General features: G+C 36.9%; 2 protein-coding genes across 2 annotated transcripts in view; both read right to left on the bottom strand.

Moving 5' to 3' along the window:
• Positions 1-11,799: 11,799 nt before the first annotated feature.
• On the bottom strand, positions 11,800-76,852 carry Idh3b (isocitrate dehydrogenase [NAD] subunit beta, mitochondrial). Its single transcript, XM_090385303.1, has 8 exons — positions 76,756-76,852; positions 70,708-70,758; positions 49,043-49,185; positions 35,996-36,136; positions 33,044-33,176; positions 26,942-27,325; positions 15,556-15,711; positions 11,800-12,055 (listed from the first exon to the last, which is right to left on the bottom strand). The coding sequence occupies exons 1-8, from the start codon at positions 76,840-76,842 to the stop codon at positions 11,978-11,980; spliced, it is 1,173 nt and encodes a 390-aa protein (XP_090241429.1). The 5' UTR covers positions 76,843-76,852; the 3' UTR covers positions 11,800-11,977.
• Positions 76,853-105,414: 28,562 nt separating this feature from the next.
• The window catches only part of LOC150077880 (protein TEX261), a 77,313-nt gene continuing 52,451 nt past the window's right edge, over positions 105,415-130,276 (bottom strand). Inside the window, exons 4-6 of the mRNA XM_090384875.1 lie at positions 129,951-130,018; positions 114,866-114,980; positions 105,415-105,851 (exon numbers count right to left, since the gene is read on the bottom strand). Coding sequence (XP_090241001.1) covers positions 105,733-105,851; positions 114,866-114,980; positions 129,951-130,018 — 302 coding nt within the window. The 3' untranslated portion in view covers positions 105,415-105,732. The remainder of the gene's footprint in view (positions 105,852-114,865; positions 114,981-129,950; positions 130,019-130,276) is intronic.

Below are 130,276 nucleotides of genomic sequence, written 5' to 3'. Positions count from 1 at the left end.
AGGAACTCACTTTCATTCGCTTAGCCTGAGACAATCCACTATCATTATTGACTCTGGTTTATAAGGCACAGTATTATCCATATTGATTATTTAGCATTAGGCCTGACTTGTAAGGACCCAGCCTTACAATAATTTAATAAAGTTTGTTAAATATTGGAAGAATTAATTGTGGCGTATATAGTTAGTTTCAGACAAGTATCATTTGTTAAGAAACACTGAAATTCGAAGGTTAGTCCAAACACACCCAGTTAGTTAAATCTCGGTTGTATGGAAAAATTCCCTTAAGCGAGTCAGTAAAAGCAATCATAATGGACCGAAACAAATCCCACTTAAGACAGGAGCATATACACTATAGAAAGGGCGCTGAGTGCGGAAGTGGCCCTATTAATAAATTTCACGGTTCGACCTCTAGCAGGTGTGGGCGACGTAGTAATGGGGGTGAGGTCACAAAGAAAGCCTGAAACTCTCTTAGCTGACCGGAACTTACGTTTAATTTCGAGAAATTACCAGTATTTTCCAGATTATCGGAAGTTCGGTCACACTAGGAAAAAGAAAGCACGCCCACGGAAATGAAGGGAGACGAATAGGATCACGAAGGAAAGGATAGGGAAGTCAACGATTGGCCAGGAAGAAAGCGGTGGGAAATTTGAGAGAAAGGAGAGAAGGGAAGAAAAAATTGATACTGGGATCATTCGGAGAGGAGTTTTTGTGGTGGATGCAGTCCTGGGGAGATGGAAGCTGTAGTGGGAGAATTTGTTATAAGAATTGTGAAAGTCTAGAGTCGGAAGGAATGTTCCCTTGAAGAAGTTAATGCAGTCTATGGAGGAAGAATGGTGAAACGCCCTAGAAGCAAATTTCTCGTTTGAGCAGTTGAGTGACTAGTCGACCCGAAAGGTATCCCAGTCCTCGGACGCAACGCAGATGGAAGAAGAAAGGAGATAAGATCCGGTATTATCTTCAGCCGTGCCGTACCCGGTAGAGAAACCCAGGATAGATTACTGTGTTCCCCGGATGAGCAACCTTTCGCTTTCCAGTCCTCACCCCGAACAGATAGGAAGAGAGACCGAGCAGGGAGGAATACCAGACCATTGCGTAAGTGTTAGAATAAGTACTGAGAATATAATTTGTAAAAAAAAAGGGGAACTAATTTAATAATGAAAAGGACTCTAGGAGGACGCTATAAGTTTAAGAGAGAATGTCAAAGTACTAAATATATATACATATATATTTGAACGAGTGTAATACTTAAGGAGTGATAATTTAATTTAGTATAGAGATCAGAGTAATGCAATTTAAGAGTAAGTTAATCTGTAGTAGGAAGTAAAAATTTTGTCCTTGAATTATTGTGAATGTTAAATTGCTGTGAGTATGACTTATTTGGGGTAGAAAATGATTAAACTGGTAAACAATTAAATGAGCATCTAGCCCTAATTGTGAAATAGTGGATTAATTGAACGGAAAGGTAACTAAGTAAATTGGTTGGATATTGTTGACTGGTGACATGTTTGCAAGGAAGGATTCTTGAATGAATATATATGTATTTCCTAATAAGTTGGGAAACGAGCACTTATGAAATTATATTTTGTCTGTTCATTGGCTGATGGTGGTTTATTGACTTACATGGACTGTTAAGGAGCAAAGAGACAGATTGTGCGTTGTGAGGGGTAATAAATGCCCGGACCTACTGAAATCTTTGTAGAGCAACATGAAGAGACACAGTGATATATATATATATATATATGTAGATGTATATAAGTATTAGGATTTAGTAGTTCTTTTGATAACAAGGTTGACTGTAAATTACAAGATATATACACATTTAAAAATTAGTAAAATAACAAGTGTCAAACTAAATACTGTATTCTGTTAAAGGTTATTGTAATTTTCTTATATATAATATGACAATAAAAAACAAATTTGTATATTCTACATTCTTGTGTGTGTGTCTGTCACTTCTAAACTCAGCCAGTCCAGTGGAAGAATACCTTAATATATTAGGGGTCCCCGTGAGTCTGGGAATTTTCTGAAATCAATCAAGTCAGGTGTTAAAGTGGGAGGGGTTAAAATAAGGGGATATAAAAAAATATAACATAATATAATATAATTGTAGGCCCCTTTGAGCAATAGGATTTTCAGAAAAATAAAGATAACTAAACCCACCCCCACAGACTGCAACAGTTAAGCCTAATGGTCATAAAGCGCTTATTTTCCATATAATGAAGAAAATTGCCATATAACAAGCTGATTTTGAGAGATCTGGATATACACTGTTCACACCTCTGGCCTTTAGGCAATATAGCTGATGCTGTAGAAAGCACGAATTAAGGGATAAAAGGATTAAGAATAAATCACTTTAGATTTTAATAGCTAAAGGGTTTAATTCTTAAGAGCATTCCATAATTTAGTGTTGCCCGTATTTACTGTACCGAGATGTCGCACTGAGCAACTACTATCTGTGTCCACAGCCATTGGCAAAGATTAAGGAATATCCCCGACACGGACATTGGCACTGATCAACCTGTTTTCTATTGGAAGCACTGTATTAGAGAATTAGAAGAGTGATTTTCCTTTATCCTGGAAATTCATCTGTTGTTTTGCAGAAATGAGTCCCATACTTTCCCTAAATTTCATTTGTCTCTATATGGTAGGTACAAGTTGTCTGTACCTACCAACCACAAATGTGTAGGTGGTTGACTGATTTACAGACAACAAAACTGATTTAGTTGTCTGTAAATCAGTTTTGTTTTAGATGCTGTGCAAGTAACCTTACAATGTCTAAGAGGAAATCCTTAGTGTAGTGGAAAAAGTGAAAGTGCTTAATAGCATCGATTGGGGCATTATAACAAAACAAAAAAAAAAAAAAAAAAAAAGAACCACTTTATGTTTCGATTCTCAAACTGTTTGATGAAATGGGACCCAGTCGGAAGCATGCGAAATTATGCCTGTATGATGATGTCAATGAAGTCGTTTTTAAGTGAGTGAAGTTGATTTGAGACCAAAACATGCGGGTATCAGGGCAATTAATAAAAGAAAAGACTATGGAGTACACATCTTTTCTGGGGCATAAAACTTTCCAAGCCAGTTCTGGTTGGCTGCACAAATTTAAAAAGTACTATGGCTTACTTGAAAAAGTTATTTCTGTTGAAAGTGGGGTTGTATTTGAAGAAGCCTGTACCCATTGAAAAGAAAGTTTTGAAAAAAGTATGGAGGACTACGAGCACAAAGACGTATTCAACTATTCAACAAAAAATGTTTGCTGAACAGTGCACTGACTTTTAAAGGTGACAAATGTGTGTGTGGTAAAAAGAGTAAGGAAAGAATGTCTTGGTTAGTGCAAATATGGCTGGTAATGAAAAACTGAAGCTTTTGGTAATAGGCAAAAGTAAACAACCCCCCCCCCCCCGATGTTTCAAAGGAGTAAAGTTGTTAGAGTTGGACTACAACTATAACAAAAAATCTTGGACAATAAGTGAAATTTATGAACAGTGGATTTTAAATTTCGACAAAGATGACGAAAGAAACAGAAAAATCACTTTGATTGTCGACAACTGCCCTGCCCACCGTCACTCGGTAATTTCGAAACTTACAAGTGCAAAGCTTGTTTTCTTCCCTCCGAATACCTCGTATAAACTGCAGCCAATGGACCAAGGCATTATCAAGAATTTGAAAATGCACTACTGAAGGCATATCTGAAAAAAATTAAACTGAGAATAGAAACCAACCAACCTATAGATTCTGTTCTAGATTTAAAGATGTGCATATCACAGTTGGCAAAAGTTTGGAGTCAAGCAGTGATGGAAACAATGATTAAAATTATTTCTCAACAGGTTTGCTAAAATGCCAATTAACAGTGATGAGAGGGATAAACTGCTACATGACATTGAGCAACCTTGGGATGAACTCCAAGAGAGGTTTTATCAGTGGAGAAATTGTTCTTGAAGAATTTTTTGGAGTTGAGCTAGCTACTATAACGATGTCATAGTAGCTGAATATCTGACTGACTCCAACATTTTGGAGAGTATTCAAAGAACTAGTGACAATATCGACAATGAGATGGATGAAAATGAGGGCAATGAAGCAATATTAAACCTTCCAAACATGAAATGTTGGCAGCATTTGAAAGTTTGCATTGAGGGCTTTAGTGTGAAGAAAATGTGCCAGAAAATATATTTGTGTTTAAACAAATGCGAACATTTTTATGAACGATGTACAGCAAAATCCAGTGTACAACAAAAAATAGCCAAATATTTTATGACATAATTCTTAAAAGTGTACTAATATATTGTGCACATCATGCAAGTAGTCATTTCTTAATATGTGTGTATTAATAAATTAATTGCTTTAAAATGTAAGAAAATTTATTCATTCCCACTTATTTCTGATTTATTTCCCATGTTTTACTGTATTTCCGAGTTGAATTACAGTATTTTAAATTGTTGAAAAGGTCATATAACGAAATTTCTTATTACGAATTTTTTCAAGTGAACGATCGATTTCATTATATGGAGGACCAACTGTATTTGTGTAAAAAACATTTTTTCCATTACAATCAGTTGATAAAGTTCAGACAGCTTTTAAGCTTGGTAGTCTGTTTTTTTTAATGAAATAGAAAAAGTAAAAATACTAGTTTTCATTAACTTTTTTATTATGCAGCACTAATTTTGTGCTGCATAGTAAAAATGCAGCTATTAAAAATAACGAAATTAATAATTGTATTAAACAATACATGGCATTTGTTATTTAATATTAAATGCATTAAATTTTATAAATTCTTTTTATATGTTCCATAACTATTCATTTATTTTAATTTCTTTGAATCTTTTAACTGGTGTGCAGAGGATAGTGATTCTACTGTGATACCTATAAGGATCCTATAGCCTTCTGAATATATGTAGGCTTATTGCTACTTATTGGCATTACCAGTTTTCTTGCCTCCTGACATGAAATATTTGGCTCTCCTTTCTTTTTCTTGTTTCTAGTGCTGGCATGTCCTAGAGTATGCAGAGTGCTCACCTTGACAAGTGGGTTTGGTGGCTGTAAATGCATTGTTCTTATGGTCTTTCAAACTGCACCAAGCATAGCAAAGTGATCCAGGGCAGACCATTTGTGAATGTCCCCATCTTTCAAATGTCCACATTTGAACTGCCATGTTCAAGATGTATGGCCTTACTATGCAATGTAGATACCCGTATGTTATTGCTTAGGTGACAATAGAGAATTAAACATAAGGATGTTTCTGGTTGGTACTAAAATCCTCTGCCTAAGCACAAATATTCTTTTTGGTTCTAACACTCCCTGAGGCTTCAGTTCAGTGCATATTTACTTCTCATAAACATCAGGTAGGTCCCACTCTAAGAGGTTACCTCTTGATGAATTTAATGTTTTGTGTGATGTCACAATTGTATTTCCACATTGAGGGTGTTCAGAGTAGCTGTTCCGAGCATGTCAATTAATTTATTTAGAAATTCTCTAGAACAAAGCCTCTTAACTGACTTAGGGACTTCCTGCTGGTCCTAATCCCTTCTGTATAAAGAAGGGTAACATTTTTCCAATGAGTTTATGAATATATTATCAAGTTGAGTGCATTATCAAGAACCTAAGAATAGTATCAACCGTTAGCCATAATTATGAGAGCATCCTTGGACTCAGGGGAGGTTCCCACGGACTGGAGATGTGCAAATGTATCCCCAATTCACAAAGGGGGATCGAAGGGTGACACGGGTAATTACAGACCAGTTAGTTTAACTTCTGTTCCGGGTAAAATAATGGAGTCGTTGGTTAAAGATGCATTGCAGGATCATCTAGACAAGACTGCAGCAATAATTCAGACACAGCATGGGTTTGTTAAGGGAAAGTCTTGTCTGACAAATTTGATAGGATATTATGATGTGGTTACAAAGGAACTGGATGCAAAAAATAATTTTGATATCATATATTTGGATTTCAGGAGAGCTTTTGACACTGTTGCGCATGGAACACTATTTATATCGGTGTTTAGATACACCATAGATAACTCTTAAGAAACTACAAAGTAGGTGTTGGCGGCATCATTTGCTCTTTCTCATATTGTGCTCTGCCTTCACGAGTTGCCATGATATTGCACTACCTCGAATAAGTAACGCTTCACTGATAGAGAAGACTATTGTTACTTATTCTCAGTTGAGTACCACCACCCAGACAGCACTGTTTCATGGCTATTGGCCAATCATCAGTGGGTGGGCAGGTACCCTGGTATTGCAGACATGACAACCCAGTTGTGAAGTTAATCACACAATATGAGAGATGCCAATAGGTGTAGATGTCAATATTTAAAATAAATAAATGCACAAGGCATAATACTTTAAGAGTGGTACTCAACTGAGAATAAGTAACAATAGTGTTCTCTATCAGTGAAGCATTACTTATTCGAGGTAGTGCAATATCATGGCAACTCGTCATGAAGGCAGAGCACAATATGAGAAAGAGCAAATGATGCCGCCAACAACTACTTTGTAGTTTCTTAAGAGTTATCTATGGTGTATCTAAACACGGATATCATATATAGATACCAAACTCTTAAAGTTTTATGCCTTGTGCATTTATTTATTTTAAATATTGACATCTACACCTATTGGCATCTCTCATATTGTGTGATTAACTTCACAACTGGGTCGTCATGTCTGCAATACCAGGGTACCTGCCCACCCACTGATGATTGGCCAATAGCCATGAAACAGTGCTGTCTGGGTGGTGGTACTCAACTTATAATAAGTAACAATAGTCTTCTCTATCAGTGAAGCGTTACTTATTCGAGGTAGTGCAATATCATGGCAACTCGTCGTGAAGGCAGAGCACAATATGAGAAAGAGCAAATGATGGTGCCAACAACTACTTTGTAGTTTCTTAAGAGTTATCTATGGTGTATCTAAACACCGATATCATATATAGATACCAAACTCTTAAAGTATTATGCCTTGTGCATTTATTTATTTTAATTATTTTAAATGGAAGACTATTGTACAAATTGGAGCAGAATGGTATTAAGGGTAAGTTGCTACAATGGATAAAAGGATGGTTAAGTGGGAGAAGACAGAGGGTAGTAATCAATGGGCTGCTCTTCTTGGACTAATGTTATTAGTGGAGTCCCACAGGGTTCGGTGTTAGGTCCACTGTTGTTTTGTATATTTATCAATGATATTGATGAAGGTATATCAGGCTTAATGTCGAAGTTTGCAGATGATACAAAGGTTGGCAGGGTTGTTAATGACAGTAATGGCAGTGTGCTACTGCAACAGGATCTAGATAATTTGGGCAGATGGGCTAAGAAGTGGCAACTTTAACCTTGACAAATGCAAAGTACTGCATATGGGTAGAAATAACCCCAGAGAAACATACCAACTGTGTGGTACTACACTTAAGGTTGTAGAAAATGAAAAAGACCTGGGAGTAATTGTCCAGGCAGATATGAAGCTTTCTGAGCAATGCAGACAGGCTGCCAGGGTAGGTCATGGGGTTTTGTCAATGATATATAGGAATTTTGCTAGCAGGGAAAAGGAGGTGATTATCCCTCTGTATAAGGCAATGGTCAGGCCACGCCTTGAGTACTGCATACAGGTCTGGAGGCCTCATTTTAGGAAGGATGTAGATTTACTTGAGCATGTACAGAGAAGGGCAACAAGATTAGTGAGGAGAATGAAGGGATCCTCTTATCAAGAGAGGCTTAAGTTCTGCAAATTGCAGTGGCTGGAGACTAGGCACCTGCGTGGTGATCTGATTGAGGTGTATAAGGCCTTGAATGGGTTCAGCACGCTGAATTCTGATGGGATCCTTCCACTTGTTCAGATTACGAACCTAAGGGGGCATAAATTCAAATTAAGAAAAGACAGATGTAGATTGGATGTGCGGAAATTTGCCTTTAGCCAGTGGGTGGTTAATTGCTAGAACAAACTTCCATCTGTCGTTGTGGAAGTTGATAGGTTGAATAAATTTAAGGAAGAACTGGACAGGCATTTGGAGGGAATGGTGTGATTTTTTTTTGGCTGATTCTGCATAAGCTCATACATTTGCTTTCTTGCAAATGTATGAGCTTATACATTTGCTTTCTTGCATCACATGCCACTACTACTACTACTATTTAAGTTCTAGGTCTCCTAACTGAAATAGTTCTGTCTGTATTAGTGTTTAGATTTTCTGAGATGGGCTGTGCTAGGATCTCAGAAGAAAGATTTACATTATCAGGATTCATAGAGGGTTTTTTGTTTCAGTGCTGGGCTCCTCTTAGGCTCTGTGGTGTGTAGGAAGACTGGATACTGAAACAAAAAAAACAAAAAAAAAACCTCTATGAATCCTGAGAGGAATACCAGGGCTACCCAGGTACCACATCTCCACAAGCCTGAATAGAGTCTTTCAGACCATGAGAGTAGGACATGGCATCAATGCAGTGGACCTCTGCAGAACCCACTAGCCAAATAATCCTGGGTAAGCCATCCCAGGATCACCTGTCTTCTCAAAGTAGGGGCCAAAGTGATGTGTTGAAGCTGGGCCCCCAACCACCAGAATCACCTTTCTAAGTTTCCACTGGTCTCAGCACATGGTAAACACACTAGATTCTTATCATGTTAGCTTGGAACTTAGGTTGTGGATGTTGGCTCCCACTGATACTAATCTGTAGAACCAGCATCACTGGGTGGTCTGGTCCACTCACCACATAGTGCCCACTTCAAGAGGCCAAATCAGGAAGTGACTGCTCTTATATTCAATGCGTATTCCTTGTCAGAGACTTCTTAATTTGGCCTTTCAATGTAGGCACTATGGGAGATTTTGAACTTTTTGAAAATAAGTTTGCTCTATTAGCTGATTATTCGTGATGCATTCAGCAGATAGAATTAATTAAATTTTTAGATATGATGTACGAACAGCAAGAATATGTCCAGCTTGACATAACATGCCCTCCTTCCCCCACATAAGCACTAATCAGATTGCAGCCAGTAGCTGGCAGAGCAAGGCAGCAAAATTATATACTAGCTGATTTGGATGACCCTACAGAGTTACCAATATGTTCAGTCCAATGAAATATCTAGCAGCTCACTTGTGAATACCATTTCAGAGTTTTACATTCAAAATGTAAGGAATACTGGATGTCTCCATAACGTCCACTGTAACCTCAGACATTACTCATATGACATTGATGGAAGAGATAGGAATTGTTGGAGATTTGTTCTCAAGACTAAACGTGGGTTTCACTACTTTAAACCCCTAATAAGCAAAGTGATCATGTTGCACCAGATGACAGTCATCTACCACTTAGTACTGCTTGGCGACACAGAGGAGTGCCATTCCTATGTTATTATTTCCTCTTTAGATTGGCTCACAACTGGGTGGTCTCCTCCAGTATACCAGGTGCAGTTTCGTGTCTTACATACAGGGTTAGTAACAATAACAGTTCCACCAATCTGATGGTACAAGCAGAGAAGTTGCCTGTTGCACAACTGGACTACACCAAATGTCTGTGACAAGCTTCAGGGACCAAATTAAGCAATGAACTGGTAATAATCTGTTTGTACTACAAATAGTACTAAAATGCACATAAACCCTATATCACTGGTCAGAACATGGTAACAACCTTGAAATACATTGCATTTTAATGTATTAGAAGATGAAATGCACAAGGCACAATTTCTTATGGGTTTTGGTAATTAACTATATAATATCAGTGTAGATACACCATAGTTTACCATTAAATTTCAACTACGTATGTAGTATGAAAGGCATCATTTTAATTGTATCTCATATTGCGGGTACCTTCACAACAAGATAGCTGGTATTGCACTACTTCAAACTTCACATTCACTGATGATGAAGCTAAACAGCTTCGAAACGATCGTCTGGGTGGTGGTATACACTGAAAATAAATAACAGTAGTCTTCTCTACTAGAGAAGCATTATTTATTTGAAGTAGTGCAATACCAGCTATCTCATTGTGAAGGCACCCACAATATGAGATACAATTAAAACGATGCCTTTCACACTTCATACGTAGTTCAAATTTATGGGTAAACTATGGTTTATCTACACCAATATTATAAAGTTAATCAGATTTTAAATAATCCAACCTCAAATTATTGAAGATATACTGTATTGTGTACAAGTGCATGACAAAGTACACTGGTCTCTATCCCACAAGTAATTGAAAGGGCTATATGAAGAGCATGTTTAGGCTTCTCATGCACTTAGTTCAGAGCTGACAGTTGTACAAAGTCAGCTTCTTATAAAATATGAGCTTTGTGAACTTTGGTACTACTTGAATAATATTTTACATAGTTCAAGATCAGGTGAAGATTTGATTACAACAACAACAGGGTATACAGCAAAACTCTTCTGGGGAGAGAACCTCAAGCTAGTAGCCAATGCCAAGGAATTAAGAGAGTCAATGACTTTTTGAAGTTGCTATTCAGTTGACCCTAATGCTGAATGACCGAGAAAATATGCTAAATTCATTAATGCAGAGGTTAATAACTTCAGCATATTTTCAGAGAATATTTTTCAGAACTCTTTTTATAGTTGGAGAAAGTTGTTCTGTGATGGAATTCACTTTTATGGAAAAAAGGCATGACACTTAAGACTGACCCTTGTTGAACCCCCTACCTCTTAACAAAATGGTAGAGAGAGAGAGAGAGAGAGAGAGAGAGAGAGAAAGGGAGAACCTAATGGGTACTCAGAAGGAATTGACTAGATCTTTCTGAATGCCTGTTAGGCTGAAAAATCAGGATATGACTTCTGAGGTCAAAGCCATGAAAATAATTTCTGATACCAAACTCTGTCATATATGTTTTATATATTAAAGGAAACAACAGACACTAGATACTTGTGTCTGAGGGAAGGGCATCATGAATAGAAGTTTAAATCTAAATTAAGTGATCTGGTGGGGGCCTGTTCTTTAAGAAGTCACACTCCACTCTAGAGAGAAGGTAATTTTCTTCCAAATATCATTATGAAATGAGCACTGACCATTTTTTCCAAGATTTTGCACAAGCAGCTAGTCAGAGCTATATGAAAATGATTCATGGGAGTTTTTGGAACTTTCTTGATTTAGCAAAATCAAGAACAATGGCTTTGTGCCAGAAGTTTGGAAGTTGCAATGCAAGGAAGAATTTATCATACAGGATGCAATAATTAATCCATCAGGTTTCATGAAAGGTGGCTGATCATTTTGATATGGATATTGTTTCAATAGACAGCACATGCCTGGGAGAGGAGAAGTGCTATTTTCAACTGCTGCTGCTGTGTTAGCAGCCAACTGTATGGCTCAATCCCTTCTAAGCAGAACTAGATATTCAACAACAGACCAGTAGGTCACTCTGTCAATGAGCAACTCACCAGTGGGTTGGCCAAGTATAAACATGTTAAACTAGAGTGCCTTTTTTTTTTTTTTTTGAAATACACTGAATACAGAGTTGCACAAATTGTTTTCTTATATAAACACATGGAGAATGCCTTATATTATATATACAATCATCATATTATCTAATTATAAAATGCAAACAAACTGCTTCATCCAACTTTATGAACAGAAAACAGTACTACTGAATTAACTGGGACAATAAGAAATTGTATGCCAGTTAGAGAAACTATGCTTGTGATCATTACCACTCATTATAAAATAAGATGCTGTTATCAATGTTAATTAACAATGAAAATAAATAAATACTGAATATCTATCAATTATTGCTTTAATTTTTTCCGACTTTCATATCTCTTTAGTTTAAAATCTATTATGTAAATCGTAAGAATAATTTATATTTAAAAAAAATATACATAAGAGTCCTACAAAAAATTTTATAATTTATATTTCTACAAGTTTCCTCAATGCACTTCTCTGTACAGAACATTTTTTCTAAACAATTTTTAAATAATTAGTATCACAGCATCTACCTCACAATAAAATTTCCAAAAATTATGTAACAAACACTAATGACCATAATTACATACTGTTGGCTATTTAATATGAGAGATTTTCAATGACAGCTCGTGTAAATTCAGTAGTAGTACCATAACCTCCAACATCTCTTGTCCTTACCTAAAATGTGAGGGGAAAAAATTAATGGATAATTCATTCAAAATATTAAACATTTTGATGTTATTTTTAAAATATTCAAAATTAAATTACGGTATAGTTTAGGGCAAAAGATTCAGGTTACATAAATAGTTTAACTAATGTACAAGTTAGTGCACTTGCATCATTTCTGTACATAGCCAACTACATAAAGTTATAAATGGCATCATTAAATATATCTCATATTGTGAACACCTTCATGACATGCAATACCATGGCAACTCATCGTGAAGGTATTCACAATATATGAGATATACTTGAGTCAGTAACAGGTGGTATAAAGCACCATGAAATGTTTTATAAACTGTTAACGAATGTGAGACAAAAACAGATTTTTGCATTCACATTAGTTAAATCTTGTATGGGGAAGGATGGTGACTGTTTTTTGGAACTGTCATGCATTCTTGTGTATTTTCAAAAGCATAGAGATACCATGTACAGTTGGTCTTCGACTTACGATCTGACTGACAGGTCGTAAGTCAATCTGGTCATATGTCGGACATATATTTATTAACAGTATTTTTTAACCTTTCTAATCTTTTTATCATCTTTATAATTTATTTTTATCATCTTTTATTTTTCATTTTAAATACAGTAATGTTTTTATCTTTTACTTAGCGATACTGTACATACGTTCGTTTCTGTGCCTAGGCTTTATCTCTCTATGAAGTTAAATTCATTTTAATTGGTTTATTATTCATACTGTTTATAAAAATACAAAACTACAATCTATAATTATATTGTACATAATGTTGAAAAATAATACTGTACATAATGTACTGTAAACACAAAAATACAATCTAAAATTAATGTAAAAATTAATACATATGAAATTTACAAAATCAATTTTTAATCTTTGCTTGTGCTGGGTTGTGGATCGTCAGGGTCATGTTCTTGGGTTGAGGTAGGAGATGTTTTCTTGATGAGGAACATGTTGAGCTTTGTTTGAACAGTTTGTTTCTTTTTTTTCTTCATATATCTCATGATAGCAACGCACAGCATCTTGAATGATACGTTCAACCTTCGTAAATCGTTCGACATTAGGGTCCATTGCTTCGAAACTGGCAAGAGCTTTATTCAGTTGCAAAAAAGAATCTGATAAACCCTTTGCAGTGAATTTCTTTTCTGGCTCCTCTTCTTCCTCTCTCGCTTTTTCTTGTGCTACTCTCTGTGCTTCCAATTCAATCAACTCTTCATCCAAAAGTTCTTTTGTCTCATAATCTAGCAACTCCTCTACATCTTCTATTTCACATTCTAATTTAAGATTTTTTGCAAGTTTAACTATTTTTTCTGTAATCACTTCCAGCTCCTCTCCTTTTTCAGAACCTTCAAATGTAGTATTCACATAACATTTTAGACACTTTTTCCAAATTCCTGACATACAATTCTTTGTTACACATTCCCATGTGGTCGAAATATTCTTGATACACTGAATAATGTTGTACTGCTTCCAAAAGTCTCGCAAAGATAAATCAGCATCAGAATCTATCACTTTGATGGCTTGTGCGAATGTTGTTCTGAGATAGTGAGCCTTGAATGCTGAGATAGCACCCTGATCCATGGGTTGAATAAAAGCAGTTGTGTTAGGTGGCATAAAAACCACTCTAACATCATGATGAAGGTCATCCAGATGAGGGGGGTGGCCAGGGGCATTGTTCATAACCAATAAAATCTTGAAAGGGATACCTCTCTCCGCACAATATTCATGAGCCTGAGGAATGAAGCAGTTTATGAACCAGTCTTCGAACAGTGCTCGAGTCATCCAAGCTTTAGGGTTTGAACGGTAGTAAATGGGCAGTGTGTGCTTGTTGATGGGCTTAAATGCATGAGGGTTTTCTGAATGATAAATGAGAAAAGGCTTCAGCTTAAAACCTGCAGCATTCCCACCAAGCAACAAAGTTAACCGATCCTTAAAAGCTTTAAATCCTGGAATCCTTTTTGCTTCTTGGTGTATGTATGTATGATTAGGCATGCGTTTCCAATGCAAGCCGGTTTCATCTATGTTGAATATTTGTTCCGGTAGTAAACCTTCTTCTTTGATTAAAGAGTCGAAACTATCAACGAATTTTTTGGCTCCATCTTCATCTGCACTTCCTGCTTCTCCTGTGACATGTACATTATGCAAAACAAATCTTTTTTTTAAACGCTTAAATCACCCAGTACTAGCCTGAAAAGCTTCTGCGTAATCGTTTCCGGCGCGCAATTTTAAACTCTGAAACAAACTTCTAGCCTTCACTTGCACTGTGTGAAGGCTCATGGGTGTATTTTTTTGTATTAAATCTTCCATCCACATAAACAACAATTTCTCCATTTCATGGATGGGTCCCTGTCATTGTTTAGTTAAAATTGTAGACTTAATAGGTGCAGAACCTTTCACAGCTTCCCGAATTCTTTCTTTGTCCTTAAGTATCATCGATACCGTGGAATGTGATAACTTCAAGTCACATGCTATCGCATTCATTTTCTTTCCGCCTTCATACTGCTGGATAACTTTCATTTTACACTCTAAATCAATAGTTTTCCTTGACTTCTTAGCTGGCGTATATGTAGATGAAGGCATTTTCCTTTTACTAAACATTTTATGGGTATTTCAGTAGAATTTTAAATAATACACCACATGCAACAGATGCTTGAAAGCGACTAAGTGTATGTGAGAGAGAGCGACTTAGTGTATGTGCCTGGTGGTGTCCTCAGGCCTCCCATCATCGATGTGCCTCCTCACCTGGGTTACGGGTGTCCTCAGTAGTGACTTCCTGATTTATTATTTATTTTTTTTTGTGGTCGTAAGTGCGGCCAGTCGTAAGTCGACGACCAAGTGTATATGGCATCATATTGTAAAATTCTGAAAGACTTCAGGGACTCAGTGTGCAAAAAACAAGCCTGGATCATTAAGATGTGGAGCACTGCTGTTGCCTGACAACACAAAGCTGCATTAAGCAACCTTAAAGACCTTTAATGATGATCTACTGTGGGAACTTCATGATCAGCCTCTCTACACCCCTGACCCCTAACAATTTCCTTTTGTTTGGTCCACTTAAACAATAACTTGATGGCAAGCATTTCTATGTTTATGTGGAAATGATGTACTTCACTAGTTATGACAGAAACAGACATACTTTTATACAGTGTTTAAAAAAAAAAAAGAGCTTATGTTTCTGGTAATTACGCTGAAAAATTTTGAAAAAAAAATTGTAAATATTTAGTCAGTTTCCTGCTTGATTATTTTTTTTTACTTCTTACTTTGTGACTTACCAACAAACACTTGTATTTGCTATCTGAGTAACAGTAGTTTTTTTTATTTAATCTGTAATAATTTATAGCTAGGTGACCTACAAAATTCAAATGACATTTAAAATTTATCAGTTTCTGATAAATTATTAGAAATTATTAAGTGAAAAAACACATTGATAATATGAATAAAATTAGGTGTCTGTAACTGGAAAATTGACAAAGAAGCTTTTTACCTTTCCAGCTGTTATCACTTTCTCTACTGCATCAGAAATAAGATTCCCATAAGTTTCAAGATGTACGTGATCGAGCATTGCAGATGCACAAAGTAACATGGCAGTAGGATTTGCAATATTTTTCCCAACAGCTTCTCCAAATGTATGCCTAGCACCCTGATAAAAAGAAAGATCAAGCAGATTTTAATAATATTAAGACTAAACTGACTACATAATAATAATAATTCATATGAAACTGAAACTTCACATATAAGTCATGCTAAAAGTACTGAGCTATTTCTTATACAGTTACATTAAACAAAAAAAGAAAAAAAAGAATCTTGGCCACGAGATGTCAGCATATCATATCTGTAACTGCTGTGTATAATTGGTCTGTCTACTTTATAGAATGAAGAGCTGGAATTAGTATTAGTAGCTGCAAATAATTCAAGAAAGAAAGAACGCTTATACAGTATCAGCCAAAAAAAAAAAAAAAAAAATCTCCCCAGCTTCCAGATGAAAAATACACACACCTAGTGGTGGCTACAGTGGATTCATGAGAGCCCATTGTTGCTTTTTTGGAAATTTTGCGAGCCCATTGTTGAAATAATCATTTATTTTACAAATGAAATCCTCTAAATTAACAAGTATGCAGAGATGGAACTACGGTGGGGCAAGCAGGGCCCCATCCCCGCATTTTAATGGCACAATCGATCAGTAATATGTTTTAAAATTGCTTCATGCTTGATTTAATTACAGTCAAACCTCTGTTTAACAAACTTCTTTATTAGCAAATTTTTTTTTAATTGTTTGTAATTACATTTAAAATAGTTTCCACATAATAAAGAAAATTTTCCATGTAACGAATGGATAATGAGAGACTTAACTTTATGTACTGTTCCCACATCTGACCTTTAGGCAATTAGAAAGCATGAATTAAGGGTTAAAAGGATTACTGTTACCTATCCCGCCTACCGAGAAGTTGTATTTCTGACACGGATAATAGCCTTTGTTTCAACTGTGTTGTGGTTCCCCTTTACTCCAGCAAGCAATCATTTTTTTTGGAGAAGTGAGTGATCCATGCCTTACAGTAAATTTCTCCTGTCTAAGTTTACATGGTCACAATAGCTGAATATCCGAGTGATTTCGACAGTTAGAACAGTATTCAAAGAACCAGTGACAGCAGTAGCGATGTCGGGGGGGGGGGGATTAGGACAACTAAGATATTAAATAAACTTTCCGAAGATGAAATGTTGGCAAATTCTGAAACTGCATCAAGGCCTTCACTCTGAAGAAAATGTTCCAAAATATAATGGAATATAAGCAATAATTTAAAAAAAAAAAAAAAAACACTGTATGTATTATATCACCAATTTCCAAACACCAGCACGATTTAAGGATGATTGCTAAAGAACTTGAAGTGGAAATTATAAAGGTTAGTTATGTGTTCGGGCCACGATGAGAAGTTGTAGCTTGCGGATGGCAATTGCTGTTTTGAGGAATTATCTCGCTTGTGCAAACATTTTGAATCAGAAGTTAAATATTCAGGATTATTAAACCGACTTTTAAATCTAAAATTTCTTAACGAGTTAGCACTGATGATCAACAACCTACAGGAGCTCTCTTACCTTTCAGAAGCTTTACAAAGTCGCAGCATCAATATAGCAAAAGCATATAAATTAATTATTCTAACTATCAATACTATTGCTAATTTGAAAAATTCTGAGGGAAATTATGAAGCTAAAATTGAGAGCATGTTGAAGTCAAAAGAATTTGAAGGAATCAAAAGTAAGAACACATTTAAAAAATTACCTCGTGACAAGTTATAAAACTGCATTGTTTTATCCTTAAAGGATCGGTACAGTACAATAATTTTAAATTAAATAAAGAAAATAATGCAACCACTGACAATGTTGTTGTTGTTGTTGTTATTTGGTTTTTAGGAGCATTAGCAACTAAGGCCATATTGCTCCGAGGATATGCGGTGGTCATTCCCTGACCTTTCCGCATCCTCCGTATTTGGTGGTCACGGGCTCGAACCCCGGTCTAATCAAGAAGCGTGTGCTACGCACTGCCGCTCCTGCCCACCTGGCTACGGAGGCGCCTCAACCACTGACAATGAGGAATTGAAAGAAATTTTAAACATATGCTACCTGGAAACGTGGAATATGGAAGAACTTTCATCTCCATGGCAAGAGGATGAAAATGAATGAGAAATTTAAGTTCTCTAATAAAATATGAAATAAAAATTAATGATTTTAGAGATTTTTTTGAAGACAGTTTATCTTTAAAATCGAGTGAAATTCCATTTTCAATAATAAAAAAAAAACCAGAAATACCATTGAAACCATTGCAATTAACAGTGCTGAAGTTGAGAGCTTTCAGCATAACGAATAATATTGTAACAATAGAAAGAACATCACTGACACGTTGCAGATATGACGACTATACATCTAAATGCACGTTGCAAATATGATGAACATACATCTAAATGGAAAAACCATTGCTTTAATTTGATCCAGATCATTATATCAAATCTTTCCTCCGTAATCATCGCTTAGCTAGTGAGCAACAATAAATATTAATAAAGAAGTAAATTCTGTGGCAATTTTTAGAAAATTTTTTTCTTGAATATTTGTGTAATAATTTTTTTCATGTAATCTGTGATTTTTGTGTATCTTTTCTAGAATAGTTTGTTTTTTTATGTAATATTCATTTTTATATTGTAGAATATTTTGTGATAGTTTTTGTTAATTGTGAGATAGGAAATATTTCTTGTTATTTTTTGAAGACTCTTTTTATTGGCAATATCAAAATTTTATCATGAAAAAAATGTATCCATTATTATCATTGGCCACATGGTGCAAGGCAGCTTTTGCTGCACCAGCCAAAAAAAAATTTCTGAGTTACCCGAGAGAGAGAGAGAGAAATAGAAGGCAATCAACAAGAAAGAGAATGATGATGATATCCAGCTCAGGACCCTGGATGTGCAAAGCCCATACTCACTAGATGTGAGCCCCCTGGGGGTATATATATCCCTAGTTGTAAAAAAAGAGAACAAAAAGTGGTGCATGTGCCAAGCAGGCACGGTACATTATTATTATTAGCCATATGGTGCAAGGAAGCCTGAGGCTTATGCTGCACCAGCAAAAAAGAGAATGATGATATCCAGCTCAGAACCCTGGGTGTCCCAAGACCATACTCACCAGATGTGAGCCCCTGGGGTTTATGATTTGTAAGTTGTATATTTCATTTCATATACTGACTATGAAATGAAAGAGCTTTAGTATTGTGATCAATAAAGAGCTTTATTGATCATTCACAAATTTTCATAATTTCTGGAAGACAAGATACGATGGATTTGTGATAACTAAAGTAAGAGATGTATATTTGCAGCTGTAACATATCTAAATGTCCCTGGAAAACAGTGTCAATTGAGGTACTTAATCTTGTAGTTGAAACGATATACACAGCTTTGGGGGCCACCTAACAATGGAATGTAACGAAAATGCAAGATGAAAAATTTTTTTGACAAATATTTGTATTGTTGTAATCATACTTCATACATTCTGTTGTGACGTTCATATATTGTGACATCATACTATGCAAAAATTATAAACAGTTAGAACTAGAGATATCATACCAGTCACTAGCTAGTTCTTGGTAGGCCGCCTCTGTAGCCAGGTGGGCAGGAGCGGCAGTGCGTAGAACACGCTTCTCGATTAGACCAAGGTTCAAGCCCGTGGCCACCAAATACGGAAGATGCGGAAAGGTCAGTGAAGGACCACCGCATATCACACGGAGCAAGGTGGCCTTAGTTGCTAATGTTCCTAAAAACCAAATAACGACAACAACTAGTTCTCAGCACAGACTAGTGGTGTGAGCGTGGGAAATGCCTCTGGTGGACAATGCAGATGACGTCATTTCTGTGACTGATCAGATTTACTTGGTAGATAACCCCACGGATGTTCACATCAAAAAGTCGACAAAACTGCGAGCCCATTGTTAAAATGTTTAGAGCTCACCACTGCGCATACACCTCAGCAAAAATCAACTAAACTGACCGCAGCATGAATAAAAGCTTATGAAAGTGCCTTCTGTCCTAATGAGATATATATATTCAATTCAATTTTCATCACTGTCACAAAGTGGCAATATAATCTTATATTTATCAATTTTTCACAAAATTGTCAAAATAATTTACACACTGCCAGCTTCTTATGTGGCAAAAATCTCTTTTCAGACTTGGAAACCAGATGCGCACTGCTCTTTCTACCATGTATCTTCATAATGGTTATCTCTTGCAATCCTTCAATGATTTTAAGAGGTGTGTGAGAGTGCAAGGTCTAGACAACATGAAGGATAAGGAAGCACTTTCCAGGCAGATTTTTGTGATGTCCACTATTGTCAAGTGGACAGTATGAAGTATAGCATTTGTGAGATAACTTCTTTCATCAGGCAAATGAAAGATACTTTTGTTTCTTCAGTCTCAAAGTAGTAAGTTGTGTTGATGGGTTTCATCTTGATCTGGTTCACTCTGCCAGGAAGGAGGGGGGGGGGGGAATACATCAACTGAAAACCAAAGCAGTCCTCCATAATGTTTCTCAGCTCACTCCTACTGGTGTTAAACAGAAAGCAGCTAATGATGACATCGGCTGTCTTGACACAACCATGCTTCCCTTGGTGGATCTCCACCACATAAGATGAAAACAGAAAACTGTTAAATACACGACCTTCTACCAACCAAACAAAAACATGTTAATTTCAGTAACTTCCAATTTGTATGTAGTTCTTTGTTTGAAATCATTCCAGCTGAGGAGATTATATATTTAAACATCTCCAAAACCGTATTTTACAAATGTAATATTTATTTTTATTATTATTTAACAAATGCAAAGTGAGTATCATTTTTATCATTATGCATGATGTTCTAAAAGTCACATATAATACACACTGTATATAAAAGTAAAGGTAGTCCTGACATTATGCTATTTCAACCAGAAGGCTTTTTTCTTATCATAATTGGACTACTTTAAAAAGAAACTAAATTATCTTGGCAGGTGCAAAGAATACTGTGTTAGTACATTGCATTTTAATGAATTTTTTGGATAAGGCAAAACACATACAGCAAGAATATACCCAGCTCCTCAATATAATGTGACCTTGGCAGTTTCTGATAATAAAGTTATTACACAATACTCAAACTCCCTCCAGTTGTCCTCTGTGACAGTATACTGGTTTTGCTGTTTGTCACTAGTTTTAAAAAGCCGGGGTTCAAATTCCATTAGAGACTGGAGGAATTAGCATTGGTAGAGGCATATGATGCAAGAAAGCAAGCTTATTCAGCATCAGCCAAAAAAAAAAAAAAAAAAAAAAACACAACCACTACTCCCATTTCACCCCTCCGTTCGTTCGAAATACCTGTCCAGCTGAGCCTTAAATTTGTTTAGGCTATCAACTTCAACAACAACTGATGGAAGTCTATTCCACAAACCAACTGCCCGCTGGCTAAAGGCAAATTTCCGCACATCTATCTGACATCCGTCCTTCCTCAATTTGAATTTATGCCCTCTCAGGTGATTATTCTGAGCAAGAGGAAGAATCCCATCGGCATTGAGCATGCTCAAGCCATTCAAGGCTTTATACACCTCTATCAGATCACCTCGCCGATGCCTAGTCTCCAGACTCTGTAATTTACAAAACTTAAGCCTTTCTTCGTAAGAGCAACCCTCTGTTCCATTCACTAATCTTGTTGCCCTTCTCTGTACTCGTTCCAGCAGCTCTGCATCCTTCTTGAAATGAGGCCTCCAGACCTGTATACAGTACTCAAGGTATGGCCTGACCAATACCTTATACAAGGGAATAATCACATCCTTATCCCTGCTAGAAAAATTCCTGTATATCATTGACAAGACACCATGGGCTACTCTTGCAGCTAGTCTGCACTGCTCAGAGAACTTCATATCTGCCTGCACAATTACCCCCAGGTCCTTTTCATTCTCCACCACTGTCAGCGTAGTACCACAGAGTTGATACGTTGATCTGGGATTACTGTTTCCCATATATAGTACTTTACATTTGTCAATGTTAAACTTCATTTGCCACCTCTCAGCCCATCTGCTCAACCTTTCCAGATCCTGTTGCAGCAGCATAGCACCAGTAGTGTCCTTAACACCCCTGCCAACCTTCGTATCATCTGCAAACTTGGACATTAAGCTTGATATACCATCATCTATATCATTTATAAATACAGAAAACAACAATGGACCCAACACTGAACCCTGAGGAACTCCACTAATAACATTAGTCCACGTTGAGCAGTGTCCATTGATTACCACTCTCTCTGTCTTCTGCCACTCAACCATCCCTTTATCCATAGCAGCAATTTGCCTCCAATGCCACACTGCTCCAATTTGTGCAGCAGTCTTCCATGCGCAACAGTATCAAAAGCCTTTCTAAGATCCAAATATATAATATCAAAGTTATTCCCTGCATCCAGTTCTTTTGTGACTACATCATAGTATCCAATCAAATTGGTCAGACAAGACCTGCCCTTGACAAAACCAAGCTGTGTCTGAGCTATAACTGAATTCTTGTCCAGATGATCCTGCAGTGCTTCTTTAACCAGTGCCTCCATTAATTTTCCTGGAACCGAAGTTAAACTAACAGGTCTATAATTACTTGTATCAGCCTTTGATCCTCCTTTGTGAATTGGGGTTACATTTGCACATCTCCAGTCTATGGGTACCTCCCCTGAGTCCAAAGAAGCTCTCATAATTATGGCTAGGGGTTTGCTTACTTCCTTTGCTGCTTCCTTTAATATAACTGGATAGATCCCATCCACCCCGGGTGCCTTTTTTATGTTTATCCTCAACAGTTTCTCCTCCACTTTCCTCTCAGTTATTAGAAAATCATCTAGCTCACTGCCAATGTTTACTTCACCTATGACATTCCCCTTCCTGAATAACTCCTCATGTGTGAATGTAGATGCAAAATACTCATTTAGACTGTTAGCCACCTGAGCAGGATCCTCAACTGTTGAACCATCAACATCCAGTGGACCAATCTGATTCATCCCTTTCCTTCTTGAGTTTAAATAGGTAAAGAACTCTTTTCTGTTTTTCTTTGCATCCTTTGCCAAGGATTTTTCGTAGTCTGCCTTTGCCTGCCTAATCTCCTTTGTGACTTGGTTACAGACCAACTTATATCTATCATAGGCTTCCATGTCACCCATTAATTTATATGTATCCCATGCATTTTTCTTCTCTGCCATATGTCTCATTAGTTCATCTAACAACCATTTAGGCCTGAACCTTGAACAATATTTCTTGGTTGGTATGTAAAGCCTGGTGGCTTCCAAGATTAGTTCCTTGAATGCTTCCCATTTTGAATTTGCTGTTGGTAACATCATCAGTTGGTTCCACTGTATAGAATTTAAATACTGTCTCAGCCCATCATAGTCTCCTTTACGAAAGCAAAAACCCTTCCCTTTACCTCTGATGGTAGTTACCTCCTTGAGTAAATCCCACTTCAGCACACTGTGATCACTGCCACCTAGTGGTTCATTTATCTGCAGATTCTTAATGCATGAAGAATCACTACTGATAATCAGATCAAGAGTATTACTCCCTCTAGTTGCCTCCCGAACATGCTGGTGTAGAAAACAATCATCCAATAAATCCACAAAAGCCTTGCTAGTGTGGGAGTGACCAACCCACAAATTCCAGTCAATATCTGGGAAATTAAAATCCCCCATTATAAGACTCTCTGATTTACTGGCCCATTCTATTTCCCTGTACAGTATCTTATTATACTCATCAGAGTCATTAGGCCTATAGCACACTCCTATTCTCAATTTTGATCTCCCAATGCTTATGTCACACCAAACTGATTCGACACTGCCCTGTCCATCGATGTCGACTGGCTTCACTTCCTTGAATTTTATGTGTTTTTTAACTAATAGCATAACCCCTCCTCCCTTCCTATCCTGTCTATCCTTTCTGCAGACTTTGTACTCCCCAAATTCCAGTTCTGCATTCCTTATATCTGTGTGACACCATGTCTCTGATATCCCAACAATATCTGCCTTTGATGTTTTGAGCAAAACCTCAAATTCATCAAATTTATTTACTAAACTCCTAGCATTGGTGTACACGCAAGTATACATGCACCTGTTTCTATTCTTAGCTACCCTAACACAACCCATGTGTTTACTTGTACCGCAATGACTTCCAGCAGTCTCTGAAATATCCTGCATATTGTTTTTCAGGCTTCTGCTCATTCCAATAGAAGCAGTGCAAGAATCTCTTTCACCTCTGCCAGTGGCTACTGTTAATCCATTTGTCCTTGTCTCCCCCCCAAGCTAGCAGTTTTCTGACCCACCTAACACTGCCTCGATAGCATCAGCAAATATTCTTGCACCCTTTCTATTTAAGTGTATCCCATCCCTGTAGAAGCAATCTCTCCTGTTAACAAGTACAGTCCAGGCTGAAAAAAAATTCTACCCCTTGAGCCTTGCACAATCTTTCCAGGGCCAAACTGATCGACAAGGCTCTCATCATATACTCCCTCCTATCGTGGGCAGAATTGCAGACACTTTCAAATTCAACCCTACTTCACGGCTTTTTTTTTCAACAGTGACCTGTACTTGTTAAGTAGTTCCGCTCGTCTCCTACTCTTAATATCATTAGTGCCAACGTGTACAACTATATCACCTTTTGTGACCTTAAAAGATGATATCCGCTCTACAACGTCATCAACCTTTGCCCCTGGCAGACATACCCTGGTCCTGTTCTTAACGTCTTCCTCAATTGGGGCTGTAGTTAGATGATTTCAAATAGAAAAAGTAGATTTTTACCCATTGGTTATTTCCATTATTCCATATTCCAGCCTTTGCTGGCCATATAACATGAAAATCATTGTATGAACGAACACACTTTTATATGAGCTATTATAAGATCTGAAAAAATTTACTAGTACCATAAAAACTCAAGAAAATTTAGTATTTTTGAAGTTTTTATAGTACTAGTTATACAATTTTTCAGGCCTTAATCCTTTATTCCAGTAATATATTTTTATATATGTTTTTATCTGCTTATTTCCAAATTCTATCTGGATGGCAAACTAGTTAAGATGAAGGTGGTTTAAGAGAAAGTTTTTTGTTTTCCCTTCATTAGCAATATACTGTTGCCTCCTAGACTTTTACTAATTTGTTATTAACAATTTTAAGTTAATTATCTTAAGTTTCACTCCTTGAATACAGTTGTTATAACAATATCTTATGTGAAAACATTTGTACTGCTATATAGAATTTATGCAATTTCTTATATGTTATATAGAATTTATGCAATTTCTTATATGTTATATAGAATTTATGCAATTTCTTATGGTTATCCCAGAAGCCTGTAGGCAGGATTCTGTAGAACCTCGATATGTTGTCAATATTTTAAGTGTAAACTAATGTGGTAACACTTCAATAAATACATTCATGTGATATAACAGTGTACTTAGTTGACATTTAATCTATGCAAAATAAAACAAATATTTTAAAAATATATTTTATATATTTAATATTTATATATTAAATTTAAAAAATAAAAAAATTATCTGAAGTTTTAGGTATTATCAAAATAATCAATACATGAGACATTAATATAGGCAATAATTCTCTATATTGATAAGTTTGTAGTTATTGTTAAATTTAAGGTGGAATTAGAATAGAAAATTTAGATTTTTTATATATTCAACTTATCACATATACCTAAAATTTCAAAGTAAAACTTGATTATATGCAAACCACAAAAATACAGCACAGTAAAAGATATTTGGTTAGCATAATATGGCTGAATAATAATTTCTTTAGCCAAAATTCTGAAAAAATGATGAGGTGAAATCCAGCCAAAGGCCTAAAATATTCAGGTTCATTATAATAATATTATCAAGTTACAAACTGCAACTTGTTTTGGTTAAAGTTGCATTCGGTCGTAATAAAAAAAACAAAAAAAAACAGGCAGCATTGGTGTGTGCCCTTACATTGCTGAATGAGATTCATAGTTGCACCTTATCAAATAGCAGGCATGCAAGTGCATATATCCATATGTACGTATGCACCATATTTACTGAACCAATGAGATATACATAGAAAGGACAGAATTCGTGGGATGCATGGTTCCTGGGCAACGTGACACTGTCACCCCCTCTTGCTAGTGGACAAACACACAGCTTGGCAAGTATATAGGCACACTGCATTCACATAGATGGTAAGTCAATGTCAGTATGGATAAACGTAGTGAGTTTACCAACTTTGAAAGAGAGATGATAGTGGGTGCCCAAAGCATGGGTCATTCTATCACAGAGGTGGTATACAAATTGCACTATTCCTGTTCGACAGTGTCAAGAGTGTATTAGGAATATGCCATTTCCAGTATAACATCTCATTGTGAACAGCGCTGTGGGCAGAGAAAGGTGGTGGATGAACGTGGCCACTGACGTCTTTCTCGCATTGTTTCAGCCAACTGGAGAGCAACAGTAGCACAAATCACCGCCAACTTCAATGAGGGAGGTGCCAGAAACGTCTCCACCAAGACTATCAGGCGATCATTAGCTGCAAAAGGTTATGGAGCCGCCAACCCACCAGAGTCCCATTGCTAGCACCACGACACTGGACTCTATGCCTCAACTGGACGAAAGAACATCAGCGCTGGACCTTGAATGAGATGAGTCCTGTTTCCAGTTATTTTGAGCAGACGATTGGATGTGCGTATCTGGTGGAAACCACACAAAGCTATGCACTCATCACGTCAATAAGGAACTGTTCAGGCAGGTGGATGGTCAGTAATGGTCTGGGGCATGTGCAACTGGCACACACTGGGCCCTCTGGTATGTCTAGATGCATCTCTGAACGATCCAGGTTATGTGTCGATCCTTGCAGAGCATCTGCATCTCTTTATGGTCATCATGCACCTACAGGGCAATGGACTCTTCCAGCAGGACAATGCGCCTCCCCATTGAGCCGTGGTAGCTAGAACATGGTTCAAAGAGCATTCTGCAGATTTTACCACCATGGAATGGCCTCCCTGTTCACTGGACATGAACCTATGGAGCATCTTTGGCATGCTGTGGAAAGGTTCATTCAAGCTTTGGATCCTCCACCCAGGAATGCAAAGGCGTTATGGACAGAGTTGCAGCAAGCATGGATGGAAATACTTGTGGAATGCTTTCATGAACTAGTGGACTCAATGCCTTGCCATGTGACAGGGTAGGCCCACCATTTGCCCTTATCTGGGCGAATGGTGGGCCTACCCATTACTAGTTAGGTATCCCATGATTTCTGTCCACTCAGGCATACAAAGTACATATAAGACATAATAATGCTAGATAAATAAAGAGACTGAATGTATCTACTTACAGGTTCAAAAATTACACAATCAGAGCTAAAGCTAGCTCCAGGAACAACTCCAGCACCACCTACTAGTCCTGATGCTAGATTGTCAACAATATTACCGTATAAATTAGGCATTACCATTACATCAAAGCATTCAGGGTTGGCTACTAACTGCATACAACAATTATCAATAATCATAGATTCAAATTTAATTTTAGGATATAACTGTGCTACTTCTTCACAGCAGCGAAGAAACAATCCATCTCCAAGTTTCATAATATTAGCTTTATGTACTGCTGTAACTCTTTTACGATTACATTTTGTTGCATAGTCAAATGCAAACTTTGCAATGCGATGTGACTTGTCTTTGGTAACAATCTTAAGGCACTCTATAACTCCTGGAACACTCTGTAATGAAAATGCAAACAACTGATACATGAAGAGTTCACAGCATATGCACAATTACATGAAAAAATAAATACTGCAAGTCAAAAATCACAAACGCAATTAAAAGCAAATAAAGGTACTTGTAAAACATTGTACAGTATGCTCATGAGTTATGCATGGATTGCGTTCCTGGAATGTGCATGTAAACAAAGATTCATGCAAATTAAGACATTATCTCATAGAAATACATTAAAATTTGCGGAATGCATAATCACCAACATAATTTTTCGGCTTATTTTATATAGGTAAATTAAAATCAATAGTTTTTTTTATAATTAACTTAAATAAGGTAAAATTAAATGAAATTTGCAAAGAAAATTTACATGTACCATATGAGAAAAAATAATTTTTACAAAAAATTCAACAATAATTCAACTGTACTTAACCTAAAAGCTTCCTGTATAGTACAAAAAATAAATTAGCAAGGTATGCAACCCTTTGTGAATTATAATCTCTAGCCATAAAGTCGAAGAATCTCTACAGTTTATCTCAATTTGTTTTTCCTGTGGCTTCAGCTTTATGATCAGTAAGAACTGTCACAATTTCAGAATTTAATTCAGAAAATTTCATCAGCACTTTCCCTCGACTCAGCCAACGTGCTTTGGTGTAAAAAAGTAAGCAGTTGTAGTCACTACCCATTTTGTTGCAAATCTTCTGGAAAAGCCTTCCTTATATATAAGCTACTATATTTCACATAATTGATGATTTCTATTAGTGTCCTAAAAATATTTTCAGTTTTGCAGGAACGAGCACAAAGAAAGCTGCCAATCTTTTCAAAAATATTAGCTCCAGTTGTAGTGTTTTTAAAATTGTCATAGATAAGAATGTCTTAGCACAGCTGTGCTGTTAGTATTTGTTCAATATAGCTATTGAACAAATACTAACAGCACAGCTAGGCTACTGACAACAGTGCTCTCATCAAGTTGCATGGTAAAATAAGGCACCAACTTAAGTCTACATATGAGTTCATTGAGAAGATCATCTGAGCAAAGTAAAAATCTTTTTACAATGTCGGAGAGTGGCACCTGTTTTATTTTGCTGATACATTGGGTATGAATATTGTCTCGCACAGGTCAATAACACGTGGCATTATCGAATTTCACCAATACTGTGGGCTCTCCTTGACAAGCAATGTGATAGCTCACTTTCCGCGAGGCTTCTGATAATTCTTTTTTACGACTCACAAATACAGATTTCACCAACAAAGTCTTTTTTATGTAATACTTCTTTTTCTCTCTGAAATAAGCAATGGATTTACCGTTCAAGTTCAAGTCTCAATGGTTTTGTTCAAAATGGCTCATCAACAGAGAGGGTTCCATATAGCTATTGCTGAGTTTATGTTCACATATTAAACACAGAGGGATTTGATTCTGCTCATCACCACAATAATAGAAGCCATATTTCAAATATTCATTTTGATAATGTTGTAATTTTTTCTGATTCTTATCTGGAACTCATTTTCTCATAGACGGACTTGGTGAATGGTTATAATTATACTCGCCACTTGGTCTGTCATACTGAGGTGTTCTCGACTTACATCTGCATTTTTTCTCAGGATTTTCTGTTCTCTCCGTAGAATCTAACTTTTTCTTTGTTCCTCTTACTAAAAATTTATCCATAATTGGGCGGTGTGAAATAAAAATTAAAAATAGTTATGCCGAAAAATCACCACATTGCTCTAGCACAAACTGACAATACAAAGCATTTTTGAGACTCGTGTATACTGTATATCCATATTTCTAAGAGGAAATATAGATAAAAATTGGCTGCATATTCACTTTGCTTTGTTCAGTTGTCTAGTAATTTTTGTACACAACAGGACTCATCAGTGAATAATTACTATAAACACCCAGTTTCTCCCTTTAGCTGGAGATGCAATAAAAGAGTTTCAGTGGAACGCTAATTACAGTTACTTGTGGAGGGGAATATAGTTACCATTTGTCAAATGAGATACATTAGTTACAAAGTAAATTTTTGTAAAAACGGCACACAACATCTATTTGTTACTTAGGATATCAAAAACTGCTAAGGGCTAAAGTAAACAAAAATATACATGAACTGACAAAATAATAGTAGTAGTAGTATTGGCATGTGATGCAAGAAAGCAAGTGTATGAGCTTATGCAGCATCGGCCAAAAAAAAAAAAAAATCACACCATTCCCTCCAAATGCCTGTCCAGTTCCTCCTTAAATTTATTCAACCTATCAACTTCCACAACTACAGAGGAAGTTTGTTCCAGCAATTAACCACCCACTGGCTAAAGGCAAATTTCCACACATCTATTCTACATCTGTCTTTTCTTAATTTGAATTTATGCCCCCTCAGTTTCGTAATCTGAACAAGTGGAAGGATCCCATCAGAATTCAGCGTGCTCAACCCATTCAAGGCCTTATACACCTCAATCAGATCACCGCGCAGGTGCCTAGTCTCCAGCCACTGCAATTTGCAGAACTTAAGCCTCTCTTGGTAAGAGGATCCCTTCAGTCCCCTCACCAATCTTGTTGCCTTTCTCTGTACACGCTCAAGCAAATCGACATCCTTCCTAAAATGAGGCCTCCAGACCTGTACGCAGTACTCAAGGTGTGCCTTACCATTGCCTTATACAGTGGACGTGAAAGAGCCCAAATGGATTAACAACGATTGAAATCGACTTCATCCTCACTAACAGAAGATATATCGTGAACGATGTTACTGTCCTGAACAAGGTAAATGTTGGAAGTTATGTTTGTTTGTTATTTGGTTTTTTAGGAGCATTAGCAACTAAGGCCATATTGCTCCGGGATATGCGGTGGTCAATCCCTGACCTTTCCGCATCCTCCGTATTTGGTGGTGACGGGCTCGAACCCCGGTCTAATCAAGAAGCGTGTGAAATGTTGGAAGAAAAAACTGACTCGAGTAAATAATACAAAGGTTTTTGAGAAAACAGAAGAGGAGAAAAAGCAGTGTGTACTGGAACTTAAGAACAAGTTTGAGCTTCTGCAGACTGTTTAGTGATAAAGTGATAAATTCCAAGAAATCTATAGGTAAAAAGAAATCCAAAGAAGAAAAAATCAGTCAAGAAACACTTGTTGTGATAAACTGAAGACGACAAATGAAGATCAAGAAAAACACTGACAGGGAGAAAATTGAGTATACTGAGTTATGCAAAGCCATTAGAAAGATACTCAGAGAGGACATAAGAAAATTTAACTCAAGAAAAGTAGAACAAGCATTAAGGAAAAACAAAGGATTTAAATCAGCAGTCATGAGCAGTAATACAAAAAGACAAATGATACTGAAACTGAAGAATAGCAATGGTGTACTTAAGAATAGCAGAGAAGGCATAATTCAAATAGCAGAAGACTACTATAAAGGAACGAGGAACGAGGAAATGATGCCAGCAGTGAGTGGGGGAAGATGGATCGCAAATTAGTAACACATACAACATACCTGATATCCTTCTTGATGAGGTAGAACATGTGATGAAGAAAATGAAAAATCAGAAAGCTCCGGGGTAAGATGAAGTTACTGTAGAGTTGTTAAAATTGGGAGGAAGAGACATAACACAAAAACTGGCAAGACTCTTCACAATGTGCATTAGAAAAGGTGTGGCGTCTAAGCAGTGGAATAATGCAATCATAGTTTTTCTGCATAAGAAATGAGATAAATCAGAAATTGGAAATTATAGACCAATTAGCTTGTTATTCCACATCTACAAGTTGTTCACAAGGGTCATTACTAACAGATTAGAAAGAATACTTGATGAGAATCAACCGAAAGAGCAAGCTGGCTTTAGGACAGGACAGGATTCTCAACTATGGATTACCTTCATGTAATATCACAGCTAATGGAAAAAGCAAATGAATATAAAACACCATTATGCCTGGCATTTGTGGATTATGAAAAGGCATTTGACTCCATACAGCATAAGGCAATGTTTCGGGCACTGGAAAGACAAGGCATAGATACCCCATATATTATGATTTTGAAGAAAATGTATGAGAATGCTACCTCCTTTATCAGACTAGACAAAGACAATAATAAATTTAAAACTGAGAAAGGAGTTCGACAAGGAGACACAATATCTCCGAAGGTGTTTACTGCTGCCCTTGAGGAAGCTTTCAGAACATTAGACTGGTCGCAGAAAGGAGTCAATGTGAATGGAGAGTACCTAAACCATTTACGATTTGCAAATGACATTGTGGTCATAAGCCACGATCCCAAAGAATTATAGGAAAATCTTAATCAGTTATGCAGAGTTAGTAGGGATATTGGACTAAAGATGAATATAGTTAAAACAAAAGTAATGATGAACAAGTATGCCACAGAAAGGGATATAATGATTGAAGGAGCAGTAATTGAAAAGGTGGTGGCGTCATATACTTATTTGGGACAAGTCATTAGCTGTAAGAATGATAAATGGATGGAAGTCAAGAGAAGAATAAATTTTGGATGGATAGCATTCAGGAAATATAGTCACATACTGAGGAGCAATATCCCAATTTGTCTGAAACGTAAAATAATGAACCTATGTATACTCCCCATTATGACTTATGAAAGTGAAACTTGGGCACTCACCAAAAGAATGGAAGGAAGCTGAGAACTACACAGCGAAGAATGGAACAAATTATATTGGGAATCAGACTGTTAGATAAGAAGAGAAACACATGGATTAGGCAGCAAACTCAAGTAAAGGACATTCTTATCAAAACTAAAGAACTAAAATGATCTTGGGCAGGACATATAGCTCGAAGACATGATGACACATGGACTAAGAAAATAATAGAATGGTACCCAAGAGGGGCTAAGGGAAAACCTGGAAGACAACAATGGAGATGGACAGATGAAATTCATGAGTTTGTGGGTAGTAAATGGATGGCCATTGCACAAAACAGAAGGAACTGGAAAGTTGCTGGAGAAGCCTTCATCCTGCAGTGGATTGAAAATGGATTGATGATGATGATATATTTTAATAAAATTGTAGGAAAAACTTAAATAAAATTAACAGTTTAATTAATGTATGCAGTTCATTACTTTTCAGGCAAGTCAGCAAATAGTAATAATTTGTTTTTTAATAAAAAAAAAAAAAAAGGGCAAACCAGCAATGACTTTTATGCATGAACTGAGAAAATTTCATTTCTGCACATTTATTATACTGCCCATTCCCCCCCCACTAACCAGCACAGGGCAAACAACATAATATCCTGTGCTTCAGCTACAATATATGGATAGCTTATTTGATACGTATGAAAAAAAAAAATAATAATTGCTGGATCTCTAGTAGTCCAATTTTGATGAAATTTGGGAAAGCTCAACTTGTATTTCAAATATCAATTTTTTTTCTAAAAGGCTCAAATATCAAATTTCTTTATAAAAGGTTCATATATCAATTTCTTATAAAAGACCTAAATATCAAATTTCATGAAACTCCACCCACTGAGAGTTGAGTTATTACTTGAACATGGAAAAAAAAAGAAGTAACTGCTGGATTTCTACTGGTCTGATTTTAACTAAATTTGAAATAAATCTTTTTAAAAGGTCCAAATATACAAATCGATTCACTGGGAGTCACATTGTTACATACAGGTGGACAGATGGATGGACATGGTGTAAACATCAGGTGCATTATGCATCTATGCTAATATGCCTAAAATTGAAAATAGTAAAAGAGCAAAAAAAAGCTCATTATATTATACAAACCTCATGTTCAAGTGCACTATATTCTCCTTCTGTTTGTTCCCTAATAATGATAAAATCCAGATCTGTATGCCGTGTCTGAATTCCAGGGTGACTTTTAATATGCACAACATTTGCAAAGAGATCTAGTTCCCTTCTGAAATAATAATTGAAATTAGTTAACAAATCAGATATTTATTTAAATATAGTGTAATATACACTTAAGTTCTAAAGTTAAATTGCAATCATAAAATCTGAGACATCAAGAAAATGTCTTGATGGAATACTACTACATCCTTTGTGAAACGGTATTATTGTATGACTCAATTATATTTGACTGAAAAGAACTTTGACCCTATTTTCTTCAATAATAATCATGATTACTCAAAACTATAATAATCACAATAATGCACAATTCAGGCCTTTTCAAAGAGTATGATCAACCCTGACAGCCAAACAACTCTCAAAGTTCTCATTTTAAGAGTAGGAGATCTGCAGATTTAGCATTAGTAGAGGTATATGATGCAAGAAAGCAAGCTTATGCAGCATCAGCCAAAAAAAAAAAAAAAAAAAAAAAAACGCTTCCATTTCACATCTCTGTTCGTTCCAAGTACCTGTCCAGCTCAGCCTAAATTTTTTTAGGCTATCAACTTCCACAACAAAGGATGGCAGTCTGTTCCACCAACCAACCAACCACCCACCCACTGGCTAAAGGCAAACTTGCACACATCTATCCTACATCTGTCTTTCCTCAATTTGAATTTATGCCCTCTCAAATGATTATTCTGAGCAAGAGAAAGGATTCCATCAGCATTGAGAATGCTCAAACCATTCAAGGCTTTATACACCTCAATCAGATCACCTCGCAGGTGCCTAGTCTCCAGACACTGTAATTTGCAAAATTTAAGCCTTTCTTGTAGTAACCCTTTGTTCCATTCACTAATCTTGTTGCCCTTCTCTGTACTCATTCCAACAGCTCTACATCCTTCTTAAAATGAGGCCTCCAGACCTGTATACAGTACTCAAGGTGTGGCCTGACCATTGCCTTATATAAGGAGATGATCACTTCCTTATCTGTGCTAGAAAAATTCCTGTATATCATTGACAAGACACTATGAGCTAATCTTGAAGACCGTCTGCACTGCTCAGAAAACTTCATATCTGCCTGCACAATTTCCCTCCCAGGTCCTTTTCGTTCTCTACCAATGTCAGTGTAGTACCACAGAGTTGATACGTCACTCTAGGGTTGCTGCTTCCCATATGTAGTACTTTACATTTGTCAATGTTAAACTTCATTTGCCACCTCTCAGCCCATCTGCTCAACTTTTCTAGATCCTCTTGCAGCAGCGTACTGTCATTAGTGTCCTTAACAACCATGCCAACCTCCGTATCGTCTGCAAACTTGGACATTAAGCTTGATATACCGTCATCAATAACATTTATAAATACAGAAAAAAACAATGGACCAATACTCAACCCTGAGGGACTCCACTAATAACATTAGTCCACGACGTGCAGTGTCCATTGATTACAACTCTCTGTCTTCTCCCACTCAACCAACCCTTTATCCATAGCAGCAATTTGTCTCTAATGCCACACTGCTCCAATTTGTGCAGCAGTCTTCCATGTGCAACAGTATCAAAAGCCTTTCTAAGATCCAAATATATGATATCAAAGTTATTCCCAGCATCCAGTTCCTTTGTGGCCACATCATAGTATCCAATCAAATTGGTCAGGCAAGACTTTCCCTTAACAAAACATTGCTGTCCGAGCTATAACAGAAGTCTTGTCTAGATGATCCTTACGTGCTTATTTAACCAGTGCCTCCATTAATTTTCCTGGAACAGAAGTTAAACTAACAGGTCTATAATTACTTGTATTGCCCTTTGATCCTCCTCTGTGGATTGGTGTCACACTTGCACATCTCCAATCCATGGATACCTGAGGGTTTGCTTACTTCCTTTGCTCCCTCCTTTAAGATAACTGAATAGATCCCGTCCACCCCGGGTGCCTTTTTTATGTTTATCTTCAACAATTTCTCCTCCACTTTCCTCTCAGTTATTACAAAATCATCCAGCTCATTGCCAGAGTTTAACTCACCTCTGGCATTCCCCTCCCCAAATAACTCCTCATGGGTGAATGTAGATGCAAAATATTCGTTTAATTTGTTAGCCACCTGAGCAGGATCATCAACAGTTGAAACATCAATATCCAGTGGACCAATCTGATTCGTCCCTTTCCTTCTAGAGTTTACATAGGTTCTACATGCTACACACGAAAAAAAAAAAAAAAAAAAACGATGCTACACATGAAATATCACGACTCTGCAATATGTGGAAGTAGATGAGGGCGATTCTTTATTGAACCACCCTTGTAAGCTCATAAGCTTGCTTTCTTGCATCTCATGCCTCTATTACTATTCTATTTACAATCCTGATGGCCTTGTGGTAATAAATACTACACTTCGATTCATCTACCATACATCCTAGGTATGCTCAAATGGATTCAAATCTGAAGATATGATTGGCAGCCCCCTTTTAAAGAATATCCTTACTTTAAAGGAATTCACTGACTGGCTGAGGCAAATGTGGAAGAGCATGACTATTCGTGAGCCTATGGAACCTCTGACAACTTTACATAGGGTTCAAAGTTCCTATATCTCTGAGCAGTCAAAAAGTACTTTCTCAGGGTATGGACATGGGATATTCACAAATCTTTCACAGATCACAGCCAAGACAGTGATCCCTTTCGTCATACTTGGCTATTTCTTCTATTACTGGCCTAAAATTTATGAATATGAGTAAAAATGTTTAATCGATCCTCAATCGACCTCCTGAAGTTTATGGACCCATGGGAGTCAATATTGACCACTTTGGTGACCCCTGATGTAGCCAATAACAATTATTACAAAAAGTAGCACAGAATATGTGCTACATTATATTAAAAATTTCCAATGCAGTTATATAATGTGCTTACCTTATTTTCATATTAAGGGTTCGCAGCTCTCCTGTGTGACTAGAAAAAGGAGACTGGAGAATCCCTTTCAGTGCAATTCCATTTCGACGAACTGACTCTAAAACCACTTCGACAGGAACACTCATGGTATGATGCACTTCACTAAAAATAAATAAATTTATGTTTCTAAATTTGACCTAGTGAAATGAATGAATGTATACTTCATATACTTTTGATGGCTTCATAAAACATTTTTTATCATGTAAGAAATCTTAACTGATCAGACAGAAGAGCTATGTGAATAATAAACATTATATAGAAAAGTGGATGACAGTACCAATTACAAGATACATAACTGAATTCTTAAATGACAAAAAAAAAAGATTCTGATTTTCTCTAAATATATCAAATTAAATAACTTCAATGTCAAGAGATATCAACATTAAGAGAATTACACTGCTTTTAACAATTTAATGCCAATATTATATATAATTCATTTGAATGGTAGGAAGCCAGTTTACTCTAAAGCAATCTCTCTCTCTCTCTCTCTCTCTCTCTCTCTCTCTCTCTCTCTCTCTCTCTCTCTCTCTCTCTTTTCATCCCCCACCCCACAATTTCCTTCTTTCTCCCTCAATCCACTCAATCCAGAGTCATTTAGCTCATCATCATTGTCAACATGAGGGGGGAACCCACCCCAAGGCAAAAAATATTTTTTAAAAAGTTTTTTCTGATCCTGCTGTACCCATCCCTGCCTTTCAAGGAAATTCTAAAGCTTAGGTCAGTAGCAATAAACTTTAAGTTCAACAAATATAAACAGAGCTATGGTCAAAATGCCTAGGCATAATTTGTCTGTTGGTGCAACCACCTATTAGTTCTTCAGGATACTAAAGGAAGTGTGATTACTGATGTAGGAACCAATGATATAAAGCAGCAATGGTGAGCTGATGGCACACATACTGTGAGAGACATGCATAGAAAAGTATACTGCACAAGACAGCTCACAAGTATTTTATATTACAAAAAAGTATTTTTTATTTGAAGACAAATGACAAATTTGTTTTATGGCCTATAAGTGACATATAGCAGTATAAACCACTAGTTTAATTGTGTACAAATTATGCAACAGCAAAGTTCTTATTAGAAACTTTCAAATATTTTTGCCATTTTATAAGCTCAATAAAAATTATTTATTAATTTTTTTTTTTTTTTTTTTTTTAACATGGTATATAAAAATTGCTATATTTCTGTTTTACTTATCTTTGGCACACAGGCTACAAAAGATTAACCACTGCTGATATATGAACTGATGACTTGGTCATGAAATATACGGTCACATTTGAATAATGTCCTTGTGTCTGCATTCTGTGCAACCATGACAGGAAAGAGTATATGATGAAAGCCATATGGACTAACTTCAGACTTGAGAGACTCTGCAGAGATCATAACAAGAAGTTTTTCTAAGCATGACCTGCTCAAATTACTAGAAGGAAATTGTTTTGTAAATATGTAATTCATTTGAACAAAAGAGATTTAACTAATCTGAGAAGGCCTCAAAGCAATCAGTAAAACTAATTGGAACAGAGGGAATTAAGTGAGTCACAGGAATAACAGAAGTTAATGATTGGCCAAAATTACACTTGCACCCTCCTTGGAGTAGTTGCATGCTACCTCAAATTACTTCTATCTTGTGCAAGTAAAGAGACAAAAAATAGGTACAAAAAACCACTACCAGCAGTCACACATTACACGGGAAAACATGTTTAAGCAGCTACAAGGGATGTATCAGCATTATAAAAAGCAATAAAATACAAAATTTTCTTTTTCTTTATAGTCACACCAGAAGTACTGTAAATAAATTAAATGAGTTTGAGCTTTATACTTGAGTCGATTGTAGTCATATTGTAGGATTAAGTGAGATCTGGTGTCATCCAGAGTTAGGAGTGAAGAATTTCATTTTAGTAAATAGTATATTCAGGAATGATAGGAAGGGCTGATCAGCGAGGAATCATGTTTCTTATCAAAAACTCCCTAAAAGTAGCCAGACTTTCTGGAGTCTGATAAAATTCAGACCCATACATTGTGAAATGATCTGTGATAAAAGGAAAGCAGCAGTGGAAGCATGTTACAGGCTAAACAATGTGAGGAGTATGACAAAATTTTCTTTAGGCAACTTGATTGGACAAGAAAGTGTGATAGTCCCATTACAGAAAACTACAACATATCTCTTATAGAACAGAAATCACAGACAGGCAATACACTATGTGAAAACAGAATTTTTTGAATCAACTGGATGATTCTTAAATATTCCAATACGTCAGAAAAATACAAGAGGCTCAACATTCTCAACCTAGTTCTCACCAAGGATCCAAAGTACATCCAAATTATGATATTGTAGGGATCAATAGTGAGTAATGAACACAATGTCATAGAAGGGATAGCGTCCAAAGAAATTTCTGTTGTCAAAGGGAAGGCTTCAATTTCAAGAGAGGCAATGTTGTGCAATGAGGTATTTCTTGGGAAAGACAATTATATGCTGTTGAATATAGCATAAAATTTTCTACAGCAGCATGTTTGAGAGGCAACCAGAGGGAATAATACTCTTGATCTTATTATCAGCAGCAATTATTTGTGCATTAAGAATTTTCATATAATGGAACCACTAGATGGCAGTGACCACAGTGCATTGATGTTAGATTTATTTAAAGATGTAACTACCATCAGGGTAGAGAGAAGGGATTTTGCTTTCATAATGGTGACTAAGTGGTCTCAGACAGTTTTTAAATTCTACACAGTGGAACTAACTGGTAATGTTACCAACAGCAAATTCTAAATGGGAAGCATTCAAGGAATTAACTAGGAAGTTACTATGCTTTTCATGTCAACTAAGAAATACTGTTCTGGGTCCAAATGAATGTCAGATGAACTAATAAGACAGAGAAGAAAAAATGCATGGGACGCATATCAATTATCAGGCAACAGAAGCCTATGGTAGATATAAGCTAATCTGTAATCAAGTCACAAAGGAGGTTAGGCAGGCGAAGGCAGATTACGAGAAATCTTTGGCAAAGGATGCAAAGACTTCTTTACTTATATAAACTCTAAAGGGAAGGGGACGAATCAGATTGGTCCACTTGATATTGATGGTTTGACTGTAGATGATCATTCTCAAATAGCTGCCAAACTAAATGAGTATTGAATGCATCTACACAATGAATATATCTACATTCACACATGAGGAGTTATTCAGGGAGAGGAATGTCAGAGGAGATTTAAACTCTGGCAGTGAGCTAGATGATTTTGCAATAACTGAGAGCAAAGTGAAGGAGAAATTATTGAAGATAAACATAAGAAAGGCACCTGTGGTGGATGAGATCTATCCAGTTATATTAACGGAGGTAGCAAAGGAAGTAAGAAAAACCCTCAGCCATAATAATGAGAGCATCATTAGACTCAGGGGAGGTCCACACGGACTGGAGATGTGCAAATGTATCCCCAATTCACAAAGGAGGATCAAATGGCGACACAAGTAATTACAGACCTGTTAGTTTAACTTCTCTTGCAGGGAAATTAATGGAGGCATTGGTTAAAGAAGCAATGCAGGATCACCTAGTCAAGACTTCAGTTATAGTTCAGACACAGCATGGGGTTTGTTAAGGGGACATCTTGTCTGACGAATTTGATTGGATACTATGATGTGAGGGCGCCTCCGTAGCCAGGTGGGAAGGTGTAGCAGTGCGTAGCACACGCTTCTTGATTAGACCGGGGTTCGAGCCCGTCACCACCAAATACGGAGGATGCGGAAAGGTCACTCAGGGAATGACCACTGCATATCCCGGAGCAATATGGCCTTAGTTGCTAATGCTCCTAAAAACCAAATAACAACAACTATGATGTGACCACAAAGGAACTGGATGCAAAAAATAATTTTGATATCATATACTTAGATTTCAGGAAAGCTTTTGATACTCTTGCAATGGAAGAATACTGTACAAATTGAGCAGTATGGCATTAAGGGAAAGTTTCTACAATGGATGGAAGGGTGGTTGGGTGAGAGAAGACAGAGAGTGGTAATCAATGGACACTGCTCTTCTTGAGCTAATATTATTAGTGGAGTTCCCTATGTTTTTTTGTGTTAGTCCCAATGTTGTTTTGTATATTTATCAATGATGTTGATGAAGGTATATCAGGCTTAATGTCAAAGTTTCCAGATGATACAAAGGTTGGCAGGGTTGTTAATGACAGTACGTTACTGCAGCAGGATCTAGAAAAGCTGGGAAGATGGGCAGAAATGGCAACTAAAGTTTAACATTGACAAATGCAAAGTACTGCATGGGTAGAAGTACCCCAGAGAACATATCAACAGTGTGGTACTACACTCGGAGGCACTTCAGCAGCCAGCTGGGCAGGAGCAGCAGTGCGTAGTACACGCTTCTTGATTAGACCACAGTTCGAGCCCATAATCACCAAATACGGAGGATGCAGAAAGGTCAGGGAATGACCACCACATATCCCCGGAACAATATGGCCTTAGCTGCTAATGCTCCTAAAAACCAAATAACAAACAAACTACACTCAAGGTAGTGGAGAATGAAAAAGACCTGGGGGTAATTTTGCAGTAAGATATGAAGTTGGGGGGTTTTATTCTTTTTTTATTACCTCCTTGGAAATCTTTTTTAGATTTTTAGGCACCATCACACCACCAAGGCCCACTTTTTGCCACCTGACTGCTATACACTGTATATCTCACCGAAGATTCTCAGGATCATGAGGGTAACTTTTTCCTTTTTCTTTTAATCAGTTTCCACAATTGTCTTGCCAAATTGTGGCAGAGCAAATTTTAACTGAGCTAGCCAGGCTTACGTTACTCAGAATAACGACTCCAAATGGAAATAAAACATGAAATTTATTACACACACACACACACACACACACACACACACACACACACACACACACACACACACACACACACACACACACACACACAACATAATATACAACTGAACTAGATAGCATATAATTATGATATGCAAAGTTAAAATTGGCACCTCTGTAACGAGGTTGGCAGGAGCAGCAGTGCATAGCACATGCTTCTTGATTAGACTGGGGTTCGAGCCCGTGGGTGCCTCCGTAGCCAGGTGGGCAGGAGCAGCAGTGCGTAGCACACGCTTCTTGATTAGACCGGGGTTCGAGCATGTGACCACCAAATACAGAGGATGCGGAAAGGTCCTAAAAAAAAACCAAATAACAATAACAAAGTTAAATCAGAGATACCTTGTATATATTAGTCTTATGACAATTACCCTTTGCTAGTTAATCTGATTAGACAATTATTAAAAAAAACCATGATTCATTTTTCTTGTAGTAGTAGTAGTAGTAGTGGCATGTGATGCAAGAAAGCAAGTGTATGATCTTATGCAGCATCAGCCAAAAAAAAAAAAAAAAAAATTCACACCATTCCCTCCAAATGCCTGTCCAGTTCCTCCTTAAATTTATTCAACCTATCAACTTCCACAACGACAGATGGAAGTTTGTTCCAGCAATTAACCACTCACTGGCTAAAGGCAAATTTCTGCACACCTATTCTACATCTGTCCTTTCTTAATTTGGATTTATGTCCCCTTGGGTTCATAATCTGAACAAGTGGAAGGATCCCATCAGAATTCAGCGTGCTCAACCCATTCAAGGCCTTATACACCTCAATCAGATCACCGCGCAGGTGCCTAGTCTCCAGCCACTGCAATTTGCAGAACTTCAGCCTCTCTTGGTAAGAGGATCCCTTCATTCCCCTCACCAATCTTGTTGCCCTTCTCTGTACACACTCAAGCAAATCTACATCCTTCCTAAAATGAGGCCTCCAGACCTGTACGCAGTACTCAAGGCGTGTCCTGAACATTGCCTTATACAGAAGGACAATCACCTCCTTTTCCCTGCTAGCAAAATTCCTATATATCATTGACAAAACCCCATGACCTGCTCTGGCAGACTGTCTGCATTGCTCAGAAAACTTCATATCTGACTGCACAATTACTCCCAGGTCTTTTTCAGTTTCTACCACTTTAAGTGTAGTACCACACAGTTGGTACGTTTCTTATTTCCTAATTAACTCCTAACACATACATTCACTTTACCTCTTTTTCTTTACTCCTTGATACAATACTGTTTCGTATAGTAATATTCAAAATGCTACATTCATCATTAACTCTTTATTCTCACTACACTGTTACAATATACAGTAGACAATCTTCAGTATCCTAATTTCCTTCCTTGTTACTAATCATCCAGATAAACTACTTGTACACAAATTTTCATCAATTAAAACACTATATCCAGCTACGCTCATATACCTTATTAACTATCAATTAAAACATATTCAGAATCTTTCTTAAACCTTTTACTTACCTTCTAACACATTATACACTCACAACTCTCTCAAGATTCCCCTATAAACAATATTTCTATCACTTTCCCACTAATACATTTCTTCACCTAGTACCTATCCTATTCTCCATCTCTTTCATCTTTTTTATCTAGACTCTTTCTCTCTATTACTCATTACTTCGTTTCCCTTGATTATACACTAATCTCTTTTTAAAACACAATAAACTCCATTAATCTACCTGAGAGATAATTTATCTTTCACTTTACTTTCTACCTTAATATTTATATTTATATTAATATTCAACTTTAATATTTAACATTATATTTGTAAGATCTATGTCTTACAAAGTTTTCTGAGCAGTGCAGACAGGCTGCCAGAGCAGCAGACAGGGTCTTGTCAATGATATATAGGAATTTTGCTAGCAGAGATAAGGAGGTGATTATCTCCTATGCACACAGGTCTGGAGACCTCATTTTAGGAAGGATGTAGAGTTGCTAGAACAAGTACAGAGAAGGGCAACAAAACTGGTGAGGGGAACAAAGAAGTACTCTTACCAAGAAAGGCTTAAGTTCTGCAAATTGCAGCATTTGGAGACTAGGCACCTGCAAGGTGATCTAATTGAGATGTATAAGGCTTTGAACAGATTGAGCAGGTTCAATGTTGATGAGATTATTATTATATTATTTCTCCCTGATTGGGGGTCCACCTTGTGGTGGGTATTACTACCAAGCTGTTGTTATGTCTGGTGTTACTGTTGGTCGAGGAACTCTCTCTCTTACTATCCTACAGGTGTTCAGGATTGCGACTTTCTGGAGTTCCTTGTAGGTGTTCGTTGGAGACCTATTGCTGCTAGGCTGTTATGTAGGGTCTTTGGCACCGTACCCGAGGTTGGCACGATGATTGTTACCTGTTGCATATGCCACATCTCATTGATATCCTGTCTTAGGTTCATCTACTTCCTGATTTTTTCCCCACGGGTTTTCTACAGGTTTCTAGTGTTGAGTACCGCTATGTCAATCAGATAGGTAGCCACCTTCTTCTTCTTGTCCATATCGGGCTTATGTCCGGTCTGGTATGCAGGATTGTCCTATCCGTTATTATGCCGCGGTCCTAGTACAGCTTGTGGGTTCGAGTCTCTAGTACTGTCTGGGGTTCGTACTTGTAGTACGGTACACTTACTTCGACAAACTGGTATTTCCTTGCTAGCTTCTGATGTATTATCCAGACTACTTGGTCGTGTCTATGAGTGTACTCAGTCCGGGTGATCACCTTGCACCCCGCGGTGATGTATTGGATCATTTCTGAGGCCAGGTGGCATCGTCGACATGTGTCATCAAACACTCCGGGCTCCATGGCGATGTATTTTCTATAGTTCCTGGTGTTGATTACCTGGTCTTGGATGGCGAGCAGGAATCCTTGTCTCGGGGAAGAGCGTCCTGCTCGTGAGACATGCATTGGAAGCAATTTTATCTATGTGATCTTGATGAAGATCACTGTAGTGTCTTCTCTGCAAATCTTTCTAGCTTCTTTTGTACTTCTTGGTTGGGGGGACTCCTCGCTTAGGTTGAGTGGGGGTATACAAGTGACCCCTGCTTAACGCTGATAATTCGTTCAGTAAAAACAGAGCGCTAAGTGAATCTGCACTAAGCGAGCGCCACATTCCCATAAGGTAACATATGTATTTGTGAGTTGCGGTCGGTGCCATAGGATATTTCCTAATCAATAATAAATGGTAGTGAAAAGATGCACAAATGTCGGTCAAAATATTTAATATTCAAATATTTGTACATATAAAATATTCTGCATTACATACGTATATAATTATGTGGTAACTACTACGTATCAAAATTAAACTTAAAATTCCAATTAAAATCATGAATTTAATTGATCTAAATTGATTTAATTTAATTGATGAATTTAATCATGAAAAATGTGTCGATTTTGGGTTGAACTTTGGCCCTCTTCCAAATAAACTAAAAGGGGTATTAATTTTAAATCTCCACAGTTTAATTACCACCCAACAATAAAGTCAACCGATCCTTCACCGCTTTGAAACCTGGCACGTTTTTTTATTCTTTCAATGTGAAAATTCTTTTAGGCATTCGTTTCCACAAAAGTCCTGCTTCGTCTATGTTAAAAACTTGTTGAGAAGTACAGTACAACACATAATATCCCTCTTCAATAATTTTAACAAGTTCTTTTTTGAAAGTTTCGGCTCCTTCTGCACTTGCGGCTTCTCCCTGGATTTTAAATCTATTCAACCAGCCCTTACTAGTTTTAAATGGTTCCACATTTTTTTTTTTTTTAGGTGAGTTTTCTTGAGATTATCATATTGGCTAATCTCTTTCTCTTTTTTTTTAATAATATTTAACTTAACTGAATTCTGCATTGGATATTATTTTCTATAAAATTAGTTAAAGTCTTTCCATTTCAATCCTAATAGCCGGCCTAGCCCTAGTTGCTTGCAGTGGAACAGCTATCTTTCCCGCTGCTAAAATTAATTCTTTATTTTTTTTTTTATAATTGTTGTTACAGTTAAACTTGCAAGTCCTAAATTATGGCACACATCTGCTTGTCTTTGACCGGAATCGATTCGCTTCAAAACGTCTAATTTAATTTTCAAATTCAGTCCTTTTCTTACATTACGTCTGAGCGCAGTCTTCGTACTGCGCTCAGACGTTGTTGCTTTTTCATTCTTATCGGCCATTATTAACTCTTCGAAAATGTAACTGCATTGGTTGCATTAATTATGATACAATGTTCAAGTAAACTGTCCGCTTCGCACGATGTCTAATACGGTACTCAGTGACGACTAGACTTCGGATAAATGCATATAACGCAAATATTACAAGCAATATACTTGATTATTTTTTAAAATGTTGATCTTGGAAAATTTCACTGAGCGTGGGAAAATTTCTCAAGTCGGCGTGGGAAACGCTTTAATGCTGTTTTGATATTCATTTTCAAGCTATTGACTCTATCAAATGAAACGATTTCGTTAAATATGCCAAAAATTCAATCTGTAAAAGAGCTTTGTAGTGATCTGTGACAGTGTTATAGTCAGATATGGGTTATAATATAATAACAGCATTATAGCGAATCAGCGTAAAGCGAATCGCGTTATAACAGGGGCCTGAGGTACCGTGTATCTATCTATTTTCTTTATGGCCTGGTGGAGTGCTGCTGTGTGTTTCTGGAAGTAATCCATCAGGTTAACTATTGCTGTCTTCTGTTGCTCAATGAGGTCTATCAGGCCCCTTCCTCCTTCTTCCCGGGCGATTGTCAGTCTCTCCACGGCAGATTTCGGGTGGTGTTGGTGGCTCTTGGTCATCATTGTCCTTGTCTTTCTCATGATATTCTCCAGCTCGGTGTTAGTCCAATCTATGACCCCGAAGGAGTATGTTAGCACCAGGACTGCATAGGTGTTTATGGCTTTAACTGTGCTCCCTCCATTCAGTTTTGCTTTCAGCAGGCTTCTGAGTCTCTGATGGTATTTTTTGGTCAGGCAGGTCTTAATTTCCTTGTGCTGTAACTGCTGAGCCTACAAGTATTTGTAGGCCTCTTCTTCTGCCATGGCTTCGATCTCTTTACCAGTCTGCAGCTGGTAGTTTCGGTTGACTAATTATTCCTGGTGCAATCTATGGATCTTGCATTTGTCTAGACCAAATTCCATCCTAATATCATTGCTGAATTCTTCAGTGATCTAGAGGTGCTTCTCAGTTCCCGCACAGAGCTTGATGTTATCCATGTACATCAGGTTCTTCATTCCTTCTTTGAGGTTATATCCATACTTGCTACTGTTGAGCATGGTAGATAGCGGGTTAAGTGCTAGACAGAACCACAATGGGCTCAGGACATCTCCCTGAAAGATTCCTCTCCTGATGGGGATTGGCCTGGTTGCGATGTTTTCGACCTCAATGGTGGTACTCCATTTCGTCATCGTTTCTCCTAGGAAGTATGACACTATCGGATTGACTTTGTGGATGTTCGGCGCCTCTATTAGCCAGCTATGAGGCACGGAGTTGAAGGCCTTGCAGTAATTGATGTAAGCTGTGTACATATTGCAGCGCTTCTTGTAGGATTGCTCCATAACCGCGGCATCTATGGTTAATTGCTCCTTGCATTCTTTGCTCCTGTGCTCAGCCGCTTGCATCCTTTCTACTGTTCGGCTATTATGTTCTGCCTCTCCAAGTGGTCTGATATCTTCCTATTTATACATATGGTCAGAATCTTGTACATTGGGAGGGAGATGATTGGCCTTTATTTCGCTGGGTTTCTTGTATCTTCATCTTTAGGTTTCAGATATGTGATTCCTTGAGTGAGAAACTTCGGGATTGTCTCTGGGCTCCTTATCATTCGGGTGAACTGCTCTGCTAGGTGCTTGTGTGGGCAAGTGAGCATCTTTATTTGTGGATGTTATCTATTCCTGGAGTTCGCCACTTGTGAGAGTTCTTGATTGTCTCTTGATTAATCTTATGGTGCAAGGAAGCCTGAGGCTTATGCTGCACCAGGCAAAAAAAAAAAAATTCTCAATTATCGTGAGAGAGAGAGAGAGAGAGAGAGAGAGAGAGAGAGAGAGAGGTAGAAGGGAACCACCAAGAAAGAGAAGAATGATGATATCCAGCTCAGGACCATCGGTGTGCCAAGCCCATACTCACCGGATGTGAGCCCCTGGGGTACTTCCTCTTGCTCAGATTACAAACCTGAGGGAGAATAAATTTAAATTGAGGAAAGACAGTTGTCAAATAGATGTGTAGAAATTTGCATTTAGGCAGCAGATAGGTGATTGCTGGAACAAACTTCCATCTGTCATCTTGGAAGTTGATAGTTTAAATAAATTCAAGTAAGAACTGGACAAACCTTTGACATAATATTAACAATGGAGTACGAGATGGATGCAAACTTTTCTAGCAATCAACCAACCGCTGCCTTTAGCCAGCAGTTGGTTGATTGCTAGAACGAACTTCCATCTGTCCTTATGGAATTTGACAGCTCAAATAAATTAAAAGGTTTAGAGCAAATGGATGTGTGAAATGTTTTTTTTTTTTTTTTTTTTTTTGACTGATGCTATACAGGGTATCTCAAAAATATTGGTACAAATGTTTAGGGGAGGTAGGTAACATATAAAGGAATGTGAATCGCATAGGAACCCATAACCAGAAACGTCACCCTAAGTCAGTAGACAGCGCTGTTCATCAGTTCGCGAGAGGGAAAATTTCTGGTTTACTCATTCAAGCAGTAGTCGCCGCACAAAGAGCATGCATTGATATACAAACTGTGAGCTGGCAGACATGCACCTAGTGTATGGATTAGCAGAGGGCAATGGACGAGTCGCTCAATGAATTTATGGAGAATGCTTCCCAGACAGACATATACCGGACCACCGTTTGTTTGCGCGTGTGCATCAAAATTTGTGCAATTATGGGTCATTTAGAGGTAACAGGAGTAGTGCGGGCAGACCACGTTCAATGCAAACTCCCACCATGGAAGAAAGTGTGCTGAATGCTGTCCAGAATAATCCTACTACCAGCACATGTGCCTTTGCCTCTGCCTTAGGAGTGTCTCGTTGCAAATTCTACCACTAAGAATAGGTTCAAGGGGTTCACAAATACCAAAAGGAAGAAGAGTGAATTAGATAGACTGTTTACTTCACATCAAAGTGCAAAAATCATTGAAAGCCCAGTAGACAAATAAGATGAGTTGAATAGCTACTTTGCAATGATATTTAAAAAGTTTAAAGATTGAAGGTTGGTTTGAACCAAAGTCAGATGGTTTTAAAATAAGTAATATTAGTAATAAAGGCTACTGAGATAAGGGAAGGTAAGGTTCCAGGGATAGTGGTATACATCTTGTTATATGAAAAAAAAGCTGTGTGATTTTTTGTAGTTAATGCTCCATGTGCATTAACCCATTGAAAATATTAATAAGATCATCATTAGACTTCAGGACAACACCCCTTTCACTGGAGAAGTGCCAATTCCAGGAACAGCACCTGCAAAATAAGCACCTAGAGATCATGTATCTATCTCTTATCAGATAGATACATGGTCCTTAGTGACATCCCTGAAAAAAAAAAAAAACAGTGAAACCAAGTTTTTGATCTGAATTGCTATGGAATATATGAAGTTAAACTTCAAAATAAAAAAAGCGAGAACAGTTAAGGAAACTGAGAGATTTCATTAGGAAAAGTAAGCAGAGTTTAGGTTTTTTTTTTTTTTTTTTAGGACCATTAGCAACTAAGGCCATATTGCTCCGGGGATATGCGATGGTCATTCCCTGACCTTTCCGCATCCTCCGTATTCGGTGGTCATGGGCTCAAACCCCGGTCTAATCAAGAAGCGTGTGCTACGCACTGCTGCTCCTGCCCACCTGGCTACGGAGGAAGCCAGGTGGGCAGGAGCAGAGTTTAGGAAGTGGCACAAAAAAACATAGAGAAGTGAGACAGTATCTACCCCACTTCAAACACTCCACACAGTGGCAGTAAATTTGGAACAGTTTTTCTTAATGTAAAAGTACATTGTGGCATTGTTTTATTTTTTTAATAAATGTAATATATTAATATTATATTTATTAAGTTATATAATAATAATAATATATTATAACCTGAAACAGTATTTATAATAATATAACTGCTGGTTTAATTAAATCATTGAACTGTTGCTATTTTGAATACTTCAGATACAAACCTAACAAATAATTCTTCAAATTCAATGGGAACATTGATTGCTTGAAAGACCTCTTTTACTGCATAACACAGTTCAGGACCCACCCCATCACCAGGAATAAGAGTGCATTTAATTTTTCCATCAGTTTGTGGTAGTGGTTTTTGCTAAAAAGATAATATATTTGGTTAGTGATCATTTTTACCAAAATTGCTCTTATATATTTAAATTTTTAAAATTACAAGTATTTAGAATTTACTATTATATGCACATGGTGGTTTTTTCAGCTAAAAGCACTGGAATATACCTCATTTATTTTTAGGTTTCATCTATTTGTCATCTGGACCTTTTTTTGTCATATTTAGGATGAAATTTTAGAATTTGATGTTAAAATTGGACTAAGTACTTCAAAAGTGTAAGAAGAAAGGAACAAATATGCAAAAATTATAGTCTACCCACATAGCATGCTGCACTGAAGTATTACCATTTAGATTTTACAATTAAAAGATTTAAATTTTGCCTCATAAACTGGTTTTTTTTTTGGTTTTTTTTCCCCTGAATGGGAAAGTTGTTTTCCTATCCTTGGTTTAGTTGAAACACAGCATTGGAGTTCTTCTGAAATGTGAGGTTTGCTTTTCAGTATGTGTTTAGCTGTGTACAATAGACGACTTTATGAGGAGAGCAGTTTGTGTGTCACATTACAACTGTTGTGTTATAAAATCAGTTTAATTGTTTCAGAAGCACACGGATGACATTTTTATAATAACCCAATTAGAGGGAACAACCTTCCCACTGAAAAAAGTAGTTCACAAGGAAAAATTGAAATATTGACTCATAAAATTGAAATAGTAATATTTAGCCCAATTTTAACATAAAATTCAAAAATTCCAGTCCAATATGACAAAAAAATATGCAGATAACAATTAGCCTAAAAAACAAGTGAGTTAGATCCAAGGTGTTTGACCTAATCAGCTAAGGAATTATATATAAATTACATAATCTACAGGTGAAGGTGAGCCACACCATTAACTTTTTGACCAAAAGATATGTTTTCACTCAGTAACACAGTACAAGCAACTACCATATAACATGGTACTTCTACAACATGGTTTCACTCTAACATGGTTTGAGAATTGTGACAATCCTCGCACAACACGGCTTCGCTCTAACATAGTTTGAGAATTGCGAGAAATCTCGCATAACACAGTATTTTTTTGCTTTTTTTTTGCAAAAATTTTAAATTTAAATGAAGCAATAATCTGGACCATAAAGAAAAATGAACAGAACTGCTGTTGCTACAGGATCTTTCATTTCCCCAAATATGACAGCTCGTCCCCGAGCACCAATAATTGAGAAAATGGAAAAAGCACTCAGCATTTGGACTGATGATAGCAGCAAAAAACAGATCCCATTAGACGGAAATGTAATTAAACAAAAAGCACTAAAATATTTACAACCATTTAAAAGAAAATGGAGAATCTACTGTTAACCCGGAGTTTGTTGCCAGTAAAGGTTGGTTTGAGCGATTTAAAAACCACTTCTCGTTACATAACATAAGAATTCAAGGGGAAAATTCATCAGCTGATAACGAAGCTGGCAAGAAGTATGCAGAGGAATTTCAAACAATTATTGAAGAGCATGGATACACACCACACATCAAGTTTTCAATGCCGATAAAACAGGCCTTTGGTGAAGAAAAATGCCCACCAGAACGTTTATTTCAAAAAAGAGAAAACTGTACCAGGTTTTAAGGCACCAAAAGATAGTGTAACGTTACTTATGTGCAGTAATGCATCAGGAGATTACATGATAAAACCTGATTTTTTTTTTTTTTTTTTATGAAAACCCCAAACACGAGAGGTATTAAAACCTATAGCACTTAGTACCGTGCTTGGGTTGGAGGTTGAGAAGCTGAAAGAAGATATTTGTTGACATTAGACTTGAACTTCTGTAGATTGTAATTTTCAGAAAATATGTATGAAGAAAAGTTGTTCCAGAAAATGGCAGTTGAATGAATAAATGATGAAGATGAAAAGTTCGTTCTGTTAGTTTGCAGTTGGACAGTAAATGGATGTTGGCTGGTGGCAGCACATGTTCCGACTGTTTTGAAATAGAGAGCGGGAATTATAGAAGCCAATTCAGAACAGTGCCCATGGAAATATCTGCAGAAAATGCATGCAGCAGAAACAGTACATCTATGAGACGGTGAGTGGAGTGACTCTGTTAGAGAGGAGTCATTAATTAACCTAATGCCCTCTTTTGAATGGAATCTAGAAGCCTGAGAGAGAGAGAGGTTTTGAGGGCACAGCCCCAGATGTGGGAACCATATTCCATGGTAGGGAAGATTTGCAATTTCTACAGAGTAAACAGTTGTTTGGAAGAAAAGTAATGCCAAGAACGAAAGAGAAAACCAAGTTTTTTAGATGCAGAGGAAGCAATATTTGTAATGTGCTTGTGCCAAGAGAAATTAGAAGTCAGGGTAATCACCAAAAGAGATAAATCATTTTGCCTAGAAATTGGAGTGTCACCAAAGATAAGAACAGGAGCAGAAGAATCCTTTTTTGCAAGATATAAGACAAGACTGAGTTTTAGAAAGATTGAAATCAACTAAGTTCTCTTTGCCCTACTGGAGAATTACCTGAAGATCAGCATTTAAGGAATTGGTAGCTGATATTCGAAAAGTTGGAGGTTTCACTTGAAGCTGATTGAGCAGGGCACGGTTTTTCAAAATGGAAAGTTGAATGCAATGTGCTATCATCAGCAAAACTATGGATAGGATTTTCAGTCAATGGAAGAAGGTCATTAAGATACAAGAAGAAAAGAGTGGGGAGAGAACTGAACCTTGGGGGACACCAGCATTAGTGGAGAAGTTAGAAGACAGAGAGTCATCTACCATCACCCTCAGTGAGCGATCAGAGAGAAAACTGGATAACCAATTACAAAAAACAGTTGGAAAACCATAAGATGGAAGCTTGTTTAGAACACCTTTATTCCAAACATGATCAAAAGCCTTTGAGATGTCAAGAGCAACTGCTTGTGTTTCACCAAACTTTTCCACTGAATTTGTCCATAAATGAGTAACATAAGCAAGAATATCACCAGTGGATCGACACTGACGGAATCCATCCTGGCGATCGTTGATCAGACGGAAGGTTTCTAGGTAGTTTAAGAGTTGGCAGTTAATTGATTTCTCCATTACTTTAGAAAGAGTAGACGTAATTGCAATAGGACAATAACTGGATTGGAGGGATTTGTCATCCTGTTCGGGAGCACAAGTTTTGAGAACAAGTGGAGAAATACCATCGGGACTTGGAGCTTTCTTTGCATCAAGATTCGTCAAAATGCATCTGACATCCTTTTGATGGAAGACCACATGAGGCATTGAATGGAGCATGTTCGAAATGGTGGGAGCTGTTTTACCAAGATCATTAATACATGAGTTGGAAGAAAAATGGGATGCTAGCAGATCAGCTTTATCCTTGGCTGAAGTCACAACAGAAACATCTGGTTTTGACAGAGGTGGGAGCAGAGATGGGCAAAAGTTGTGGCCAATAGCTTTGGCAAGAGACCAGAATGCTCGGCTACCATTAGGGCAAGAAGCAAGTTTTCTATCTTAGTCTGTTCAAAATCTAGTTTCGACTGATTAATAACTGCTTTACAATTGTTGCAAACTTTGGTGTAGGCAGAAAATGAAACTGAAGAATTGGAAACAAGCCAATTACGTTATGCAACGTTCTTCTCTTGAACAGCATTAGCACATTTATTGGAAAACTAAGATAAAGTTTAGATAAAGGATGAGATTTCAAAGTGGAGTGTGGAATAAAGGATTCCATTCCTACAAGAATAATTTCACTGACACGATCTGAGCAAACGTTGACATCAGAAGTTTTGAAACAGTAATCCGACCAAGGAAAAGAAATCTTGCAGGTCATCCCATTTTGCATTCTTGTAATGCCAAACAATACAAGCTTGGGAATAGCAATGAGATAATGGCTCCATTGGAGAAGAGACAATCGCCAAGTTGTGATCTGAAGTGCCTACAGTGAGTGAGGACCACTCACTTCGATTGTGTACTTAGAAGGGTTGTTTGCGAGAAAAAGATCAAGCGTGTTGGCTGTATGGTTAGGATTGTCCGGTATCCTTGTAGGTAATCTATGCAAGGTCATTGGTAATTGCAAAAGCCTCAGCATCTTGAACAGCCGGGTCGGTGTGAATAGAAAACGGAAGCCAGCTGGAATTGTGAACATTAAAATCACCAAGGAAAATTATCTCACTGTTAGGAAAGTTGGACTGGAGAAAGTCAAGTTGCAAAGAGAGGAAGTCAAAGAGCTCTAAGTGATTAGTGGAGTTGGGAGAACGGCAGAGACAACACATGAATTTGACAAAATGAGGTAAAGAGATTTTAAGCCAGAGAAGATTGAAAAGAGGAGATTCCAAATTACCAAGTCTCCGACAGGGAATATCGGAACGGACATATGCATAAGTACCACCTTTGAAGCGAAAGGAATCATACAGCGAATAATTTGGGCAACTGAGATGAGCAGTAGTAGAATCAACCGATAACTGAGATTCTGTCAGAAAAAGTACATGGGGTTTGGCAGACTGCAAGTGGAAGTGGATGTTGTTGAGATTAGAATTGAGACCACGTATATTTGTGAAATGAACTAGGAAGTGTTTGGCAGGTTTAGATCTTTTCACAGATAAGCTTACTCTATTAGTTTTACAATTCATGATGTATTCAATAGTAAGAAAAAGTGGGGGGGGGACAAGCTTTATGAAGTAATGAAATTTGTGGATATGGTGTACACATAGTAATAGTAAGAATACACACAGATCCTTGACATAACGGCCTCGACAATGACCCCCCCCCCGCATACACACTACTTAGACTCCCTCCAGTCACTATCTGGCAGAGTAGAGGTAGCAAGATTATAAACTAGCTGATCTGGAAGATTCCTAAAGGGTTACCAATAGGTTCGGTCTGGTGTACAAACTAGCGACTGGCCTGTGAACACTGTTTTAGAGCTGTACCCTCGAAAGGAAGTACTATGTACGGAAGATTGGATCTCGCCATGATGTTCATCCTAACCTCAAAAGTCGTCAGTCATACTGCATGATGGAAGAGGTGGAGAAGGGTTGACCAGAACTTAGCTCTGGAGACTAAACATGGGTTCCACCACTTCAAGCCTCCAATAAGCAAAGTATTAAGGTGGTATTGCACTGGTTGATGGGAGTCATCTACCACCTAGCATAGATCGTCTAAACCTCATGTAATGAAAGGTGTAAATAAAAATTTGTTACCGGTATATTGGAAAGCAAATAAAAAAGTTTGTGTAACCACCAATTTGTTTAAAGAATGGTTTCTAAATTGTTTTGTGCTAGATATGGAAAAGTATTTAAAGCAGAAAAATCAGATTTTGCCAGATGTGGAAAAGTATTTAAAGCAGAAAAACCTAGATTTCAAAGTTTTATTAGTATTGGATAACGGCACCAGGCCATCCAAAAGGTTTAAGTCATCCAAACGTTGAAGTAATGTTCCTACCGCCTAATACAACTTCTTTAATTCAGAAAATCATTACAATGGATTTCGGAAAAAATTGATTCCGAATCTACTGAAGTGATGGAGGCATGGAAACATTTTTCAGTTGTGGACTGTATCGGAATCATAGCTCTATTGCTCAAAGAAGTAAAACCGTCAATGCGTGTTGGAAAAATGTATGGCCAGAGTCAGTTCATTCAGGAAATATGGTTGAACCGGCAGAAAATAGAATTGGTGCGATAGTAGAACTTGCTAAGTCGGTAGGAGGGGAAGGTTTTGATGATATGAATATTGAAGATGTTCACGAATTACTGGTAGAAAAAGAGGCTGGCGAAACAGATTCGGTGGAAATGGCATTGGAGGTAAACCAAATCAATTCAGAGGATGATAGCGCAGAAGAAAATTCTGAAGTTCCAAATTTTACACTAAAAAGCATACGGGAAGGCATAAAGTTAACCGAGCAATTAGAATCATATTTTTTGAATGCAGATCCTCCGACTGAAAGGAGCACGAAGGTCAAAAGGGAACTTCAAAAATGTTTAACTCCATACCACAAAATTTACAAAGATCTATCAAGAAAAAGCAAACAAACCAGATTACTGATTTTTTGAAGAGAGCAGCGAAATCTAGATGTTGCAGAAGAAAGTTCAGAAGGTGAAGATATTCAGCAACAGAGAAAATGTTCTCATTTGATTGTGCTTAACAGCGATAAAGAGGAAGAAAATTAAACAAAAGTACATTATCTGACATACATTTCACAGTTTGTAAGGTAAGATGCTTGTTCAGTTAATACTATTTACATTACTACTATTAGGCGCCTCCATAGCCAGGTGGGAAGGAGCAGCAGTGCGTAGCACACGCTTCTTGATTAGACCGGGGTTCGAGCCCCTCACCACCAAATACGGAGGATGCGGAAAGGTCAGGGAATGACCACCGCATATCCCGGAGCAATATGGCCTTAGTTGCTAATGCTCCTAAAAACCAAACAACAAAACAACAACATTACTACTATTATAAAAATGGAGTTAAAATATTAAGTTATTACCATTATAAAAATTTAGTTTCAGATAGTTATAAAAAAAAAACATGGTGTATTTTTGTTAGCTTTTGGAACGTAACCCCCCTTTTTGTACTGGTTCTTAGTCCCGTATAACACAGTTTTGCATTACACGAGATTTTGTAGGATAACCAAATAACCATGTTATATGAGGGTTACCTGTATATTGCATTAACATGGAATGGGTGCAGACAAGAGCAACATAAGGGCACACAAAAAAGATATTCTTTCTTATTAAGAAAGACCTGTCTGCAAATTATAGTGTTATTAACTAGACATCTGAAAGATCTGATTGAAATGTTTAAGGCTTTAAATGAATGAGAAAACTAAATGCTGGTGGTATCCTTAGTCCTCAGATAACATGTACATAAGGGAGCATCAATTTAAATTGGAAAATGATTGATGCAAGATAGATGTGTGAAAATTTGCTTTCAGACAATGTATATGATTGTTGGGACAAACTGCCATCTGGTGTTGTGAAAGTGGATAGTCTAAATAAATTTATGGATGGTTTGGACAAATTATTATTTATTTTTTGGTAGATATAGAATTAACATTATATCAATTACTATATACAAGAAAACATAATTAATTTCAAATTGCAAGGTCCAAAAATTCACACTCTGAATTGAACAGTTTTGAATAAACTGCTATTTCATATTTCAAAATTATTTATATTGTCAGTAAAGGGTATTTGTCAAATTTTTAACAGAAAAACTAAAGACTACCTATTAAAAATTGTGAAAGACACTTTACCCATGTGTTTAAATAAATTTTTAATTCATTAATAACTATGTGAACCTATTTGCAACTACAAAAACTAATCAGCAGTATCCTATATATATGACACAGACCAAGTTACAAACAAAAGCAACAATGGATGTATGCATCCACCTAGCAAAATCATCAGAAAAATTTATCATGGCACAATCCTGAATATAGCAGTTGAAAAGATATGCAGTGATATATCACTGTCATTATGGGGATCTGAAATTTCAAATAATGATATCTGCAATTAATTTGAAATAAAAATAACAAAACCCTCCACAAAATCGCATATCTCTTTAAATGCTGTAAGCTAAAGCTGTGTGAACAACATGACTTACTACAAAAATTTTCTGGCACTGCAGGGTCAATTTGATCCCCATATGCCTGGTGGTCAGTTCAGCAAATATAGTATATAATACATTGTTGATATCTTGAAAATAAGTGTATTTTTCAAAGGATGCAGAGTTTGTAGTTGGTTGAAGTGTTAACCGTGATATTAAGTGATACTTGTGGCCATTATAATAAATCCTTGACAAAATTGTTTAAGATCTGGGTGCATTGCCAAAAGTTAGTCACCCACTAACTTTTGGCAATGGTGGAGTAGGAAGGCGGCACTAAAAAGTCTTCTGGAACAGCTATTACAAGTAAACTTGAGTCATGTGATGAGGTAAAAATACCAGTGTTTACCTTGCTTGTTAGCATTAAATTCATATAATGCCAACTTCCCAAAGTAGCAGATATCAATCAACATCATGCTATGGTACTGGATAGACAGTGAATAATTAAACTCTGTGAAAATTAAAAGCTTTTAAATTTATTTATGTGATTAACTTTTATCCGTATGTTAAGATAATTATAAATGATATTTTAATACCTTAACTAAGAAGGTTTTAGGGCTAAAGGCCTCAAACTATGGAAAGATTCACTAAACAAACAAGTTAGAGCATTGCATCGTGTTAGTACATAGTGAACCACTGAAGTAGGAGAAATGGTATCATTTTTGTTATATCTCATATTGCAAATGCAGTGGAGAAGGCTAATGTTACTTATTCTCAGCAGATACCATCACCAGATGGTACCATTTCAAGGCTTTTTATGTAAATGTGTGGGATAATAACTCTACTATCCATGTCTGTCCCTATTAGACTTAGAAAAGCAAAAAAAAAGTAGAGGAAAGTGATAGTAGGAGAGGAAGAAGAAATACCGTCAAAAAATGAAATGGGCAGTAACTCCTCGAACTCACACAACTCATAAATTGCTCGAATAGGTAACACTTCCCCATTAGGGAAGACTTATTACCTATTCTCGGCAACGTTAAGCTACTCCAGATGGCACCGTTTGCAAAATGGTATGGGATAAAAACTGTGTTATCCACATCTCTGTCCCTATTAAAAAAGAAAAAAAGGTAGAGGAATACAAACCTGCCCACTTTTTCAAGGGTTTTTGGCCTCTCCTCGGTGGGCAGGTAGGTATTCTGGTGTCGCAATAAGTGTTGAAGTATAACTTCAGCAGAATATGAGACATGCCAGATGGTGTGCAATGGTATAGACTTAAGGTTTTAGGGCTAAAGGCCTCAAACTAAAGAAAGGTTCACTAAACGAACAAATTAATTGTTTGTTTGTTTGTTTTGGGATTTATTAGGTGCATCGGCAACTATGGCCATAGTGCGCCAGAACAAATTAGTGCACTGCATTATGTTAGCACATAGTAAACCACAGAAGCAGATGAGATGGCACAATTTCTATTAAAACTCATATTGTGAATGCCTTCACAACGAGTTGCCCTAATATTGTACATAGCACAACATCTGATGTTGATAAGATGTTCTGAGGGTAGCGATGTTTCAAATGAGGGAGGGAAGATAAAGCTTGGGATACAAACCTAAAAAACTTCAAGTGGTGTGTGTCAGGTTAGTACACTATAGAAGATTACTTAGTCTCAACTGTGTCTACAGTAATGTCAGGAGTATGGTCAATAAAATAGCTGAATTTCAATTCCTGGTCAGGGCAACTAATGCTGATATAATGGGGCTAACAATAATAATGACAATCATAATAATAATAATGTATTTAGGAAAGAGGGGGCAGACAAGGTGGAGCGGTCATTCAGTTGGATGATGAAGAAAGATGTTGCAATAGTTAATAGTAAAAGCATGGGGTTTTAACTTCAGAAGAGGGGACCTCTCACATTTCTAAGGATATCACAGGGCTTAAAGTACAGGAATCATTACCAGGAAGTGATCATACAATCATTGCTTGGAAGATGAAGAAAGATGTTACAGTAGTTGACAGTAAAAGCACAGGTTTTAACTTCGGAAGAGAGGACTTTGACAGTTTAAGGCACTATATGGCATCTATGAATTGGGCAGATTGCCGAGGGATGGCAAATACATTTGAATTATGTATTCAAATAAAGCAAAAACTCTATTTTGCTTAATTTGAATGAATTTATTTGAACAAGCAAGGTAAACACTGGTATTTTTACCTTGCTTGTTATCAAATAAATTCAGTTCATTCAAATGTTCATTTGAATGAACATTTTTAAAACTTTATATAAAACTTTATATATCAAATAAATTCAAATAAAACAAAACAAAAAATCACAGAAGCCATGAACACATACATAACTTTAAGAAAATATTGGAGGAGGATGGTGAAATGGATGCCTGCAGAACTGGCTGGTCAAATAGAGCAGAAAAAGATAACATGAGACAGTTATTTATTGTTATTTTGGTTTTTTTAGGAACATTAGCAACTAAGGCCATATTGCTCCGGGGATATGCGGTGGTCATCCCCTGACCTTTCCACATCTTTTTTGTTAGCTTTTGGAACGTAACTCTGTGAAAATTAAAAGCTTTTAATTTCCACAGAGTTTAATTATTCACTGACTATCCTGTACCATAGCATGATGTTGATTGATATCTGCTACTTCGGGAAGTTGGCATTATATGAATTTAATGCTAACAAGCATTCATTCCCTGACCTTTCTGCATCCTCCATATTTGGTGGTCACGTGCTCGAACCCCGGTTTAATCAAGATGCATGTGCTACGCACTTCTGCTCCTGTCCACCTGGCTATGGAGGTGCCTCCATAAGACAGTTACGGAGAGACAAAAAGTACTGAAGCCTATAACAGGTACAAGTTGATCTGTAATAGTACCACAAATAATGCTAGGGAGGCCAAGACTGCATATGAGAAAGCATTGGCTAGGAGAGCAAACAATGGGGACAAGGAATTTTTCATGTATGTGAATACAAAGAAGAAGAAAGCTAATCAGACCCTTGTGCACTGGGTGTGGGAAAGTCTTAAATAACCCAGCTGATGTTGTGGATGAATTAAGTAGTTTTTTGCATCTGTCTTTACTGATGAAAGACCCTTCATGCTAAGAAAAGGCTGTGCGAGTAAGGCTGAGCGATATGAAATTAGTGATGCCATAATTACAGATGATTGTTTATTAGAAAAACTTTTGAGCATAAAGGCAAGTAAAGCTCCTGCAGTTGATGGCATATACCAGTGGTGGCCAACCTTTTACATACCATGCACCAATTTTTTCACATACGAGTTCAGATGCGCCATACAACTCGAGCACCTTTTCTACCTTCTTACGTTCATGGTTGGGGTTGGAAAATAGGGATAGGGGTAGGATCTGCTTCGCTTAGGGGAGGAAAAAGAATAACTCAAACACGCAACTAAATTAAATAATGTACGCCAGTTCAAAAGACAAATGTTTATTGGAGCACCAATCTACAATAGTGAGAGATGATCTCTTGGACGAAAGGGTGACCGCTGTCGTGGAACCCGCTGATGGTGCTACAGCTGCCGGAGAGTCTCGTTTGGTGAAGACAGCTCTGTACCACAGTTGTTGGATGTGATGAGAGAGCGAATTCTGAGCGAGATGGAGCACCAAGAGCGAGATCAGGTTGGAACTTGGAGTCGTCTGTTCTCTCTGCTCGCTAGGAGTCCAGGCATATCCTTAATAACCTTTTTAATAAAAGTATGTTTATGAACATAATTAACATTTTTAAATGATTTAATTATTGTATGTAAAGCAATTTCTGTTACAGCACATAAACATTACTTACCATTAATGAGACTTTTGAGCCTGTTTGGATTTCGCCAGTCTTTCAATGTTTGGTGTTAAATTTGTTACTGAGAGCAGCAGAGAATTCTTCAAATTTGAATCAGTCATTCGTGACCTCGTTTTGCTTTTGATCAATTTCATGGATGAAAATGCTTGTTCACATCTGTATGTCGTTCCGAAACAACATATATAATTTTTTGCAAATTTTCTTAGTTCTGGGAAATGTTCACAGGGTAATGAACGCCAGAAATTAATCATGTCAGAAGCATTTTGATCTGAAAAAAGCTCATCAAATTTCATCTTTAATAATGAATTTGTTTTTAAATCAATAAGTTCCATTTGTATATTACTAGGCATCTCAATTATGTTTTGTTCACTAAGTAAAAATGGGTTTATAAATGAGAGCATGTAGTTTTCTTCTTTAGCCAAATCATGAAAACGACTTTCAAATGACACTTGCAATAACTTGATTTTTTCAAGATATTTGGTCCAATTGCTATCATCCACAGCACATTCATTCTGCTCTTTCAAGTGTGGAAATTGACTTAAATCCTGATTTTCTAACTGAGAGATGAACAGTTTTAATTTCATTTTAAATGAACTGATGCTATTTACTAAGCTAGGAAATAATTTATTCATGTCTTGTAGTTTCGAATTTAGATCATTGAGATGACTAGTAACATCAACTAAAAATGCCACATCAAATAGCCAGTTGTTATCTAATAATAAAGTTCTTTCATCAGGTAGTTCATTTTCCTGTTCTAAAAAATTATAAACAGCATTTTTCAATTTCCAAAATCTACTCAGAACCTGTCCTCCAGAAAGCCAGCGCACCTCACAATGAAGGACAAGTTCACCATATTCCAAATCTAACAACTCACAATATTCTCTGAATTTTTGTCTGTTTAATGCTCTTGCTCTAATTTTATTCACAAATTTCACAACCGGTAACATAACATGCTGCATATTTAAAGTTTTTCCACACAGTGCCTCTTGGTGTATAATACAGTGATATTTTAGTACAGGACGATTTAAAAAATTTTCAAGCAAAGTTGTTGTAGTGCCATTGGCTTTACCTATCATTGACGGCGCTCCGTCAGTACACACACTGATGAGTTTACTAAAATCTAATTTTAGATTTTCTAGGCATGATTTTACTCTTTCAAATATGTCTGATCCTCTTGTTTTACCATGCAATGACTCCAGACTGGCAAGTTCTTCAAAGACATTAAAATTATCATCAATTCCTCTTATAAAAATGCTTAAATGGGCTACACCACATATGTCTGTTGATTCATCCAAAGCTAAAGAAAAGAAAGTACAAGAATGGACAAGTTCTTCCAGTTACTGAGATACATCCTGAGAGAGTTCCTCGACACGTCTCGTAACTGTCTGCCTTGATGTAGCAATTTCGTCTGCTTTCCTTTCAATACCTTTATTACCAAGAGGGTGTGCAAATATTTGGAGACAAGGCTTAACAATTTCTTCTCCGTCAGAAAAAGGGTTTTTTTTTTTTTTTTGTCAATACTAAAGCAATTTCATAGGACGCTTCTATCATCGCCAAGTCTTCACAACTTACTTTAGCAAATATATTTTGTCTTCTTCTGATTTCTTCCTTTTTCTTAGTCACATATTCTTTTCGTAGCTCAGACCCAAGAACGAGCTTCATTTTTCCTTCTATGTTAGTCTGATGCTGTGATTTATAGTGTCTATTAAGATCATGTCTTTTATTATGTGAAAGAGTACTTTCACAAACAATGCAAAACAGTTTTCCTGATGAACTTGCTATAAATAACAACTCATTTTCCCACTGTTCATTAAATTCGCATTTAATATCTTTTGCTCATTTTCTTTTGCACTGTGGTGGATAGAAGGAATTAAAAAAAAAAAAAACAGAAAAGTACAAAACTTTAGAAGTCTAAAGTTTTGTTGAAAAAGAAAAAAACTGTTGAAAAAGAAAAAAAAAGAAAAAAAAAATGTTGAAAAAGAAAAAAAAGAAAAAAAGAAAAAAAAAAATGTTGAAAAAGAAAAAAACAAATCACAAGTATGTACGTCGTATCACACAGAATATCAATTGTAAACTGTCGAAAAATTTCGACGACCTGATGAGCAGGCGCGACCGGGGAGCTTCCCACTACTATTTCTTGAGTTGGCAAAATGCGATTTGGAAATGCGATTGATGGAAATTTCTCGTAGATAAAAATATCTCAAATTTATCATTTCATTGTTTCCTTTTAACTTGAAAGACTTCCGACAAAGGATCTATTTGTATATTCTCAGTCCCCTGAAAAAGTCACGTATTGCATTTATTTTCCCACTTGTGCATAGAGTCAGGCGTCAGAGGCAACGGCCGTATAAAAAAAATTGAATGGACGACTAGGTGCTCGATATATTTTCAAAATTCAGAAATGCATTTTTTTGGAGACTATTTAATTTATTTCTTTTGCTAAATTGAGGGAATTGACACGTTTATGGGCTGTTGTTGTTTGTTTGGTTTTTAGGAGCATTAGCAACTAAGGCCATATTGCTCCGACGTTTATGTGCGTGTAAGTGGAAAGAAGGTGGTGAGTGTCTTAAACCATATGCAGAAGGACCTGAAATGAAAGGAAATAGCACCAAAGAATCGGCAATATGGGCTTTGGGTACTTGAAAAATTTTATGATGAAATGCGCCACTTGTAATCTTCCAAAGCGCCATAGGTTGGCTACCCCTGGCATATACCCTGTAGTTTTGAGGGAGAGTGCACAAGAGGGAGAAAGAGTGTACTGAACCATTGAGGTTAATTATGAGGACATATTTGGACTTGGGAGATTCCTTTAGATTGGAGGTGCCGATGTATTGCTAATACATAAAAGCGGTTTTAAGAGTGTAGTTAGTAACTACAGACTGGTTAGTCCGACTTCGGTGGTAGAAAAATCTAGAGGCAATGATTAAGAGTGAAATCCAGTGACATTTAGATAGATATGGCATTCTGAAGGACATACATCATGGCTTTAATAAGGATAAATCATGTTTAACTAACTTAGTAAGCTACTTTGACACAGTTACTCACGAGCTTGATTTCTTCTTCTTCTTTTGATGCCATTTCCTATTGGAGGTTGGTGATCACCACACTGTACTTCTGTCTTGGGCAAGATGAAAAAGATCCTCAGATGTTTTTCAGCCAAGAAAGTTTCCTCCGCTCTTTCCCCTCTATTATTACTTGGGGCAATTTATATTTCACATTTCTAAGGATGTGTCCCAGGTAGGCAGTTTTCCTTCTCTTCATTAAGCTCAACAATTCATGTTTTCTTCCTGCTCTTTTCAAGACTTCAATGTTGGTGATTCTGCCTAACCAAGATATTTTTAGCATGGATCTGTAGATCCACATTTTGAAGGCCTCTATTTTGTTCACGCTTGATGTTTTCAACATCCAAGATTTAATTCTGTATAATAGTATGGACCACACATAGCACCTAACAAATTTCAGTCTGATTGACAGATCTAGAGCTTTGTGATACAGCATTGTTCTGTATTTTGTAAAGATATTTCTTGCAACCTCTATTCTTGTTTTTATTTCTGCTACCAGATATAGATCAGCATTTAGCCAACTACCAAGGTATTTAAAATGAGTCACTCTATCTACTGGAGCTCCATTCAATAATAGCTGGACTTGGCTTACTGGAGATTTACTCACAGTCATGTATTTAGTCTTATTGACGTTGATTTTTAAACCCATATCATTACATTTGTTGTTACAAAAGCAATTAAAGGTCTTCTATATTTTCTGTGAATATAGCAGTACTCTGTACTGCTTAATCATATCGTATGTTATTTATCGGCGTATCGTATGTTACAGCATCTAACAGCGTATCGTATGTTATTTATCAGCTGACCATTTATTTTAATTCCTTCTTTCCTTTTCCATAATGCAACCCTGCCTCACCCCTCTTTTTATATTGATCTTGTCAGTTCCCTCTCTTCAACATACAGTGGCTGTTTGATTCCAGTAGATTTCTTTGATGAGTCTGATGTCCCATCCATCAAAATCTAGCTTTTTAAATGCTTTTATAAGCTTTACATGTTGTACCTGATCAAAAGCCTTTTCAAAATCTATGAAGCAGATGAATATTGTCTTCTGGTATTCTCTACATTTTTGTAACACGTTTATACCTAGGACAGCTTCTCTTGTGCCTAGTTTGCTTCAGAATCCACAATTGGGTGTAAGAGATTACTGATTCACATTTTTTGTAAATCCTGTTTTGGATTATCCGTAGCAGCAGCTTCAACATGTGGCTCATCAGACTAATAAGACGAAAATCACTGCATTAGGTAATGTTGTTCTTCTTTGGAAGAGGGATGAACAAGGACTTCAACCAACCGTTAGGTAGTGTTCCATTTAGATATATTTTATTGAATATTTTGGTTAGATCTTTCGGATTTTCTTCATCCAGAAGTTTCACTATTTCAATTGGAATTTGATCTGAGCCAACTGCCTTGCCAGTCTTTGCCATTTCCACAGCATATTTTACTTCAGACTGTAGAATTTCAAGGCCTTCCTCCATAGGTATTTCAACATCTAAATCCTGTCTGGCATCATCAAAAAGCATCTTGATGTAAGCTTCCTACACCTTTCTGTCATCACCTCTTAAACTAATTGATTCTTGGCATTCTTTATTGTGTATGGCATTCTTCTGTTTGTATTTCCTGTTAATTCTTTTAGCTTATGTAAATTGAAATTATTATGCCTTTGTTCTAATTCTGCTATCTCTGTTGATTTTTCTAGCATCCACTCTTCTTTTGCTTCCTTAATTTTTCTCTTTATCATTTTTTTTTTTATCTGCTGGTATTTGGCTGGAGCACCATTTTTGAACTTCCTTCTTTCATCCATTAGGTTTAGGATCTCTTCTGTCATCCACTGCTTTTTTGCAGGTTGTTTTTCAACAATAATAATAACACTTAGAATTTCTTTTCCAGTACTGATAACAATCTTACCAAACTCCTTCCATTCATCATTTACATCTTCAGCTCTTACTCTGTTGTTCAATTTTATGTTCAGCTCTTTACTCAGTTTTTCTTTCACAGTTGAGACCTTAAGTTTTTCACGATTTAATCTGCTTGTCTTATTTCCTTTCCTAATGGATCTCAACCTGAAAGGTTGAGATCCATTAGGAAAGGAAATAAGTAAATTAGCATCAGTAGAGGCATATGATGCTTTCTTGCATCATATGCCTCTACTAATGCTAAAGCTAACCTTGTTTTGATAGTAGTGTTAATAAGTTATGATCGGAACCAGCATCCACACCAGGGTAGGTTTTGGCTCCTTTGTGACTATTCCTAAAATGCTTATTTATCAGTATGAAGTCAATCTGATTTCTAACTACAGGTGACCCCCGCTTAACGCTGATCATTCGTTCCGGAAAAACAGAGCGCTAAGTGAATCCGCGCTAAGCGAGCGCCGCTTTCCCATAAGGTAACATATGTATTTGTGAGCTGCGGTCGGTGCCATAGGATATTTCCTAATCAATAATAAACGGTAATGAAAAGATGCACAAATGTCAGTCAAAATATTTAATATTCAAATATTTGCACTTATAAAATATTCTGCATTACATACGTATAATTATGTGGTAACTACTTGCGTATCAAAAGTAAACTTAAAATTCCAATTAAAATAATGAATTTAATTGATTTAATTTAATCATGAAAAATGTGTGGATTTTGAGTTGAACTTTGGCCCTCTTCCAAATAAACTAAAAGGGGTATTAATTTTAAATGGCCCACAGCATTAGCACCCAACAATAAAGTCAACTGATCCTTCGCCGCTTTGAAACTTGGCATGTTTTTTGTTCTTTCAATATGAAACTTCTTTTAGGCATTCGTTTCCACAAAAGTCCCTCTTCATCTATGTTAAAAACTCGTTGAGAAGTATAACACACAATACCCCTATTCAATAATTTTAACAAGTTCTTTTTTGAAAGTTTTGGCTCCTTGATCTGCACTAGTGGCTTCTCCCTGGATTTTAAATCTATTCTACCAGCCCTTACCAGTTTTAAATGGTTCCACATTTTTTTTTTTTTTTAGGCGAGTTTTCTTAAGATCATCATATTGGCTAATCTCTCTCTCTCTCTCTCTCTTTTTTTTTTTTTTTAAATATTTAACTTAACTGAATTCTGCATTGGAATATTATCTTCAATAAAATTAGTCTTTCCATTTCAATCCTAATAGCCGGCCTTGTCCTAGTTGCTTGCAGTGGAACAGCTATCTTTCCCGCTGCTAAAATTAATTCTTTATTTTTTTATAATTGTTCTTACAGTTAAAGTTGCAAGTCCTAAATTATGGCACACACCTGCTTGTCGTTGACCGGAATCGATTCGCTTCAAAACGTCTAATTTAATTTTCAAATTCAGTCTTTTTCTTACATTTATAGTCTTCGTATTGCGCCCAGACGTTGTTGCTTTTTCATTCTTATTGGCCATTATTAGCTCTTCGAAAATATAACTGCGTTGGTTGAATTAATTATGATACAATGTTCAAGTAAACTTTCCGTTATGCACAATGTCTAATACTGTACTGAGTGATGACTAGACTTCGGATAAATGCATATAACGCAAATATTACAAGCAATATATTTGATCATTTTTTAAAATGTTGATCTCGGAACTACGTAACAAGTCACTGTACTGCAATTAAATTAGCGTGAGAGAAAATTTCACTAAGTGTAGGAAAATTCCTCAAGTCGGCGTGGGAAACGTTTTAATGCTGTTTTGCTATTCATTTTCAAGCTATCGACTCCATCAAATGAAACGATTTCGTTAAATATGTCAAAAATGTAATCTGTAAAAGAGCGTTATAGTGATCTGTGACAGCATTATAGTCAGATACGGGTTATAATATAAGAACAGCGTTATAGCGAATCAGCGTAAAGCGAACCGCGTTATAACGGGGGCCTGCTGTATTGTATAGTCCCTGGTTGTCTTGGGGAGGAATAAGAATGGCAGATTCCTGAGTTAGTCCATCTGGTTTCACTTAAACCAAGAATTTCTACTTCACAATGTTTCATTTTCCTAACCACAATTGCCAGTTTCCCAGCTTCATATAAGGTTGTAATGTCCCATGATCCTATTTTTCCTAATGAAAGTTTTTGCCACCCGGGGATTCTTAGCACCCCTGTCCCATATAAGGAATACTGGGGACATCTCTTGTTGTACTAGCCATGGTGATTATTCTTGGGAAGTATAGTGCAGTAGCTTCCCCCCTTGCTTTCTGCTCTGCAGTACTTCAGTTGTTCATTCTGTATTACTTCATTCTGTATCTGTTGGTTCGATTACACCTGAAGTGATCTGAAAATGAGCCAGAATGAAGTACACTTCTCCGCCCACATCACAGTACTGGTAGTTACTGCTGCCCTCTACCAGGTAATTTTATTTTGGAGTTTTCTTCTCCCAGTAGGACTTACGGCAGTCCTAACTTGCCTTGTCATGGTGTCGTTGTAAGGCTTGTGAACTTTTCATTCACGTCCTAATAGCACCATCGCTCTTGATCCACAACTGCTTATTGGATATTCGCAGCTAACCTCCATATCTGGGGCCATTCCACTATCCACCACCTGTGGATGTGCCTGGTGCCCTGAGCTCAGGCCCCAGGGAGCTGGATTTAGGGAATAATTTTGATATAGTTTATTTGGATTTTAGCAAAGCATTTGACTTGGTCCCTCACGAGAGGTTGCTGTATAAGCCTGAACAGGTTGAGATTACTGGTAAGATTCTAAGATGGATTGCTGAGTGGCTGTAGGGCAGACAGCAGAGGGACAGCAGCAGATTAATTTTCTTCAGATTGGTGTAACATTAGAAGTGAGGTCCCTCGAGGATCGGTTCTTGGCCCCCTGTTTCTCATTTTCATAAATGAATCGACGAAGGAATAAAAGTCGTGATGTCAAAATTTGCAGACGATGTAAAGATTGGTAGAGTCATTAACAATCAGACCAAGCAGTGCTCCTTCAGGATAACTTGAACAGACTTCAACGATGGTCAGAAAAGTGACAGCTAAGTTTTAATGCTGCTAAACTAAATGCAAGATCTTACACATGGGGAATAGCAACCCACAGATAAATTATATACTTGGTAGGGTTGAATTAAAAATAGTGGAGGAGGAAAGAGATCTGGGAGTTACAATATGGACAGATATAAAATTTTCTGAACAATGTAAACAGGCAACCAGGAAAGCTCATGGTGTCCTATCAATAATTCATTGAACTTTATCCTGTAGAGATAGGGAGGTCATAATCCCACTGTATAAGGCAATTGTAAGACCAGATTTGGAATAATGTGTTCAAGTATGGAGATCTCATCTGAAAAAAGGCATTAATCCAAAGATCGAGAATTCGAATGGTGAAATCGGCAAAAGGATGACCATACAAAAAAGATTACAAGTACATGGGCTACAGAACTTGGCACCCAGGCAGCTCAGAGGTGACCTTATTGAGGTTTATAAGACCCTGAGAGGGATTAGTAAAACGAATGAAGGTGGAATTCTCACTGCATTTATAACTTGGAGTCAAATTTAAATTACAGGGGATTGAGATTTAGATCAGATTGTAGGCAGCTTTCTTTTTAGGCCAGGAGTCGCTGATTGCTGGAACAAGTTGTCTTCGAAGGTAGTTCAGGCTGACAGTTTGAATAAATTCAAAGGTCAACTGGATAGTCACCTATGTGAGGAGGGAAGCACATAATTTGTATTTTCTTGTCTACTTTTTTTTTTTTTTTGTTGCTAGTGCAGAAAAAGCCTGTGGCTTCCTTGGGTTATATATAGCAAATACTATTAGCATTACTATTGTGATCACTTCAGGACACAGCTTAATTTATAACAATAACAGATAATAATAACTGATGAAACAAGACTCAGCTGTTCAGCATTGTTTATTGGAGCAGAGCAGAAATGTGTACATAAAAAAAAAAAGTGGAAGTGGGCAGAAAGAAAATATTAAAATCAAGCAGTATAAAATACTTTTATCCACTTTTATCCTCTATTTCTTCGAGAAAGTCATCAATAAAAATGAAACTGTCATAATGTTGTTGGAAATCCATACAAACCATTAGGAACAAATAAAGAATATATTAAAATCAAGAATTAGAAGAGGGTTAATGCTCTACTATAAAGAGAGAGACTGGTAGGAGTACTTTCTTTCACAGAATAACAACATTGAAAGCCACATGAAGTGTATAAACAATAGCAGTAACTAGTCGTGCAATTTGTCAGAGTCGAATAACATATTAGGATGTAACATAATCACTTCCACTACACATGCATAAACCGTGATATGGCAAAAAAGGAATAACAAAAACTGAAGTGCTGATTACAATAAATGTTTTTTTCTATGGATACATCTGATTGAGACTACAATACATGAATGATAACATTATCCATGATCACAATAAGTGGCATACACTGTATATGTATATCAGGACAGAAAACAAAATTTGATATATCGAGAAGTACTTAACTTGCTGATATTACTTATTAATTTGACTGATTCAGATACAAGTCTGCAATACGTCTATGATCTTAATGCAATTCGTGTGTAAGCAATTTTCAACATGAGTCTCTTGAATGTGTTCATTTTTACTGTTTCATATACGTGGTGTTATAACACTTAAATTAGTTTAGAAATAGAATTACCAGATTTACCTCTATGATGTCTTGTAGAAAACTTCAGTGCAGATACTCTCCGTAGCTGAATAATTATACAAATATATTACATGTATTCTGCTCCCTCGTAGACAAGACCAGCGATCCAATGCACTCCATAATTGGAGACCCACGGACTCCAAGCCTGACCCCAAAATACATCGAACCACCCCCCAATCTTTGAGCAAGAGAATACAATATGTCTGTATTTTAAAACAATTTAAACGATTTGAAACCAAATAAATACATAGTGAATCCATACTCTTGATACTTTAAAAACTAATATTAAAACATAAAAAAATTAAGAATTCTATAAAACATTAAGAGAATGAAGAATTTTGTACACTTAAAACTTAAAAAAAAAACTTAAAAAAAAAAAAAAAAAAGGATGAAATGGAAAAAAAATCCTTATAACATAAAAAATTTGGTAAGTTTGTCAATTTTTTTTATGGCAACAAGCTTATGTTATATCTGCTTATGACAAGTTTGTTACATCTACATTATGATAAATTATTGTAATAATTTAAAAATAAGGAACAATCATTAATAGTAAAAGAACAATATGAAAGCAATCTTACCCCAACTGCTTGCTGCTTATGAACTGTTGTTGAAACAGTTCTTGAAAACTTCTGCAAATACAGAATGTTTGTTTAATAAAATGTAACTTATTCTTAAATATAAAGAACTACAGCAACAAACAAGAAAAAAAAAAAAAAAAAAATGACAATAACCATCACCAAAAGTTATCAGGATTTAAATTTTTAATATTTTAAAATATAGAGTGATATTTTTAACATCAAACAATTGAACACTTGAGTTACATGTTCAAAATTTATTTTAGCAAATTCAGAAAATCATCATTCTAACAAAAAATACTGTGGTAATCTACATTTCACAGCAGAAAGTTTGCACAGTGAAAGAGTACTGTGAAAACTTTCTAATTTAGATACTAAAGAATAGAGAAAATTCATTGTTTTTCATTCTCAACATATCTCTAAGCATAAAATCTTCATTTTATTTATTTACCTTCATAAAGTATCCTTTAGCTATTGCTTGTTATGGATAAATCAATTTGAGATCAATTTGTTTGGGTAAATATTGGGTACTATTTGAATTGTACCTTATTGTAAAACCTTAATTCAAATTTAAATTGATACTAGTTGAAAAACTGCAATTTGTTCATAATTTGATTACTGTTCTTATTTTTATTATTTACTTTAAAAATATATTCTTGGCTAAATGCTAAGTGTATGAAGGAGATGGTTTATGCATGGGTACTGCACATATGTCATTTCTACTACCCAGGTAGTATGAATGCATCATTTAATTATATCTCATATTGTGAATCAACCTTCACAATGAGTGGCCGAGTTCTGCACTGCTTTGAATAATTAATGCTTCACTGGTGGAGAAGACTAATGATTCTTATTCTCAATAGATAGCATCAAATTCTTATTTGAGATTCTTATTCTCGATAAATAGCATACTCAGATGGGACCATTTCGAAGCTTGTTGGCTCACTCATCGGTGGACAGGGCCCGCTCACCGATAAGTGAGCAGTGCAATACCTCAGCCACTCATTGTTGATTCATAATATGAGATATAATTAAATGATACATTCATACTACACGGTTAGTATAAATGATGTAAGTGCAGTACCAATGCATAAATCATCTCCTTCATTATTTACTTCGTTTATACTTTTAACTGTTTAATTTGTTTAATCGATTTTAAGGATGTAAAACTTTTTGACTCAGAAGCTGAAGCCTGACAATCCAAGCTACAGCCTTTCCCAAAGAGAATCAATCAAAGCAGCAGTTTTGATCCTCAGAAATCTTTCCCTTTCCCCAAAAAAAATCCTGAGGGCACACCTGCAAGGTGATACAAAGAGCTAAATCTAAACAATTTGACTCAGTTCATCAAACAAGGGTGGGCAACTTTTATAAATAGCAGGCCAAATAAAATATCTATGAGGTACATGTCGGCCAAATTTTTTTTAGCTTTCAACGATTTTAGGATTATTAAAATTGTATAATCAAAAAATTGTCATAAACAGTTTTATGCTATTTATACATACATGTATAAATAGCATAAAACTTAAGCTAAGGTATTAAGGGTAAGTTGTTATAATGGATAAAAGGGTGGTTGAGTAGGAGAAGACAGAGGGTGGTAATCAATGGATGCTGCTCTTCGTGGACTAATGTTATTAGTGGAATTCCACAGGGTTCGGTGTTGGGCCCACTGTTGTTTTGTATATTTATCAATGATATTGATGAAGTTATATCAGACTTAGTGTCGACGTTTGCAGATGATACAAAGGTTGGCAAGGTTGTTAATGACAGTGTGCTACTGCAACAGAATCTAGAAAATTTGGGAAGATGGGCTGAGAAGTGCCAACTGTAGTTTAACATTGACAAATGCAAAGTACTGCATATGGGTAGAAGTCACCCCAGAGGAACATAGCAACTGTGTGGGACTACACTTAGGGTGGTAGAAAATGAAAAAGACCTAGGAGTAATTGTGCAGTCAGATATGAAGTTTTCTGGGCAAGCAGACAGGCTGAAGGAGCAGGTCATGGGGTTTTGTCAATAATATATAGGAATTTTGCTACCAGGAAAAAGGAGGTGATTATCCCTTTGTATAAGGAAATTGTCAGGCCATACCTTGAGTACTGCATACAGGTCTGGAGGCCTCATTTTAGGAAGTATGTAGATTTGCTTGAGCATGAACAGAGAAGGGCAACAAGACTGGTGAGTGGAATGAAAGGATCCTCTTACCAAGAGAGGCTTAAGTTCTGCAAACTGCAGCAGCTGAGACTAGTCACCTGCGAGGCGATCTGATTGAGGTATATAAGGCCTTGAATGGGTTGAGCACATTGAATTCTGATGGGATTCTTCCACTTGCTCAAATTACGAACCTAATGGAGCATAAATTCAAATTGAGGAAAGACAGTTGTAGAATAGATGTGCAGAAATGTGCCTTTAGCCAGCGGGTGGTTAATTGCTGGAACAAACTTCCATCTGTCGTTGTGGAAGTTGATAACTTAAATAAATTCAAGGAAGAACTGGACAAACTTTTAAAGGGAATGGTTATGTGAATTTTTTTTTTTTTTTTTTGGCTGATGCTACATAAGTTCATACGCTTGCTTTCTTGCATCACATGTCTCTATAACTATTAAGGGAAATTACGTAGAGTTCTGCGGAACGCAACCCTTACTTAAGTCGGGGAGTGACTGTATACTTAGATTTCAGGAAAGCTTTTGTCACTGTTCCACGTGAAAGGCTACTATACAAGTAGCCTTTCACGTGGAAGCTACTATACTACTGGAGAAGTGTGGCATTAGTGACTAGTTAGTGGCACTATTGATAAAGGGATGGTTGCCTGGCAGAAGACAAGTCGTCGTTATAAATGGGTACCACTCTTCTAGGGCTACTGCTAACAACAGCATCCCTCAAGATTCAGTGTTTGCCCCCCGTCACTGTTTTCTGTATTTATTAACAATACTGATGAAGTAATATCAAACACATTGCTTAAGTTTGCAGATGATACAAAGGTAATTAATGATAGTAATCAAGGTATGTTACTACAATAAGATCCAAAAAATTTAGGCAGATGGGCTGAGAAATAGCAATTGAAGTTTGACATTGACAAATGCTGTCTTGGAATACTGTACATGGGTAACAGTAATCCAAGAATAATATACCAATTGGATGGTATGTACACTCAAGGTGGTGGGGAACAAAAGAACGGATGTGATTGTAGAATCTGACATGAAGTTCTCTGAGTAGTGTGCTGCCAGGACAGCTCATGTGTTTCTGTCAACAATACACAGGAAATTTGGGAGCAGGGCCAAGGATGTGATTATCTTATTCTATAAAACAATGGTTAGGCTGCATCTTGAGTACTCCACATAGGTTTGTTTGTTTGTTATTTGGTTTTTAGGAGCATTAGCAACTAAGGCCATATTGCTCCGGGAATATGCGGTGGTCATTCCCTTGACCTTTCCGCATCCTCCGTATTTGGTGGTGACGGGCTCGAACCCCGGTCTAATCAAGAAGCGTGTGCTACGCAGTGCTGCTCCTTCCCACCTGGCTACGGAGACGCCGAATCCACATAGGTCTGGAAGCTTCATTGGTTAGTCTTTACAATCTGATACCCCTTTCGATTGATCGTTATGAGTAGCAGTGATTGACATGCCTAGCCCACTATGATTATTTTTAGTTATGGTGTTTATCCCCCCCCCGGCCGCTGTTTTAAAATTGGGAACTCATTTTCCGATTTTAAAATAGCGGCAAGGTGGATGGATAAACACCCTAAGACTAACCATAGTGGGCTAGACATGTCAATCATTGCTACTTGCAATGATTATTCAGAAGGGGTACCAGATTATAAAGACTAACCACCTCATTTTAAGGATGTGGAACTATTGGAATGGGTGCAGAAAAGAGCAACATGATTAGTCAAGGACACAAAAGACTTCAGTTCTTCAAATTGAAGTACTTGAAAACTAGGTAACTGCGAGGAGAGTACCAAAGTTTTTAAAGATTTGAATGGATTGAGTAAACTAAATGCTGATAGCATTTTTACTCTTAATCAGACAACCCACACACACACAAGGGGGGGGGGTTAAACTGAAAAAGGATGGTTGCAGGAGCAATGTGACAAAAATTTTTTATCAACCCAGAGTGTAATTCTGGTGTTTGAATGAATTTAAGGATGAATTAACTGTAACAATCCAATAATAAGAAATATCTGCAATGTGAGATGTCTGATGGTACAGAGATTTTAAAGCTCAATATATTTAGGACCAAGGCCCTATACTGTGAAAGAAGCTATAAAACATAATTATACAAGGGCACAGCCTCATTCTGCACATATCATTGAGCAAAATTGTGAATGCCATCATCACGTTGCCTCAGTATTGTACTATACACTTTAAATACAGAACAACTATTTATTTAAACGTATACCACTCCTCATACCATACTCGGGTTTCAAACCTTTATTGTAGTTAATATGTGAAAGATCTTAATTAATACAAAGCTACCGAAGAGCAGAAAATGGAAAGATTGAACCTACCTTCACTCATGCCCTCAATTTAAAAAAAAAAAGATGCTCATATGGCATGTGCAAGATACCCATTTTTGTTTTAATTATAAAAAATAAATTTTTAGCTTTTTTACTGAATTGAAAGTGATCTATTAATTATGATCTGCTAAACTCAATTAAAAATTACTGAATGAAAATAAATGAGACAAACCAATAATAATAAATTTTATCATATTTTGTAGTATTTTCAAGATCACCTATCCCTTGGAGTGGAACACAAATGTGTGGCATCTGGCAGACACATGAACATCTGTATTTATGTCAGTTGTTCATGTTCAGCCACTGAAACCAAAGCTCTATAATAAGATTAGACACCTGTTGCTGGAATCTCAGAGATGGAATGTGGGAATGGGAGTTGCCTAGAAGAAAGATAGACACTTTTGCTCACCTGTTAAGTATCTGTTAATTAAATGCCAAACAAAAATTCAATGTTTCATAATTCAGAGTATATCAAAATGAAAGTGGAAAATACTGTATTAAAAGTTAGAGAATATTTGTGGACAAAAGTAGTGCATGGGAGGATTTCATTTCATTTACAAATTTAAAAAATAACAAAAACTTTTAAAAAAGTAGCATGTCAGATGCCATTCTAGCATCAAAACGCTAGGAGAAAGTTGAAGAAAAGAAAAGGGCACTATATCTTAATTCCATCAACAATAAACCTCATAAATGCAATTAACTCAATCCCACAGCACCTTACTCTAGTTTCAACTTGAGTAAGGTGCTGTGGGTTTCAACTCAAGTTTCTGAGGTCCTATCATTTGGGTAGTAGGCACTGCAATTAAATAACCTAAAGACTCAGTGATGAGAAATATCCACAATAAGTGAGATACATGGTAGTACAGAAGTTTTAAAAGTTCAAAGGATTTACAACAAAAACTATGTGCTAAACTTGGTCTGTGCATCGCAATCAGAAAACTGCTACTAACTGCATTGATCTCATTTCGTGGAGGCCATCCACCTGCCTCAGTATTGCACTGCTCCAATGGAGAAGTATATTGCTATTCACAGTCTATATTTCCCGCCGATGAGAACTCACAAGAGTCAAAACCCAGAAATTACATACATCTTAATTAAATAAATAGCAATACATGTCTAAGTGAGAGCAGTATTAACATTTGAAGTGCATTGTGTAATTCTAGATTTTCAGCATTACTGTATTATACTTTCTTATATAATACAATCTCAATGATTATGGGTTTTTTAACTATTACTATATTAATATGCATTAATTAATAATCCCTAATACCATCAGTGTTAGATGAAAACATTAGTTTTCATAACAAGTTTTAGCATAATGATTAGCGGCACAGTACCAGCAACATGGCTGATTTCTTGTTTACTAAAAAAAGTGAAAAACAAGTAGCTATGGAACACACTGACCAACTACATAAATTTTTATAACGCAGTTGGATAATGTACAGACAGATTTAAATAATTCCGCTTGGAAAGTTATATAAATGAGCATATGCTTGAGGTATATTAATAAATATATACAAGTCATCAAATTTCCCTACCCCTATATTTGTAAACGAATACCGCACAAACGACCTCAGTGCCGCCATGTTTATCGCACTTGCAGCACCACTGAAATAATATACCATTATGTCAATATTGAAAAATTGACAAAGGATTGAATGTAGTTGGTTTACCAATGAAATTGGGCAACAGGATCGTTGCTCAAAATAATTTTACAGGAGGGCTGTGGTTATTGGTTAAACATAGCGCTGCGGCTATGAGGCAATTGCAAATTTCACGTATTCAAAGTTGGACGAAAACTAGTCTTCGGGAGGGAAAAACAAGAATGCACGTGCCATTTTATTGATATATTTTTACTTTAGAATTAGCCATCGCTTGTATCCGGTGGATATAATCAATGCTGTCCCCACATTCGAATCCCGGCAGTGAGCGAGGCTTTTATCGGTTTTTTTTCACAAGAAATCATGCAAAAGTGCAGAAGTTTCTCTTTTTACAAGGTGTCTGCAGGATTATATTTTCATTTAATCCTATTTTTCGGCCAGCATGTATATAATTATTCATCATCATCATCATCTGTCATCGTTCCGCTATTCCACGGGTCGTCGTATGAAGCCTCGCCACCATGCCCTATCCGTGTACTTCTCTCCTTCGTTGATTTCACTCCAATTTCCTCCTCTCGTAGTAACATCACTCTTTATCATGTCCTGCCACCTCATTCTTGGCTCCCCATTAATCTTTTGTCCCTTAAATGCAATTCAAACATTCTTCTTTGCAAGCGCATCGCGTTCATCCTGTTTACCGGTGAACTGTACAATAAAGATCTTATTTATTTATTTACAGGTCTGAACCATTTCATAATCATTACGCCTGGTATACCTTCATCTAGTGGCGTAGCTACCATGTACGCAGGCAAGGAAATTGCCTCCGGGCCCTTTAGGGGCCCGGCGTATTTGGTTGTCTCCTGTTTTTGCAATTTTCATTAATTAAGTAGGGGCCCGCACATGTTCTTTGCCTCCGGGCCCGAAAAAGGGTAGCGACGCTCTTGCCTTCATCAACACTGGGCCCAGCACTGAACTCTGAGGGGCTCCATTGATAACATTATTACACAAAGAGCAGTGTCCATTGATAACAATTCTCTGTCTTCTCCAACCCCATCATCTCTTGATCATTAATAATAACTTGCCCTTAATGCCACATTGCTTCAGCTTGTACAGCTGTCTATTTAGGTTCAACACTATACAAAAGTCTTTCTGAAATCCAAGCATATGATATCAAAATTATTTTTTCCATTCAGTTCATTGTTAGTACATCATGCTATTCAATCAGATTGACCACATAAGACCACCCTTATAAAATCTATGCTGTGACTACAGTATTCATGTAATTGCATTCCTGTCTATATACTACTCCATTACTACTTTAACCAGTAACACTATTATTTTTCCTGGAAGAGAGGTTAGGCTAACAGATCTATAATTACTCATGTCATAATATTTTTTCCCTTTTTTCAATTAATGATATATTCGCACATCTCCAGTCTCTAGGGACCTCTGAATTCAAGGATGAGGTGGCCTTGAAGGGTTAAAGGAATAGAAAACTATGAGGAAGTGAGAGCCAGAGTTAGCTGCGAGGGCACTAAACTCGAAGATAACAATCCAACACTGTGAGGAATATATCCCTACTTCCCCAGATATCCCATTCTTGAGAATTTAGGATTTATTATTATTATTATTATTATTATTATTATTATTAGCCATATGGTACAAGGAAGCCCGAGGCTTATGCTGCACCAGCCAAAAAAAAAAAAAAAAAAATTCCTGAACTGCCCAGAGAGAGAGAGAGAGAGAAATAAAAGGCAATCACCAAGGAAGAGAAGAATGGTGATATCCAGGTCAGGACCCTGGGTGTGCCAAGCCCATACTCACCAAATGTAAGCCCCCCCCCGTGGTGAGAAGTTCCACGGTATGGGTTAAACTAGTAGGGGTTTTAGGGGCATCAGCGACTAAGGCCATATTATAATAATAATAATAATAATATTTCTCCGTGTATACTGTCCGTAAATTGCGTGCGTTCAGTGGTCGATTTTCTGTGTGCTCATCCCAGTTTACAGGAGAAATATCATGTTATCCGTGTCTCGAACCTACTAATTCAGACAATTCGTGAAAAATGCCCGTAACAGTTCTTTACCCAATCGAAGGGTTTTCTCTCATAAGAGAGAAAACTAAATCCTGCCAACAGTCACCAGATCTCACGCTGGAAAAGCAGTAGAGTACAGCTGCTAACACAGGAAGTTGAATCCCACGACAGAAAGAAAGTGAGGCGTCGTCAGCATATCCACCCCAGGCGCAGAGCTCGCCTAGGTCAGCAAGAGGGAGCCAAGGAGCATTGGTTTCTAAATAGGAAAATCAAACAGAGCAGTGGTCTTCAGCGGATTCCACCTGGATGTAAAGACCATCCAGATCAGTACGAGTAGGTCAGAAGAGAAAGAAAGAGCAAACGAGCGATGTCCGACAACACAGTAATCAACGACGATAGCCATTGAATTCGGTCATCACATTCCATGCGTGTAGAAAAATTCATAATCTGCAGTTCCTAGAGGGAAAGAAAGTCAAGATTTGTGCCAAAAAACAGAAATTGTGACACAATTCATATGTCTTCAATCAAGAATAGATAGGGATCAGTCTGCCGAGTCCAGTTTTGTGAGATACTGCAGCACACCTAGGGGCAGATTGAGCACGTGTGGCTTCTAGACTGGAGTTACTGAGTTGTGAAGTTAGAGGTGAGACGTGTCAGAGAACTAGGAGGCTGTAGTAGTTGTCGCCAGGGTAAGCTGCCTTTGTCTTTCAGATCAGGACGCCATTTGAACAGTAATGTGGCAATGCTAGAAAAAAAAAAGGGGGGGGGGGGGTTGTAGGCCTATTTGTAAAGGCAAATGATCCCATCCTCAACCCAGATCATACGTCGAGATTATGTTCTCGACGTAGGATCTGTGGTTGAGAATGTGTTTAATGGGAATGAGTAATCCAGTAATGTTCATATATGTATGCATGTATATATTGTTTCAGCAGCACCCCGAACGTTAGTTCATCTCCATATTTAATAGGTGGTAGATGACTTCCATCAACCGGTGAAATACCACCACTTTGCTTATTGGAGTCTTGAAGTGGTGAAACCCATGTTTAGTCTCTAGAGCAAAGTTTCCGGCACCCCCCTCTCCCCATACTTCTCCTTCAACCCATGCACGGTACTAAGTACTATAGGTTTTGATACCTTTCGTGTTTGGGGTTTCATAAAAAAAAAAAAAAAAAAAAAAATATCATTTTACTGTACAGATACAAAGCCCAGCAAAATGCCTGGCAAGTGAGTTTTGTAAGGGCAAAATGTCTGTCTCCGCGATAGCACAGTGGTATCCCACCGTCCAATCCACATCGGGTAGAAAAGGACGGGTTCGAATCTCGTCGATGGCGCGAGAAACTTTAATAGATTTTTTTTTCCTCCGTGGATGAGTTAGGCGGTCCCAGGGGTGGATAGCACGGTTCCTCCCCCGGCAACTCGGGTTTTTGGCACGAGCTGTTGGAAGGACTACAGAGAAGGCCAACAATATTAGTGAATAGAACAAAGGGTTACTCTAATGAAGAAAGGCTTAAGTTGTGCAAATTACAGTGTCTGGAGACTAGACACCTGTGAGGTAATCTGATTGAGGTGTACAAAGCTTTGAATGGTTTGAGAATGCTCAGTGCTGATGGAATTCTTCCTCTTGCTCACATTAAGAACCTGAGGGGGCACAGTTTCAAATTGAGGAAAGATAGTTGTAGAAAAGATGTGCAGAATAGCCAGCAAGTAGTTGATTGGTGGAACAGGCTTTTATCCTTTGTTGTGGAAGTTGATAGCCTAAATAAATTTAAGGCTGAGCTGGACAGGTACTTGGAACGAACGGAGGGATGAAATAGGAGCGTGTTTTTTTTTTTTTTTTTTTTTGGCTGATGCTGCATAAGCTTGCTTTCTTGCATCATATGCCTCTACTAATCCTAATGCTAATTTTCGTACAGCTAAACAGGCAATAGCTGCTTCTACAGGGATGGGATACACTTAAATGGAAAAGGTGCAACAATATTTGCTGATGGTATCAAAACAGTGTAAGTTGATTCGGAAAACTGCTAGCTTGGAGTGGGGGATACACTGAATAATAGATTAACACTATTTTTTTTTTTTTTTTGGCTGATGCTGCATAAGCTCATACACTTGCTTTCTTGCATCACATGCCACTGCTACTACTAGCCGCTGGCAGAGATTAGCATTAGCATTAGTAGAGGCATATGATGCAAGAAAGCATGCTTAGGCAGCATCAGGCAAAAAAAAAAACCTTCCCCTTTCACCCCTCCATTCGTTCAAAATGCCTATCCAGCTCAGCCTTAAATTTATTTAGACTATCAACTTCCAAAACAAAAGATGGAAGTCTGTTCCACAAATCAACTACAAGCTGACTAAAGACAAATTTCCGCACATCTATTGTACAACTGTCATCCCTGAATTTGAAATTGCGCCCCCTCCGGTTCTTAATCTGAGATTGACGAAGAATCCCATTAGCATTCAGCTTGCTCAACCCATTCAAGCCTCATACACCTCAATCACATCACTTTGCAGGAGCCTACTCTCCAGGCGCTGCAATTTGCAGAAGCTTCTCTTGGTAAGAGTACTCCTTTCTTCCCCTCACCAATCTTCTTGCCCTTATTTGTACTCGTTCTAGCAACTCTACATTCTTCCTAAAATGAGGCCTACAGAACTGTACATAGTACTCTAGGTGTGGCCTGACCATTGTCTTGTATAACGGGATAATCACGTCTCTGTCCCTGCTAGCAAAATTCCTATATATCATTGACAAGACTCCATGACCTGCCCTGGCACCTGTCTACACTGTTCAGCGAACTTCATATTTGAAGGCAAAATTAAAGTGATTCTTCCACTGCTTCTATTAGAATGAGCAGCAGCCTGGAAAAGATGTGCAGGGGATTTCAGAGACTGCTGGGAGTCATTGCAGAACAAGTAAATACATGGGCTGTGTTAGGGTAGCTAAGAATGGGAACAGGTGCATGTATACTTGCGTGTACACAAATGCTAGGAGTTGGGTAATAAATTTGATGAATTTTAGGTGTTGGTCAAAACATCAAAGGCAGATATTGTTGGGAAATCAGAGACGTGGTATCACAAAGATATAAGGAATACAGAACTGGAATGTGGGGAGTACAATGGGGTCAGGGAGGATAGGAAGGGAAGAGGGGTTATGCTATTAGTTAAGAAAAACAAAATCCAAAGAAGTACAGCCAGTCGACATGGCTGGACAGTGCAGTGTGGCGTCAGTTTTATGTGACATAAGCACTGGGAAAGCAAAATTGAGAGTAGGAGAGTCTTACAGGCCTAATGATTCTGAGGAGAACAATTGTACAGAGACATAGAGTGAGCCAGTACATCAGATTGTCTTATAATGTTGGTCAAAACATCAAAGGCAGATATTGTTGGGAAATCAGAGACGTGGTATCACAAAGATATAAGGAATACAGAACTGGAATGTGGGGAGTACAATGGGGTCAGGGAGGATAGGAAGGGAAGAGGGGTTATGCTATTAGTTAAGAAAAACAAAATCCAAAGAAGTACAGCCAGTCGACATGGCTGGACAGTGCAGTGTGGCGTCAGTTTTATGTGACATAAGCACTGGGAAAGCAAAATTGAGAGTAGGAGAGTCTTACAGGCCTAATGATTCTGAGGAGAACAATTGTACAGAGACATAGAGTGAGCCAGTACATCAGATTGTCTTATAATGGGAGATTTTAATTTCCAACTATTGACTGGAATTTGTGGGTTGGTCATTCACACACCAGCAAGGTTTCTGTGGATTTATTGGATGATTGTTTTTTAAAACAGTATGATCGGCAGGCAACCAGAGAGAGTAATACCCTTGATCTGATTATCAGTAGTGATTCTTCATGCATTAAGGAACCACTTGATATCGATGGTTCGACTGTTGATGATCCTGCTCAGATAGCAAACAAACTGAATGAGTATTTTGTATCTACAAGTTATCAAATTGTAGCAGGATGCTTAATCATTTTGTAATAACTGAGAGCAAAGTGGAGGAGAAATTGTTGAAGATAAACATAAGAAAGGCACCTGGGGTCCATGGGATCTATCCAGTTATATTAAAGGAGGCGAAAAGCAACTAAGCAAACCCTTAGCCATAATTATGAGAGCATCCTTGGACTCAGGGGAGGTCCACACGGACTGGAGATGTGCAAATCTATCCCCAATTCACAAAGGGGGATCGAAGGGTGACATGAGTAATTGCAGACCAGTTAGATTAACTTCTGTTCCGGGTAAAATAATGGAGTCACTGGTTAAAGATGCATTGCTGGATCATCAGGACAAGCCTGCAGCAATAATTCAGACACAGCATGGGTTTGTTAAGGGAAAGTCTTGTCTGACAAATTTGATACGATATTATGATGTGGTTACAAAGGAACTGGATGCAAAAAATAATTTTGATACCATACATTTTGATTTCAGGAAAGCTTTTCACACTGTTGCGCATGGAAGACTAGTGTATAAACTAGAGCAGAATGGTATAAAGGGTAAGTTGCTACAAAGGATAAAAGGATGGTTGAGTGGGAGAAGACAGAGGGTGGTAATCAAGGGGTGCTACTCTTCGTCGATTAATGTTATTAATGGAGTCCCACAGGGTTCGCTGTTGGGTCCACTGTTGTTTTGTATATTTATCAATGACATTGATGAAGGTATATTAGGCTTATTGTCGAAGTTTGCAGATGATACAAAGGTTGGCAGTTTTGTTAATGACAGTGTACTATTGCAACAGGATCTAGAAAATTTGGGCAGATGGGCTAAGAAGTGGCAACTGAAGTTTAACCTTGACAAATGCAAAGTACTGCGTATGGGTAGAAGTAACCCCAGAGAAACGTACCAACTGTGTGGTACTACACTTAAAGTGGTAGAAAATGAAAAAGACGTGGGAGTAATTGTGCAGGTTATGGGGTTTTGTCAAAAGGAGATGATTGTTCCTCTGTACAAGGGAATGGTCAGGCCACGCTTTGAGTACTGCGTACAGGTCTGGAAGCCTCATTTCAGGAAGGATGTAGATTGGCTTGAGCGTGTACAGAGAAGGCCAACAAGATTGATGAGGGAAATGAAGGGGTCCTCTTACCAAGAGAGGCTTAAGTTCTGCAAATTGCAGTGGCTGCAGACTAGGCACCTGGCGGTGATCTGATTGAGGTGTATAAGGCCTTGAATGGGTTGAACACGCTGAATTCTGATGGGATACTTCCACTTGTTCAGATTACGAACCTAACAGGGCATATACGCAAATTAAGAAAAGACAGATGTAGAATAGATGTGCGGAAATTTGCCTATAGCCAGCGAGTGGTTAATTGCTGGAACAAACTTCCATCTGTCGTTGTGGAAGTTGAGTTTGAATAAATTTAAGGAGGAACTGGATAGGTGTTTGGAGGGAATGGTGTGTTTTTTTTTTTTTTTGTTTTTTTTTTGGCTGATGCTGCATAAGCTCATACACCTGCTTTCTTGCATTACATGCCACCACTACTACATGCAGATAAAGGAAACATTAGGTGGCAGTAATCACAGCCATCTAATGGTGCTTAAGTGGGATTTCCTCAAAGAAATAACTACCATCAGGTGTAGAGGGAAGGATTTTTGCTTTCTTAAAGGTGACTACGATGGTCTGAGACAGTATTTAAATTCTATACGGTGGGACCAATTGATGATGTTACAAATAGCAAATTCAAAATGAGAATCATTAAAAGAATTAATCTTGGAAGATACTAGGCTTTTCAAACCAACTAAAAAAATATTGTTCAAGGCTTAGGCCTAAATAGATGTCAGATGAACTAATGAGACGTGTAGCGGAGAATAAAAATGCATGGGATACATACACTGTGCTGCCACTTTATTAGGTACACGCGTGCTGTGCACACAAATGGTTTGTCCCACAACGTTGCAAATCACATGACCACAGTTGTGGATATAAATGCAGCAGAACAACCTTTCTAGTATCAGTTAAGCGTATAAACCGTAGCAAGAATGGGGAAAAGAAATGATCTAACGGAATTCGAACGTGGCATGGTAGTAGGTGCAAGACATGCTGGACAAAGCATCTCTGAAACGGCAGTCCTCCTGAACATTTCATGCACCACACTTTCAAGGGTGTATCGCTTGTTGATGAGAGAAGTCAGAGGATGGCTAGAATTATGCAAGCAAACAGACATGTGGACATGTGTTTTTGTAATGGGCGGCACCTAGAACGTCAGTTCATCTCCGCCTCGTATCTCTGTGAAGAACAGTACCACTGTAGAAGGGCCAGAAATAAGTAGTGTATGTTTTGTTCTGTTGTTGTGTCTGACCACTATGTCAGACACAACAACAGAAGCAAACAGACATCTTTTTTTTCCATTTATTTGTACACACAATTCTTTACATTTTATATACAAGAACTTACAGAGAAGATATATATACAATTTTATATACATTAGCATTATCATTCTCATTATACTTATATATATACTATATTATATATGAACACGTGTGTGTGTGTGTGTGTGTTTTACCTGTATCAAGGGTGGCTCCTAGGCCTTAGCCCATCTCCACCTTGCACGTCTGTGGTGGTGCAGAAACTCAGCAAGCTTTTAATCGCTTGTGTATGTCCACCTTGCCACCAGGGAGCAGCCAACACCCAGGAAGCCGCTGCCTGCCCCCAGGCACAAGCAGCCAAGCCTGGGTCTACTATTTCCTTTAGTGCCGTGGGCACAAATCCCACACCCACCGGAGATAGTGCAATACCGGTGGGTGCCAACAATCCCGTCCCCAGGTTGCCCAAACCTGGAAACCAGCAAAAAAAGCAAACAGACAGGCCACTATGTCGCACATCACTTCAGAATACAACCTTGGTGTGCCTAACAAAATATCACAACGGATCACGTAGTCGCACTTTGTCGCGAATAGGCTAAAACAGCCCAGGGCCACATCGCGTATCTTTGTTCTCAATGAAGAACAGGAGAGCACGCCTCTTTTGGGCACAGCAACAGCAACACTGGACTATCGACGGATTGGAAAACTTATTTGGTCTGACGATTCGAAGTTCCTGGTGCATCATGTTGATGGAAGGCTGATTTTTGGCGAAAGCAACATGAATCCATGGTCCCGTCATGTCTGACGACTACTGTGCAATGTGGTGGGGCAGTTTTTTGGGAAATGTTTTCTTGGCATATGTTGGGTCCATTGATACCCATAGATTCACGTCTGAATGCCACATCGTACCAAAAAAATCGTTGCTGACCAAGTGCATCCGTTCATGTTGACAGTTTATCCTCAGTCAGATGGTTACTTCCAGCAGGATAATGCTCCAGTGCACAAAGCTGAATCACAATGGAACGGTTCCAGAAACATGACAATGATTTTTCTTTGCTGCAGTGTCCTGCTCAGTCCATGGATCTCAATCTTATTGAACATCTTTGGGAAGAGATGGAAAGGGCTCTTTGCTGCAGGCCTACACCTCCGTTGAATCTCAAGGAACTGCGTGACAGTCATGTCTGCATGATACTCCATTACTGCATAACGTTTTCAGCATCTTGTTTAATGCATGCCTAGATGAATTCTGGCAGTTTTGAAGGCTAAAGGAGGCTCAACACGATACTAGGTAGGTGTACCTAATAAAGCGTATAAATTAACAGGTGACACTGAAGTTTATTATAGATATAAGCTGTTCTGTAGCCAAGTCACAAAGAAGGTTAAGCAGGCAAAGGCAGATTCCCACACATCTTTGGCAAAAACAGCAGAGTTCTTATTTATGTAAACTCTAGAAGGAAGAGGATGAATCAGATTGTCCACTTGATATTGATGGTTCCACTGTTGATGATCCTGCTCAGGTAGCTAACAAACTAAATGAATATTTTGCATCGACATTCACACATGAGCAGTTATTCAGGGAGGGGAATTCCAGAGGTGAATTGAACTCTGGCATTCAGCTGGATAATTTTGTAATTACTGAGAGTAAAGTGGAGGAGAAATTGTTGAAGATAAAAATAAGGCACTTGGGGTGAATGGAATCAATCCAGTTATATTAAAGGAGGCAGCAAAGGAACTAAGCAAACCCTTAGCCATAATTATGAGAGCATCCTTGGACACAGGGGTGCTACCCATGGACTGGATATGTGCAAATGTAACCCCAATCCACAAATGAGGATCAAAGGGAGACACAGGTAATTACAGACCTGTTAGATTAACTTCTGTTCCAGGGAAATAAATGGAGGTACTGGTTAAAGAAGCATTGCAGGATCATCTAGACAAGACTTCAGTTATAGTCGGACACAGCATAGTTTTGTTAAGGGGAAGTCTTGTCTGATCAATTTGATTGGATACTATGATGTCACAAAGGAACTGGATGCAAAGAATATTTTGATATATTTTTGGATCTTAGAAAGGCTTTTGATACTGTCGCAAAAGGAAGACTGCTGCACAAATTGGAGCAGTATGGCATTGTAGGCAAATTGCTGTTATGGATAAAGGAATGGTTGAGTGGGAGAAGACGGAGTGGTAATCAATGGACACTGCTCTTTGTGGACTGTTATTAGTTGAGTCCCCCAGGGTTCGGTGTTGGCTCCATTATTGTTTTCCATATTCATTAATGATGGTATATCAGGCTTAACATTCAAGTTTGCAGAGCATACGAAGGTCGGCAGGGTTTGTTAATGTCACTAATGACAGTATGCTGCTGCAATAGGATCTAGAAAAGTTGAGATGGGCTGAAAGGTGGCAACTGAAGTTTAGCATTGACAAATGTAAAATACTGCATATGGGAAGCGGTAACCCCAGAGTAATGTATGAAGTGTGTTGTACTTCACTGACAGTGATAGAGAGTGAAAAGGACCTGGGGATAATTGCGCAGGCAGATATGAAGTTTTCTGAGCAGTGCAGATGGGCTGCCAGAGCAGGACATGGAGTTTTATCAATGAAATATAGGAATTTTGCTAGCAGAGATAAGCAGGTGATTATCCCCTTGATAAACCAATGGTCATGCCACAACTTCAATACTATTTACAGGTCTGGAGGCCTCATTTTAAGAAAGATGTAGAGCCATTGGAATGAGTACAGAGAAGGACAAGATTAGTGAATGGAACCAAGGGTGGCTCTTACAAAGAAAGGCTTAAGTTTTGCAAATTAGTGTCTGGAGTCTAGGCACCGGCGAGGTGATCTGATTGAGTTGTATAAAGCCTTGAATGGTTTTTTTGAGCATGCTCAATGCTGATGGGGTTCTTCCTCTTGCTCAGAATAATTGCCTGAGAGGACATAAATTGAAATCGAGGAAAACAGTTGTAGGATTAATATGCGAAAGTTTGCCTTTAGCCAGTGGGTGGCTGATTGCTGGAACAAACCTCCATCTGTCATTGTAGAAGTTGATAGCTTAAACAGATTCAAGGCACAACTAGACAAAGATTTGGAGGAAGTGGATGAGTGAAATGAGAAAGGTTGTGTGTGTTTTTTTTTGGCTGATGCTATATAAGCTTGCTTTCCTGCGTCATGTGCCCTTGCTAATGCTAATTTGAATACTTCTTTATATGTACATAAGTTAACATATTTTATATAATTATAGGTTCTAAAGAATTCAAAAGTGGAATAAAAAGAAAAAACACGTTACTTTAACTATTATTAATAAGTTCAAAGTGATAGAGCAACCTGAAAATGGCATTCTTGAGGGGGGAAAAAAAAAAAAATGCTGAAGAATTTGGTATTGGACAACACTGTACGTGATATTGAAAAGCAAAAGAAATCTATAAATGTATTTGCTTTAAAATTCTATGTGGAGAGTAATAAAAGCAGGGTATCAAAGAGACAGACATCAAAAAAGCCAAAAGAACTGCTGCCTGAAGAAACTGTATTAATTAAATGGTATTCACATAACGATTAAGGGGTGTTGGCGTACACTGCCAGCGGCATCTGATTAATTTATAAAAAGACAATACATTTATCCCTCAATAGGTGGATAAATGTATTGTCTTTTTATCGTTTTTAAATAATGGCTCTACATGATATTTTTTTATTTCTTTTCATCAGCAGTACTTATAGTTTAGTTATTAAATTTTCCATTTATTTGTGTTCAAAAAGTTTCTGTTCTTTTAAGGTTATCTTTTGTTTCACTAATCCGGATGACCTCTCCCCCCAATTAATCCGAATTAGAGAGTGTTTACTGTACACAGTAACTGAACAAGAACATGTAACTAATTAGTGATAACAAAATTATATGCAACAAGCTATTTTGTCTAGACATGGGCAATGAGCATAAAAGGTAATTATGCATACAGATAGAGCCCTAAAAGTTTATAGGACCATAAAAATTTAGTTCACAAATCTAAATATGTATATACACTGTGCTGCCACTTTATTAGGTATGCTTCTGCTGTGCACACAAATGGTTTGTCCCACAACATTGCAAGTCACATGACCACAGCTGTGGATATAAATGCAGCAGAACCTTACAATTTATTTAGTTAAGCATACAAACCGTACCAAGAATGGGGAAAAGGAGTGATCTAACAGACTTCAAAAGTGGCATGGTAGTAGGTGCAAAATGTGCTGGACAAAGCATCTCTAAATTGGCAGTTCTCCTGAACTTTTCAGGCACCAGTTTCAGGGGTGTGTCGAGAATGGTGCAACGAACAGAAAACATCCTCTCAACGGCACTCTTGTGGAAGAAAATCACTTGTTGATGAGAGGTCAGAGGATGGCTAGAATTGTGCAAGCAGACAGACAGGCCACAATGTCGCACATCACATTACAATACAACCTTGGTGCATAGATCAAAATATTGCAACGGATACTAGTTGCACTTTGTTGCAAATGGGCTACAACTGACGGCCACATCACGTACCTTTGTTAAGAATGAAGAACAAGAGAGCACACCTACTGTGGGCACAGTAACATCAGCACTGGACTATCAAGGATTGTAAAACAATTGCTTGGTCTGACAAGTCGAAGTTCCTAATGCATCATGTTGATGGAAGGCTGGCAGAATTTGGCAAAAACAACATGAATCCATGGACCTGTCATGTCTGACGACTGCTGTGGCGGGGACAGTGTTATAGTGAGAGGAATGTTTTTCTGGCACACGTTGGGTCCATTGATACCCATAGATTGACGTCTGAATGCCACATTGTACCTAAACATCCTTACTGACCAAGTTCATCTGTTTATGTTGACAGTTTATCCTTAGCCAGATGGTTACTTCCAGCAGGATAATGCGCTTGAGTTTTTAGCAATAGGTGGCAGAGAATATTCCATGCTAGCATAAAATGCTCTTTTTTTTCACTCACATCAGTTAATGGTTTGGTTAAGCTATCAGTTTAAGGCTGTGCTATCTGCAGGGAAGGTAATGGCAACTGTTTTCTGGGTATGTCATGGTTTTCTTCTTATGTTTGCTGCAGCTTGGAGATACAACAACTGTTGGCACCTGAAAGAATTCAAAACTCAGTACAAAGAAAACAGATAAGGCCATTAAGTACTGCTGTTGCATTATAGTGCAATGTCACATACAAAGAATGCAACCCAAGAGCCCATTAATTAATGATTTGTGGTAGGAATTTCTTGATATCTTGCCAATTATTTCATATACGTTTTAGAGGTATAGATCATGAAAATATAGTATGAAGGGAAATTAATGGCACTTGAAGTGAAATGCATCAGAAAAATCAAAAAATTAACCTCTTAGAATCAAAAGCAAATGAAAGTGAGTGGTGAACCATAAGGAGTTAACTGCAGATGTAATAAATGCAAGGGCAATCATAACTGTTATTCTAATACCGTGCATAGAATGGGTTCTGACATCAAACAAGATGTTTACTGGAAGAGTGGCATGATTAACAAGCCAAGAGAGTCCAAGAAGATGATGAATAGATAATATTAATTTCTATTTATTAATAAATACACTTAGAGAATTATACAGTGTGAGCCAAAATTTCCAGGGCTGTACATATTTGGGTTAAACCAAGGCTTTGCTGGAATTTCTTGATTTGAGACTGAATTCGGTATCAAGTGAAATTCTGTTGATTTTGGAAACATCACCAAAATTCCTTGGGGAACAAGAAGTTAGAGGAATCCCAGTCCTGCACATAGCTGAAAAGAAAGCACAACTTTGTGACACCCTCACATATGTTCAAATCTTCTGTTAAAATGCACCAGCATGTGCTAAGCTTAATATCCCAGCCACATCTTAAGAATATGTCTTGGTCTTTATGGATTTGATGCATTTTTCATTTGTGTCCTCCCATGCTATTATCTCTGAAAGCTGCTTTCAGCATTTCATGAGTCTGAAGCTGATTTTCCAAGTTTAATGCAACTCTTTGCTCCTTCACATCAGCCCTTACACTATATTTTCAGAATGCACTGAACATACATGCTCCCGGTAGCTACACATAAAGTGGCATGCTATAATGGAGAAACTCATATGAAGCAATACAACAGTACAGTTCAAAGCTGTACCGAGTACCATTTGCACTCCTAGCTGCAAGGTCTGAGAATTTCTGGCTCATACTCTGTATAACACAAAAATTCAGATAGAAAAAGCTAAAGGAGACCTGACCTGTTTTAGGATGGGTTAATACAGAAGAGTTTCTCACAATGTTATTTATTTAAAATGAACAAATGGAGACTGTTTTTAATTGTCAGTGATTCCCATCCTGTGTGACAGTCTCATCCTACAATGACTATTTCTACAAAAATGTTTAGCCAGTGAAAATGCATTAATTCATCAGCATTCCTAGCAGACTAGTGATCTGGAAATTACATACATTTAAATGAATGACTTTTGCGCCATTATATAACAATCAATTAAACAAGTTTTTTCAAACCTTTGTCTAGTAGTTACAATTCCAACTACTAGCTAATACTCCCATGAGCCAGTCTAATATTACATGTCAGGCTCAAACTCACATTTCATGTACGCATGATACTACTGCTACTAGTATTCTTTTTCATATACACATTCTATATGATGTAGATTTAAGCCACTGACAGTCTTGTTGGCTGAGTGGGAAACAAAATATGAATAAAAATTACATCAGTTTGTTAAAATAAAAACACAAGATTTTGTTTGTTCTTTTTATTTCAAATAAATTCTCCAAATTCAAAATATTTATTACAGAAACAAATCTGTTTACAAACATTCCATATAATTGCACTTTATGGGAGGGAAAACTGTTTGTTTTATACAAATAGAACATAAAATTGATATTGGCTGACTATATACTAATTAAAAACTTGCCAAATTAAGAAAAAATAAAATTTTAACTTAGGTAATAAAAAGAAACATTCTAGCAACAAAAGGTATTTTATAGGTTGACCTTGTATTTATACATCCCAACAGAAAATCATGAGATATGAATAAAAAAACTTCCTAAAAACCTAATTGTATGCATTACATTCTAAATTTGATGACAATGGTTCTCTAATCAACACAGATTGCCAGAGAAAGCAAAGGACTAATCTGATACACAAATTGCTTCTCTATACCATGTTGCATACAAGCTACTTTCACAACTATACATTCATACAAAAAAAAAGGTAACTTCAAATTTTATCTTTATCAAGATCAAATTTGAAGACATATTACTTCCATAGTCTTTGAAATTAAGATAAAATAACTTTTGATGGCAAATTTGTTCAATCTACTATTTCTTATTCTTGAATTCATGTGAATATTATGTTCAGTGTGGGAGTTATATAAAATGTACCAATTCAAGTAAAATAATAATAAACCTTTTATTTCTCACTGAAAGAATAGATCAATTCACACTGATGAAATAAATTAGTGATGGCATTTAGCCAAAAAAGAAGCATCAAATCAGTGATTAATTCAAATGAAGTGAAGAACTTGAAACAGTCGGTATCACCAATTTACAAAATGCTACAATGAAATGATAATGATTTTGTATTTAACCATGGAGAGACAGACCCATGCGTCGAGTGAATTTAAAAATGAAATAAATATCTATTAGAGAGCCACCAATATCAATTTTAGTATTCCTCAAGTACTGGTATCATTGATTGCATGAGAACTGGAGGAGTATAAAAAAAAAAAAAAAAAAAGAAATAACAGGTCTACTCTTACTTTTGGTGCCCTTTATATTGAGCACATCTGGCTTGCATAAGTGCAATTAACATGTGCTTGCTAGCATTGCCCAATCCGGTGCAAAAAACTGGTTTAGCTACCTTAAACTCGAGAAGCACATTACATGGAGTACTATTAAGTAAGAAAGTTTCACGAAGACACTTTGCCTCACGAAGTATTTAATTACTTTATTGATATGTAAAGAACAATTGATACACTGGACACCAAAGAGTCCCAATAACTAAATAAAATTGGTTACGTTTCAAATTTCTATGTTTAAATCCATTTTCCAGCCTGAATTTTTGAGTTATAAAATTATGTACAAAGAGAAGTTAACAAAGGTTGTCAATACATGATATGAACTCAACTTTATAGTTAAACTGTTTTGACTGAATAGTTTTAAATTAAAATTCTGAATTATCCTTAATTCACTAGGTCATATCTACTCCACTATACAGGGTACAGATGCCTATAAAATATATATTTCCGACTGGTCAGTCTAACTTCAGCAGTAAAGAAAATCACGGAGGAAATGATCAAGGGTGTAATTCAGGATCATTTAGATAGAAATGGAATTCTGAAGGATACACGGCATGATTTTATAAAGGCAAAATCATGTTTAAAGAATCTGGTTAGCTATTTTGACAGGGTCACTATCAAAATTGTTTATTTAAATTTCAGCAAAGCATTTGACTCAATCACACATAAGCAGTTACTTTATATGCTGAATGGGTTGAAATCACAGGGAAAATCTATAGTGGATAGCAGGATGGCTTCAGGGCAGAAGGAAGAGGGTTGTGATATATGGTTATTCTTCAGATTGGGTTAATGCAAGAAGTGGGGGTTCCCCAAGGATCAGTATTAGGACAACTGTTGTTTTTGATTTTCTTAAATGGCATTGAAGAAGGAATAGAGGGCATGATGACTAAATTTGCAGATGATGTAAGGCTCAGTAGAATAGTTAATGATCACTGACAAAGCAGAGCTTCTTTAGAGTGGCCTAGATAGACTTAGGAGATGGTCAGAAAAAAATGGCAGCTATGATTTAATTCAGAAAAATGCAAGGTCTTACACCTGGGGAACAGCAATCCCAAAATAACTTATACACTTGGAGTTGAACTAAAGTCAGTAGTGGAAGAAAGACATTTGGGAGTTACAACACTGCCAGACATGAAGTTCTTCGAGCATTATAAACAGGTTGCAAGGAAGGCCCATGGCGTCCTATCAATGATTTATCGTACATTTTCCAGTAGAGATAAGGATGTCATAATCCCATTACATAAGGATAATGTTAGACCAGACTTGGAATACTGTTTCAAGTATGGAGACTGAACCTAAAGAAAGACATTGTTCTTCATGAAAGGGTCCAAAGATGGGTAACTCGCCTGGCGAGATCAGCAAAAGGCTGTCTATATGAGGAAAGACTTCGAATATGTCAGTTGCACAGCTTGGAAACTAGGCACCTTAGAGGAGACTTGCAGTATTTAAGGCTCTGAGAGGCAAAAGTAAAATGAATGAGGGCAAAATTTTCATGGTTATAAATGATTCTAGAACTAGGTACCATAAATTCAAGTTATGGGGGGGGAAGACATTGTTCTTCATGAAAGGGTCCAAAGATGGGTAACTCGCCTGGCGAGATCAGCAAAAGGCTGTCTATATGAGGAAAGACTTCGAATATGTCAGTTGCACAGCTTGGAAACTAGGCACCTTAGAGGAGACTTGCAGTATTTAAGGCTCTGAGAGGCAAAAGTAAAATGAATGAGGGCAAAATTTTCACGGTTATAAATGATTCTAGAACTAGGTACCATAAATTCAAGTTATGGGGGGGGGGGAGAGAGATGTTTAGACTGGATTATAGGAAGTTTTATTTTAGTCAAGGAATTATAAATTACTGGAATAAGTTACCTACATGGGTAGTTGAGGCTGACAGTTTGGAAAAATTCAAAGGTCAGGGGAGGGGGGGAATGCATAGGTTGTCTATTTCCTTTTCTTTTATTATTTATTCATTTTATTTAATTTTATTATTATTATTATTTTACTTTTTTTTTTTTTTTTTTTTGGCTGGTGTAGCATAAGCCTTAGGCTTCCTTGCACTACATGGCCAATACTAATACTATATACTGCCCTACAATTAATATCTCAACACCCTTCTGTTGATAGCTGGTCATATCCTACCCAAGCACCACACGTCAGATAAACTATAAATATGTTTGCAGACCTTTAAGGAGACAGTAGTGCAACTGTGAATTCAAGACGAGATGATTAGCAGACTTCCATGATAATAGGGTGCCAAATAAGACTTCCTTGATAATAGGATGCCGCATAGCAGTCAGTCTGTATGAGACATTTCAACAGCAGTGTAGATCCCTAGGTCAAAAACTGGTGATGTGATCTGCAAATGGAAGCGTACTAGTGCTGAGACTGTCATGAAACAACTCAGAAAACTGCCAAAGCTTATGACATGACAGGTGAACCCTGCAAAGAATCATCCACTCAGAATGCAGATCGACATTGTCATTGCATAAACAAGCCTTTACTGGGTGACTGGGATATGTCAGCAGCACTAGTACAATGTGCAGGACACTGAGAGCTACAGGTTATCATGGTTGTGCAGCCATCCACAAACTGCTAATCATCATGATGCCAGATGCCATCTAGTTTGACGTAAGGACTGTCGTTCTTGTACTGCAAACCAATGAAAGTGTGCTTTGGAGTGACAAGCCATGGTACATGTCAAGACCATCAGACATAGTCTACTAGTCTGATGGTCTTGACTGTGTGTGTGTGTGTGTGTGTGGTGGATGCCTGGAGAAAGCTAACTGCCAGTTAACATCCCAACAATGAAGTTTGGTGGAAGCAGATTGATAGACTGGGGCTGTTTTTTATGGTTTGGCCTAGGACCATCGGTTGTTTTGGACAAAACCATGAATGCTGAGGCATATCTGGACATCCTGGAAAACTGGACAATAATGTGTTATCTATGTTGTGGCAGCACACAGGGATGGTCCATACCTGCATCAGCAGGACAATGTCTTACTGCATGGCTTGTGATGAACAGGCTGAGGAATAGCTGGACTGGCCAGCCCAGAGCCCTAACCTGAACCTACAGAGACCCTTTGGGATGAACTGGATTGTTGGGCATATGTGAGAGACTGCTCAAAAAAACAGAGTTAAACTGATTTCTGCTTTGAAGGCTGAATGGCAGAAAATATCAGAGGATATTAAAAAAAAAAAACTAGCAGAGACTACAGGCTCTCATAAAGGCTAGTTTTCAGCAACTATCATTAGTTTTCCTATAAATAAAAGTTATTTACAGACAGATATGCAGGTGTCCAGATATTAATGGTAGGGCAGTGTATTGCATGCATATAATATATCACATCTCTACAACCTGTCTAATAAAAGTAGATGTGACTTGTGAATTAAGAATAATTCAGAATTTCAAACTCTGTTTAATCAAAAATAATTTAACTAAAAAGTTGAGTTTATGTCATGTATTGTCAAATCCAAGACCCACAGAAGAATTTAAACACAGAAATTTTAAGTGTAGTCAATTTTAGTGTTAGTATCGCTAGTGTAAAATAAAAGAAAGCAAGCTTATACAGCATTAGCAAAAAAAAAAAAACCAAAAAAAAAAAAAACCCTGCCATTTCCTTCACTATCTGTATAGCCCCTCTAATAGTTACACAAATTTTTGCACATCTATCCAGCAACCACCATTCCTTAATTTAAATTTATGCTCCCTCATGTGTGGTGTCTGAGCAACAATGCCACTGGCATTTAGCCTACTCAACCCATTCAAAGCCTTCCACACTTCCATCAGATATCCTAGCAGGTGGCTAGTTTCCAGATGCTGCATTTTGCAGAACTGAAGCCTTTCTCAGCAAGAGTACTCCTTTGTTCTCCTCACTAATCTCATTGTCCTTCTCTGCACGTGTTCAAAAAGATCCACATCCTTCCTACAATGAGATTTACAGGCCTGTATGCAGTACTCAAGATGTTCATGTGGCCTAACTATTGCTTTATACAACTGGATAATCACCTCCTTATCCCAGTTGGAAAAATTCCTGTATATCACTGAAAAAAAGCCCATGAAGTGTCCTAGCAGCCTGTTTGCACTCTTCAGATCTTTTTGTCTGACTGCATAATTATTCCCAGATCTTTCTTGTTCTCCACTACCCTCAATAATATTCCAAGTGTGTTAACCCACAGTTGGAATATTATTCTGGGATTAATGCTGCCCATATGCAGCACCTTCCATTTGTTAACGTTAAACTTCAATAGTCACTTCTCATCTGATCTACCTAATTTTTCTAGATGTTTCTGAAGATTACTGTAATTAACCACACTGCCGATGTTTATATTATTTGCAAACTTCGACAGTAACACTTTCGCTGCTGGCTTTTCCGACAGCCTTTTAAGACCCATGATCGAAAACTGCACGATTGAGTTAATCTGGACTGAAAAGAGCAAAAACATTTTTTGGGATTTCTTCTCACTGTGACTGAATTAATCAGCCTTCGGTGAAGGCGGTTTGACAAAAATATCCAGTTTTTCTTCTGTGAAATTGGAAGTAAAAGTTCTAAAAGTAGGATAGTTCCCCTCAAATTGGATTAAAATCCGAAGCAGCATATTTGCATTCAGGAAGCAGCAAATGTGTTAAGTCTGATAAGCCTTCATCAATATCTTTAATAAATAGTGAAGAATGGGCCCAGCACTGAACCCTGGGTGACTGCACTAACAATATTTGTTCAAGAAGAGCAGTGTCCATTGATAATCATGCTTAGCCATCCCTTTACCCATAGATTTAGTGTAGTTTCTGGGACTGTTTTGGGTCTAATTGTATCAACCGGCCTTTTCATACAAATAAATTAATTAAATACTTCACATGGTAAAGTTTCTTTATAAAATTTTCTTACTTAATTTGGTCATCTTTCTCACAGTGTAATTTAATCATTTGTGGCAGTGATGTGGACCACAATGGTAAAACATGAAATCTACAGGGGTTTAAGATTTTTTTGAGGCACTGTAAGAAGATTATTTAAGATGTGTGCATGCATCTGGCTCATTTTATTTGAAAGTTACTACTATAGGAAAGTAATTAGAAAAGAATGACATATATTACTACAAAAACATTTTTTCAAAAATTAACTACTATAACTACAAACATTTTAATAAATAGAAAAAAAATCAGTCTGTTGATTATGGATAATCTGCAGTGGTTGAGGACTTTTGGGGGGAAAAATCACCAAAATTCTCTGGATAGTACAATTTATCGTCTGGTAAGTGCAGTTATCATTGATTATTTGCATAGGTATTGGTACTGGAAATGGCTTGAGTGCTTAGAAATCTGTTCTTTGGACTATGTCACCACTAATACAGATGGGAAGAGTACATATTTATCCTATGTTCGAAGCTGTGATCCTCAGACAGGAAATGGCCCAGATATGTGCCAAGTTTTACCTGGCACATATTTAGGTCATTTCTAGCTTTTTGTGTGTGGAGGATAACTCTTATAATACTTCAGTAATCCATATTCAGCTGTGATCTTGCTTTGTTATTTAAGAATGTCTCATTACCATAAATTCTACTCTTGACAAAGGAGGCAGTTGCCTTTGAAAGCTTCATGTTTATCTTATCAGTGTATTGTATATTATTTTATATTAAATATTCTGGCATTTATTAGGTTGGTTTTTATTTTATTGCAACTATTATGAGTGAACAGGTTAAACTTATTTTAGTTTTACTATGGATGCCAGTTGAGAGATCAAAAGAGAAGTTGGGCAATGTATGTATGCATGTATGCTGCATAACATTTTATGTAAATCTCACTGAGCAGATAAAGGAAAGAAGAGCATGCCATTTGCTGTTACCATGGTACAATATGGCCCAACAACTTGTAATGAACATTTATTATGACTGAATTATTTATTATTAATAAATATAACCATTTATAAATACAATATAAATAGTTTTCTTTTAGCCAGTGAGTTGTTAATTACTGGAATAAGTTACCACCATGGGTGGTTAAGATCAGCTGGAAAGCAAATAGGTAGTTTTTTCTTTTTATCTATTATATTTTTTATTAATTAATTATTTTTTTTGGCCAGTGCAGCAAAAGCCTAGGGTTTCCTTGCATCATGTGGCTAATACATATTTTTCTCTTACAAAAATTTCAGATTTTTTGAGGAGCAGAAAATAAATTTAAGACTATTCTAAAATAAAATAAAATAGGACTTTATTGCTTCTGCAATAAAGCCTATTCTGCAAAAGGATTCTTACTCCTGCACCATCAACTAATTGGAAAGAACTTCCCATTCTTGATTAAAAAAAAAAAAAAAGGAGTAGGAGGACCAACAAAAGATCAAATAAGCTTAAGATTAAGTGATCTTAATTAAGTGATTAAATTAAGTGATTAAGAATGAAAGGGACTTGGGGGTGGTTGTGCAGGCAGATATGAAGTTCTCTGAGCAGTGCAGACGGGCTGCAAGAGTAGCTCATGGAGTATTGTCAATGATATACAGGAATTTTTCCAGCAGGGATAAGGAGGTGATTATTCCATTGTATAAGGCGATGGTCAGGCCACACCTAGAGTACTGTATACAGGTCTGGAGGCCTCATTTCAAGAAGGATGTAGAGCTGCTGGAACGAGTACAGAGAAGGGCAACAAGATTAGTGAATGGAACAAAGGGGTGCTCTTACGAAGAAAGGCTTAAGTTTTGCAAATTACAGTGTCTGGAGACTAGGCACCAGCGAGGTGATCTGATAGAGGTGTATAAAGCCTTGAATGGTTTAAGCATGCTCAATGCTGATGGGATTCTTCCTCTAGCTCAGAAAAATCACCTGAGAGGGCATAAATTCAAATTGAGGAAAGACAGATGTAGGATAGACGTGCGGAAATTTGCCTTTAGCCAGCGGGTGGTTGGTTGGTGGAACAGACTTCCATCCCTTGTGGTGGAGGTTGATAGCCTAAATAAGTTTAAGGCTCAGCTGGACAGGTATTTTGAACGAACAGAGGGGTGAAGTGGAAGTGGGTTTGTTTTTTTTTTTTTTTTTGGCTGATGCTGCATAAGCTTGCTTTCTTGCATCAAATGCCTCTGCTAATGCTAATGCTAATCTGAATCTATTAAAGCAATAGGCACAACTTTTGAGACCAAAACTGCAAAAATGAACCTTGTAGCTAATGATACAAGAAATTAGACATTTTATGATACATAGAAGTTGCTTTGGACATATGTCTAGACATGAATAGACTGATGGAAGGACTGTGATTTGAACACAAAGATGAAAAATGGGAATGCAGATTCGTCTGAAGTCTAAAGGTAGTTTTATTACATAATATAAAGGAAACTTAAGAATGTCCCAAATACTGAATACAATCAAAAATACAGAACATTATTAGCAATTATGTGTGGATTTTAAGGCGATTTTACTTGAAGTGCAGAGTGAATTTATCAAGTGCTGCTGTTTCCTCTGCTTAGGGAACATTCAAGCAACAGAATAGCACTATGTGACTAAGGAATGGATAAATGTGAGAATTCATTTGTGGGGAAAATTAATGTTAAGTATTTACCATTAGTGGATCTTCAGTTGATATTTCTTCCTTCATTTCATATAAAGCTGGACTTTGAACAAAAAAATAAATAAATAAAAAATAAAAATAAAATAAATAATTAAAAATAACTATTCTGATTGATTTGGAGCTTAATGCAGATAATTCACTCTCTACACTCTTTCTGCTAACAGAGATAGATTAATATCACAAAAAGTAACTACAAATATAAGCGACTACTGCGAAAGCTGATAATTTTTGCTACCATCAGAAAAAAACTAATAGGGAGAATAAGCAATAATAATGAAGAAGAGCCACAATCTGATTTCACTGGTCGGCATCAATTTCCTTTGTGAAATAATTTCAGCAGATCCTCGTAGGAAATATGTTCAAAAACTCAGATGTGTTTAAAAAGTTCTCATCACTCTCAATTTTGAAGCATCATAGGCTAATAACCGAAAACCATGATCTGTAGTTGGTTTAATCATCTTTTCCATCTGTTTTATCTATTTATTTTTAAAAAAATTTTTTTCTAAAACATTTGGGAGATTTCTACAAAATTCAAGAATGTTCCGTAACGTTCAGAGAGTGAGTGGTGAACAAAGTGAACAAGTGTTTTAGTGAATTAGTGTTTGTAAACAACCATCATGTACATTAGTGTAAATCGGGAACTGTGTTTAAATTAGAAATAAAAATCTATAATTTCTTAACAGTTCTTATGTGTGTGTACCACTAACTTACATGAAATATGTTGCATTCTTGCCGAAATAAGGCTGATAAATTTTGCTACATTTGCAGTGCAGTGGTATTAATATCACAGTGTCACAACTTGTGAAAAAAGCCAATGAACTCTATTTTGGATGTAAGGTCAGAGATCAAGATAAAGTATGGACTTCAAAGATTTCCTGCAGTTCATGTTCAAGGACACTAACAGGCTGGCTTAGAGGTAGTCATAAATCAATGCCATTGCGGTGATATGATGGGAACCTCAAGACCACATAAATGATTGTTACTTTTGCAAGACCAATATTTCTGGTTTTGCTGGGAAATCCAGCATAAAGTAGAGTATCCTAACATACCTTCTACTCTAAGGCCAGTTCCTCATGATGATACAATGCAGTGCCAAAGCCACTAAAATCTTATGGACTTGACTTTTGATTCAGGATCAGAAAGAGTCTCCAGAAGATGCAGAACCCAGAACGAGTACGGATCCAGACTTTTCAACTCTTGATACTCCACAGCCGCATCTAATCACTCAGGCAGAATTGAATGATTTGGTCAGAGATTTGGACATCTGCAAAACCAAGGCTGAATTACTAGAATCACAACTTCTGCAGTGGAACCTTCTTGAAAAGATTGTCAGGGTGTCTTTTTATAGGAAGAGGTAATCAAACATAAAGACCTATCACTCCATGGATAATGCTTTGGTTTACTGTAACAAAGTTTAGGAATTAATGAAAGAATTACCATCTGCTGCACGTCCCCAAGCAGCGAAGACTTTTCATTAATTCATCCAAGGTCAGTGTGAAAGCAGTTTTACTCCATAATGGAAATAAGTATCAATCTATATCACTGGCCAAGGCAGTTCACACGAAGGAAATGTATGAGAACCTACAGGTCCTTTTGCAAAAAATATGGTATCAAGAATACAAATGGCATATCTGTGCTGACCTAAAAGTGGTAGCTTTGCTGATGGGGTTGCAAGGTGGATACACTACATACTACTGCTTTTATGTTAGTGGGACAGTCGAATGTAAGGTTGCCACTAAAGGGTAAAAAAACGACCAGACCATTCAGAAACGACACCAGATCAGCAAAATGTAGCACATCCTCCTTTAGTGGATAAGTCAAAAATCTATTTATCTCCATTGCACATCAAGCTAGATTTGATAAAAATATTTGTGAAAGTGATGGACAAAAAAGGAAAAGGATTTTCTTGTTTGAGGCAAAAATTTCCTCGAATCAGTGAGGCCAAGATAAAAGAGGAAATTTTTGTAGGTCCTCAAATCAAACTGCTATTCCAAGGTGAGGAATTTACTAAAAAATTAAATGCTACAGAAATAAGAGCCAGGAAGTTATTCGAAAATGTCTGCTGTAGGAACTTTTTAGGTAATGAGAAATCACAAAATTACAGTTAAATTGTGGATAAGCTAATTTTAGCACACAGAGAGTTTTTGGATGCAACATGTCATTAAAGCTTCATTTCCTACATTCCCAATTAGACTTTTTTTCTTGAAAACTTGGGAGGATCTCTGATGAACACGGTGAAAGGTTTCACCAAAATATTTCTCAAATGGAAAAAAAGATACCAGGGAAAATGTAGTCTAAATGTGTTGGCAGACTACTGTTAGAATCTTGCATGGGAGACATCAGTGGATGATTATAAAAGGCAAGAAACAACAAAATAAGTGTTTTGTTATCAGATAAACATTTTTGTGAATAGAATAAGGTTAATAGACCCATTGTTCAATGTTGAGTACTGTGCGTAATGTTTTCTTAAAATATATGAAATCTTTTTTAGTTTTTGAATTTAATCCCTTCTCCCTTAAAATTGGTGGGTGCTACAGCAATATGGTTGCCATATTTGAATTCAGCAACACCAAAACCTGAACTGTGTTATTCTATTATTCTCAGTTTAACCTCTACTGTTGTAATTTGGTTTTTGGATATGCACCATTGTTCTGGCAAAATTTCATTCCTATAAAACTAAGTACAGGAAAAGCTAAGAGTTATTGCTGATAGTAATGGTTATTTGCAAGATTCATCAATAAAAATGTGTAGTGGACTCTCAACGTTTGAAGCATTTAAACGTCTAATCATCAGGATTTCGATCTGTGTGTTTTGGGATAAATTTAAATGCCTCTTTACACTTTTATTAATGATTTTCTCCTCTACTCATCCACACAGATAAAATGGAGAGAGAGAAAGAAGGATAAAAAAAATTAAATTAAATTAAATTATTAACAGAGTATCCAAGAAATGTATGGATCTCATATGTAAAAAGATAAGAAGACTGGAAAAGTTATCTATCCAAATATGAATAGGACATAACTGTATATGCATATTTTCCCCCAACCACATAGGTGTTTCTTCAAATCTCAAAATAAATCACTGCAAGGCAGATGGAGACTATAGGTTGTTGGTTCAATGTAACTTCTTTGAAGTTACATTCCTGAATGTTCTGGAGCTTGTGGACCAGAGCACAATCAGGAAAGAACCTTACTCAACCGAACTTCATAGCCTTACACAAAGATATTATCATGGCACTATACATAACTCAATGAAGTGGACACTGGAACTGCAATTTTAAGAAATTCTCTTCTATCAGAAGACAGTAATCAGAATTACTGCAGCAAATTGAACTTCTAATTTCTCTGAAATTAGATTAATTGCTTTGTCTTTGATGGGGGTGTCCAGTTGCAGTTCCCAAAGGGGAGAAACATAAGGATTTTTTTAAAAATATATTTTAAAAAATATATATTTTTAAAATATATTTGAAAAAGAAGTAAGACTTGAAATTATTTTATAATTTCAAGCCTTACGTAACATTTTTCAAAAAATGTTAAAAAGTAAGACTTGAAATTATAAAATAATTTTAAATGAATCTGCATTTGCTGTTGTAATTCATTCTTTTAAGAATGAATAATGGCATCTCTGGGTTTTATCCATCTTCAGTTAAAATTTCTGAAAGAAATCTACTAAGATCAGACTCAAGCAGGATGAAATTATTCAAGAAAATTTCAAATCTAGTTTGTTTCTGCAGGCATCAACTTCAGAACATCAAGCACAAACCAGTCTTACTCTCATGCAGAGGTTTTCACACAATGTGAACACAGTGCGAGAATCAGATATCTCATATTCCCTGATAATCTATGAACAAATATTAGTGGGACAGTCGAATGTAAGGTTGCCACTACAGGGTAAAAAAATGACCAGACCATTCAGAAACGACACCAGATCAGCAAAATGTAGACTGGCAAGTGCTAGTGAAATGGCTGATTCTCGTTTCCCTTTGAAGTTCTTATTCCAAAATTTTACTTTAAAACATGAGGGAGAAAAATACCACGACTTACATCCTGTTATTATAACATCTTTCTTTTGTTAAAAACTGGCTAACTATCAATGTTCCCATTTCAATAAATCTATTTCACATAATGCCTCTTACTTCAGTATGCATGCAGGCACATACACATAATAAGAATTTCAGAAGAAACAATTGATAATGTGATTTAACACATTGAGAAGTGTAGCAATATTCAAGTAGCTGAATCTTCCACGTCCCTTGGTAGGAGTATTATAAATTGAAGTGTGGAATATTAGAAGCTAAAGGACTCTCAGTATAGTGTTTTTTATAAGCTATCCAGTAATATAAAACAATGTCCACTATTTTCTCAGTGATAAAAACATGGATAAAAAAAAAATCTATAAATTATAATTTTAAAATTTCATAGAAATGTACAATGATTTCTCAACACTGTTATTCTCTAAAGATCTCTAAGATGCAACTTAAGATATTCTGTAAAATCCAAAAAATTACTGTCTATGATTTCTTTCTCATCACTGAGAGAGGATAGTGTAGTAGTATCAACAGCTTTGTTAAGGAATGAAAAAAACTTTCTGATTTATATTTATCTGTTTGGAGTCCAAAGAATTATCAAAACAGACACTTTCACTTTTTTTTTAAAATTTACCCGAGTAATTAAAAATTTAAAAAAAGCAAAAATGATTTTATTATTTGTGCATTGATTAAATATTGCCGTGCCATGTAGAAATCAACTGTATTTTATTGTAAAACTAAAAGTCACCAAGTACATTTAAAAGAATGTCCAGATATCCTTGCAGGGTGACAAATAATTTATGATTGAATTCATTAATTTTTTTCATTATTTATTATTTTTTTTTTAATATCAGTTCAACTTATAATATAAATACAAAATGCACAACTAGGTGATGTTTTTCTCTGGCAAAAGTATCTCGAAGTAAAAATTCTTAGTTATTTTATGTAATTTACTTACACATTCACTGCAGCATTCTTTCTTCTTAGTCCTCTGAAAGATGCACAACAAATATTACATTGTTCAATTTACACAATCAAACAAACACTAGCATCTGCAAGTATGGCCTAGATTGGCATATGTCGCTATACTTTGAGTGAGCAGTCAAAAAGAACATTTCTTCTGTTGGTATTGTAATTACAATGCGGTGACCAATAAAAATGTAACACACGGTAACAGGGCAATTCCATTTTTTTTCCCCCAATTCTTTCATTTTTGCCTATAAGGGAAATTAAAACACTTTTTTCACTCGCTGTGGTAAGATACTTTCTTTGGCATAGTTAAAAAAGGATAATAGTCCATAACGCTTGCTACGACGTGAAAAATAATTAGTAACTACATCATTATCCTCTGAAAAAGAAAAAAATGATATATTTCATTTCTGTTACAATATTAACTGTAAATGAGAAATTTTTTCATAGAATTAATGCACACCATAAAAAGGTACCAAAAATTAATCAATATAAATATATTTAGTTAAATAAACTTTTATAAATATCATTTTGATTAAACAACTACTTCCAAATTTATTGATCAAAAATGTAATGTTTTGAGAAAAGAGTACTGTGAGCATAATGTGTGCAAAAATGACAGAAAGGAGAGAAGGGGGGGAAAAGTACAGTTATGCTGTCTTTGGTTAAGAGGCACATTGAATCTAAGCAGTGCATGTAGTTGACATGGGTGGCCAGGGCATTTTTGAGTCAGTCTTGGTATGAAATTAGCAGTAAAAAAAAAAAAAAAAAAAAAAAAAAAGCCAGTAGAGGTGTGTTATAGGCCAAATGACTGTGATGAGAAAACAAACTACCCAGACAAATAGAGTGGCCAGTATATACATCAGAAGATTTTTATAACAGGGGATTTTAACTCTTTTGATATTGACTGGAACTTGTGGTTGGGTCTATCATACAGACTGCAGAGAAGGGGGAACCCCTGGTGCTGTCAGACAACTAACACACAGTATATCCAGAATTTTCTGGATTTGTTCAATGACTGTTTGTTATAACAGCATGCAGTGGTGTATCCAGGATTTTTTGTTAGTGGGTACACTGGAAAAAAAAAAAAGGTGCCAATTGCAATTCACAAAAAAAGCAAATGGCACCTTCACAATATTAGATTTTGGCATTAGGGGGGTACAATGTACCTGTTGACCCAACCCTGGCAATGCCATTTGCCAGCATGTTAGAGAGTCAATGAGAGAAAGCAATACTCTTGATCTTATTAGCAACAGTGACTCTTCATGCACTAGGATTTCCAGATAAAGGAACCACTAAGTGGCAATAATTACAGCGTGATTGGTGCAGGACCAACTTAATGATATAAATATTGTCAAAGGGGAGGTATTTTGCCTTTGTAAAGGTGTGACTACAATGTTTCAGACATTTTTTAAATTCTATCCAGGATGATTAACTGAAGCTGCTACCAACTGCAAATTCTAAATGGGAAGCAGACATGGAAGTAATTGCAGAAGATATTAGGTTTTTATACAATTAAGAGATACTGTTCAAGACAGACCTAAATGGATGTTAGATGAATTGATGAGACTATTGGCAGAGAAGAAAAATACATGGGATGCACATAAAATAAATAGATGTGCGGAAATTTGCCTTTAGCCAGCGGGTGGTTGATTGCTGGAACAAACTTCCATTATCTGTAGTTTAAGCTGTCATCTTCTACAAATAGTTGTAGAAGTTGACAGCTTAAATAAATTCAAGGCAGAACTAGACAAACATATGGAGTTAATGAATGAGGGAAATGGGAAGGTTTTTTTTTTTTTTTTTGGCTGATGTTATATAAGCTTGCTTTCTTGCATCATATGCCTCTGCTAATGCTAAATTATCAGGGATAAAGAAACCTACAGAAGGTATAAAGTAGTCTACAATTAAGTCATAAAGGGGTTAGGTAAGCTAAGGCAGATTAAGAGAAGTCTCTGGTGAAGAAGTCTTTACTTAAGTTAAAACTAGAAGGAAAGGGATGAATCATGAGATATTAATAAATAACTGTCAATGATCCTGCTCAGACTGCTAGGAAACTGAATAGATATTTTTCATATTCATTCATATATGAGCAATTTTTGGAATGGGGATGCCATCAAATTCTAACAGGGAACTAAATGATTTTGTGATAACTGAGAGAAAAGTGGAGGAGAAATTGTTGAAACTAAAGGTAAATAAGGCACCTGTGGTAAATCAGATCCAACCAATTATATTAAGAGGGGCAGCAAAAGAGAGGTTAGCAAACCTTTTACCCTAATGCTGTGAGCATGATTGGATTTAGCGGGGATCCCCATGGAGTGAAGACATGCAAATATCTCCTCAATTCACACAAAAACAAGATCAAAAGGTGAGGTGAGTAATTACAAAGCTGTAAGCTTGGCTTCTGTTCCAGTGAAAATAAAGCACCAGTTAAAGAAGTACTGCAAGACCATCTAGACAAGAATATAGATATACAGCAATCAAAGTCATCTTTTGTAGGTGACCACAATTGTCGCAGACAGTTTATAATTCATCAGTTAATCAGGATTAACTGATGATGTCATCAACTGCAAATTCAAATTTGGAAGCAGATCGGGAAGTAATCATAGAAGGTATTGGGCTTTTTATACCAACTAAGAGATACTGTTCAACCCAAATGGATATCAGATGAACTAATGAGACTATTGGCAGATCAGAAAAATCAGGGAAGAGTTGTTAAGGAGCAATCTTGTCTGATTAATCTGAATGGATACTACTATAATGTAACAAGGAACTAAATGCAAAAAATAAAAAAAAAAATAATTTTGAAATCATATATATATAGATTTCAGGAAAGTTTTTGATACTGTTCCACATGAAAAGCAGAAACTGAAACAGTGTGGCATTAGAGGCAAGTTACTGAGTGATAAAAGACAGAGTGATTATCTCTCGGTCTTCTATCACCTGGAGAATTCCAGAATGTTATTAGTGAAGTTCCCCAGGGTTCAGTGCTGGGCTCAATGTTGTTTTCAATATTTATTAATGATACTGATGAATGTATACCAAGCTTAATATTAAGTTTGCAGATGATACAAAGGTTGGCAGAGTGGTTTAAAATCAGGGCATGCTACCACAACAAGATCCAGAAAAATTAGGCAGATGGGCCAAGAAATGGTAACTGAAGTTTAATATTGACAAATGCAAGGTACTGTATATGGGCAGCATTAATCCCAGAAAAACATAACAACTGTGTGGTACTACAATCAAGTAGTAGAGAACTAAAAAGACACGGTGTGGTAATTGTGCAGCCATACATGAAGTTCTTTGAGCAGTGCAAATGGGCTGCTAGGATAGTTCATGGGATTTTGTCAATGATGTAGAGGAATTTTACCAGAAGGGATAAGAAGGTAATTATCCACCTGTATAAAACAATGGTTAGGCTGTATCTTGGGTACTGCATACAGGTTTGGCAGCCTCATTTCAGGAAATGATGTAGATCTGTTAGAACTGGTGTTATGCCAGTTCCAACAGATCACAAAGAAGAATAATGAGATTAGTGAATCCTGAACAATTTTGATGCCAAATGTATCTTAAAATGCACTTGGCATCAAGCTTCCTGTTTTGTACAGCCTCTTTGCACGCTCTTATTTCACATTTTGTTTTTTCATCTGGATGTAAATTTGCTCATATAGTAATAATAATAGTGGCATGTGATGCAAGAAAGCAATTGTACTTATGTAGCATCATCCAAAAAAAAAAAAAAATTCGCACAACCATTCCCTCTAAATGTTTGTCCAGTTCCTCCTTGAATTTATTTAAGCTATCACATTCCACAAAGACAGATGGAAGTTTGTTCCAGCAATTAACCACCTGCTGGCTAAAGGCAAATTTCTGCACATCTATTCTACAACTGTCTTTCCACAATTTGAATTTATGCCCCTTAAGTTCGTAATCTGAGAAAGTGAAAGAATCCCATCAGAATTCAGCATGCTCAACCCATTCAAATCCTTATACACCTCAATCAGAACACTTCGCAGGTGCCTAGTCTCTAGCCACTGCAATTTTCAGAACTTAAGCCTCTCTTAGTAAGAGGATCCCTACATTCACCTCACCAATCTTGTTGCCCTTCTCTGTACACGCTCAAGCAAATCTTGATATCCAACCAATTCCAAAAAATGGTGACATCTCTCCCTTTCAACACACTTCCCTCAACTCTTTCCAAGGTATTTTATATTATCTTGAGACTATTCATCTGAACAGTGATCACCAATATGGATTACATCAGTGTCGATCCACTTCAAAATATAACCAGTATATTACTGTCTTACTAATGATATCTTGGCTAATGTTACTCATCTTTCAAAAAAATTCCACAGGAAAAGTTAAAAGTAACTCAGTTACAACATTTCTAAGGCTTTTGATCATGTTTGACATAAAATTCAGGAAAACTGTTGACTTTTTAGGATTAGAGAAGAAGAAATGATTTTACTTATTATTCATTTTATTTATTTATTTATTTTTTGGATGTTGATATATTAAAACTTACATTTCAACCTAGATATTATTCTAAAAATATTTATTGGAGATATGTAACCCCAAGGGAAGCAGCACTGGGTAACATTTCTGAATTTAGACTTTTTAAATGCTAAACTAATAATGCACTTTAGAACTGTTTCATAATATATTTCTGATTCCCTTTACTTCCTCAGTATTTCTTTTTCAATTTAGTTTTCTTTAAGGAATAGAATTTTATTCTGAACCCAAGCAATGTTCCTACAAGGTCATTTTCTATCTTGATATGATTATTGTGGTCCCTGTGCTTCCAGCTACAGACAAAGAAGCCTTCAGTTTCAAATAAGTTGCTGATGTTGTAATCACATATAAGTTATTGGTACACTATTTATTTTCGAGGACACATTCATTGTAAAAATACTGTTTTCTTAGGAGATTGTTTGTTGTTTGGTTTTAAGGATCATTAGCAACTAAGGCCATATTGCTCGAGAGATTTTTTTTTTTTTTTTTACGTAAATCCCAAACACGAGAGGTATTATTACGTATAGTACTTAGTACCGTGCTTGGGTTGGAGGTTGAGAAGACAAAAGAAGATATTTGATGATATTGGACTTGAACTTCTGTAGACTGTAGAAAATATGTATGAAGGAAGGTTGTTCCAGAAAACGGCAGTTGAATGAATAAAGGAGGAAGATGAAAATTTGGTTCTGTGAGTTTGAAGTTGGACAGTAAATGGATGTTGGCTGTGGCTGCATGTGTTTGGACTATTTTGAAGGAGAGAGAGGGAATTATAGAAGCCAATTCAGAACAGTGCCCATGGAAATATCTGTAGAAGAGGCATGCAGCAGAAACAGTATTCTATGAGACAGTGAGTAGAGAGACTCTATTAGAGATAAATCATTAATTAACCTAATTGCCCTCTTCTGAATGGAATCAAGAAGCCTGAGAGAGGTTTTGGGGACACCACTCCAAATGTGGGAACAATATTCCATGGTAGGGCGGATTGGCGATTTATACAGAGTAAGCAGCTGTTTGGAAGAAAAGTAATGCCGAGAGCAAAATTGAAAACCAAGTTTTTTAGATGCAAAGGGAGCAATATTTCTAATGTGCTTGCGCCAAGAGAGAGATTAGAAGTCAGGGTAATCCCCAAAAGAGATATATCATTTTGCCTAGAAATCGGAGTGTCACCAAAGATAAGCATAGCAGCAGAAGAATCCTTTTTGCGAGATATAAGACAAGACTGAGTTTTAGAAGGATTGAAACCAACTAAGTAGTCTTTGCCCCACTGGAAAATTACCTGAAGATCAGCATTTAAGGAATTGGTAGCAGATTTTCGATAAGTTGAAGCTGATTGAGCAGGGCAAGTTTTCTCAAAATGGAAAGTGGAAAGTGGAATGCAATGTGTTATTATCAGCAAAACTATGGTTAGGATTTCCAGTCAATGGAAGAAGGTCATTAATATACAAGAGGAAAAGAGTGGGGGATAGAACTGAACCTTGGGGAACACCAGCATTAGTGGCGAAGTTAGAGGACAGAGAGCCATCTACCATCACCCTCAGTGAGCGATCAGAGAGAAAACTGGATAACCAATTACAAAAAACCATTGGAAAACCATAAGATGGAAGTCTGTTTAGAAGACCTTTATGCCAAACATGATCAAAAGACTTTGAGATGTCAAGAGCAACTACTTGTGTTTCACTGAACCTTTCCATTGAATTAGTCCATAAATGGGTAACATAAGCCAGAATATCACCAGTGGATTCACACTGGCAGAATCCATACTGGTGATTGTTCATCAGGCGGAAGGTTTCTAGGTAGTTTAAGAGATGGCGGTTAATTTATTTCTCCATTACTTTAGAAAGAGTAGAAGTAATTGCAATGGGATGATAATTGGATGAGAGGGATTTGTTACCCTTTTTAGGAACTGGCTGGATATGAGCAAATTTCCAAGCAGAAGGAAAAACACCTTTGGAATAAGAAAGTGAAAAAAGGCAGCAAAGAATAGGAGTAAGTTCAGGAGCACAGGTTTTGAGAAATACCATCGGGATCTGGAGCTTTCTTTGCATCAAGATTCGTCAAAATCCTTCTGACATCCTTTTGAAGGGAAGACCACAGGAGGCATTGAATGGAGTGTGTTGGGAATGGTGGGAGGTGTTTTACCAAGATCATTAATACATGAGCTGGAAGAAAAATGAGATGCTAGCAGGTCAGCTTTATCCTTGGCTCAAGTGAAAACAGAACCATCTGGTTTGGACAGAGGTGGGAGCAGAGATGGGCAAAAGTTGCGGCCAATAGCTTTGGCAAGAGACCAGAATGTTTGGCTACCATTAGGGCAAGAAGCAAGTTTTCTACTCTTAGCCTAGTCAAACTCTAGTTTGGACTGATTAATAACTGTTTTACAATTGTTGCGAGCTTTGGTGTAGGCAGAGAACGAAACTGAAGAATTAGAAACAAGCCAATTACGATATGCAACGTTCTTCTCTTGAACAGCCTTAGCACATTTATTGGAAAACCAAGGTTTAGATAAAGGACGAGATTTTAAAGTGGAGTGTTTGGATTAAAGGATTCCATTCCTGCAAGAATAATTGCACTGACATGATCTGAGCAAACGTTGACATCAGAAGTTTTGAAACAGTAATCCAACAAAGAAAAAGAAATCTCGCAGCTCATCCCATTTTACATTCTTGTAATGCCAAACAACACGAGGTTGGGAATAGCTATGAGATAAAGGCTTCATTGGAGAAGAGACAATCACCATGTTGTCAACTGAAGTGCCTAAAAGAACTCTCACTTCAAACCGTGTACTTAGAAGGGTTGTTTGTGAGAAACAGATCAAGCGTGTTGGCTGTATGATTAGGATTGTCCGGTATCCTTGCAGGTAAATGAACAATCTGTGCAAGGTCATTAGTAATTGCAAAAGCCTCAGCATCTCGACCAGCTGGGTCGGTGTGACTAGAAAACGGAAGCCAGCTAGAGTTGTGAACATTAAAATCACCAAGAAAAATTACGTCACTGTTAGAAAAGTTTGTCGTGAGAAAGTCAAGTTGCAAAGAGAGGAAGTCAAAGAGCTCCAAGTGATTAGTGGAGTTGGGAGAACGGTAGAGACAACAGATGAATTTGACACAATAAAGTATATAGATTTTAAGCCAGAGAACATCGAAGAGAGGAGATTCCAAATTACCAAGTCTCTGACAGGGAATATCAGAATGGACATATGCACAAGTACTACCTTTGAGGTGAAAGGAATCATACAGCGAATAATTTGGGCATCTGAGATAAGCAGTAATTGAATCAACCGATAACTGAGATTCTGTCAGAAAAAGTACATGGGGTTTGGCAGACTGCAAGTGGAAATGGACATCGTTGAGATTAGAACTGAGACCACATATATTTGTGAAATGAATCAGGAAGTGTTTGGGAGGTTTAGATCTTTTTGCAGATAAGCTTGCTCTATTAGTTTGACAATTCATGGTATATTCAGTAAGAAAAAGTGGGTGGGACATGCTGTATGATGTAATGCAATTTTTGGATATGGCGTACACACGGTAAGAATATACCCAGATCCTTGATATAACATGGCCTCGACAATGTCCCCCACATACATACTACTCGGACTCCTTCCTGTCACTATCTGGCAGAGTAGAGGTAACAAGATTATACACTAGCTGATCCGGAAGCCTCCTAGAGAGTCACCAATAGGTTCGGTCCGGTGTACTAACTAGCAGCCAGCCTGCGAACACTGTTTTGGAGCTGTATCCTCGATATGTAAGGAATAATGGATCTCGCCATGATGATCATCATAACCTCAAAAGTCATCAATCGTACTGCATGATGGAAGAGATGGGGGAAGGGTTGACCGGAACTTAGCTCTAGAGGCTAAACATGGGTACCACCACTTCAAGCTTCCAATAAGCACAGTGGTGGTATTACACCGGTTGATGAGAGTCACCTACCGCAGAGTACTGCCTGGTAAGATTGAGGGGCGGCATCCCTCCATGTGGGGTGTGGGTGCCACACCTCGACCCCTGCATGGAGGTTATATCCAGGATTACTAACAGTCCCACCATCGTGAAGGTGTAAGCAGAGGATTTAGCTGTCACAGATTGTCCGGACTTAGCCGAAATTGGGTCCACTTGGCTTGAGTGTCACCCGAATATCAGTTCCATCAGCGTTTTAGACTCCCAGGTAGCAAGTACAGCTTGTCTGGCACATCTGAGAGAATGTCTGTGACAACGTCAAGGATATGCGGTGGTCATTCCCTGACCTTTCTGCATCCTCCGTATTTGGTGGTCATGGGCTCGAACCCCGGTCTAATCTAGAAGTGTGTGCTACGCACTGCTGCTCCTGCCCACCTGGCTACGGAGGCACCTTAGGAGATTGTAAATTAAATTTAACTTTTTCCATTAAAAGTTTGTTTCATAGCTATTTTGTTTTTGGATCGACTCAGCACACTAAAAACACTTGCGTATGTGGTGTGTTTAAAACATATGCACTTTTGTTTCATTTTCTCATTATATGAATCTTTCATTGACCTTAGCAACTGGCATATTTAATTACACTTCAAAATTTTGAGATGGACTTTGGAGTTTTTTTTTTTTTTTTTTGGCAAACGGTCAGAGAAGATCCTCTAGACAGCCTTTAAATTCCACACACATCACTTACCAACAAAACAATTCAGAAAGACAGGAATTACAATGCAAAATAAATAACTGTCTTTATCAATGCTATTGCTGTGTTTTCATGTGTACCTTGTAAATTTCACAAAATAAAATTTAGGAGACAATACTTTCTGATTAACCTTTATACATATAAAATTTTCAAAATGTACAAAAAAAAAAAAAAAAAAATTGCTGTAAAGGGTTGTTTCAATCAATTCATATAAACCGATAAAGGAATACTAACCTGACATGAGTGGCCTGCTTTCTGCTACTGTTGGTAGAATATTTTCATTAGCAGACAGAGACACAAAAAATGCAAAAGGCACAATCCACAGGCATAAAGTGAAGTATGCCAAAACCTAAAAGAGGGAAATATATTATTCAGGTAGTTTACAGTAAGGTTGGACAATGTAATATATCATCTACATACATATTAATGGTTTATCTCTCTAATTATATATAGAAATACATAGCAAGAGATACGAAAATATTCCATCAAGAGAAGAAAAATATTTTTTGAGGTTCTGACTCCTGAGAGTTTCATGGATTTTTTAATTCATATGTACATCTAGATTTTTTTTATTTGTAATTGACATAACTACAGAGATTAAAATTTATTTTTTCTTTTTTCATACTAAGCTATTTGAAATTACAGTACAAGTGGAAGATACATTATCAGTCTCTTCAGATTATGGCTGAATTACTGGTCTATAATTCAATCATTACCAGATCAAATTAGTATTAGCAGCAGAAAATGATGCAAGGAAGCAAGCTTAAAGTATCAGCAGAAAAAAAAAAAAATTAAAAAGTCTAATCCTCATAAATTTATTCAAACTACCCACTTCTACAGTGCCAGATGAATGTTTGCTCCAACAATCAATTACTCTTTAGACAAAAGAAAATTTCTATACATCTATTTGCAACCATCCTTCTTAAATATAAATTTATGTCCCTTTTTGTGTGGTATGTTACCATCCAAGAAGTAAGGATGGCATCAACATTTAGTTTACTCAATATATTTAAAGATCTTCAATCAGAACTCTATACAGGTACCTAGTTTCCCAGATGCTTAAGTCTTTCTTGGTAAGAGTACCCTTTTGTGTCCCTGACTAATCTTATTACTTTTCGCTGCATCCAATTTAACAGATCTACACCCTTCCTAAAGTTAGGCTTTCAGACATGTATTAAGGTGTAGCCTAGACACTGCCTTATTTGGAGTGAATAGATGGGTGAAATGGGTAGGGGTTCTTTTTTTTTGGCTGATGCTATATAAGCTTGCTTCCTTGCAGCATATGCTTCTACAATGGTATAATTGTCTTCTTGTCCCTGCTGGCAAAATCCCAGTATATTATTGACAGAACCTCAAGAGCTGTCCTAGTATCCTGTCTACACTACTCAAAGAATTTCATGTCAAATGCCACAAGTGCTCCTAGTTCTTTTTTGTCCTCCACTATTTTGAGTGCAGTAGCATCCAATACATTATTCTGTGATTACTACTATCTATACGCAGCAGCTTGCAATTAGCAATGTTAAACCTCACTTGCCACTCTTCAACCACCTGCCCAATTTCTCTAGGTTTTGTTGCAGTATTATACCCTAATTCCTAACATTAATTACCCAGAAAACCTTCGTGTCATCAGCAAACTTAGATATTAAGCTTGATAAGCCTTCATAAAAACTGGTAATAAACACTGAAAACAGTAAGAGGCCCAGCACTGAACACTGAGGGAATCCACTAATAATATTAGTCCAAGAAGATTGGCGCACATTTATAGTTAACCTTTGTCTTCTTCTACCACTCAACTGTTCCTTTATTAATAGCAATAACTTGCATCTAATACCACTCTGCTTCAATTCGTATAGTAGTCTTTCTTGTGTAATAGTGTCAAAAATAAACTGAAATCTAAGGATGGACACTCCTACTTACGTACAAAGCTTCTCCAAATTAATAAAAATACCGTATATTGAAAATATATATCGACAATTTTGAGCCATGCACGTGAAGTACCAAAATCAGCTGCTGTGTACAGTGGACCGCCCCTTTACAATATTAATCCGTTCCACAGATACCATCGTATTGTGAAAATATCAATGTAAACCCAATAATACATTGTTTTTTTTTTTGGCAATTCGTTCCAAGACCTCAGAAGTTGAAAGTTTCGCTATATAACTAAGCTATTTATCTCTCTAAAAGGTCATTTTTATAATGGAAATTGTATTAGTTTTATATAAATTTATGTCAAATGAGCACAACACAAAAATCACTTTTAACTAAAGGATGCAAAAACAAAACATGCAGCCAACATGTTTACATATGCTGCTACTGGCTGAGAGGAAGGACAATGTGGTCCAGTCGGACAATTGTAAGCCCATCATAAAGTGAAATAAGTAAGCGCAGGTTAACATATTCACTAGAATCAGCTGCTTTATAGAATTTCAAAAAACCAATGAAATGATTAAAATGCACTATACTTTCATCGTTATCATATGTTCGGTTATAAGAATCAATTTTGAATACCTTTGTGATATTTTTCTAAAGCATATTTTTGGAGGTCACTACCATAAAACAATTTGTAGTTTCCAGTTTATTGGGATTTTATTTTAGTGCAATCTATTATAAATGGGTAGTAAACTTGTTCTTATTGCATTTGCGATAACTCCGATAGCTGGAATTCTGTGGGTTTTTACATTATTATGATGAAATGTAATGTAAAACACATGACAGTAAGACTAAAGAAATGGCCCTCAGCCCCAGCGGCTTTCACTCCCCCTCTTACAGCAGCGAGAGGATCAGAGTGGAAGCAGAGGGGTGCTAAGAATCTCTGGGTACGACCAGGCTGCCATGCATGGAAACTGAACCTAGCCTGTTACAATGTAAGATCGCTCATTGGTGAAGACAGGATATTAGAGCTGGAAAAGGAATTAGAAAATGTGAATTGGAATATCGTCGGTTTGGTAAGTGGAAATCTGCTGTACACCAATGGAAACATTGAAAGGAGTGAAGGCGGAGTTGGCTTTCTGGTCCATAAAGATATAAAAAACAACATTTTGGAATTCAAAAGTACATCACCACGGGTGTCAAGACTACTACTCAGGATTTCTAAGAGGTATAAGCTGAAGGTTATAATGATTTATGCACCAACATCGAGCCACGAGGATGAAGAGGTTGAAGAAATGTACACTGAAATTGAGAGTCTTCTAAATGAACAGAAAACTCACTACACTATCTTTATGGGCGACTTCAATGCTAAGATTGGAAAGAGACAAAACAGCACAGAAAGGGGAACTATAGGAAATTTTGGAATTGGTGAAAGAAATGAAAGAGGTGAAAGACTTGTGATATTTTTGTAGAATCTTGAGGAATGTCAGTAATGAACATTACTGACATAAAGGTGAACCGAAAGTGGACATGGAAAAACCCAAATGGATTAACAACTAATGAAATTGACTTCATCATCACTAACAGAAGATATATCATGAATGATGTTACTGTCCTGAACAAGGTAAATGTTGGAAGTGATCACAGAATGGTTGTTGTTGTTATTTGGTTTTTAGGAGCATTAGCAACCAAGGCCATATTGCTCAGGGGATATGCGGTAGTCATTCCATGACCTTTCCGCATCCTCCGTATTTGGTGGTCACAGACTCAAATCCTGGTCTAATCAAGAAGCATGTGCTACGCACTACTGCTCCTGCCCACCTGACTATGGAGGGGTCTTACAGAATGGTAAGATGCACACTTGATATAGATGTAAGAAAAGAAAGGTAAATACTGACTCGAGTAAATAATACAAAGGTCTTTGAGATAACAGAAGAGGAGAAAAAGCAGTATGTACTGGAACTTAAGAACAAGTTTGAGCTTCTGCAGACTGCTCAGGACCAAGATATTGACGAGGAATATTATAACTTTCTGAAAGTGATAAAATCCAAGAAACCTATAGGTAAAAAGAAATCCAAAGAAGAAAAAAATCAGTCAAGAAACACTTGTCGTGATGAACCGAAGACGACAAATGAAGAGCAAGAAAAACACTGACAGGGAGAAAATTGAGTATACTGAGTCATGCAAAGCCATTAGAAAGAGACTCAGAGAGGACATAAGAAAATTTAACACAAGAAAAATAGAACAAGCATTAAGGGAAAACAAAGGATTTAAATCAGCAGCAGAGAAGGCATAATTCAAATAGCAGAAGACTACTATAAAGAGTTATACAAGGAGCGATGGAATGATGTCAGCAGTGGGGAAGATGGATCACAAATTAGTAACACATACAACATACCTGATATTCTTCCTGATGAGGTAGAACATGCATTGAAGAAAATGAAGAATCAGAAAACCGTGGGGGAAGATGAAGTTGCTGTAGAGTTGTTAAAATTGGGAGGAAGAGCCATGATGCAAAAACTGGCAAGACTCTTCACAAAATGCATTAGAAAAGGCGTGATGCCTAAAGAGTGGAATAATGCAATCATAGTTTTGCTGATTAAGAAATGAGATAAATCAGAAATTGGAAATTATAGACCAATTAGCTTGTTATCCCACATCTACTGTTCACAAGGGTCATTACTAACAGATTAGAAAGAATACTTGATGAGAATCAACCAAAACAGCAAGCTGGCTTTAGGACAGGATTCTCAACTATGGATCACCTTCACATAATGTCACAGCTAATGGAGAAAGCAAATGAATATAAAACACCATTATGCCTGGCATTTGTGGATTATGAAAAGGCATTTGACTCCATACAGCATAAGGTAATGTTTCGGGCACTGGAAAGACAAGGCATAGATACCCCATATATTATGATTTTGAAGAAAATATATGAGAATGCTACTTCCTTTATTAGACTAGACAAAGACAGTAGTAAATTTAAAATTGAGAAAGGAGTTCGACAAGGAGACACAATATCTCCGAAGGTCTTTACTGCTGCCCTTGAGGAAGCTTTCAGAACATTAGACTGGTCGCAAAAAGGAGTCAATGTGAATGCAGAGTACCTAAACCATTTACGATTTGCATTGTGGTCATAAGCCACGATACCAAAGAATTAGAAGAAAATCTGAATCAGTTATGTAGAGTTAGAAAGGATTTTGGACTAAAGTTGATTATGGCTAAAACAAAAGTAATGATGAACAAGTATGCCACAGAAAGGGATATAATGATTGAAGGAGCAGTAATTGAAAAGATGGAGTCATATACTTATCTGGGACAAGTCATTAGCTGTAATAATGATAAATGGCTGGAAGTCAAGAGAAGAATAAATTTTGGATGGATAGCATTCAGGAAATATAGCCACATACTGAGGAGCAATATCCCAATTTGTCTGAAATGTAAAATAATGAACCAATGTATACTTCCCACCATGACTTATGGAAGTGAAACTTGGGCACTCAACAAAAGAATAGAAGAGAAGCTGAGAACTACACAGCGAAGAATGGAACAGATTATATTGGGAATCAGACTGTTAGATAAGAAGAGAAACACATGGATTACGCAGCAAACTCAAGTAAAGGACATTCTTACCAAAGCTAAAGAACTCAAATGGTCTTGGGCAGGACACATAGCTCAAAGACATGATGACAGATGGACTAAGAAAATAACAAAATGGTACCCACTAAGAGAAAACCTGGAGGACAACAGAGATGGATAGATGAAATTCATTAGTTTGTGGGTAGTAAATGGATGGCCACTGCACAAAACAGAAGGAACTGGAAAGTTGTTGGGGGGGGCCTTCATCCTGCAGTGGATTGAAAATGGCTGATGATGATGATGAAATGTCTTCCTCTTTGCTGATCTCTTCAATCATATAAAAAACAAATAAATTTTCAGAATCTTCTCTTCATTTCTATTTTTTAAGCTTTGTAAACTTGTTACTCCATATCTCACTTGCATGTATCATGCACCTCCGTAGCCAGGTGGGAAGGAGCAGCAGTGCATAGCACATGCTTCTTGATTAGACTGGGGTTCGAGCCCGTCACCACCAAATACGGAGGATGCGGAAAGGTCAGGGAATGACCACTGCATATCCCGGAGCAATATGGCCTTAGTTGCTAATGCTCCTAAAAACCAAATAACAAACAGCATGTATCATGTTAGTCGCAATTTGTGCATGCTGTGTTCTTTGTTATTGATTTCTTATCTTTTTTACTGTTGTGAATTGTAAAATGCTGTAAACAATACTGTACATATGGCCTGGTGAAGTTTGTTGGGGGTCATAATCTCGGTGAGTTGTACTGTACTATACGATACATGTATTTAGTATCTACAAGATTGAAGCTAGACTTATGTACAAAATGGACTTATGCAAATAAGAAAAAAAAAAAAAAAATTAAGTATATAAGTCGAGGAGCACCCGCATAGGATGTTAAAATCATTTTTTGCATTTAGTTCATTAGTTACTTCGTCATAGTAGATAATCAGATTGGTCGGATAAGATCTCCCTATGCTGGGATTATTGTATAATTGTATTTCTGTGAAGATGGTCCTGCTTTATTTCTTTAACCATCGATACCATTACTTTACCTGGAACAGAAGTCAAGCTTACCAGCATGTAATTATTCATTTTGCCTTTTGATTCCACTTTGTGAATGGGTGGGGGAACATTTGCATCTGTAATCTGCAGCCCTTGACTTCAAGAACACTCTCAAAATGATGTATGAGGGTTTTCTTACCTCTTTTCTTGATTCTTTTAATATAATTGGAGAGATCCATCATGCCTAGATTCCTCATTCACTTTTACCTTCAACAATTTCTTCAAAGTTACCACAAAATCATTTAGACCCCAGTTATAACCTGGTATACTTCTAGTATTCCCACCCCTAAAAAACCTTCATGCTTGAATGTAGAGGCAAAACATTTATTCAGTTTGTCAGCAATCTGAACAAGATCACTAACTATTATACCATTCATATCTAATGGACCAGTGTGGTTCATCCCTTTCCTTCTAATGTTAACATAAGCAAAGAATTCTTTGCTATTTTTCTTCACATTTTTAGCCAGACTTCTCATAATCTTACTTAGCTTGACTAACTTCTTTATTGAGTTGATTACAGAATAGTTTGTACTTACTGTAAGTTTGTGTATTGTGATAATTTATAATCGTTCCATCCACTTTTCTTCTCTGCCACTAGTCTTATCAGTTCGTCTGACATCCTTGGTCTAAAACTTGAACAATATACATGGTGTTGATAAATTATTCACCTGATTATGAAGTTTAATTAAAATTTTATTGTAACAGATACTGTAAAAGCATGCAGAATGTCAAGATGGTAACTGATTTCATTCCATGTGTTTTGAAGCATCTCTTGAGAAATAGAAGTCATCGCCAGTTCAATCCGGTCTTTTAACTCTGCGACATTAACTTTTTTGCATACACCTTGTCGTTTACGTAGCCCCACACAAAGAAATCCACAGGTGTGATATCCGAGGAATAAGGAGGCCAAGGAATGGGATCATTCTGGCTGATCTATCAGATAGGAAATCATGCACATGCAAGCTCCAGAGTGGTAGTACCACTTGGAGCTTGCATGTATACCCTGCACTAGTACACCATCTTGGTAACAGAACACATGTGGCTCCATATCTTCCAGCTGAAGTGCAGCATACAATTTGAGCATATCTAGGTAATTTTCAGGGTTCGTGGTGTTTTTGTGGAAGAAAAATGGCCCAATAACCTGGCTGAAGGAGAGTGCACACAACACATTTACCTTTGGACTATCACATTTGTGTTAATTTTTTTTTTTTTTTTTTTATGTAAACCCCAAACACGACAGGTATTAGAACCTATAGTACTTAGTACCGTGCTTGGGTTGGAGGTTGAGAAGACGAAAGAAGATATTTGTTGACATTGGACTTGAACTTCTGTAGACTGTAATTTTCTGGAAATACGTATGAAGGAAGGCTGTTCCAGAAAATGGCAGTTGAATGAATAAACAAGGAAGATGAAAAGTTGGTTCTGTGAGTTTGAAGTTGGACAGTAAATGGATGTTGGCTGGGGCGGCATGTGTTCGGACTGTTTTGAAAGAGAGAGCGGGAATTACAGAAACCAATTCAGAAGAACAGTGCCCATGGAAGTATCTGTAGAAGAAGCATGCAGCAGAAACAGTATGTCTATGAGACAGCGAGTGGAGAGACTCTGTTAGAGATGAATCATTAATTAACCAAATTGCCCTCTTCTGAATGGAATCAAGAAGCCTGAGAGAGGTTTTGGGGGCACCACTCCAAATGTGGTAACAATATTCCATGGTCGGGCGGATTTGCGATTTATACAGAGTGAGCAGCTGTTTGGAAGAAAAGTAACGCCGAGAGTAAAAGAGAAAACCAAGTTTTTTAGATGCAGAGAAGCAATATTTCTAATGTGCTTGCGCCAAGAGAGAGAGATTAGAAGTCAGGGTAATCCCCAAAAGAGATATATCATTTTGCCTAGAAATCAGAGTGTCAGTAAAGATAAGCATAGGAGCAGAAGAATCCTTTTTGCGAGATATAAGACAAGACTGAGTTTTAGAAGGATTGAAATCAACTAAGTTGTCTTTGCCCCACTGGAGAATTACCTGAAGATTGGCATTTAAGGAATTGGTAGCAGATTTTCGAGAAGGTGAAGCTGATTGAGCAGGACAAGGTTTCTCAAAATGGAAAGTGGAATGCAATGTACTATCATCGGCAAAACTATGGATACAATGGAAGAAGGTCATTAATATACAAGAGGAAAAGAGTCGGGGATAGAACTGAACCTTGGAGGACGCCACCATTAGTGGAGAAGTTAGAAGACAGACAGCCATCTACCATCACCCTCAGTGAGCGATCAGGGAAAAAAACTGAATAAGCAATTACTAAAAACAGTTGGCAAACCATAAGATGGAAGTTTGTTTAGAAGACCTTTATGCCAAACACGATCAAAAGCCTTTGAGATGTCAAGAGCAACTGCTTGTGTTTCACCAAATTTTTCCATTGAATTTGTCCATAAATGAGTAACATGCCCGAATATCATCGGTGGATCGACACTGATGGAATCCATGCTAGCGATCGTTGATCAGATGGAAAGTTTCTAGGTAGTTTAAGAGTTGGCAGTTAATTGATTTCTCCATTACTTTAGAAAGAGTAGAAGTAATTGCAGTGGGACGATAATTGGATGGGAGGGATTTGTCACCCTTTTTAGGAACTGGCTGGATATGAGCAAATTTCCAAGCAGAAGGAAAAACACCTTTGGAATAAGAAAGTGAAAAAAGCGGCAAAGAATAGGAGTAAGTTCAGGAGCACAGGTTTTGAGAACAAGTGGAGAAATACCATCGGGACCTGGAGCTTTCTTAGCATCAAGATTCATCAAAATCCTTCTGACATTCTTTTGACGGAAGACCACAGGAGGCATTGAATGGAGTGTGTTGGGAATGGTGGGAGGTGTTTTACCAAGATCATTAATACATGAGTTTTAAGAAAAATGGGATGCTAGCAGGTCGGCTTTATCCTTGGCTCAAGTGACAACAGAACCATCTGGTTTGGACAGAGGTGGGAGCAGAGATGGGCAAAAGTTGCGGCCAATAGCTTTGGCAAGAGACCAGAATGCTCGGATACCATTAGGGCAAGAAGCAAGTTTTCTACTCTTAGCCTGTTCAAACTTTAGTTTGGACTGATTAATAACTGCTTTACAATTGTTGCGAGCTTTGGTGTAGGCAGAGAACGAAACTGAAGAATTAGAAACAAGCCAATTACGATACGCAACATTCTTCTCTTGAACAGCCTTATCACATTTATTGGAAAACCAAAGTTTAAATAAAGGACGAGATTTTAAAGTGGAGTGTGGGATAAAGGATTCCATTCTTGCAAGAATAATTTCACTGACATGATCTGAACAAACATTGACATCAGAAGTTTGAAACAGTAATCTGACCAAGGAAAAGAAGAAAAAAAATCGTACAGGTCATCCCATTTTGCATTCTTGTAATGCCAAACGACGCAAGGTTGGGAATAGCCATGAGATAAAGGCTCCATTGGAGAAGAGACAATCACCAAGTTTTGATCTGAAGTGCCTAAAGGACCTCTCACTTCGACCGTGTACTTAGAAGGATTGTTTGTGAGAAAAAGATCAAGCGTGTTATCTGTATGATAGGATTGTCTTGTATTCTTGTAGGTAAATGAACAATCTGTGCAAGGTCATTAGTAATTGCAAAAGCCTCAGCATCTCGACCAGCTGGGTCGGTGTGACTAGAAAACGGAAGCCAGCTAGAATTGTGAACATTAAAATCACCAAGGAAAATTACCTCACTGTTAGGAAAGTTGGTCTGGAGAAAGTCAAGTTGCAAAGAGAGGAAGTCAAAGAGCTCTAAGTGATTAGTGGAGTTGGGAGAATGGTAGAGATGACAAATGAATATGACACAATGAGGTAGAGAGATTTTAAGCCAGAGGAGAATAGAGTTCATGGAATGAGTGGGGATTTTCAGAACCTCACATGGAACAATTGTCTATTGACTTTACCCAGTGGAATGTAACTTCATCACTGAAAACAACATTTTACAGAAAGTGCTCCCCTTCATCTATATCAGGAGTTCCCAACCTTTTTCAAGCATCAACCCCTTACAAGAAAAAAAATATATTTCTGACCCTCCTTTTAAAACTTAATTATTACTATAACTCTAAAATGATATGTGTATACTATATAAACAGTGTTAAATTTAGATTTTGTTCAGATGTAAGGACAATGTGTACGAGTAGAATTTTAAACTTTTTTTTTTGTAGTCTTGAACACAAAATTTTTTACTTTTTTTAATACCGAATTATCTTCAATGGAAATAAACAGGATTCTTAGAGTGGGCATTTCCCTCTATATAGCACCCAAAACACATATTGTTAAAAATTTCAAGATAATTATGATAAATGTTTGGATTTTTTAATCAGTGGTGTATTATATTACCTCTAATAAAATTTTGTTCAACTGATTGAAATAAGCAAAATGTTCTAATAATAATTTATTGTACAAAATAATATTACATACAAGTATGAAGTCCGTAATTGTAAATAGGAAACATAAAAAAAATATTTATGAAAAAACAGTATAAAAAGTATATAAAAATAATATCATATTTATATTGTTAATGAGATGGTTGGGCTTGATGTTTAGATATAATGTTTGAAATGTTTGGTTCAAAATTACTTGATATTATTCGTAAATCTCCACGGTCTGATATATTTAATCTACTTCTACTTTTTCTTAATAAATTATTCAGGTGGCTAAAACCTGCCTCCACTAAATAAGAACTCGGAAAGGCTAACAATAAGGGTTCAAATATATGTTTTAATCCTGGGCATTTTTGCCATATATTTTTTGAATTCCAAAATTTTGCATATCCATTTGTTTTGAACAAAAAATTCGACATCTTCTCTAATTTCAATCAATTCTTCTTGTAAAGAAATATCTACTCCAGTTATGTCACATTCAAATGGCTCAAAAATCAACGATGGTACATCCAAGTTTTCGAGATCTTTAAAGCAAACATTCATATCTTCTTTCAATTTTTTCAAATAATTGATATATAATAGTATATCGTCAGCAGAAATTATCTTTTTCGAGAATAGTTTTAATTTTCAAAGTAACGAAAATTTGATTGGCTTAGTGTGGATAAAAAAAAAAGATAAATTTTAGAACGAAACCCAAGAATAACTGTCCACGCTTGAATAAGATTAATATCTTTTCTTATAAGCCTGAGGCAGGATTCGAACTCACGACCTTTGGATTGCCAGGCAGGCACTTTACCCACTCGGCTAGCCCGATTGGCATTTGAAGTGCTGGCCAAGATATCAAAGGCAGACATTGTTGGGATATCAGAGATGTGGTGTGACACAGATGTAAGGAATGCAGAATTGGAATTCTGGGGAGTACAATGTGTACAGAAAGGATAGACAGGATAGGAAGGCAGAAGGGGTTATGCTGTTAGTAAAGAAACACAAAATCAAAGGAAGTGCATCCAGCTGACATAATGGACAGTGCAACATTGAGTCAGTTGGGTGTAACATAAGCACTGGGAAAGCAAAAATGAGAGTAGGAGTTTGTTATAGGCCTAATGCCTCTGATGAGTACAATGAACAATCCTACAGAGAAATAGAGTGAGCCAGTAAATCGGAGTGTCTTATAATGGGAGATTTTAACTTCCCAGATATTGACTGGAACTTGTGGACTGGTCACTCGCAAACTAGCAAGCTATTTGTGGATTTATTGGATGATTGTTTTCTACAGCAGCATGTTAGAGAGGCAACCAGAGGGAGCAACACTCTTGATCTCATTATCAGCAGTGATTATTGATGCATTAAGAATTTACAGATAAAGGAAATGCTAGGTAGCAGTGGTCACAGTGTACTGATGTGGGATTTACTTAAAGATGTAACTACCATCAGGGATAAAGGGAAGGATTTTGCTTTCGTAAAGGCAACTACAGTGGTCTCAGATATTTTTTAGGTTCTATACAGAGGGACTAACTGATGATGATGTTACCAACAGCAAATTCTAAAGGGAAGCATTCAAGGAATTAATTTTTACTAGGTTTTTTGTTCCAACTAAGAAATACTGCTCTAGGTTTTGGCCCAAATGGATGTCAGATAAACTAAAGACTTGTGGCAGAGAAGAAAAATGCATGGTAAGCATATAATTTATCAGGCAACACAGAAGCCTATGGTGTATATATAAACTAGTTTGTAATCAAGTGACAAAGGAGGTTAGGCAAGCGAAGGCAGATTATGAGAAATCTTTGGTAATAGATGCAAAGAAAAACAGCAAAAAAAGCCTGTTTACTTCAATAAACTCCAAAAGGAAGGGGATGAATCAGATTGGTCCACTTGATATCAATGGTTTGACTGCAGATGATCATTCTCAGATAGCTGTCAAACTAAATGTGCATTTTACATCTACACTCACAGATGAGGAGTTATTCAAGGAGAGGGCCAGATGTTTATCAAACTCTAACAGGGAGTTAAATGATTTTTCAATAACTGAGAGCAAAGTGGAGGAGAAATTGTTAAAGTTTAACATAAGAAACTTGACACCTGGGGTGAATGGGATCTATCCAATTATATTTAAGGAGGTGGGCAAATGTATCTCCAATTCATAAAGGGTGACACAAGTAATTACAGACCTGTTAGTTTGACTTCTGTTCCAGGGAAAATAATGGAGTCACTGGTTAAAGAGGCATTGCAGGATCATCAAGACAAGACTGCAGCAATAATTCAGACACAGCATGGGTTTGTTAAGGGAAAGTCTTGTCTGATCAAATTGATTGCATACTATGATGCAGTCTCAAAAGAACTGGATGAAAAAAATAATTTTGATAGATTTCAGGAAAGCTTTTGATACTGTTGCACATGGAAGACTACTGTACAAATTGGAGCAGTATGGCATTAAGGGCAAGTTGCTACAATGGATAAAAGGATGGTTCAGTGGGAGAAGACAGAGAGTGGTAATCGACGGATACTGCTCTTTGTGGACTAATGTTATTAGTGGTGTTTCCCAGGGTTTGGTGTTGGGTCCATTATTGTTTTGTATATTTATCAATGATATTGATGAAGGTATATCAAGTTTAATGTCAAAGTTTGCTGATGATACAAAGGTTGGGAGGATTGTTAATAACAGTAATGATAGAATGCTGCTGCAACAGGATCTGGAAAAGTTGGACAGTTGGGTTGAGAAGTGGCAACTGAAGTTTAACATTGATAAATGCAAAGTACTGCATATGTGTAGCAGTAACCTCAGAGAAACGTACAGTGTGGTACTACACTCAGGATAGTAGAGAATGAAAAAGACCTGGTGGCAATTGCACAGTCAGATATGACCTTTGCAGCAGTGCAGACAGGCTGCCAGAGCAGGTCATGGGGTCTTGTCAGTGATATACAGCAATTTTGTAAGCTTGGATAAAGAGGTGATTATCCCCTTGTATAAAGCAATGGTCAGGGCACACCTTGAGTACTGTGTACAGGTCTGGAAACCCCATTTTAGGAAGGATGTAAAGCTGCTTGAATGAGTACAGAGAAGGGCAATAAGACTGGTGAGGGGAAGAAAGTGTTGCTCTTACAAATAAAGGCTTAAGTTCTGCAAATTGCAGTGTCTGGAGACTGGGCACATGCAAGGCAATTTGATTGAGATGTATAAGGCCATGAATGGAATGACCAGGCTCAATGCTGATGGGATTCTTCCTCTTGCTCTGATTACAAACCTGAAAGGGCATAAACTGAAATTGTGAAAGACAGTTGTCGAATAGATGTGTGGAAATTTTCCTTTAGCCAGCGGAGAGTTGATTGCTGGAACAAACTTCCATCTCTCGCTGTGGAAATTGATAGCTTAAATAAATTCAAGTAAGAACTGGACAAACATTTGGAATGAATAGATGGGTGAAATGGGAAGATTTTTTTTTTTAGTTGATGCTGTACATGGTTGCTTTCTTGTATCATATGCCTCTACTAATGCTAAAAGGCTTTGGGCTTCCTGATCATTTTATATGCATGATTTTGAAAATTATACATGATTTAGGCTTTTATGGTAATGTCTTGAGCATTTGAGTATTTTGAATGGGCTGAAGGCTGAGAAACAGAATATACTTGTTGACAGTGGATTTGAATTTCTGTAGATTTAATTTTTAGAAATACAAGCAAAGGAAAGCTGTTTCAAAAAAAAAACAGAAGTATGCTAAAAAGTTAGTTGCGTGAGTTTTCAGTTGAACAGTGAAAGGTTGTTGACTAATTGCAGTGTGTCTTTGGACTGGTTTGGTGGAGTGGGGGAGGGTTGAGGGGGCAGAAGCAGAGAATTACATATACCATTTCAGAAGAGCAGTGTTCATTGAAATAGCAACAGAAAAGGCACCCAGTTTTTTGAAGCAGAATAAGAACTATTTGAGGCACTTATGCCAAGAGAGATTAAAAGGAAGGTAATCCCTAATATAGATATATGATCTTGTCTAGAAATCTGAATGTTAATAAAGATGAGCACCCGAGCAACTAGTGCTCTTTTGCAAGAAATAACACACGTCTGAATTGAAGCTGTTTTATTCTCCCCACTGAGGATTTAATTTTTTAGAAAATACAAGCAAATATATATATTCTTAATGTGTATGGATAAGTGAAATGGGATTTTTTTTTATTTTTTTTTTATTGATGCTGTATAAGCGTACTTTCTTGCATCATTTTCCACTATTAATACTAAAATAGAATAAAACTCAATACATTTCCTTATATATATAGAATTTCAATATATATATATTTTTTTTTTATATATATATTTAGTTTTTATGGTTCAACTTAACTTTTGGAGAGTAGATACATTTCTCACTAGGTGAATACTTAGACACTATCTGCAATATACACTTACCTCAGAAAATGGATAATACACTGTTGAGAAGTAACTAAAAGCCAAGTAGTGATTCACAACAACTAAAACTGGGGGGGAAAAAAGTTAAACTGAATTAAAATAATGTACATTTCTCTAGTTATAAAATGAAAAAAAAAAAAAAAACTGTAAACTTTTAAATCAAGCAGTTTAATAACACTTCATTTGGTTATAAATTAACACGGTTGAGATAATAAGTCACAGTGTATATTACACTATACTATATGGATATATTCTAAATGTGTATGCTAAGTAACTAATAAAATCAATGGCAATCTTTGTAACAAGACAAGAAACTGTCTGTCCTA

This window comes from Mastigoproctus giganteus, chromosome 11 (genome assembly GCF_048544385.1).
Source record: "Mastigoproctus giganteus isolate SK-2022 chromosome 11, ASM4854438v1, whole genome shotgun sequence".
Lineage (NCBI taxonomy): Eukaryota > Metazoa > Arthropoda > Arachnida > Uropygi > Thelyphonidae > Mastigoproctus > Mastigoproctus giganteus.
This window is presented reverse-complemented; position numbering and strand designations above follow the sequence as displayed.

What these genes read in the sequence shown, in the direction of transcription:
- Idh3b (XM_090385303.1), bottom strand. Translation starts at nt 76,842, where the DNA reads ATGGTATATTATTTCAGTGGTGCTGCAAGTGCGATAAACATGGCGGCA. An exon ending in ATTCGTTTACAAATATAGGG is followed by an intron (nt 70,759 to 76,755) that starts GTAGGGAAATTT and finishes CTGTATTTGCAG; the next exon opens with AAGTTTTCAAGAACTGTTTC. An exon ending in TTTGAAGAATTATTTGTTAG is followed by an intron (nt 36,137 to 49,042) that starts GTTTGTATCTGA and finishes ATTTATTTTTAG; the next exon opens with TGAAGTGCATCATACCATGA.